At 40.2% G+C, this 130,211-nt stretch overlaps 6 protein-coding genes and 3 long non-coding RNA genes across 25 annotated transcripts; 5 read left to right on the forward strand and 4 right to left on the reverse strand.

Annotated features, from left to right (window-relative positions):
- The first annotated feature begins 33,732 nt into the window (after positions 1-33,732).
- LOC147756851 (uncharacterized) lies at positions 33,733-35,658 on the forward strand. Its single transcript, XM_086985670.1, has 2 exons — positions 33,733-33,888; positions 35,063-35,658. Exon 2 carries the CDS (start codon positions 35,074-35,076, stop codon positions 35,599-35,601), a length of 528 nt encoding a protein of 175 aa, XP_086841796.1. The 5' UTR covers positions 33,733-33,888; positions 35,063-35,073; the 3' UTR covers positions 35,602-35,658.
- Positions 35,659-37,296: 1,638 nt separating this feature from the next.
- Positions 37,297-39,995, reverse strand: LOC111247954 (uncharacterized). The gene is made up of 3 exons (XR_015325254.1): positions 39,863-39,995; positions 38,434-38,538; positions 37,297-37,386 (listed from the first exon to the last, which is right to left on the reverse strand). It is a non-coding gene; the product is annotated as an uncharacterized LOC111247954 (long non-coding RNA).
- Positions 39,996-44,510: 4,515 nt separating this feature from the next.
- LOC111247948 (glycosyltransferase 25 family member-like) lies at positions 44,511-67,121 on the reverse strand. Of its 6 annotated transcripts, none has more exons than XM_022799545.2 (17): positions 67,051-67,121; positions 64,326-64,819; positions 63,887-64,081; positions 63,517-63,635; positions 62,905-63,212; positions 60,656-60,899; positions 60,409-60,477; positions 60,015-60,160; positions 59,247-59,510; positions 58,878-59,123; positions 49,050-49,172; positions 48,326-48,511; positions 47,691-47,908; positions 47,057-47,322; positions 46,604-46,696; positions 45,909-46,152; positions 44,511-45,771 (listed from the first exon to the last, which is right to left on the reverse strand). In XM_022799545.2, the coding sequence occupies exons 2-17, from the start codon at positions 64,387-64,389 to the stop codon at positions 45,518-45,520; spliced, it is 3,039 nt and encodes a 1,012-aa protein (XP_022655280.1). In that variant the 5' UTR covers positions 64,390-64,819; positions 67,051-67,121; the 3' UTR covers positions 44,511-45,517. The 6 variants fall into 6 exon arrangements, with proteins under 6 accessions (XP_022655280.1, XP_022655281.1, XP_022655283.1 ...); XM_022799546.2 differs by lacking the exon at positions 67,051-67,121 and adding an exon at positions 65,369-65,552; XM_022799548.2 differs by lacking the exon at positions 67,051-67,121 and adding an exon at positions 65,280-65,549 and having other exon boundaries at positions 62,959-63,212.
- On the forward strand, positions 51,164-57,834 carry su(w[a]) (suppressor of white-apricot). Of its 6 annotated transcripts, XM_086985663.1 has the most exons (10): positions 51,754-51,937; positions 52,803-52,911; positions 53,506-53,669; positions 53,777-53,979; positions 54,168-54,381; positions 54,813-54,956; positions 55,149-55,319; positions 55,684-56,869; positions 57,048-57,187; positions 57,623-57,834. In XM_086985663.1, exons 1-10 carry the CDS (start codon positions 51,823-51,825, stop codon positions 57,649-57,651), a joined length of 2,475 nt encoding a protein of 824 aa, XP_086841789.1. In that variant the 5' UTR covers positions 51,754-51,822; the 3' UTR covers positions 57,652-57,834. The 6 variants fall into 6 exon arrangements, with proteins under 6 accessions (XP_022655286.1, XP_086841789.1, XP_086841788.1 ...); XM_086985662.1 differs by having other exon boundaries at positions 52,716-52,911; positions 54,813-55,319; XM_086985661.1 differs by having other exon boundaries at positions 54,813-55,319.
- LOC111247951 (uncharacterized) lies at positions 65,585-81,030 on the forward strand. Of its 7 annotated transcripts, none has more exons than XM_086985668.1 (5): positions 65,585-65,708; positions 68,683-68,879; positions 76,851-76,898; positions 79,641-79,735; positions 80,511-81,030. In XM_086985668.1, the coding sequence occupies exons 2-5, from the start codon at positions 68,683-68,685 to the stop codon at positions 80,669-80,671; spliced, it is 501 nt and encodes a 166-aa protein (XP_086841794.1). In that variant the 5' UTR covers positions 65,585-65,708; the 3' UTR covers positions 80,672-81,030. The 7 variants fall into 7 exon arrangements, with proteins under 7 accessions (XP_086841794.1, XP_086841792.1, XP_086841791.1 ...); XM_086985666.1 differs by lacking the exon at positions 65,585-65,708 and adding an exon at positions 66,605-66,832; XM_086985665.1 differs by lacking the exon at positions 65,585-65,708 and adding an exon at positions 67,084-67,241.
- A 908-nt stretch (positions 81,031-81,938) lies between these two features.
- Positions 81,939-92,541, forward strand: LOC111247950 (acetylcholinesterase-1-like; the record flags this gene model as incomplete). The annotated part of the gene is made up of 12 exons (XM_022799557.2): positions 81,939-82,185; positions 82,541-82,657; positions 85,844-86,041; positions 86,189-86,395; positions 88,163-88,281; positions 88,539-88,698; positions 88,817-88,995; positions 89,853-89,967; positions 90,231-90,398; positions 90,516-90,666; positions 91,018-91,179; positions 91,418-92,541. Coding segments are annotated over 12 exons (1,974 nt in total), but the record flags the coding sequence as incomplete, so codon positions are not given.
- An 821-nt stretch (positions 92,542-93,362) lies between these two features.
- LOC111247705 (uncharacterized) lies at positions 93,363-95,676 on the forward strand. The gene is made up of 3 exons (XR_002672228.2): positions 93,363-93,983; positions 94,097-94,306; positions 95,099-95,676. It is a non-coding gene; the product is annotated as an uncharacterized LOC111247705 (long non-coding RNA).
- A 465-nt stretch (positions 95,677-96,141) lies between these two features.
- Positions 96,142-99,835, reverse strand: LOC111247010 (uncharacterized). The gene is made up of 4 exons (XM_022797523.2): positions 99,552-99,835; positions 98,499-98,575; positions 98,127-98,293; positions 96,142-97,709 (listed from the first exon to the last, which is right to left on the reverse strand). Exons 1-4 carry the CDS (start codon positions 99,618-99,620, stop codon positions 96,835-96,837), a joined length of 1,188 nt encoding a protein of 395 aa, XP_022653258.1. The 5' UTR covers positions 99,621-99,835; the 3' UTR covers positions 96,142-96,834.
- A 6,786-nt stretch (positions 99,836-106,621) lies between these two features.
- LOC147756852 (uncharacterized) lies at positions 106,622-113,410 on the reverse strand. The gene is made up of 2 exons (XR_015323990.1): positions 111,250-113,410; positions 106,622-107,072 (listed from the first exon to the last, which is right to left on the reverse strand). It is a non-coding gene; the product is annotated as an uncharacterized LOC147756852 (long non-coding RNA).
- Between the last annotated feature and the right edge of the window lie 16,801 nt (positions 113,411-130,211).

Genomic DNA, 130,211 nt, shown 5'->3' on the forward strand with positions numbered 1-130,211 from the left:
CGTTTCAAACTTTTGATTTTCTATGACAAAACCTTGGTGTTCGTATGTAGAAATAACAGATATGATATCGATTTAGTTAGATGCTCAATAGTGTTTACGGCATACAGACAGCCGATAAAGGTCACATTTACAGGTTCAGTTGGGTAGCTCAGTGGAAATAACAATGCATAATGTTATATCAGTGACCTTCCGGTGCCATATTGTTGCTAGATGAGATTGTTATTTGACAGATTATTTTATCTTCTACACACCAATATTAATAATTCAAGATAAGAAGACTTTTTTCAAGGGATCTCTAAAATACGGCTCACTGCGAGCGCCTGCTGATAAGGTAATTATTTTGAAATTTCTATTACCTAGAACAATGCTATACTTGTTTATTCATGTAGATGTTTGTCTCTCATTGACTTGATACACATTGAAGTTGTCTCTTTGGAACTACGTAAACCCGTTTTGCAGTGTCCGTATATTGAACATATTGGAAGCTGCTTTTTGGTCAACCTGTCGGAACACCAAAGAAACTACTAACTGTTTCTATCTACGTACGTATGCCCGCTGAAAAAATCGCCTTTCTTAACGGAGCTGCAATTTCAAAAGCTGTATAGAGCATCATTGAACGACGTGTGCAAACCTTGTTCGACATTCAATAGTAACCTTATCTTATAATGCTTATAGACGTCCACATGAAGCAAAATATTGGGAGTTAGAACTATGGATGAAAGCTATACGCTATATGTACATATAATTAAGTCGTGTGATAAATATGTAATCTGCATGGTTCTTTCGGCAAGAGAAGTTGATTCGACGGAAGTTATGGATGTATGCTTCTAATTTTGACTAGAAATTTCGGTCACAATCAATATACCGACCGTATCGACAATTAAATACACGCCCAACTAGGAACAACGAACGCTTGCCAATTCCAGCCTCGGGATGCCACGTATGTTAGACCATATATATACATATTATGTAGTAGCAACACGCTGGAATGAGCTGCTTCGGTCTGCCGAAGTAACCTGTCGATTTTCATCGAACAAATAAGGGCGTTCGCAATATCTTTATACACCATAAACTATCTATTCATTTAGTGATTATGGCCTGAAATTACCAAAATACATATATCGTGTGCTTTATCCATTTATCAGCACATGTAATCAATCGCATACACAGGCTGGAAGAACTGTTTCTAATAATAGTTCAGTGACGCTCAAAACCGTTCAGTTTTTTTCATTACGAAAATCGGAAACGGTTATAACGTAACCGAAAAACCTCCATCTATGGCTGATAGATTTGATGCTACTGAGACAGATTATTCCCGATAGGTACTCATTTTATAGTTCCACGAAACAGACACTGACACGAGTGTTTTTCCTGTCATGAAGTATCGTAATACGGCTTTACCAAATGGACTTGCTGTCACTTGAATCTCATAAGTGGTCATTTGATCACCAAAACTAGCCTCGCTCTAGGCAGAATGAAACTAACGATCCTAATTCATCCATGAACAAGATGGATGAAGTGATTGATAGGGTACCCTTTTTTAGGCAGAGCTACATGAAGTGAAATCAATTGAATAGGTTCCTTACGACAATAGAGACCGGTTCGATGTCCAATTGGCAATGCAGCGAATTTCAATAACATCCCATTGTAGCCTTAGCTGTTTATCTAGCCCCGTCGTAGGTACAGGTGCATTTCATTGTAAGGATTGCCAACTCTGTAGACCTTCGCTACCGGGAGGAACGGTTGGCCTACCCCTACCGAATAGTGAGAGTTCTGTCAAATTGCTGAAGACTTAGGTGTGGCTATCTTCACAACATTATGATATGTTAAAAGCGTGGCTTCACACAATTATCTGTAGCATATAGTAACCCACGTGTGACCTGCACAGCCGATTTGCTAATAGCTTCCTTTTTGATTTAAAGAGGTAATCGATTGATGACTCCCTGGACACGTAGCTACAGTAAAACAAAGAAACATTTTGAACGTTGTAAGAACTTTTCAGAAAGCGCTGCACTTTTACTGGGTACGCTGCTGTTGTCAGTGGCTTGCAGAATTGTGACCATGGACATCCTGTGCCATCACTAGCCTGGAAGCTAACGAACCTTAAGAAGGCTCTACGCTGCTTTTACACAAAGTTTGTTGTTTCTTTATTCAAATAATGGTACATTTGCAGATTCATAACGAATACAGTTAAACACACGGCTGTGCACAGGAAGTGTGCAGTTTTTTGTACATCGACTTTTCCTGTGCATCCTATGGGGCATTTGATTTAGATTTATGAAGTCTAGTGGCGTAGTGATGTTGTCGTAACATTTTAACTGTCCAAGTTGCGATTTAGTTATTCCAGTAAATTTGCAATATTTAAGATTTCAAACCTACAGGACTATACCCTCCATCAGCATACGACTTGTCACCATACCTGCAAATCTACTCAATCTAACTTAATGTAGATGAGCCGCAATTCAGCGAAGATCCTCACCTTGTTTATCACGGCGCCTAAGATTTACAAAAAAGGAACGGAAAATATTTTTTCTTCCATATCTATCTACAGTTCCATAACTGATATATCACAACTTAACGGATAGGCGTATATCATCACCTGTTTTCGCAACGAGCTCGGCACCGAAGTCTCTTCGTTGACGGCTTTTTGCCTGTGATTACTGCAAGGACATGTTTTAATCTGCTTGACAAATATTTGTATCGTCTGTGGTACTATTATCATTGTGGTACCACAGACGTAACCGTCCTAGTTAGTACCAGATGAGATCAGTGCAACTGAACTGCACTCGATCCATCGTGGTCACTGCCTGTTCCGTCCAATTCGGGGTCGCTACCCGAAGTACTTCGAACGGCCAATTTCATGCAAAAAAAATAATTCCGCTACGATATTAAAGGATCCAACGCCGCTTGACAGGAATTGCATTTGCATCAACGGCTGGCTTATGATACATTCGCTGAGATCATTTTCAAATTTTTATTGGATGAAATATATGCGTACATCCAATAAAACGATCAAAATTAAGCAGCGTCCTATTTTTTTCTTTTTTTTATAATTGCCCCCTGATTATTGACTCAATCGAAATCCGCTGGGTTAATTAGTAATTACCACACCCCCGCACGTTTACAGCAGTATAATCCCAATCAATTTTGTATTAATGCTGCATATCACGCTTTACGCTAATTCAAAACGCATGCGTTTCTATTTGAAACAGAGAATACACTTATGGGACAGTCATTTATCCTTGTGTCTATATGTGCTTTTTGTTCTTAAAAGGAAAAGTCTGTCTTTCCTAGGCGACTGCTAGATACGGTCGAGCTATTCTGGTTTGTGATCTAGCGCGCGCTAATACTCCATCGATCAATGACTTAAATGTGAATTAATATTTAAAAACAAATATATATATATACATGTTTATTATACGACGGTGTGTAAATTAAGTTATTAATCCGCGGCCATAGGCCAAGCTGGATAGGCTTCGCGGCAGTTCTTTAGTCCCTACTTTGGGGGGATCGTCTTCTTCGGTGTTTGTGTGTAAGGCCACAACAATCAGACGTCAGGCGTTGCGTAACTTTGGAAAGATACGGTCGTACACTTCCCTATACCCGTAAGGGAACTGTGAGCGTCGTTTGATATAGAACGAACACAAGTTATAAAAATTCAGTAAGTTATCGAGACCAAATGAGTATGCTACACGTTATATCTAAAGCAACGAATACAAGTAGAGTATATCTAGTAGTTCGCAATATATGAATCTTATGTAAAACCTGCATATAGATTCACGCATATTTTATTGTATATATATTCACTTTTAATCGCTTAATACTGATCTATTGAATGTTTACCTTTTCATATTTTTCACAAGCATAATCTTAACATGGATCTTGTAGTAAAACTCCAAAAAAGATATAATCACCATCTATGCCGGAAAGAGTACAACGCTATGCTTCCCTACAAGAAAAGAGATCCAAGGTATATACCCACGCTCTTAACTAATGAATGGGCTTACGGGAAACTTTCTAGCTTAAAATAGGAAAATCGGGCTTTCGGCGTTAAGTAATTGACTTTAGACAAGTACTATTGAACTTCAACTGTATCTTGTTGCTTGCCTTGTTCCCGTCTACTTCCTCTTCGAGGATTTTTTTCATATGGATAGAGGTTTAGAGGGCGACTTGAACTTGGTATACGGTAACCCTCGTGTGCCTTCGTCACTAATATCGACATCGTCAAAACTAAATTACATCAACTGATTTTTAGAGGCATACAGATGTTCTGGAATAAAGAAACATCTATTGGAAGTTTGACGGCGGCAAAAAGGTCAGTTGGTAATTAAAATGCAACGCTATGATTTTCTTTATTGCCAAAGAGTGTCGTTGGTAAGAAGCTTCACGAAGAACTCCCGTCACTTCCTATAGTTAACGCTCGCAGCATGTAATGAACCTCCACGAGCGAAGGAGGATCGCGCAAACAGTCGAGGCAATGGCTATTACGTGAAACAAAAATCTCTTAGCTTAAACGAGGAGCGTAAATGCTTACTTATTTGGTGTCACTAGACTTCGTCTGAATTGCTAAATTAATGTCTTTGCTAAAATTAGTTTACCGTAGAAACTGTAATAGCTCACTTACACCAATAAGGTGCTCTCTTGTGCAGCTGTTATTGCTGTTATTGTTTATGAGTCTTTTTTTTTGAGACGAAATTCAACCATTCACAGATATTAGCTTCTATTAAACGTTTTCTGTTAAGCGCACCTATTTTCCATCGGATCGATGATAGGAAGGTGGTCAATTACTAAAACAAAAAACTACAACAAAAAATTTTTAATGAAAAATTATCTTCATTGTAACATATGTACCGCGTTAAGGATAAACGCAATAGCAATAAAAAACCAAGAGGCATATTTTCGTTTCAATAACCGTGTGCTCAAGTTAGGTTCTCTCACTTGGAAACTTCGATGTTTGTAGTTTTTTTTCCTTCTAAAATACTGACTCAAGTTTACTGCAATGATCACCACCCCCCAAAAGCGCATTTACTCTAAGCGATCTGACGATAAAGCCTTCCAATCGGCGACTCGCATTTCTTATACAACGTAACTCGAATTTGGTAACTTAACTTACTGCCGTCCGAAGCGATTTATGCCGCCAATTAATTTGTTTTGTGGATTTTGCCCTTTTGTCTCGGTAAATATCGCGGCTTTTGTTCACAAGCTATTGCAGCCGACAGGTCTTTGCGTGGCCATGTTTACATTAGTCGAGCCGGTTGGTATCGAAGTCAGCCAGACCAATCCAGTAGTGATTATGATGAAGTGATATGGCTGCTACTACGCTACAAGTCCGGTAAATAGTGCTTATTGTATCGCCGTCGCTTTTTGTCGACCGACTGTCTGACCCATGCAGAAAACTCGCAGCGTTTTTAGCGGTCTCCTATTCATTGCGTCTGCTTCGAATCCCGAAGGAGACCCGGGGCTGGCAAAGTCGCGGACGTTTTCGAAACGAAATCAGACTTTTTTCGAAAAAGTCTGATTAACTTCAGCCAGTGACCAGCTTAACCAGTACATATCTTCGTCGAACTATAAGCCAATAACGCACATTTATATCTTAAAGACCGAGCATCGGATATGGCCACACTGGACCGGTAGCAGTAATGGTGAAGTCGCGTGTATCAGAGAAACGCTAATAAGCGGCCGATACAATTTTTGACCTTCCTATTACAGCTAGTGACGCCTACTTGTTTTTTTTGGCCAAGGTACACAACAATATATCTAACTTAGACGAGCGTTTCAATGCTAAGCTAGAGGGTGATACGAATTTGAATATTTTCTCTGGCATTCAAAAACTTTTTGCGAAACGGTCCATACTTCTGTCTGACCAGTGCACATGTGTCGTGACCTTAACTAGTGGAGCCTGAACATTTTGCAAACAGAAGAAATTTACCTGCTAACACCAATGCGGGTGTTATCGCGTGGAAGTTAGTTAGATTCTCTAACCTTGTCAGAGACGCCAGCGAGGTTTGAAGGTCGAAAATGTCTTTATTTCGAAGCATCGTGTTACTCGTGTTTATTTTGGGTACTTCATCGCGCTATGTATGTTATTATTAATCGTTCTATTCGAGCCGGCAATGTTAATTTCCAGTACCTAGACATTACATGCTGATCGACTGCTACGAGGTGGGTCTAGCTAAACGACGTCGGTAAAAAGAAGGGTGCAAGGAAAATCAAATACTCTATTCTAGTTGAAGGTAACCTGTTAACTGCTTTTTAAACTACTATTCCAATATATTGGTTTCACTCTATCCGTCGACGACGCGTATATTTGAAGTATCCGATTTTTTTGATCTTGTATGTACATGCAGGCTTATTGTAAGCATCCATCTTTTTTCATTAATTAATGATTCGTTATTTATTAACTCTTTATGACACCAAATTGATGATATGGAAGCGATAATAATACCAATGCTAAGATTGAAACCGCCAAGAGTTACTAGACACAACCGATATGACGGACAAATTATAAAACATTTGACTCATAATAATCCGCTGATCTCGATTGGCCGAAGTCCTTCTTCTGTTCTTCGCCTGTCGGTTATAAACGACGTGTAGAAATGAGTTACGTTGTTGAATTAGCGGCTACTTGATGGGACGCCATTTGTGTGTCTCCTACTGCGCCTAGGAATCTAATAAACACATACCACGAACAGGAACGATCAAAGATAAAGGACAGCGACGTCGAACCTAAAAGAAAAGAGACAATTTCAATATACGCTGTTCGTATATCTAGCTATACTTTAGCGCCACCAACGGAGCCGGAAGTTGTGTGATTTCCAAGTGAAAAGGCGCAACGTCCTAAGCCACCGCGGTGACAGCGCAATTTTTAACAGCGCCGTTGCATCCCTATTGATTGCGGTAAAAAAAAAAAACCTAGTCATTTCTACGATTTATTACAACCGGTTCGTCTTGTAGCACATTAAGCTGCTTGGAACGTTATTATTGGAACATTATTGAATAGGCTGGAGAATGCATTGCATTCACACCTATTCAATACCTCAATTTTAGATCATTTCGTCATATTTGCTGCCTGCCACGGCCGACAATATATGCATGGACGAATTATCGGGCAATCTGTATATCTATCATTGTAATTGGACCACCACAGTAAGTTTCGTGGGGCGTGACCATGTTTGGCCTTTGGCTTCTTTTCGGTTCCGCAGTTTGTCTGGCTGTTACGAGACCGGTCATTGTCGTTTATCCTACACTATTCGCACGTTAAATCCCTTGCTTTTTGGTCCTAGAAATAGGGTGACTAAAGGTATAACCGAAGGCAAGCGAAGCCATAACGGTAGTAGATACGTTTCGCCACATTAACATACTGTGCCGATACAATCGAGTTCGTTGACATTACAATATGATAAGACGAAGATAAGGAACAAATTGATGTAGAAATAAAGCACTACAAACGTGGACTGGTGTTTCTTTGTTGAACATTCGTAACGAAACACAGATCCTCGTTCAGTACTTCGTTAATGATCAGCAAGAAAAATCAGTATATAAGTACAGGTGATCGAAGAAGGACAGACATTAGACGAGTAAAATAGCTTCATCTAGCGTAGCGTCATTACTAGCTTGACGTTGTTGTGTGACCCGACCGCGTTTTCGTATAGGCGACATTACGATCACCAGGATTTTATCTCTTTTGGTTAGATTGCAAACATCAGCGTAGACAGACGGGTGCCTTCTTCGTAAGTATAAAACTCATGTCATTATACAACGCTGTATAATATTATCTTGTATGACGTTTTTTTTCTTCCGTGACCGCCTTATTCACGCTTGTCTTTCGGTTATGCAAACCTCGCGCTAATGATAGGAGCACCGCTGCAACGAGAAACGAAATTGAATAGCTTGATAGCAGTAATATACACGTGAGTTATACTAACTTGCGTGATGGAGGTCGTAAAACACCGAAACTGATTAACGGAAACACTATGATCTATTTATAAATGTGTGTCGGTGAGTACATTTGCGGTGACTTTAAACTGGTAAAAAATTTTAGTTATTTCATTGACGGGTAAACATAGATTCTTCAAATTGACTTCAACGTGATCCATCTCACCATATGAGATCACTATACGCCGTGAAGTAATCACCCGCAAGGCTTAGCTCCTCGGGGACTTTCTCAGACGTTACGATTCTTAAGTAGTTAGATGTATCCGATCAATTTTCCTGCGCATTAGAATGTTCGAAGCGTTTCTTCTACAACTTCTAACGCGTTCGAAGACGCCGTAATTTGGCTGTGTTTCTCAGCTACCTTATGAATCTTACGATACTCCCTCCATCGCGAAAACCCCCTATAAAATGTAGCTTTTAACCGCGCTGTTCTGTTGGGGGGTGAGATGTAAATAGCCGGATGCCAACTTATACTTACATGTAAACTTTTGGTACGCTAGATACCAGCTGTAGCACGGCTACTTTCACTACAAGTACGATTAATTCAGGCAAATGCGGTGGGCTGCCCTGGCGGCAAGAAAATCGTGCGTCAGCGGCTGTTATTAGATACGAAGCTACAAGCGGTTTAGTAGGCAGCGAACCGCATAGTGAACTTGGTGTGTTATTTATATGTGACGGGACTTGTTTGCCACCGATACGAATGCTAACGCGTTGTGGAAAAGTTCGCATTTGCCGGACCGCCACAGCTTCTACAAATCCGCGTGAGTCAGGTCCGTTAACTAAACTGGTTGATTGACTGGCAACGACAGCTCGCTCCGTCAGATCAGCGGCTGCGTGGGGGCACGACCAGCGGTAGGCCACACTTACGGCTACAGGTGCTAAGAGTGACGATTGTAATGTTGATAGCAATAGGCCACATCAGTCGGAAATACCGCCATGTCGAAATTGCAATGCGGATACCGCCACCCGTTAATGATATGTCAACGCTAATTTTATTGATATTGAACTTTTCATGAATATCTTATTGTGCTAGTACCATAGTGGTGTCTTCACACCTACCAATCAGTAATCGGACCGACTCCGAGAAAAGGCAAGATGTAGTTGCCAATAACAGAACTGTGTCAATAAACGGAGCTTCTGACTTTGCAGATGTACGAAACGATGCTTTTCCAGGAGATAACTTAAAAAAAAGATTTTGATAGTAGTTTATTGTATGTACTGACTGTATTGTATAAGCTGACTAGATAAGAATCATAGCTTATGTGACCTATAACTCATATATTATCATTTATTAGTGTTTTATGATTAATTAACTGACGACCAAGGACACATTTGATTGTAGTGTTCGCATTTCACAGATACATCGCCTTTTCTTACGCGGATTATGGGCACAGCGGATTCGAACCAGCTGTTTTTAGGGGACGGCATCTGGAAGTCGGTTTTCGCCGCGGTTTCATAGAACACTTGAAATAAATACACTAGACAATAGACACCAACTTGTAAATATATAGACACACTGTGATCTGATACAAACTGGACAGTGCAAACGTTTCTGGACATGCTACTTCTTGTTTAATTAGCGCTGACTGCTGACAGCCCTCGTTTGTCCTTGCTCCTATTCTGCGGAGCACTAATTCAAACCAGGTATGCCACGATGCACAGCTACCGCGAAAACAGCTAGCCGATAGGCCTTTCGAACTATGTAACAAAAATCGATTCGTTTAATTTGTTTATTTAACAGATCGATGAAAAGAAAAAACCTTCGTTATGGCCATTCAGCGGCTGTACACGAAGCTCTAATTACTGAAAATATATATATATATGTTATCAGTAATTCTGAACTGGTCGATCGAAGTCAGTATCTTGACATAATCAATCGGCTCCAAAGAATTGTTGATGTTTTAATGAAGTAACTCTAAATATATATATATATATATATATATATATATATATATATATATATATATATATATATATATGTGTATATGTATATTATGCAAGTTAAATCGTAATGTTTCAAGTGAAGTTATACCAGTTCTTCATTATTTCTTCTTCGTGATGCGTTTCATAACGAGATTCAATAATCCCAATGCGCATCACTCGAAATCTTTATATTCCTAAGTATACGTACTGTATTTCATTTTGGTTTTGCTTACTGATTACTACTCTAGTCCTGAACCTCTTCCTCAGGGGGTCGATGTTACACAAGCGGCCTTCTTTACAATGAGCAGCTTAACCAAAACACGATTACACGCGAAGATATCACACTAAGTAGTAAGTTCATAATGTCCTTGATAATCCATTGCTAATTATTATAGTATTAACGTCTAGGGCAAACGGAAAAGTTGGCCTGACAAAACGGAGCTGCCGCTAAGTTCAGCATCTGTGTTAACCAATGTATGAATAATTTATTTAGGCAGGATTTAGGCCCCTCAGATATTCATTCTCGTATACACCCTCGTTTTAGTTGCAAGAACACTGAGCGATTGATTAAAAGCTAAAATATTCTTCCTAGTTATCGGTGCGCTGATTTGATCCGTTTTTTGCGTTTACGTAAAAGCTGTTTTTGTTGAATGTTACATTCAATCGTCAATTGGACAGTCGTTTCAGGATTATCCAAGTGAGTCTCCTTTACCAATAAAATTATTTAGCCCATTTAGATTTTACATGCGTCTATCACCTTTTTAGTTTCTTCGCTTAATAATGTTTAATATTTAGGTCAACGCTATAAGTTCGCTTAAGGTTCTTTAAAGAAATGGTATTATTTTTAGGGTATTGATTCACACTAGATATGGTCACATAGATTATGATAAATTGCCAAGACAAACGATCATTGCTTTGCTTAGTTGGACGTAGAATCACTCATTTAATACGCTTTATCATTATATATATATATATATATCGTGTATCCGCTTCTCACGCCTCTGCTGAAGGTTAAAGTTGTTCCAATTCCCGTTCAACTAGAGACAGCGATAGTGTTCCGATATACGGCTCTATCTGCCATTTTCCCATGTAGAAAAATAGCAATAGACGAAATTTATGTTTTAATTTAATTCGCAAACGGTGTATTTTAATAGTCGCTTGGTTTGATTGGAAATTATTAGTCGGGTGCGAGATGCGATGGTTTGGATTGCATTGCTGAAAATACACTTCCTGTAGCATAGCCTATTACATTGACCTACTTCTTCGCTCTAACCTAATGAGTAAGGCGTCATATTCGTATCGTGGTCCTATCACAGACACCTTCGTGAACGAATTTGGCAAGGCTGAAATTGGCATATGCCTTAGTAACGACGGTGAAGATACATCGAATGCTCTGCCACGATTTTTACATGCAATGTTTTTCGGGCAGGCCAAACGGAAAGAATACTCTGTCCCGGCACCTTTATGTATGTGCGCCGGCATTACCCATTTCTACTTAACGCGAGAAACATAATAGAACGAGTGGGCTGACTCGTTCTCGAAAAAGATCGTTCGATTCATTCAGACAATACATACGAATTAAACATAGCCGTTAAACGGTTGATTCTCTGTCTTTTTTACAGAAGCCCTGAGCGGCCGTTAGTGTTGAAGGGTGAAAGATTAAATTCAACAAGACAATAGGATCAAGCGGGGGCACTTTTGACTGAACAGGTAGTCTCCTTAGTGGACGCGCCGCACCTATGTGAAGTACCCGATCTGTGCAAAAATACTGATGACCGTTTACATTAGATGTTTGCAGACTTCTAAAATATCTGACTGCCATCATTACACACTCATAGGACAGCTACTTAATCAAACTGCGTTCGGTTGACGTTACTATGTATCAAGATAATGGAGGTGTAACATATGTTGCTTTATCATTCCTACTGCAACCTATCGACAATTACTGTCGTCGGCTGGTCATTAGTTCGTACTGAAAAGAGGCCTCAGGTAAAACCGTAACTCTTCTCCATTGCAGACATAGGTGAACGAACTATATATTCTAGAGCTGGATGAAAGTTAACCTAAGAAAATCTATTCCTCTGTTGACTGAGCCTAGCACCTTGAATCCCTATCTCACTTCAGTGCTCTTGTGCGGAATATTTGGAGGAACTTATTCTGGAATGACCCTCCGGCCTTTCATAGAATCAGAGTATCTTCTCCGCTGTCGTATTAAGCCTTCTTGTTAGCCTCTCTTGAATATTAACTGTGTTTTTTCATCAAACTACTTTAAGTGAACCCAGTTGACTTGGAAATTGAAACCTTCAGAACTGCGCACCCTTAGCAGATTAAAGCTGGCTGGTAAACACTTCAGTGCTTTGAAAGCTTGCGACTGAAAACCGGGTTACTACAGGAGAAATAAGTTTAGCGAAAACAGACAAATTTTAGTCTTTAGAATCGACGCTCAGTGCTCAAGTTTTTGTTTTTAAAGGTCAGAAATGTTGCAAATTCATCGAAGGTTGGTGAAGGTATTAGGCAAGGAGGCCCTAAGCAGAAGCATAGTACGAAAATGATGGAAGTGTTTCAATAATGGAAATTATAGTGTAGCCAGATATCAAAATTTGAAGGACAAGAGCGCACTGCCACACTTGGGGGGCCGTTTTTCGAAAGTAGAGCTGGAATCCGAGGGCTCTGTCGGCCAAAACCCGTATCTCACATGCAAATTATAGGTGGAATACTGAAATGAACTGTTTAAAAAAAATGGTTGTGCCGTGAATTGACTGAGAGCTAGTTGGAAATATTTTACAATACTTTAATAAAAAAAAGCGCGAATCGCCTTACATAAGGCATGGTTCAATTCTTGCCGCCAGTCAGACGGAGAAGAAACGCAAAAATGGCGTCGGCCTGGGAACAAATCGAGTTCGGTGACAATGTCATGTAGAACGTTAGGTGATAGCAGTGCTTGAATGAACGTCAAAAACATCTCACCGAAAAAAGACGAATGCAGTCCGTTACCTTGAGCTCCTCAAGACATTTATGGGCCGTTTCAGTGACAAGCATGCCGTCTGGTTACTCGATGACAACGCAGGGCCTCACCGCCACACTTTATTTTCTAAACTGAGCAATGGAACATCCACTTTCATTGATTAAATCGATGTGATTACGGAGCTTTCAATGCCCTAAACAGCAGTACTGGCCGGCAAGCTATCGATTTACTCCAAGAAATCGTAGATCATATTATGGCTAAAGAAATTACATATAGGAACGTTCATGTGACGAGTATGTCATTATTCAGAAGCGACTGGAGCCCCGCGACAGGTATATAAAAATTGAAGCAAAGAACTTCTACCACATAATAAAAAAATCATAATTATAGCTGAATCAGTTAAGAAATTTCAAAGCCCGCCGAATTTGCTTCTAATATATATATAGATACAGTATAATAGTTATTCCATTACTTGATTCTCCCGTGAAAAGCACGATCAATTATATGTTTGTTCTTATTTCTATCGTTACCAAGGTAATGACATGTTTTTATTGTTGCTACGTTTGACCAAGGCCAATTTGACGCTCGATTAGCGACAGGACCTGCTGTGGCAGCGACAACGCGCGCACCGACTTAACACAGGTTTCCTACCGTACTTCCCTCTAACAATTGGGTCTTCCTTCCTGCGGTGAAACCAATTTCGCGATAAATTTCAGTGCTACGAACGCTTATTTTGGCCATTGCTTGCTACTTATGGAGAATTTCGAAATCAGCTTATTCCAATCGGACGTTTCTTGTCGGACAAAATTCAACCCAGTTAGTTGATCAGTAGCCATTTTCACTGTGACACGACAAATAAGTTGGCTTTTCCAGAACCCTGCTGGTTTAAGCTTTACATTTTTGTTGCCTACCATGCAGCTATTATATTAACCAACGGTTAATAGAAAACGTAAACGTTTATCTTCGATCGTTTTTAATTTGATTTTTTCGTCTCAGCCTGATTGTTGGTTTGCCATCAACTCTCTAGGATGCATTTGCTAATCTGATTTATCGCCTCAGATGTAACTTCCAAAATATGACGTGATAGTAACATTCTTCATCAAGAATAACTTCGCGGGCCATTTGCTGTCCGCTAACTGCTAGGGTACAGAAAATGCACACTACGTATGCTGGTTCAGGTTGTCTGCGGAGATGACTAGAAGGTAGGCTAAAACTGGGGCATTTTGGGGACATATCTGCGTAAAATTTGGGACGGCGTTAATCGACACGGCTGGCGTCCCGCGGACCCAAAAAAGCGACGAAAAAAAGGTTCTATCTTTGAATCGTAAAAATCATCTGTACCTCAGGCAAAACACAGCGGTTCGCTGGCATTGAAAGTGAAGTAATTCGGGAACTTCAGCGTGATATAACGGTTCCATTCGTTGCTCTATCTCACGCAGATGCGGGTTTTTCGTATGTTGCATAAGCAAGGCGTACAACACATAATTCTCTTGGTCTTTTGTTGAATCCATCGTCAGTAGAAAAAGCTGACTTACGAAGTACAATCGACGCTTAGATATCATTGTCGGGCGGCTGGAGAGGGGGGTACGATAATAGGATATGTTGAACGATGACAAACTCGAGCGGAGTGTCCGATAGGTTTTTGTTTTTCTTGTATAGTTAAATGAGATTAGCTTTCTTTCAGTCACTGTGCAGATGGCTGCAAGCGTTGTGCTGGCTACGGTGCATCAAGATGCTCAAGCTCAAAGTTATCATTACAAAAAGCTGAACATTCTGTTCGTCACCGTATAGATAAGTCGTTGCATCTAAATCTAAGCCAATTTACATTTGTACTGATACAGCTTTTGCTCCATCTTGTGAACCCTTCTAAATTAGAAAAACTACAGATGTGAGCGTGCTTGATGCCGACTGATAAAAGCCTATTTGCTCTCTTTCAGATAATGGCTAGTTTAAGCCAATTTTTCTTATACATCGATTGCCGTTTCTCAAGCCATCGCAGCGACAGTGAGAACTATTCTCTGTTATTTTTTACTCACGTAATGTATGATTTGTATTAGTTATATAGTCAATATAACAATAGCATTTTCTGTACGCTTCTTCACTTTTGGCTGTATTTATGTTCGGCGACGTTTCGAAAACACTTAGGATTAGTCATCTCTCATATTGATGCCAGTACCTCTATACTTGCCTCACACTTCAATGGTCATCAAAGATCACATCACCTCACGCAGTACTCATCTTCTCAACAAAATATGCATGTATATGAACAAATATATTTATCTATATAGTACCCAAATAGGTAGTACCTATATCATTTTTATATCCGACGAACCAAGCGTCATGAAGGCTCACTAGGCCTGCGTCACCTGATGATAAAGACGAGAATCTCGCATTATATTGTCCTATGACAATATAGATAGGTCACTGATTGTCCAACTGATATTTTTGACGACACTAGAAGACACACACACCCACACATACAGACAAATATACGCATCTGGATGCATAATAAAGCTATTTATAGCGTTGACTAATACCTTTGTTTACAATATAAAGCCGGCGATCCACAGGTGACATAATATTGTAATTATACAATGTTTTGTAATGGCGCAGCAGTATCGAATGCCGTAACACAACTCCTCTCATGCAATATTAACAATGTTCGCCGTGCGTCACAGCTAGAGCACAAGGCGTTTGTTGCCCCCCATAAAAAATAGAATACGAAGCGATTTTGTTGTACCAGTGCATGGAACGTTGCGGTAGACAGCGCCGCTAGCAGCAGAAGCAGCCGCTTTTATTCAATACGTCATCAGATGGGTTGATCAGTTGATTCACGAGGCGAAGCCCGACCCGACGCCAGCAGTGGTAAGCACTGGTAGTGGCCATGCCATCTACATGTCACGTCATCAGACTACAGCCACAGTAGCGTAGAATATGACCGCCGTTGATTCTCTTTCTTCGGTCCGTCATTGTCCGTTCAGTGCTCCCGAGTCCACAGAACGTTCTAGTTGAAAGTCAGAGCCACGAAGATCTGCGACACATTTTGATTTTGCGGTATTTAGGATAACGTTAAGGATAGCGAAGCTGCTGTACCGTGAAGTCACATATGCTACCACAGCATCACGGCATTATAGCACACCCTGCCACGTGACGCCGCAAGAACATCTGCCCCGTTTCGTAGAATGGGTAGCCTAACGTGACCCATGATGTTGGGTCTAAGGAAAGTAATCGCACGTAGCATCAGTGCAATTGTGATGCCCATATGTCCTCCGAGATTAAGCAACAGGACAACCCAGCGCCGAAGATTATGTTGAACGGTTTAGCTTGCGGCGTATTTGAGGTATTCTCTCATTGGCTAAGTCCTTCGGCTCAGGAGAAACAGGAACATCGAGGGCAACGTCAACAACGATAGTAACAGGGCGAAAGGCAGCGCTCCTCGATGGTGAAAACTGGGACAAACCAGAGATGGAAACGTAATAATTGCTTTAAGACATTAGTTATGAACTGAGTCGTCCTCGAGACGTGGTCAGGTAGGAGAGAATCCAAAAAAAGGGGTTTGCCACTGCAAAAGTGTTAACAGCTGGTACTAATTGCCCATAAACAGCAGAAGGAAGGCCTCTGTAGGATCGATCAGGTTACCAGTCGGTTTCACTACGGGTATCTAATTAGCATGTGTCTGTGGGCAAATAATGATCGGCTGTTAACTATTGGACTCAGGTATGTTTGGCGTTGAGTCATACACAAATTGGGTGCCCTGAGCGCCGTCACGCAATGCAGATAACAATTCTCGTTCTTCTTACTGCCATTGTCAAAGAAGATTGATCTTAGGGAAACCTCCACTAAAATCAAAACCAGCCAGCAGACCACGCTGTGGTCACACTCATTTATAGTCGTAACAAAAATATCAAGTATAAAGTAGTCATGCATTAGATACCGCCAAACGAAGTGGCAGCCCATTGCAAAAATCAACTTCAAGTAACTCTGAAGCAGATAGATAGCTGATGTTATTGGCGTATTAGAAGCATTGCATGCATGTAGCGTGACGTTAGATATGAAAATGTTATGGTTGTTCATGATGCGGAAAAACTAACCAATCGTTTCCGGTGTGATACATACCTTGCAAAAGCCGCCATATTACCCGTCCAACAAACTTACTTATTACAAAAAGCGGCAGAGCAAGTTGTTTGTTGCCTACTAGCTAACTTCTCTGTAAAACCACGGGAAGCATAATAAGACTGCAAGTGTGACATCTTGATCATGATGGTTCAGATGAAGCAACACGTATATGGGTGGGCTTATTTATTTTAACGTAAGTTCTACATTGTTTAGATGAAATGAATAGAATCGTAAGAACTAAAGCAATGTAATAACAGAGCCCTTTAAGAACTTTCTTTTTAAATGCACGGGGTTTGGTTGGAAAGATACGTTAGCAGTACCTTAGTTAGAAAAGCGTCACATCGTCGTTCATTTATACTGTTAATATCATTCGGTATATTCTGTTTGCACATTCATAAACATAAAAGTTCCATGATTTCCTATTTGCACGTTTGAACGAGCCATTTGCATTCGATAGCCCAAATCGTGCAAAGTCTTAGGCCAAGTGCGGCCCGAAGCACTTGCCAGATCCCGAATATAAGCAAGCAAAGACCAGCGATTTCGTCAGTTCACTAAAAACCTACAAACCCTTTGTCTGACGAAAAGATAGTACCGGGGTTACCGTAATCTATTTGAGGTCCATATGTGTTTCGCCCCACAGTCTGCTGATCAGTTGGGGTCGCAACCGATATGAGAATGACTGTATAGCAAATATCAAGTAGTGATATCGCTGAAATCGTACAGATCCTTCCGACTAAGGCAGGCTCACGTGGTTTCCCGATCTTCCCTCCTGAATTATGACGTGCCTTTACCACCAATTTAGCTTTATAGCGTGAATTCCACAATGTTTGCATAAGACGAAAACAAGAAATGATGCGAATCGTCATTGCCGACGTGCGGTACCACATCACGTCACGCATTTGTCCCCCGATTGCACGCATTTACATACGGATGCAAGCGCACGGACACAATAAGATGGACGTATCTATCTACTTAGATCACCAATTGATACATATACACACACCCGCTCACCCACATAAATAGGCAAACAACATTGAGATAAACATCCGTTTCAAGCAGACGTACCTGAACGGATTCATCCTGCCGTAGAATCGTTAGAGGGGTATCCTTTTAATGTGTGTCGTTCTCTTTGCCAATGTTTACTAGTATGGCTGACACAAAGAATCGCTACCGTCCAGACTTTTTTGACGGCGCCAAGTCGTACGCGAGCTGAAGAAGTCGACACGGTAATAATACAATCGTATCTTGATCGATCTGAATAAACCGTCCGTCTGTTAGAATCAACGGAGCACGTACACGGGGCGGGCGGACTGTAAGGACAGTTTCACGTTTTGGAGGAGCAAAATGGAAGTTCACAAACTACATAAATGTGATCACTACAAGCATATCTATTACACACCGTTACATTTAGTGCAGAAGTACATACGCAAGTCTTTGGCACCTTCACAATACCCAACACTGAGATATACACAGAGACGCGCACCGCGTTTCAATGGTAAACACCTGTCGTCGAATGGCCGAACCGTTGCGGTTTGTACAATGACTTTCACTAATGCTGCTAGTGTTGTGTTTGGTTAGAATGATATCAATAATGGTTACGGTAACTTTTTTTCGACTCTATAATGATTCATGGGGATGTTGAAGAATACTACAAAGGAACAGTAACAACCAAAACGACGATGACCAGTAACAATAGACGACAACCACAACGACAATCACACGACTACAAGCAGGACGCTTCCGTCCAAGACTTGTTCTGTCCGCACTGCAGATTGTTTCGTGAATGATGGCGCACCCGCGCTGAATGCCCCCTTTTAGCTGAAGGAGTGCGAGGGTAAATGAAGCAGCTACGGTGGCCGCAAAGGCAGCACAGCGGCAACATGGCGAAGGAATTGCACGTGACGCAGACAAAACGAGGTCTAACACGGTGGCCTACGCCTGGTAAAAAAAATACTCATAGACTTTGTCCGTCTATAGCGATCGGCTATGAACTAACATTGGCATGGCCTGGCAATGGCAACTGATCTGATGATGATGCCCAACACGGATCAGAGAGGGCAGACGTTTGCTTACCCCACAGTAGCAGTTGCGTGCTTCTTGCTTTTTCCTCAATAACTGTTATAGCTATTGATATCTATTGTCTGCTGTTCGTTTGATAGGTGATTAGTCCTTAGTTTTGTAGTTTGTGCCCCTGTGGGGACGGTGGCTGGGACTGCTCGTTGCTGTGGGACAATTACTATTAACACACGTCAGTTTATTGTCATCGATGATTGTATCCCCTCGGGTACACATGCTTCAGGGTTCTGGGGAACGGCTTGTGCGTGGCTAGCGATTGCGCCTAATCATGACCATATAAAATATAGTGTTTATCTTGCTCGTTCAGTTTTGTCGGTACATGCAATACTGTGTCATCTGATAGGATATAAACTTGTTTTCACCGTTTGTTTAGCACCTCTAATCTAAAACAATAGAACGCAGAAACATTAAACTGTTAGCTCAGTTTAACTTTTACGGCGTACCGTGTCAAGGAAACATTTGCAGATTGTGTAACATCAGCATTTGTAAACATAATGGGGTAAAATATATGTTAGATGCAACAACAACAAGTCACAGAGGATGGCTGCACTATGTGGACCAAATGACGAATGCTTTAAGCCGTATTCAATTGTACCTAACACTTTGCTGGTTTGGGGCCTGCGCAGCGGATTTGTTTTTTTATAAGGAAATGTTAATCTCATAGGACAACGCTAATTGATGCCATCGTTTATCAGCTGACGTATTTCTTAACAGTTAGGAGATATGTAGGCCGCAAATGTGAGACCAAGTGCGTAGGTTAAACCTTCTTCAATTGATGGATTTATCGTCAGATTGATTATTTTTTGAACCGGCTTCGTCCATATCCACTCAAATCATTTATGGCTGATGGCTAGAAAAATTTTATGCAATGAATACGGAAGTTATCCATAGGTTGGCTAATTGTCAACGCCACTTCGGGCTCGGAACTTAAGAGCAAAGTGCGCCTTTCTCAAGGAAATTTAAAGAGTCGATGATTGGATATGACCAGATGCCGTTATGAACGTTTGGAACCCTGTCAAACGATGTCAGGTAAAAACGCAGCCGAACGATTCCTGGACAATGCGCTTATCTACAGTTTTTTTTTTTGAGGATCGTCAGTCGGTCAAATGTTTATCTACTTACACTAGTGCCTTTTAGGGCACATGATGTTTAAATCTACCTGCTTCTTCTCTTGCCGGATACCGTTATTTGAAAACTTACGGTTTAATATTTTAAACTTTTCTACTACTATGGACGTTTCACGTGCCAGATGAAAAGTAAGAGACAATAGTTCTACATTGACTAAAATATTTAGGTTGTTCTAGTTGTAGAACATTTAAATATTCTAGCTAGTTTAGTTAATAGTAAACGCTTTAAGGTTTGTGAAACCTAGTAAAACTTTGATTATTTCAAAGGAACATTCCCAAGACTAAGTTGTGACGGCGAAGTTAAGCGAACTCCTGCAACAGTGTGACTTTTTTGGCCAGCCAGCTCTATTTGTCCTTAAATAGTACCACCATACAGGCATAGAGCTTCGTGTTAACCCAATAGCTACAGACTGCATAATTCTATGTAGTTGTTATCGCGACAGATATAGCACCTGTAACAAGTACTAAGTATGTGGGTCAAGCCTTGTCTGATTCGGAAAAGATGAGCTTTCTGTTAAACTTGTATCTTGATACTAACGTGAAACGTCTAGCAGCAGCAGGATTTGACGACACCATTTTAAAATCTCCGAATAGCGGCATTTTAAGCCCGCGAAAAAACAGCTCCTATAAAAATGGGTAGTGATATAGAATGCTGGGAACTAGCCGGCCAGCCAACCGTTTGACGGGAGCCCCGACGGCGATACTGGATGTAAAACTTGAGACATAGAGGTATTGATGCGAAGCCTCTCGGAAAGCTACTTACTATGGGCATTTGCTGCTACTATGCCGCCTTGCTGATAACATGAAAAGGATATTAAAGAATAGGAGAAGTACAGTAAGTACCAGATCGCTCATAAATGAAAATAATTCAATGTAATACTCCTTGTGCTGTAAAATCGAGTAGAAACTACCACTTGACACACGTTATGTAACCCATCGCGAAACCGTGAATAATCATGTGTGATTTAGTATTGTTCCTGTTGCCCGGCTCCCTTATAATAGTCGTTTGCCGTCCTCTGAAATCCATTGTGATACTTGTATCGTCATTAATGTACGTAAACGGGCAAATTCTTTCATCCACGTCGAAAAAGGGCTACCAATTACAAATGGGCAACCGGACTATGAAAGGAACACCTGCTTTTCTCGTGATTCAGTCTCAATTGAACACTGGATATACAGTATTTTTTAAATTTCAAAATTAGAAAAGCAATCGACGGCTCGTTTTAGTAACGTCCAACGTATGTATTTACCATACCTATTAGCCGCGTACAGAAAGCCTCTATTAGTGTTTTCGTTGTGGCCGTACGCAGGCTTATTGATAGTTTGGAGAACGGCCTTTTTACGGCAACAGTCACTTTGACCCATCGACCCACATTCCTATAATAAAGCCATCACTGATTGTACTATATGAACGATTTCATTATATTGAACGAGTAGAGAATGTAATGCTTCCGCTACAAGGTGTATTAATACTTAGTAGTCGTCTCTCGATTCCCAATCTGTTCATAAAATGAAAATTCAATTATTTGAAACCGTGTATTCCAGACAGAGGCGTTTCCCTAAAATGATTCCCAGCGTATGGAGCAGACCTTCGAATGGAACTACAGAAAAGAGGGGCTCAAGTTGAAAAATAACTTGAGAAAAACAAAACGCTCGATTAACTTAGCAGCCTGGCAATGATATAAATTACAAGCAACACCACCGCGCTTGGCGTGAATGCATCGGTGCACCGTTCGCATGAGATATACACACGGGTCAATCCACGGTCTAATAAAGCACAATTTATCCTACTCTCGTTTATATCAGTTACAATATCAATAAACTATAGATTTTATGTTGCAAAAACCAGGTATAGAAGCTCACTTCCAAATTTCAATACGCACTGTTAAGGGAGGATAAGTTTCATGGCTCCTTCCACAGAGCCATAGAAACGTCCTTGGAACTGTGTATTTTGAAAACGTATAATTTCGTTTGGAAGTAATCATGCCTCGACATAATTCATAGGCTTATTTATCATAGTGACGACACGCTTGGTTAAATAAAATATAATTTATAGCTAGCTAAACTATAAACTGTACGGTGCGCAGCATTTTTCAGTTAATATCTACTATCCCAAATCTGTGATCGTTTTTATAGTACGAAAAAGGCTTCGTTGTGCATTTTGTATATATATGTGTGTGTGTGTGTGTGTATAAATATAATTAATAACACAAAAAATTAAGCGTTAAAATTGCAAGTGAATTATATATGCATACATGTACACGCAAAAACAATCTGGATGAAGCCACTCAGCCGTTAACCCTAATCGTTCAGTGAGTGTTCGAAATCGACTAGAAAAAAACGGCGTTCAATCGACAGTGAAAACGGTGAATCAATCAGAGCACAACAACAACAGACTTTGCCCGCCACGATATTGGCACCGATGTATAGGTCCTACGCAATCAAGTACTTGTGGACCAATAGCCAATCGACGAGGGGCCATATCCTCATGTAAGCCAAAACCACAGGCGGCAGCTGCTGCGGCCATTGGCGATTGAGACGTGTCGCGAATGACAAACAACTAATCGTTGCCAGGCCTCTTCGCTTTGTCTCTGTTTGTGGATAAAAATAGCGAACTTTACCACAAATTGGTAATAGCAGTATTTTTAGTAGTTAGGTGATGACATTTTGCCCCCAAGGTAGAGGGTGACGCTGAAATATTTTGTCCGTCGTTGTGGCTACCTCTGACAACCGCCAATTTGAACAGTGCAATGACAGTGACCCCGGAATGTAGTAGCTGCTACTATCGTTGTTGTCATGGCCGTGATAAAAATCGCGAAGTCTAAGGTAAGGCGTGTAAGACAATTGAACCCGACTGACTCATCTACATGTAGCCGCTGTGCACGAACAGTCGTGCAATTCAGCTGAAACGTATGCATTTGGAATAGGATCGTTCGTAACGTAGAAGCGCTAGTGAAGCGTTGTTCCTTACGGCGTAAACTGAATCTGCTATATAAACCATATACAGGCCCCGCCAAAAATCAAAATAAAAACACCAATCGAAGTGAAAAAAATTATAGAAACGGAGCGCAACAAGCAACAGTAAAGTAGTCCTTACGACCAGCCATACGAACGTAACGTATTGTTGCTCGGTTTTTTTGGCGATGGTTAGGGACATACACGTAGGTGGCGCACAAAGTAGAGTCGGTGGGCAAATTAAATTCGAGCTTAAAAAATCCATCACCAATATGGTTAAACCTTCGGCTGTCCGAACGAGGCTTAATACCGCCAACAAATGTGGCAGAAAGTTTCGCCGGTGATGCCAGAGAGAGAGCCCTCAGCTGCTAGCCAAGAGATCCTACAGATTTTTTGCCCCTGCCCCGAACCTCAACAACGGCCCGAATGATCTATGCTTAAAATTACTTTTATTTTCGGGTATATATATTTTTTATTCAATGCTAAAATTAATATTTCACAATAAGCAAGACACAACTACGACAATATCGGCAGGGTCAAGTCGATTTACCTGTCGGTCTGCCTGCTCTTTAGTGGCGGGCTGCCGTCCTGTTTGGCTTTTGGGTATAGCGAGCGTCTCATGACCCAGGTCCAGATTTTTAGCCGAGGTGCAATTTTTCAAATGACCTACAATTAGGGAACAGAAGTTGTATAGAAAACAGTCACCGTTGAAGTAGCTGCCGTAGCTGTTAACTATATTTGTGTGATTACATTGTTTCCTACTGTGAAGCTTTTCTCTTTTACATGAAAGGAAATAGAAAATATTGGCAGATAAAAAAAAAAATAATGTATCACATACATTTTGATCACGACTTTTCGTTTGCGCGCTCATGTGTGGCATGGTAACCTGCACAAATACTATGGTAATTTGTTGTTTATATATTGTTGTTGTCAAACAAAACAATTCTGTCTAAAAACACCGTCAAATTAGACTAATCACATGCACTTTCTAGATGATAATAATAGTAATAATAACGCTCATAGTGCCCTTTGATTTTCGTTTTTTCCACATTGAAACGACTGGATGCAGCCGAAACAGCGGTTCTGTAAATAATAATTTTTAGCGCTAGAGCTGTTTGGCGATCGGTGAACAAGGACTTTTTGTTGTTTGGTGTTCTCGTCGTTGGAAAAACGCGGTCTGTTGTGCTACAACGGTCCGGTGTGCAGTGCATCCAGTGAGGGATGCTTGTCATGCCAAAAAGTCATTTGGCTATCTTCAGACAAACTGACCACAGGTTCATTGATTATAGAGCTGACTTTGAAGAACATCAACTAATTTTGATTTTGTCCAGTCTGGCTTGACTGTTACACAAGAGCTTATAAAGCAAGCAATTTCCAAGCTTTGGCTTCAAGAACCATCAATTATCTGAAAGGCCCAGAAAGGTCTGCCATTTCTGTACAGTCATGATGAAATGCGACCTACCTCTGTCCACGGCAAAGACAGTCGATAATAACGCTTTGATAGCCGGCGAACACGAATTCAGGACAAATGACATCCGTGCAGCAAATATTGTGCAATAACTAACTACAATTTTTCTTCTTATATAATATTACGCTTTACGGTCATAAGCTAGTTTATTATACAATCTTCTTAATCTCTGCCGAAACAGCCATACAGGATAAACGTTATCTGTCGCCATATTGAAAACATAGGAAATTTAGCGATACGTTTCGTTTATCGACTTCGAGGTTAACTTCGAGTTAGGTGATCTGAATGTTTCGAGTTTCCGACGTTCGGCACTACCGTTGGGGCTTCGATCAGGCCATGTTATCTGTTATGGCTATATGCAATAACAACGAAATGAGGTTTATTTAAGGGTTGCTGCCACTTCATTATCAAAGCCTTCCTGCGTTTAAGTAAAACCGATTCATATAAACTTACCTATTCGAATTATTTCTTCCTTTAGAAATGAACTTCTTTCAAGTTGTTCATGTGCATTAGGCGAAATAGTATACGTAAACATCCGACAAGCGAAGAGCGCGATTGCCCACTGTGGCAAAAGCTCGAGACGAAATGGTCATCGTAAGCTTTTATCACAATAACGTCTATTGTAGAGTGCAAACAAGGCTTTTTTTTTTAAGTTAGATCGGCACAATGATATTTTACTCCAATAACATACCTCATATAATGATAATGTTACACAATTACGGTTAGGCAAAAGTGGGTCAAACGGACTGACAAATACTCGAAGGTGAAACTTATGTAATAGAAGATATGTGGCCAGAAGATTATAGCCATAGCGATAATTCGTGATTTTTATGAGACATGTCGGAGAGGTTCTCGCGAAGTGGCAATGCTTCGCGGAACAACTGATCAACAAGCGTTAGTCAAGATTAGGAAGGCTTCTAAATGCATTTTTGTTTCAACATAGATGCATGAGATCCACCAACGTCCCTTGAAGATGCCCTTCGCAGTACCGTTTACTAGTCGTACGGTCTACATTGGCACGTCTAATTTATACGGTAATGCATTATTTCATGGTATTGATTTAGGCCTATACGGCAATATAGAGCAACCGGAAGGCAAATCGCACATGGTATTACATTAGTGTGCTACACATCTATCGTTTTACCAAAGCTATATATCTTTAGCGTAAGATTTTCGTTCTCCTTTTTCTCATCCACTCGTTGTTATCATCAAACAATGCTTTAAGAAGTCATATTTACATATTCGTACATAGGAGCATATGATTAGGTCTGCTACTTCTCTCTTATTAGAAGGATTCGGCTTTCGGCTGGCCGACAGCTGCTACTATTGGTGCTTCCAGTGGTACAAATTAAAGGCTACTGCATGAGCTATATTAGAATTATGTACGTTTTATTCAGCAGCATTCTTACGATTGTGTTGCCGACAGCGCTGCGGCACCATGAGCCACAGCCCGACTACCGCCCGGCCACCATGCCCTGAAAGCCTTTTACCCCCCAAATAAACTTGCTTATATCTTATGGACGCCGTTCTTGAACGCTTGCCGCAGCCAATACTGCTGCTATTGCCTCTTTTTTCACAGATGAATCGCTAACAAGCATGTCAACAACGATACCTCTCTCCCCTACCCCTTAAATTCAACAATCCCATCCAGTTGCATTGCTCATTCATCGCTCCCCCGTCAGCTTCCATTCTCACTTTCTCTTTGTAAAGTCGTTTATTATTGTTATTGGGAATACTATCCAGATATAATAATTACCATGGCGATGTTATCGATGCAACGCTGTCTAGTGGTAAACGATTATGGTCATTTTTGTTGCGTCGGCCTGTGTAAAACAGGAAGGTGCCAAGAGATGATTATACGCAACGTATAAAGAGGAGGAAAGAACCAAAGTGGGCTGATGTGAACAAGTATGTCCCGCTATGACATTGGGCAAAACGTGGGTTTTCAAGTGTCTGTTGTAATACGACTGTTATGAATTCGACTGGTAGATTTTGTGTTACTAGTGTGAATCATTATTTGCATCTTCTATAGAAACAAAAATGGCGAGTTAGATGCATGAAAAAGTTATTTCTTTCTTGGTTATCATTTGTTTGTATTATACCATACGTAGCAGAGCAGATCACGTCTTGCGAAAACTATATATAAATTCACACAAACACACGTATATACAGATACACCCAAACCGATATACAAGATCATACCAATACAGCATGCAGATCGAAGGGGAACGCTAAAAGAGTGAATGGACGAAAAGTAAGATAGGGATCGGAGGGAAGGGGCGGAAAGCAACAAGGCAATCTCACGAGTTATCATCTTGTCGCAATTTGTTGTTTGCTCATTGTTTTGTCTCATGATACCCCTTCAGTTGCCCCACTTGCCATGAATTTGTCGCTACAAGGCTGTCTTCGTCGTACGATAAGCTGATAACTCGTGCGGATCTTATGAAACGACAAAGCAATAAAGAGAACCTGGATGTAGAGGGAGTCAACGGTTGAGATAGGACAGCAGATAAAATGTAAACTTGAATGGCTACATACGACATCTGTGCCAACAGAAATCGAGGAGAGATCTGATCTGGGTCTAGGTAATGGGGTCTGTAATATTCGCGGAGACGGCAATAGAAGCGGTCAGTTATTTGATAGTGGTAAATTCGCACGAAACAACCGGAATGATTTGGACGATCCGAACAATGATATAGCTTTTACTGTAAAATAGAAAAGAAGCTGGTTTTTTTTCTATTGAGCTTGAACTATAGTTAGCTGCGGCCTTCTAAAAAAAGCGTCTAAAATGTACAAGGTCCAAATAATATTTTCTGAAACTATGTTATCTTTCTTAAGTTGTGCAAACGTGCATACCCCTTTTTGGGGCTTAAGATATGTGTGCTTAAGCTAGACACTAGTCACCTATTCGAATCACGACGGTCTTCGATTTATGTTTTGAGAGCTTCAAAAATAACGAATATCACAAATATATTAATCTATAAAACAAGACGGTCAGTGTATGACGGTAGCGTACAGCTGTCCCCAAAGCTGTGTTAGACTGACCCGAGACAGGTCACGAGTCCTAAACATCCATCAGTACCTTCCCTATAGCGAAATCATTCACCTGACCGACTGCCCACTTTGTCTTTGGCCCTTTTTGCCCCTTTGACTTGTTGCAAACAGTCAACTTTCGCTTCATTTATCGAACTTTGAAAATTCAAAAGTTCCAACACTGTTAAAAACATTTATTGTGGCATTGATTTTTCGCTCGGTTGTGATCGACTTTGCTTTGTTACGCTAGCGTAGGGAGAATGCCGCGATAACAAGTTTGCCTACTAAATTACCTAATAAAATTCGGCCTGGGTCCGAAAGCGGACAAAACACGCGCCGTTTCATGCTCAAAAAGGCAGTGCTTAATCGCAGCACCGGTCGATAAGTTCGATACGCGAGTTGTTGATCTTCTACAGTGCCTAACTGCTTAATCTTTAGGTGTACAGAAATCCTGGAAATATATCAAGCATAATGCATTTCTACCTGCGAAGTTCTTTTTCTAAGAAAAAGAACTTCGCAGTTCGGTTGTTAAAGATATATTGGATCAAATTAGAAAGGACTCTCGCTTTTTCCAAGAGGCTAACTATACCTACTGCATTTTTGACAGCCCACAGCGTTCCTCCGCTAAAGATCCCAGATGGATTCCTACACGTACGAAGGATGTGCCTATAAAAACGATCAATCTATAGACCCATTCTTTAAACTTGCGATTCTTATCCTGAATCACTTGCCTAGGCAATAAGCCGGGACTAAAATTTCAACATCAAATTCATGATATGCCGGAGCCTTGTAAGTCGGCAGTGCCATGTAGCATTTGATGTTATCCTCTACTTTTTATAGATCATATCTAATTGAACCCATTCTTCAGTTTTATGATATGACTCAAATTCCAGTATTCATTCACGGTTTTATTGCATTTAAAAAGCGTACAATAGGATAACCTCTACAGACGCCACTAAAATTTCGAAAGTCAAAAATAGCTAAATCTTTTAGTAATTTTTACCTTACATGAAGTATCATAAATTTTTCTCACGGTGCCTATCACGTGCAAAATTGTTTGCTTCTTTGCCCTGCAACCAATAGTAGGTATGTGTTTACACAGTTGGCAGCGACAGTTTACATGGGGAATACGTCCCTGGCTTTAAACCAAACCTAATGTATAGAGGCAATTTAATTCGGCGACTTATCCTTAGCCAGCAGAAGCCTGATTAGATGGGATTTTCCAGCTTAAAAGCACTAACAGCAAAGTACGAAAACCCTATTGGATACGGCTTCTATTTTGTCAACATCAGAATCGATTCTCGTTTTTGCCGGCGCGCTTTTTTAAACGGGAAACAGTGAAAATGGCGACGCCAGCCACGCAGTTCTTGATCGCAGACGGTTTGACTCTCCGGAAATCTGCCACTATTGAAGCTAGACAAATTACAAAGGGTACAGTATAGAAGTTTTAAAACAGTTTCAAACGAAACGAGTAAATACAATTTGTAGGCAACAACATTTAGGAGCCGACGAAAATACTTTCTGACCTAATATGAAATCATCCACTCCTGATGGATCAATGTCAAACTGTAATAACGTAACTGGAATGATCCGAATATTCACAGCATCATCATCGTTTTACAAACGGAAATCCTTGTCAGCGTGCTTCGAGTGTTACATCATATGGGCGACTGTCTCTGCAAACCTAGAACGAAACAACTTAACATGGCTACCTAATGAAATCAAGCACAACTACAAACATTTCTGGTCAATTGTTGCCGTTCAAAAAACCCTACAGATGAAAACTTCGGCCGTAAAGAATTTTCAACATGTCCCTTTAACAAGAACTAATAAGTGAAAGCCAGTCGTACATCTTCTACTCGAAGCTGGCACCAGACGACTACTTTAGGGTTCTGATATCGAGTTGCCTTGTTTTCCTACTTTTCCAGTCTGGTTGAGATAATTTTCTATGAATTTCGGCCGATGAGGCGAACTTACCACGTCCCCTATCAGTAGCGACAGATTGAAAGGCTTTAAATCTTTTAACAGAACTCCGCATAGAGCTCGGTATGCTCGTAGAGCCCGGTAGCACGTGTGCCGTATAGTGTACAATACCGTCGTAAACACTGAGTTTTGAGACAATCATTTTCGTTTGTAAAAAGCTTCAATTATTCGACTCGAGCCTGTAAAAAGGCGGTATTCGTTATCGGTTTTTGTGAACTACGTAGTCTGTATCAATGATCTAACTGTAGCGCAAGAATTCGAATAGAGTTGACCCATGGGATGTGTGTGACCCTATGTATATACATCTTACAAAGCAAGATTTACTCCGCAGCCTTTATCTCTGTGCGTTATGAAGCTATCGAAGCGTTAAAGCGCTAGATAGTGTTCAGGAATCTGGACTGAGAACTGAAATACCGAAACAGCATCAACTCCTTGAAATGCAGATCTCCACACACACGTCGTATATGAGATCAGACACCTTCGATCACATGAACAAGAAATTGGCACATCATGCTTTAGTTTCATTCAATGCCTAATTTTGTCCGCTATCGGTATCTCTATTCAGACTAAATACATTAGAAGTCCTGTTTTTTTTATTCACAGCTGCATATTTAAAAGGACATCTGGAAGGAACAACTGCATTGACGACTGCAATAATCTTTTAGACCAGTCTCGGTTCCTTTCTGCATATGTTTGTAATGAAGCTAGAGGGTAAAATGTCGCATCCTGGAGACACAGTTTTCTTGAGAACACGTTTGCTGACAACAACACCCACTTACGACTAACAGAGTGCGTGTCTAAACAAAATGCAAACATAGTTTAAACGATTATAAATGTAGGTTTTACTGACATATGTTTCTTAATATTTAAGTTCTTTCTCAAGGATTCGACCTTTTAAATGCTTCAGTGTCCTGGCCTCAACCTCGTCGTTTTTAAGGTGTTCCCACAAGAAACGATCCGTTGACGTTAGATCTAAGGAACTTTCTTTGCCCAACTTTTTTATATCATGATGACGATGTATAGGTGTTCCGTCATCAAAATACTCGTAAATGAATGTCGACATTAAGTTCAAATAATTGCAACAGTCAAAATAAAATAATCCAGCTAATTCTCTACGTAAAATGTCGCAGCCCTCTCTAACTCCTCGAAAAACTGCGTAGCCGAGAAAATGCGATCATGCCGGTAGATCACGCCATTTAATTAGAATGGGCTTCACCGCTTCAAACGATCTCCTTCAAAAACTGTGCACCTGGTTTATATTTTTTTAATTACATTTTTTAGTATAATTTCATGGGATTATTTTCTCTGGTCCGAATCATTCATATTTATTAATAGATTACTGGAATGTAATTTTTCAATAGGCAAGTTTATACAATACGATAGACACTTGATTTGTTGGTACCAAACTTATGACTCGATGATCCCAGAGACCTCTGACACGTTTCACTACAGCTGATCAGAATTCCTAGTCGACATCCTTCCTTCCACGTTGCCCATGAACATCCAGAAGAGTTCCATCCGTTTCAAAGATTTATTTGATTAAGTGTAAATTGCGTGGGTGGATCTGTCTGGACCTCCCTGAGATATTGTTTTTTTTTACGATCAATAGCATTATATAATAGGTCTTTATTCAGCAATGAATCTCGGTCCACTCATTATTTCCAATCAATTACAGCCTGAAAAGTAAAAACCGTTATAGGTTATAAGCTTAAGGTTGAAGTTATAAGCCGTTGAAGAACGTATATTTTTTTCACGCTTACGTTTTTACAGTTATCTCTCAGAAGTTTGCCTCTTAGCTCTGTACAAGAGTCGAAATATCCTGCTTTATTATCTAAAACTGAGACAGCTTATTGTGCCTTTATAGCAGCTCCATACAGAATGTGTTATGCATATGGTATAGAAACGGCTGACTTACCCTTATGGAAGTCATAGCGAACTTCTAAAGACTCAGGTGACCTGGTTCTTTTCCAGATATAAGAAATGAAAAGCATTACTTTCAAACATTCAGCTGTAATTAGCAGCAAGGAACATTGCACGTGTGCAGCCCAAATCTTATTATCTGCAAAAGCGGTACTTGCTTGTACGGTTTTTTTTCTTTATTAGCTCTTATTTCCTCTTTTAGCTTAGAGTATTGATAAGCCTACCAACAGCTTTCGAGTTTCACATCCGAAATCGCATTACATCAAACGACCAAATTATATCTGGTAACAGCTCAACTGGCCCTGCTACTAGGAGATCTCTGAAGGACAGCCAACAAGTTTGCTTTATTTATCCGCAAATTATTTTATTACGGAGAATAAAAGACTTTGTACGACACAACAAAATCTAGACATTCATGAGAAATACCGAATTCAAATAAATTAAACATGTTCGTCCATAACCAGAATATCATGCGGTTTGAGTTAGGCACTCAGCCCCATAGAAAAGTGAAGTTAGGTCATATTTACGATATTAGCCTTCATCTTCCTGCAAGCGTTATTGCCCTCAGCAATATTTTTGTTGCTAACGAAGACTTCGACATCATTTTAATTACCGACAATAAGAATATCGTTCATGGTCAACTCGCGGGAGCTTCAGAGCCATCATCAACCGCTTACCGTATTTCGAGTGTTTTTAAATAAAGACTAGCTTTGGAAAAACGGCCTATGAAGAAGGTCCTGCAGCAATATGTCAGCCTAAGTAACGAAAACTTAATTGGTGATTGCACCTGTTAGTTTTCAGTTGCTGCCAGTAGTACTGTGACTAGCAGTGGAAATCAGGACAATAAAAATAATAAAGTATTACTAATACTTTTTAATACTAATAATATTTTGCTAAAATACTGCCTGTGCACTTAAACAGTCAGATGTGATAAATATACGTACTTGCTAAAAGTCTCCAGAAGCCGGCTTATTTAATTCTCCCTTGAAGTCAAACAAATCTTTTTAGGTTTCGCCCGAAAGAGTGCGGTGCGGGACCTATGATCCAGAGGTCAATTTTTCTTTTAGAATGAACAGTTCGCTCTTTTCCGTCAAATTTGGTTGGTTGTAAGCTGGTGGTGAAAATTTGTTTTTCCATTTTCCAGGCTTACAGATAACGCCGCGCACCACCATTTGCATGTACCAGGGCGGCCAACGTCGTCCGTCCTGATCATTAACTGGGCCTATTTCTGGGTATACTTTTGTGAAAACTGTATCACGTACACAGGTGCACTCAATGTCTTTGCGTGTGTGTAACCAATTGTTTTGGAACTGCACTATAGAAGAAGCCGTTAACTCATCACTGTTAGGGTATAGCTGACCGCTATTTGAAGTGACTATTTTATATATATATATATAAGTATAATATTTACCTCGACAGAGCTACAATCAAATTTAGCATTTAGTAAAAGACAGGCGCAAGGCTAAGCTTGCGGGTCGCCCTCTACTTGACGTGTTAAGACCAATTAGACCAGAGTAACAAATACTCGTAAAGCTTGCAGGCTTTTGAGTTCGGAACAACGCAAGGCTAGGGCAGATCCAGCCGAATACTCTTTTGTGGGAAACCGCAACAATGGAAGAGATCGTAAAAACGTGGAAGCAAATACAAGAACAAAAAAATAGTACCCTTTAAGCAGTACAGACGATGCTACCTCGCAGTGTTATTGGCTGTTTAACTAAACGATTCCTAGTTGTTTCGATGTTGCGCAGGTGACAAGTAAGCGGTTAGAAGCATAGAAATTCTAAAATTCAAAATCGAAATCGTATTTGGAAGCGTTGCATCGTACTCAACGGCAGAGTCTAGCTTGCGTTATCAAAAACGGTGTCAGAAAGATCAGATGCTGAACATTAGAAAATTGATTATTTCAAAAAAATGATGTGTGTTAACTCGGAAACAAACTTATGTCGTTCCTACGACACGTTCATCAATACCACTCACGCTGCTATCATTAATCACGTCGATCACAGCCAGCCATTGCAGTGAATACCTACGACGTATCTGCGCCGTTGGGAACCTCTAGAAACCGTTTCGAACAGTGCAGAGTCTGTAGCATCCTGCTGGTCTGATCAATTATACATATCTTGAACGCGTAGTCGTATGCACTAGCATGTTACTGCTAGGATGCCTGGCACGTGCATCATCTTGAGGATGCATGCATCCCTCATATAACATAAACGTGCCCAGAACGTTCATAAAAGACCCGCTGCTGCTGCTGCTGCTGTTGTTGTTGTTGTTGCGGTTGTTGTTGTTCCTGTGATCCACTAATACTAAATAGCACATCGATCGAAAACTATGATAACCTACGGCACTACGGAGAAAACGCATTTCCAGAAGCTCAATAGAATCAGGTTGGCCGTTTTGAATCGTATGAGTATTGTGTGCATTGGTGATGGTTGTTTTTAGTGCGATTTATCTGATACCTCGTATCTTCTAGATATTGAAATGAAGAGTACAGCGAAGCCGTGGCCTCTGAACACGCTACAAGTCACCTTACATACGCCTATGCCCGCCTTACATGATGAGTTTCTATTTCACCAACCTGAATGGAAGAATATCGAAGAGAATTGTGTAGTATTATAGAGTGATGTTCAGAATATGGGCACACGTTTCATCTACCCCAGGGAAGCTTGCATTAACACTTGAAGTAACCGGTTGTTTGGACAGATCCGTTAAAGCTTAATAAAGTAGCAAACGTTTCTTAAAACGGGAAAAATCTATGTAGGTTCAGTAAGGTATAGAGCATCGTTTACAGCGTCCATGGCAAGTGAATGTATTATGTAATTTCGAACAATTCTCAGTCGATGCGAAATGTCAGCGTCGGGATAAATAGGAAAATTATATATTTCATTATTTATACAAGCCAATTCGCATCAAATACGGAATGATTGTTGTGCTATTTCTTAGTTCTTCTGTTGCGTTCTTCGTGCTATCGCGGGAATACTGTTGTTGGGTTAGTGTACGCTGCTGTCTTCACCGTATTATACTGTAATTACGTGATCTATTTGAGTTTCCGGTTTTTCATGTGTGATTTTTATCGCATCAAAACAGCCCAGCGAATTTTCAATATATAACTCGACAAACGTCTTCCGTACACCACAAACTCTGAAATTTATAAATTTAATCATGAATCGCATCAATTTACTTAAACATTACCTCTGGTTGAGGGCAACCCATTTGGATGTGAAATGAATTTTTTTTTCTAAAAAAGCAGAAAACTTATCGAAATAGATGCCTTTGGATGCAGTTGCGCAATAAGCCTTGCAAGCAAAGACAGCATCAAGTCTATTTAATAAACTCTTTTGCTGTTGAGATTTGTTTCAAAACTCGCATATTTACAAAAAGAAACTAAAAATTAAAAAAAAAATACGTGGCTAATTTTAATAACAAGTGCAAATTAATTAATCAAGCTTTATAGCAACCTTCAGTATTGGGTCGTCAACTCGTGCTTTTTAGCTGCTTGTCTCAGCAGCTCGATCTACCTTAATTAATGCTTCGCTATACCGTATTTCTGTGTCTCACTAGCGGAAGATAAAATGACAAAGTCGAGCCAAGTTACGTGGTTAAGCTGTTCGGCGCAAGATACAGCTTATCGCATCATTAGCTCTAGGGATAAAGGGTCAAATTCTGAGGATGTTTCGATTTCTGGGTCGAGGAGGATTAACGGACTCAATAGATCCGTACTTCATCGCGACACTGACGGAAGGTTGCGTATGACGTCAAATCGCTCTAGATACGAGCGTAATGCTAAAGTTCACGTCGAAGATAATCTGGACCGTCGATGTGACTACGAGCCAACAAGTCTGAAACACATCAAAGAAATGCTCATGAACACCTGGGCTGACCTCGCCGAAACGCGCTCAAAAAAAAAAGTTTCCCAGTTTGTTGTCGGCTACTTTGAAAGACGAATAATGATTTATAATGATTTACTTAGGAGCGAGTTTGAGCGGCATTACAACGATCCTGATTCTGATGAACTCACTATTGTCGAGAGCGATTCGGAATTGTCCAAGGGAGAGTATGGATTCGATGGATCTGGTATCACGTGCAGTTCGGAGCACTGATGCGTCTGTATGCGCTGTGAACTAAAACTCAATAAAGGAACTAGCGAGACTCGCCCATTCTTATTGTTGTCCTTAATATATCAGAAAACAGGCCAGTACAAGATAGCTGTAAGTACGCCACTTCTTTATCCACTCGGTAAAGGCTTTTATGACACGTATTTATTAAAATCATATTTAATTGTATTAAAAAGTAATTTTGAATAAAAATTTTGCCCAATGAGCTATGAGTCACTTTGCATTGGTTGTACTTCACTCGTTGAATAGCTTTTTGTGTTCCTTGATTCAGTCATACCTCTAATTATTGCAGAACTAAAAAAAATGGTTATTGGTTCACAACCTAATCAATATTTATAAATCAAATCCAAGACTCTATGAACACAGAGATGCAAGTTAGCGTCTGGCAATAGGGAAATACTTATTGGTTTCTCTATTCGTTCTAACTAGACGTTGACTGTGCCTTCACAAATTCCAAAAAAAAACCCAAGGAGATCACGTAAGAGAAGGTGTAGTATAGTAATCCTTGACTTCAAGTGCCCAATGAAAGCACTGCATATTCAACGCTTCAACGCCTTGTTTCTGCTACGTAAATGACTATGTAGCTTAAAATATCTGAATTTAAATCAAGTACAGCCAGAAGTACCGTACTATATTACTGAGTGTTTTCGTTACGAGATGTTTATAGCGTAATCATGATTTCAAACATCTAAATCCATGATTTTGTTCGTATGACGATTTACTTCAGTTCTCGTTTTATTTAAGTCGCCTAACATTGTTAGCAGCGTCCAATTGCACGCTGAACGTCGTAACATGCGTAACGCAAGATTCCCAGATGGTATTTCTAGGAAGAGGAATTATGAACTAGATCACATCCTCGTTAACACGGTCATAAATCTATGTCAACCAGGTAAGTACGCAGATGCCGTCACTTAGTACGTGTCAAAATGAAGAGCGTGCATTTGAGTCAAATGTGAAGTGCAAAAGGACCACTCCATGCACAACAACTTCACTTGTTAGCTGACTGAGTAAGCCGACCAACGGCAGTCCCCTCATTTGAAATGTGTGACTCCCTCTACTCGGTAGGAGTATAGATGGCGTAAGTATCCTATCGGAGGCACAGCAAGTTGAATAGAACCAAGCGAACGTTTCTAATACTTTATAAGATTTCTAAATCACGATTTCGAAACGACACGTATTGGCTTTTAGGAAACTCGTGCCCGTCTCTGTGGGCAAATGTTTCTTTTGCGTTTGATCGTTTTATGCCTTCGGACAGCTCTTTATGACCTCTATAAAGCTGCCGCTAATTTTTATCAAAAAATGCAGACCAAGTTTAGGTATCAAACGTAGCTAAACTGTATACCAGAAACAGCATGTTTATTTCTTCTTGGGCTTCTACCGAAACCAAAAAGCTGCCGAAACACTGAGTAGCCGCAGCATGTACAGTGAGGATTCTACAGTATAGTTGAGAGCGCTACTGAAAAGTAGCTTGTTTAGCAAAAAGAATATCCTCGACGCGCTTCACGTAGAGGACGCACTTTACTAAAATTTTCGAGTTTGACGAGAATTCACTTTAGACGCATTTGAAGGACGGTCATTATCACCGTGGGACATTGGTACTTACCCAATGTCCCACGGTACGTAAAATATTTTCTGGATTCCTTCCGCAACCTTGTGACATCAATCAAAGTTGGCGTCGCACCCCTTTCTTTCTTTTCCATCCAACTTCGGCTCTTTCGAGGTCCAAACTGAATTATTTTATAATCCAAACGAACTGATATTCACCGCCTACTAATAGAAAAAAAATCCATTCAATCAACTATAACACCTGACTCGCACCAGATGAAAAAAATAGAAAAGGAAAGTACAAGCTAATAATGGGAACTTCTTTCTCAGTAGCTTAATATATACACTGCCCCGGTAATTGGAAGGTGGGTTTTAGAGGATGCTTTGCCTTTAGAGTAGGTACGCCCCATGTAATCGTTTTATGTTTACGAATCTATTGGGAAACTTTGGTTTCAACAAGGATCAGTGTGTGGTTTTTTTGTACAAGTAATACTATATTAAATAAATAAAAATTTTATAAATATGTGCCTTTGTGTTTTTGGGTTCACTTGCCTTCGCTAGAAAAAAAATTGGTTCAGTCGTAATCCTAGTGTGTCTCCTTGTTAATGGGTGTTTCTTACTGCACATTTTCACCATCGGTATTTTCATAATCCGAAAGAAGATATTTGTACAATAAAGAGTTTCTGATAGCAAAAAGGACTCAGGAGGCAGAGATCGGTGATTGTCGACAGATACAGGTAGCCTGTGTTATGTGCAAATTAAAATTTTCCACGTCCGAAAATCCTATTCGATCCTACCCAACAAAGAAGCATGGAACTCACAGTTTGATACCTGGAATGATCAATCCCTGTGATTGCCCTAAGGTTTAGTTGAAAATTGGTGAGTATTTCCTGTTTATCAAACGTAACGTCCACACTTGAGTACTATTTTTAACATGAACTAACGTTAACATAGTCGACTACGGTATAAGAAATTTTTAACTAATTGCGACCGCGCAACTCTAACACGACTGTATCTGGCATGTCAGGTTTGTTGTTGCACAAATAATCAAAAGAGCAAAATAAACGTATCTTACCGTCTCTAATTTAAATATATGCGAGGCTAAATAGAATTCTTAGACGTCAAGACACCTTTAATATAAAACGCAGTTTATACTTATACGTATAATGCTATAAGTCTCCATCACTTATGGCGTTTTAACTCGGTTTCTGAGCTTTTTCCCGTAAGGTGCACGCATCGTGCTTTTTAAACTGAGTGCCAATAGCTACTTACTTCATGTTGAGTCTCTTCTTGGATGCTCGCCTAATAGGGTACCGTCTTGGGACTCGTCCACAAATCTAATCTGAGTAAATAGGTTCCTGCCGTTTGCACCTCTTTCTGCATAGTGGTCCAAGCAAAAGGCCAAAAAAATAAAACCAATGATATTATTAGCAGGTAGCAAAGAAGACAGTATTTCGAATACTGACATTACTAAGAGCTCGAGTGACAGTCTGTCTCTGCGAAATTTATGATATACGGAATACTGATAGGCAGCAGATCACTGATGTTGTGAAAGACAAACAATGCTAGCCTTCAAATCTATGTCGTCACTGCGTAAAAGCAAGGTAAGAAGCTGCAGTCGAAGGCCACGAGAAAGGACACATTACAGCTTTGGTGCGCAGTGAACAGACAGAGCTTATAGCTTTTCCGCTGCCGGCCAATTCAGCATTTGAAAATGATATGAAGTGTCTGGACTTATCTTCTTCGTGGTATGTACGATACATTGATATCGCTACCGAAAATCAAGTAGAATAAAACGATAACAAGCAAAATACGCTCCTAAGGCTTCAATATGTCTGGAGCTTTAGGTCAAATATAGGGTTTTACGGCTGCCCTTTAGTGCGAAACGAAGCTGAATGAACCCGAAATTGACCCGAATTTTATCGTAGTAAAAACTGCTGGCTATTAAATTGTTTGTAATTTAGGTGTTGTGATACATCACATTTGCAATTAGTCGAGACGTTCTTAGCGATTTCACGTTACTTATATATATTCATTATGTTATATTCTATATATGAGACCGAATCGGTGACTTGCCCGATATAGTAGCTTAGCCAGAAGATCCTAATAACGAAATCAAGTTGGACGTTTACCCTTGTTGATAGCTTGTGGAAGCATAGTCTAAGAACTTTCGGAAAACTTTCCAAGTGTTTAAATCGGGTAAGGCTTATTTTTACTGTGGAGTGAATATCCGACCAGAGATTAGTGCCGGATTGCTTCTAATTGTTATTTGTTTGCGACTAATAGTACAATCTCAAAAAAAACTAGAAATTTTCTTGCATTTAATTGACGAATCTTACTTCGGTCAATATCAAACATGGATCTGCTAAATAAATCCAGCCTTTACACGTGTGTAATTTATTACGTTTTACTAGCTTACACTTATGAAAAACACTTTTTTGTTTTTCATATTTTATTTTTTATTAATTTATCGAGTAACGAATATGCGTAATTATGATATAGTATTATTAGTATTACAAAACTACATTAACCTTTTGCATCTAGTTTCAGTGAATTTTGTTTCAAGACCGACAAGTACAAAAAAAATAAAATACAAAAAACATATTGATTTATAAAGGGCCTTTCAAAAAAGCGGAAATAAAGTTGGCGGTATGCTTTAAAAACCCTGATTTTAAATACTTTTGCGAAATTCGCTGCTCACCTATCAGTAAAATTCTCACGCAAATTAACGTAGGTTGCAGTCGTAAAAGTCTTTTCAACTTTTCCGGGTATAAAAGCACAGCTCAGGCCGTATCAAAAAAACCTGATCAAAATCTGGTTACCGAAGGCGGTGTTGTGTCTGTAAAATCTTTCGCCTATAATGTGAGAGCCAGTTATTGAATCGGTCATCTGATAACACTGCTACTGCGGTCGAAAACCTACGATGGCACTTCGTTCTTTCTTCTTAAATAGACCAAATAGTCAAACAAAAAATAATGTTCACTCCTGAGTTGTTGTTTCTCTGAATCGTCACCAGGTGAAAAAAGAAAGTCTTCTGTGATCTACGTCCGATACCTAAGCCGTTAAGTAGTGCCGAAACGGTTGGCTCTTAGCGCGAAATGACGTGTGCCTACGCCTGCATTCTAACCCAGATCACCACGTATCCTTAAGCTTAGCAGGCCAATACGTTACCCACTGCGTAATTACGGAAATAATCACTAGGTAAGACTAAGTTGCCGTAACGAGCATGAGGTTTGGTTATTAGCCACCCTGTTATTTTCATTACATCGATTTAATAATGAAAACTACAGAGCGAATACGATGTTGTGCGTGAAATATATTCTTTAGTCCATCTACTTTTTGGGGCATATAAAACCGAAAATATTTATCAACCCAACTGTCATTACTAAAAGTTTACGCTTGCGAGCTTATCCAATCAAAACAACTTCTAGAACTGACTTAATTCTTTTTTGAATCGCTAGAGCTTTATCCTTAAAAACGACGCCTGGAAATGGAGCCTATCCGTTTGCTTTTAAGGGCCAAATTTTGTTTTCCTCATAGGGTATATTCATTTTACTAGTAGACTCAGGCCAACAATGCCTTCGTCACTTGTGTTTAAACTGTACTGTAAAAGAGGATACTAAGGAACAGCCAGTTAGCCGCTATTCGACGTTACCACCATCGTATATATATAATTAACCTTTTATTCCTACAAAGGTAATATAGAACGAGTCCGGTAGTAAAGCGTGCGCAGGCTAAAACTTCGATGAGATGGCGTCCTACTATATTGTTAATAATCAATGTATATCTGTGAATTAGCTAGTAGAAAAACAGAAATGCCTATTAGAAGCAAAATAGCTGTTGATATTCTTGATTTTTATGTAGCCACATAGTTTTACCATGTAGTGTTTACAAGATTACTTTTTTAATTAATTAATATAATAATAAATAAATAATAATTAATAAATTAAAAATTTTAAGCAATTAGTTTTCTGAAAAAAGTAATTAGATACGTAGGTGTGTCTGATTGCCTATTATGCAAAAAGCTCAGAAGCTGTTGTAGATTTCGGAATGCTTATAAACCCCATATAATAACCCCCACCTCATTTTAAAAGAAATGCGCATCAGTTGAATTAAGTACTTATGCAACAAATATGCAAGATGTTGATTATAATAAGTAAAGGCAGAATAAAACCTTTTCAGCTAACCTTAGATAACCTATTTTTCAGGTGATATATATGTATATGTTAGTTTTACAAGCAAATCTGGCCGACTTTGAAATCGAATAACTTTTGAACTACGCGCTCTGAATTTTGGCTGGTGAATACTCCAATCGTCTAGAAACTGTGCGTATAATTCGGTTATATTCACTCTAGGCAAAATAAGTTCAGAAGCAAAAACGCCTTTTAGTCTTGAAAATCAATGGTTTGTAGTCAAAGGGCACAGTGCTATGGAAATTTATCGAAGATTGAAGGAAACATTAAGAACGGGGCCTTAAGCGAGTAGGGGTATGGTGCAAACACTTCAAGGACGGGTATTGGAGTACTGAACAAGGACGGATATTGGAGTACTGAAGACCAACGAAGAGGTGACCGCACGCTAGCGCCGACGGAGAAAAACGCACTACCGCAACCAAAAACAAAGTCTAGAGACTAAGAGGTCTGCCGGCCAAAACTGGCATTTCACATGTAACGTGTTACAGAATTATAACCCAAATACTGAAGATGCAACGAGTTCCCGTAAATTGACTCCAGGACAATCGGAAATACGTACAATATATTCGATATGCAAATCTCGGAACTTTTAAGAATAATAAAATCCGTTTGGAGAATGCGGTGGCTATAGACGCGGCATGGCTTAATCTCTACCACTAGCCGGAAAAAGAATAAACGACAGAATGGAAAAAAGTCGAGTTCGGTGGCAGCGTCGAGTAGGCTTCGACTGACGTCATGGCGGTACCTTAGTGGACATCGGAAGCATCTGCTACTATGAAGTACTCACCAAAAATTAAATAATAAATGTGGCCTGCTATTTAAAGTTCATCAAGAGACTCATAGGCCATTGGCATGGCAATCAAACCTCGTTGCATTGCCTCCATTAATATCGTGAACCGAGCGAAGGATTACGGAACGTTGATTTCGGCTTGTTTACTCTCCCAATCAAAGTCACTACGAAGTTCCCCATGCCCTAAAAGGACAACTGGACGGCAAACTAAAAATTCGCTATCGATTTATTTCGAAACGCTATATATATAGAAAGTACATATGAGAACGCGAATAATAGATGTGTGGCTGTCCAGAAGCTGCTAAAGCGCTAAACAAATGCGTAAAGAATAAAAAATATTACCTCTAACACATGTAAACTCACCATTCTAGGTTGACAAGTTCAAAAGGTATTCAATTTCGAGGTTCGCCAGGTTTGCCTGTATATACATGTATAAAACTAGAGCGGCAACTATAACTAAACTTTACTGTACTTATATACTTTGACAAACAAACAGAAAATATAACCGAAAATAGATTTGCTGTTAGTCCATCCAGGGGTTGAACTATATAAAAGGAAAAAGAAGTGACTCAGCGGATCATTATCGGACAACATTGACCCAGCATCGAGTGCTCATATTTAACCGAATCGCGTTGTTCCCTTCCAATGAAGCAGTTCCTGCCAAATGTCGTAGAAGCCAAAAACTACATTTAAAAAAAATCATAATGGATGTCAGATTTATTACCGAACTAGAGCTTTACACATAACACAACGCATATAAGCTACATTTATTAACACGAAACTAACGATAAAAAATTTCTTTCAAATTTTAACGATTTAACGATAAAAACATTTGCAGCGTTCTTACACCTATTCTCATAATGTTTATTTGTCGTCACCGTAGATAATGATACAATTTATATCAACTTAAGCAACTAAAGTCTATATAAACTTTAGACAACTTATAAAAAGTTTAAACCTACATCCATCGTATCATTTGATTATTCAAGGCCACAATATCTACATTCTTTAATGACCTGAATTCGATACTGCTATATATATATATATATATATACACTCCCCTATTTACCAATTTTTCGTTCGGGGATCCCTAATAAGTTATAATATATTATATCATGCGTCTTAGATTTATTTGACAAACCCTTCCCCATCTCGATTAGTATCCGAGTGTACCTCAGACAGGTGATGATTGCTTGGGTCATGTCAGTATTTAGCAAAGCTGCCATCAAGTCACTGAGGATGCGGACCCTCGATCAGATTTTATCGCGAACTTCGCAAAGAAATGTCTGATATCACATGTCTTGCCGAGAGGAACTCTCGCAGTGTTCAATTCCCACAACAATCTTAAACCCGCCACGCCACAATCACTAACAACAGGAAGGGTAACAGTTAAAAAGGAATTTAGTTAGGCGTACAAATAATTACGTATGCCCAGCACAACTAGAGCATATCTGTCTTACGCGTCATCACCGGCGGGACTTATTCCCGTCGATACCATCACTCACTAATTTTCAGTTGCTCTAAGTAAGCTTTGAAAAAGTTCACTTTGAATCGGCCCGGGTGTTCGTATAATAATTACAAACTTAGCAAGTTGCTAGTATCACATCGAGGCAGCGTCACTCAAATTACATTCCCAGTCGTGACTTAACAAGGCGTTCCTTTTTGGTTTGATCTTTTTCGCCAGAGTCTCAGCGACCCACTAACATTTTTATGACCGGATGATGGATGTGAACCCTTCATACCGTTCCCTAGGGACAATCTCATTTCTACTGACATGTGCCCTTCTCGGATATGGATGAGCGCCGTACAGGTAGCGCTTGTTGGATGTGCCACTGGGCTCTTTTCCACGCGTAAGGTTTGCACAAGTGTTTCTGTTTGCTTCCACCATCTACAATTTTTTGAGAAACGTCTTCCCTTCAGAGAAAAGGACCACATCCTATAAATTCATCCATGCTATTCCTCATTGACCCATCGCCTATCTGTTTTAGCAAACCATTCAAATCTCTACCAGTTGCGAAGCATGTGAATGTTGGGGTACGCTTGGGGGGTTAATACCGTGAGTCTCGTTGACCAATTTTTATTACAAAGAAACTTGCCTATTTTTATGAAGCGCTTGCTGCTATAGTTGTACCTACTGCTTAGCAGATAAGAAAAAATATATAAAAATATACAGTACACACTCTAACTAGGAGATTCTGAGGCGTCAAAGAGTAAACGTTTGTTACACAAAACATGATGCATATTTCGTTCATCCCATTTACCTGTTTTAGTGCACAATTGAATATTGTCCAAAAATGTCTGTTTTTAAATGATTACTAGAATTAATGTATTCTTCAGGCAATTTCCTATAGTAAAACACAACCTGATTTTATTTGCACAAAATTATTATACCGCATAGCATATTTTTATTTAGCTTATTCACCATTCATATACATTATAGCACAGTATTTACAGTCATAAACGACATCATCCGTTTATGTAAAGTCACTCCTCGAACCTACACTATTTTTTACTTTAATTAACATATTCTATAATTTCAAATAGATTACAGTAATAATGAGTTAGGTTAAGGTTAATATGTCCCGTGACAACTCTGTGGGTCACGTATTTGTCTGCTAATTTTAGGGACAAGTTGTGGCGGAGGTTCGAATCGGGGCGTAGACACACGGTTCGTTTCTTGCTGGCAAGGGCCAGCTGTCTGTCTGCTGCAATACCAACTTACCGGACGTTAAACTCGAAACATAGAGGTTAAGGTTAATATGATACTAATTGGCATTATGATTCTTATTCATAGTATATATTGCATTTTAACAATGACCTTCCGTCAGTTAGTTATTGTTAGGGTCCGTTGGTGTTAAACTTATTACACAAAAAATGTGATTTATTGTAAATTTCTCTACACACAGAAAATTATTGCGAATTTACTTCAGCTTACAGGGCAACACTTGCCTATTTTTTGTATAACGCGCTCGACATCGTAATACCATATTTTGTTCAAGGTCCAGAAATGACCTTCTGTATTCCACTATAATTACGTTTTGGGTCTAGGTTTTATATATATCTATATAAATGTGAATGTGTCTGTTGTTAAGCCTAACTTTACATCATTTTCACCGATGCATTCATAAGGCTGTTCTGCGCTTTTTAAAAACACTTAGAGCCAACAAACAATCGTGATATATATGACTAATAATCCTCAATCAATATGAACGGATAAACTTGTATACTGATAAATCGAGGGAGGAATAAATCTAGGTGATTTGTCAAAATATCTAACTTGAGAAGTATTTCATGGCCTCTTTTCCTTTTGTCAACCTTACGCTTTCCCGTTTTATAAACGAATTTTTGCTAAACATTGTTTAGAAGTAAATGATCAGCTATCGCCGTTGCGTAGATCTTTAATTTTGGCTAGAAGGCCGCGCATTTTCTCAAACGTGCCCGTTGCACCTGGCAGGTTCTCGAACGGTATATGATCGGCTACACCGATACTCCATTTTTGCGGATCGGGAAGTGACACAACTCGTGATATGGAGGCAGGAATTGGAGTTCCTGGCACAGAACCCAGCGACAACGAACGATGTAGCTTTACACAACTTTTGCTCGATGTGGGATCATCCATTGCGTTATCTTGTTATATTAAAGCAGAATAATCGACACGAAAACATTAAAATTAGAGCATTACTTAAGAGCATAACTAGATTAATTATCTTCGAATTGTCCTGACAAGCGCAAAATTAAAAAGTTATACCTAATCATGAACTTACTGTCCCTCTTTGCCTCCTTATTATCGTCCGCGCCTTCCGTAGGCCTTTCCTGAGAATCCCTTGTCTGTCCAGCCTCGTCTATTCCGTCACTTTCAATGCTCTTGCATATTTTTTTCGTTGCTGGGGCTTCATCAGTTTTGTCCGTTTCTGAAGCAGCTTTTCCTTCACCAGCTCCATTTGAAGCAGTCCCACTCGTTTCATTCTTTGGTAATGGAAGGTTCAGTTTTCGCTTTAGAAGCGACTTCTTTGCAGCATCAATTGCGTTAAGAGAAGTAACACATCAACAATTATACAGTTAGGTTATATATATAGCACTTCAGTTGTTCATTATATCATAGTCCCGATTACAAGTTTATGTTGGGAAATAACTATTTGTAAAATTTTTTAGGCTATTACATTATTTACACATTTTATGACAGCTTATAACCTATGGCAGGTTATATAATAATTAGTACAATTGTTACTGTTAAATCCGATTCAAGGCCATTTATACATAGACGCTGGAGAATTGCAACAGTAACGTATTTGCTTACTCAGCAAGGAAATACGTAATGGCATAATGTATTTCTGTTTTGCTTAAGGATTGCTAATCTGTTCTGTGAAAGCCTTGTGTCCTGTTCGTACCTTTGCAACTTACTGAATTCTAACTTATGCTTCGACGCTACACAATAGTATAATATTATACTGATATTAACCTCGTCAGAGCCACCTGTTTCACTGTCCAACTTGCTTGCCGTATTTTTGGGCGGTAGTAGATTCATTCGACGCATAAATTTCTTTTGTGGCTCCTGCAAACACAGAGCAAGATGACAAGCATAACGTCAAAATTTGCAATATAAATCAAGAACATCACCATATATCAACAACCATGAATGACATATCTGTATCATAATGTGCCATATCTGAAATCATTTTTTGGACTTTTAGTATGCATACTTTGCCTCACGGTGTTAGAGACAAATATCAACTTCATAAACATGATCATATAATTAAATAAAGAAAAATATAATAATGTAGGGTTTCTATATCATCAAGCGGGACCTTTTCGGATGGGAACGGCTAATAGTAATTTTAATATTATTGTAGCCAAATTCAGCAAACGAGTATGTATATGGTATTTAAAAATAGTGACTGCAAGTTGTAAGTACCTGTTTTGCCTTCATGCTTTGCAGAGCGTTCTCTTTCATCTGGTGAGGTTGTAGGGGCGGCATACCCTGCCGCCTATGATCGTCCACACAATTAGATGGAAGAGGCATATTAAAACCAGGAACCTCAATTAACTTCGTCGGGTCATAGCGTAGCTCGTTGTCATCGTCTTCATCGGAGTCTAGATCGTCTGAGCCTGCCGATAACACTTCACCATCTTCAGCAGCTGCTTTTTCCTTTCTCGTCTTTATAGGACGCGTTTTCTTCACTGAAATGTTACGTAGCATAATTATTTTTTTGCCATTAGAATGATCAATTAAAATTCTAACTTAAATTATGACAAATTATAAATAATTCATACTTTAATTGACCTCAGCTTTATTTAGCTACACTTGCCATTATTCATTGGTGCAAAAAACTAAAAATAAAATTTTGCATTTCCAGGCTCACTATGTCTCTATATGAGCATAGTGTCCAAAGATAATTAAAAGTAGCTCTACATATCAGTTTGTAGCCTGGATTCTCTCTATTGAATTTGTCTGTGAACTCATTAATGACGAACTTTTTTTAATACAATATTTTACAATATATTAAAGTTTGATGCTTAGTTTTACTGAGTTGCACGTAACAACCAACCTTCGTTTCCATGGCCGTCAAAAATCTTCAACCCGGAAGTCTCAACCTCAGCCTCCTGCAACCAACCTGGAGGATACCCAAGCACTCGCATCCTATAAACGAATGGTGGTAACTCGTTCCGTCGTACGCCTATAGCTTCAAGAAGACGACGACCCCAACGTCCTGGTGTAAATCGTGAAGCCCGTTCTTCATCTTCAAAAAATCGCGTATTCGAACATCTAAAAAGGACCAAACGGAACGGTAGAGCAGTTCGTGTTCTGATTGCTATAAAATTACTTTATTATAATTAAATCAAGAATAATGCTATTATAACATAGTCGCATACCGCATTGAAGTTATATTATGTTAGAGCTCTGCACCAAACATCAAAATAGCTATGAACTACAGTACAGCTCTCTGGTTAAAAACTTACTTTAACGTTTTTTGTCTTCAAATATTGCCGGTATGGCTAAGAAAGCTAAGACTTTTGCTTCAAAGTTGGAAACAACTGGTTCATGCCTTGCCGTGCAACATATGCACATCTAACCTTAAGTTTTATATTTAATTTAACCTTTAAGGTTTCATGTTAAACATGCCTTTACCATTATATATTCTTGCGCATACTTTATCTGCTAAAAAATGTTTATATATCTTACGGCTGTTTTGGTTGTAGTTTCCGACGGTTCTCGGCTATGGCTCTCCGATCAATAGGCTGAGTGCATTCACTCATGTGGTGATCTCCCAGACAGTTGAAACAACTTCTACTTCCAGGATTTCCGCCTGAAGGCGTTACTGCTGAATCATTCTGGTCAAGGAGTGAACTATTTTTCACGCTGTCATAACTGAAACAGATATACATTACTATTAGTTTACTCTGTTACCTTCGAAGAAGATTATTTTCATATTTTCATCGCACGTATGATTCTGTAACAATTTGCTGCAGAAACCTTGCCCTATGTTACAAAGTATTTACGAGAAGGGCAAAGTTCCATGTTGTACAAAAGCAAAGAGCGCTTTATTTAAAACAGACCTATTTATAACGACGATCCCCTATGAGGTGATATGGAAAAAGGAAAAATTTTGTTTAACGAAACTTTATCCCAAACCGTATAGAAACACTATACTGCGAACATTCCAACATTTTTTCGTTCATATGCCTGTTAGAAAGGTTCTACAAAGACCTCTTTACAGAGGCCATTGCCATTCTTAAGCAATAGCGGGCTCTACGTTGATTGTGTTATTTGAGATTGAAGTTACAGTTCACATGCACTTAGCCATCATTATACTAAATATAAAACTTGTAGACATAAAATTTGTTTGCCGTGAGCCGCCGGATTCGCAGGAAAGTTTTCAACGTCGACATATAGCGTTTATACTCACATTTGCTTATGCGGAGGTGCGGCTTCTGTTTTCGCTGTATCAACATAGAAAAGCTGTGAAAGATCCGAATTGTTCTCCCGAATTAGCTGCTCGAGGTGATGTTTCACGTGGCCGAAGTATTTCCTGTAAAAATGATCCGCAAAAACCAGCAGTGAAACCTATGAGATGTCAATAACGATTCTGCTGTTAGAATTCAAACATTTGTTTTAGACCCAAACATAATGCGAAAGTTTAGTCAAGTGGCGACTTTTGTATTATGTTTCTTTTAATAATTTACACAAGTATTTTCATACAACCATGGTTAGGGATACTAGATAGAAATGTATGGCGTTTCTAATGTTATCCTTCAGATCTGCAAAAATGTTTACTTTTTTCGCGCGAAACATGTGCACCAGCTTATGCATCAGTTGTCCCTTCTAACAAAAATTAATAGCTTAAAAGCTTAGTTCCATAGCAACGTTCACCCATTAATACTGATAAGATGCTACGGTAAAGAAAAATTCTACAATTTGATCCTTTTCAGTCCACGCAGCTATATATTATGATATTGAACAGGTGAACGACAAATGCACATATATATATAATCTAGCAGTATAAAGACAATTAAAACTACTGATGCATAGTTGATTCATAACCTTTACAGAAGTGCATGTTTTCGAAAAATACAGCAGTTTTATTAGTTGAGCGTCATTACGGAGAAGTACTGGTCAACGGTGCCAGTATGAAAATGTGTACCGTACATCTACACAAAAAATAAATGTAGAAACATAGATTATTCGTTGCTTTTCAAATACGTTGTATTGACTATGCCAACGACACTGCGCTAATATTGTAACACTCAGCAGAGGCTATTAATTGTCTGTTTGTCATTAGCTAAATTATTGCCTTGAGGCATTACTTATGAAGGTCCTGATTGTGAAATTTAATGATGCAAACTCCGCCTATTTCGAACGATTTTGCAGCAAGCGGCTCCGGAAGAGCGACTTTCTCGGTTTCTTCAGTTAGGGCACTCTCTTCGCCATTATTTGATCGAGGCGCCTAAAGTGATTCACAGACAAACATTAGTTGAAGCAATTTTAGCGTCTTTATACATAGCATTCAACCCATGACTGCCTCATTTTTTCCTTGAGCGCTTGGAAACAGTTCTTCAAATATTGATTAGTATTTCGTTTTCCTGGGAAAAGCTACGCTTGGTTTGGCGCCAAATTTATTCGTTGGCGTTTTTTCAATCGATTTACTGTGTTACATAGTAACCTTTGTGGGGTCACAACAAGTAATCGTGGAAGTTGACAAGGATTGTAGCTTTTAGTTTCACATTATTTCGAACCCGTAAAACAAGAAATATCCACTCACGAACTAACACGAAATGACAATTCGTAATATGGCCAAGAATAAGCAGAAACACGGAAACATTTGCCTGGATGAAACAAAATCGTTTCCATAGCCCAAAAAATGTGTCATTTAAAAAATATATATATACATATATATTTATTTATATATTAATATATATATATATATACATATATAAGGATTATTTATAGCTATTTATTTGTTGTACAAAAAATAATCTTCTAAGGTTTCGGCGGCATAACTGATTTTACGTCAATTGTCGAGCATAGCTTTTGCAAGATACCTCGTCGCCTGATGTCTCACTTGACGTATCCATAGCAATTTCGATTTTCTCCTCGATCGCACTATTATCACCACTGTCAGATTCCATTATTTATTTCGCAAAAAAACTGTACATAAGTTCGGCCCAAAATTTCCGTCTTCCTAACCGGGAGCAGAAAACTATGTTTTGGTAATCGGCAGACAGTATTCAAACATTTTTTTATCTAGTTTGGTGAGCGGGCTTTTTAAATTTCGTATGCCTTTAAAACCGAGCAGCCTGTCGTCGAAACGTTCATTGACTATTGTTATTCCTGTGAAGCACAGCCTGCTTTGTTTCCAGTCTCCCCATGCAGTCATCATGCGAATAAAATGTCGTTATCATCGAAAAAATTAGATACACTCTTTGATCGATTGTTTACGTTAGTAACATATACGCAACAACCAGACACACGCTACTGCCAGCTGGCAATAGATGGGATACAAATACTAAAAAACGTTGCTGGTCTCCAATAGTGAGGACACACGCATGTCAATTGTGCCGGTGTGTGACTTGTTGTGAAGCCTTGCATTCTGTCGATTTTACACGGTCAGTCGGTGAGCGAAGAGGGTGTCACAACCGATCGCCGGCAGTTCGCCGTGTATATGTATGTGTGTTGTTTGGCTAGGGCATCCTGTATGTGACTAAGTTAGTGTCGGCAGCAAGGCCGTCCGCATGCGTACGAGTGCGCCTCCCCAGTGCTGGTGCCGTGTCGTATCATTTCGATAAAGCCCCTGTACCGAACAAACGCCGTAAGAGGTGTTCGTGCTACTCGGTGAATAGCGCGCATTGCGCTTGTTTCCCTCTTATAAAACGTCTATGTACGAGTGAATGCGTGAAACCGAGTGATTCAGTTAAGAACCACTTCAATTGGTCGATAGGCCCTAGGTCGTTCTGATTTGAAGACGACATTCGGCCAGCACTTAAGTCACGACGTTACAGCCACATACCATTACGACGACTGCCATTAAACCATTGTTGACAGTAGTAGTTTGTTCCACACGAAACAAACAAATAAAAAAAACAAAGAAAACGACGCAATGTCCATGTTATCAGGAGTTGGAGGCCCCAGCAGCACCAGCAATAACAACGGCGGTGGCGGTTTCGGCTCAGCCGAGTTCGAAGATGATCTCCTCGTGTTTGGTTACGCGTGCAAGGTGTATCGCGATGACGCCCGGGCGCTCCAGGCTGAGAAGGCACTCATCCCCTGGATGGGCGATGAGCTTATCACCATCGACCGGTTAGTATCACAGCCCTCGGCTAGAGGCCAGAGTCAAACTAAAAAACAAATCGAAACTTAAAAAAAACCAACCCACCAAGTTAACCCCTGTGTCTGCTCACTCTATCCCTTGATCCCAAGATATCGTTTTTCATACTACTGCTGCTTTGTCACGTCCGTAGCAGGTTTTCCCAGAGAAAGTGAAAGAAAGCAAGCTGAGCTCTTCTTCTACTACTACTGCTACCAGTTCTGCTTGCCTTCATTCTCGCCGACAAGATGCCACCACACTACCGCCTGTCTTCCGCGATCACTGCCGCTACGAATCCCAATTCGTACCCTGCTTTACGATGCAGGGCGATGGCGAACCGTCAGTTGCAGCTGCGGCGGCGGCAGCAGCGGTGTCTAGTGGGTGGTTTGAGGCGTCAAATCGGAAGTCCCAAGCGTTTCACGGGGACTGTTGGTTGTAGAGATGGCTGTCTCTCGCGCACGGAAGGATTATAGGCAAGCGCCACTCCTAAGAAATCGCCAAATTTTGAAACGCAATTTCATATCAGACTTAGAAAGAGCCAACTGCTATTTCTATGGTTGTTGTAACTGGACTGGTTGGTATCATCTGCGCGCTTGGTTTGTTGTTGCTCAATAAATTCTCTCCATTTACGGGCAGCGTTATGTGTATAAAATGTTGGTTTACCCTTCCCGAGTGGGTGAGCTATGTCGGTGGGTCTGCGTTAGTCCTACTGCATAGGTTCACGACATATGAGAGCAATAGACAACAAATACTTGTGTGCATATACAATAGGAACAAGAACGGGTTAGTCACGGGGATTCTACGGGCATTGAGACCCGGTGGTGACAGGTATCTACCAGTGGCTGTCGGTGGCTCTAGGTATCATGTGGATTTGGCAATTCGATGGAGTGCTTTTACAGCAGCCCCTGCGAACGCTATCGATCGTATGGAGATTTCGAACGCGGATGATCCGGACCTATGGATGCAAGTAAGATTTTAGTCCTAAATGGACTACTCACGTAAGATTTTCACGTATTTATTCGTATCATGATCTCATCTCGTAATCTTTCTATCAATGTCTTTGTTCGTAATGCAAAAGTATAACATGCCACTTTTAATTAGTAACCTTTCGTGCTTAGTTTTACACTTTATGTACTTCTATAGATTTACTGGTAATCTGAACAGTAAACATGTCGATCGTTTTTACGTTTCCAACATTTAGACAGGTTTTTATTAACTTGATGTGAGATAGTACATTTTCACTGCGTTATTTCAGCTGTTTTGTTTTCGAGCTGCTTATTAAAAGCTGAATGACTACACAGCAACAACCCTTGGATTTATGCAGATTTAAATTTGAAAAAAATAACTTATTACAGCTATTGCGTTAGTGTTTCACACTAAACGCTCGTAAGCTACTTGGGTGCATACAGTCTTTGAGAACCTAAAAGTGCCAAACAAAGTTCTAACAGAGAAACAAGCGTAGCTTGTAGCTTCAAAAAGATCACTTTCTCAGCATTCGGCGAGCCATTCTAGTCTATGGTAGTTCATTGCCTGTGTTAACATGGTAATTCGACTATTTAAGGTACGACGGTCGAGGTCACCTGAGTTCGCTCGAGGAGTTTGAGCCCCGTCAAGGCGTCTGGGAGGAGCACTTCGGCTCGCTTGATCCTGAGGAGGCCGCTGAGGAGCAAATGGCGGAGGAAGAACGCTGGCTTTCACTCAACGAGTATGAAGAGGAAACGAGAGGTGAGCAAAGAATCTTAGAGAAAGAAAACTATTCTTATGAAGCTCTGAGGTGTCCAAAATAGACTAGTTATTGGGATTCTAACATATTATTTTTTTCACGTTTATAGAAGAGATTCTAAAACGGGCAGCGGCTCCAGCCGAAAACTTTGCTGAAATCGGGTTCAACTATGATAATTACGATAGTCAGGACAGCGGCGATCGAAAGGATGACACTGTTGGCGTTGAAAATCGACCTGATGATTTTGTCGACCCAGATGACAAACCATACAAAGTGCCCAAAGGGCTTACGTTGCCAGTAACTGTACCGAGGGTAGGTAATTTAATGCTGTAATTTAATAAATCCAGTTTCTTTCCTGGTCTTTAAATTTAACTGTTTTTGCGGAGTAATTTGTAATGGCTGGTACACTAAAGTGGATAAAATTCATTCAATTTTTATGAAAGCCTATTTGAAGCTGATTGAGCGTGAATTTAGCCACGTGCTGTGTGCTTGTGTTGTAGCCCGAAACCCGCCGCGAACACACAATCATCGAAAAAACTGCACAGTTCATTGCCCGTCAAGGTGGACAGCTTGAAGTGGTGATTCGAGTAAAGCAAAAGAACAATGCCCAGTTTGCTTTTCTTGATATAGAACACCCTCTCAACCTATATTATCGCTACCTCGTACAACAAATTAAGAGTGGAGCCTATAGGCCTGCAGTGCAGGATGATAATGGTAAGTCAAATCTCTTTATAGCAGATTTGCTAGTATTCGTTGCTAAGTAGTATTCGTTTTCATGACATATTTTGGATGACGGTATTTGCGCATGTCATAATACGAACTTGTTTCATCAGATATCTTAATGCCTTTTTCATTATTTGGTAAAGTATTGGTAAAGAGTATCGCGGAACTTTTTTCATTTAGTCGTGAATCTTGCTCATAAAACTGCAAAAGAGTTATAACTGTTTTCGAGCAATATTTCTCTTAAATTAGTAAGTAATATTAATGCGTCTCAGTTACAAAAATAGTTTTACAAAGTTAGTTTACAATGTCTTACTCTGATTCAATGCGGTGTATTAAATCCAGTAAACATAGTAGTTTCCCCCCAAATTAACCTCAAAATCTCGATTAACCCACTTAACGATGTGTCGATATTATCATTTTAGAATCAGGCAGTGACTCCGATTCCGATTTTGACGGCGGTTACCTTCATCCGTCATTGTTCGCCTCGAAAGGCAGCTCTTCCAAGTCTTCGGGACCACCTGAGGCTCTAAAAAACATTTTCAAGGCGCAAGCGTCTAAAACGAAAGGTACTTGCGCCTACTCACAGTTAATTGACAAAATTCGGCCCAGCATTGAGCTGGATCAGGAAGCGAGCAATGGACCCACAGCAGTTGAGAACGTTGGCAGTGTAGAGAGTGCCAGCAATGGAGATTCAAATGGAACCCCTGCGCGAGAAGAGCTTGCTGACACAGAGATTGTTTCTGGAACTGGTATTGCAGAAGACACCACTCCTCAGGGTGATTCTGCCGGGGCAGACTCAGTAGTTGTTGGCTTCGAGGCGCTTGTTGCCGTGATGCCTCCGCCACCTGACGTACAACCAATCGTAGATAAAATGGCGGAGTATGTAGCAAAAAATGGGCTCGACTTTGAGGAATCTATTAGAGCTAAAGGTATGCATTAGTGGTGTTTAATCACTGCATGGTTAATTATACAAAGATAGAAAGCACGTAATTAGTCATCAGATAATGAAGCAAATGATTAGCTATAGAAATGTTAATATTTATATGGATACTGAGAAATTTAAAAAATGAGATGGTTCGTGTTATTTCGTAATTTTTAAAGGATAGTCAATTGTTTTTGGAATAGACTGAAGAACACTGTTGGAGTCGATAGTAAACTGTTTTTCAATTAATAAGCTCTTTGTTAAGATTTTCGATAAATATACTCGTTACATTAGATGTGTCTGAAATGCTCGAATTTAAGAAATGATAAGATTTGATAATTTTATTTATAATCGTATTTATCAATTTGCAGGCGATCCAAAGTTCAGCTTCGTCGATCTCGGAAATGAATTCTATGAGTATTATCAATTTAAGGTCAAAGAATTCAGTCTGACTTTGAATGAAAGTACTGGTAAAGCTAGTGCAAAAAGCGATCAAGAGACGACAGCGCTGCCGGTCTCAACCGACAAACCTGTAAAGGTGAGCAAATCTCCGAATGCCCTTGAAAGAATCGCTCTTGAGAACTCCCTACATACGTCACCGGAGCGAACGCCAAAGGAACGGCGGGTGGAAAAGAAAAAGATGAAGATCAGCCTGAAGTGTCAGGAAAACGGCGGCGACAAAAAGAAGGAACAGACAAGCTCTGGTGTGTCAACAGCGCCATCTAACGGAGAAACAACTAGCATGATTGGTCCCTTATTGCCCTCGCTATATGACGACGAGGACGTTGAGGTTCGGGAAGACATTCTTGAAGAACTATCGAAAGCCGAAAAGAGGGCTTTATTAACTGCTGTAGTAAATAATACCAATCGAAAAACAGAAAACATCGCGGACGATAAAAAAGGCGATACAGGGGACATGTCGAAAGAGAGGCGACAAAGCGAAAGCGTTGAAAAAAGGAAAAATACCGATAAGGACAAGTCGAGAGATAAAAGTCATCATAAAGGAGAACGAAGTCGAAATGATGAAAAATACCAGAGAAGCAGCCGGGAACGACAGCGTGAGAGGGGTGATAAAAGTCGGGAGAAGGACAAAAGGCGTTGTATCGATGAAGTATCGCCCGATGCACACAATACGGACACTAGCAATTTAAGTCGAATGAAAAATGGTGGGAGTGGATCCAGCCGATCGGAAAGGGGTGACGGAGACGATGAACTAAAAAGAAAGCAATTAGAAAGAAAGAAAAAGCTAGCTGCGTTCTTGACGATGGTAAAAGAGAAGGATGGCGCAGGTTACAGCGACAAGAAAGAGGATATGGTACAGACTGACCTAAAAGCGAAAATTCGACATCTTAAACGAGCTATGGCAGATTCTGATGAAGAGCCAGCTTTAGGTGAAGCTGACTCACGGAGACCGCCTGACGAGCGGGTGGTCAAAGTACCTGTTATTAAGGTTTCAAAAGAGAAGGAAGAGCCACGACATGCAAAAATGAATTTAAAGAAACTTCGAAAAGAAACCCTGGAAGAAGGAGAACTCGTGGAAAATAGAACCTATGATAGGTAAGTTAAATTCATAATATCAGGCTTAGTTTATTAGAAAATAAAGATCGTCCGACTATTATCTCTGCACCGGTAAGGGGAAAAGCTAGTTGATGCTGCGATCCTTAGTTCTACTGTTCATTGACAGTTTTCATTGAAACTTACGTAACCGAATAAAATAGGAAATTTGTTTCCATAGTGGTGATGACTCCTATGAGCGACGTCGCCGAAGATCGCGTGACAGAAAACGTAGAATATCGTCATCATCGAAAAGTCGATCATCTTCCTCCGACCGCGAGTACAGTCGAAGCCGAAGGCGACACCATAAACATCACAAAAGTAAGAGGAATTTATGGTCAAACAAGCCGGAATCGATCATCGCGCGTACAAGTCGAATATGTGCTGACCTTAAAAAATTATTCGATCTTAATTTTGTGATGGCTCCTTTTCAGGAGAACATTTCGGTTTTTCGGTTATTTCGTTCCACTTCTGATATACCCACGGAATTCCATCGTTTGATTTCGCCTCTTATTCGAAATAAACCTGATGTCATTGATGATCAAAACAAAAAAAACAAATGACTTTTATATTTCGGAATAGGAGACCAGTAACAATTTGCACATAAGTATTAAGGTCAAGTCAAAATTCTGCTAAATCCATTGTGAGAAATGTTTGTTTCGTGGATGTTGATTTACTCTAGTGTATCAGCATTGACAGGTCATATGAAAAAAAAACAAGACTACCAATTTTCATATTACGTTGACTGAATTTCAGGTAAATCATCGCGGAGGAATCGCGACTAAAAACCAAAACACGCATCATATAAACCTGGGAACACATTGACCAACACTTATACAAGCAATGTCCAGAAGCGCATCGTATTGTATATATGCATACATAATTTATTGAGAAACACTGTGTATGATGGCAGTGATATTGTTGTAAATGTTATGTAATAAAGAATACTTTATTAAAACAGAAGTGAATTCGACTTGTTTTAGTAATCATAAACTAAACAGGAGCATTAAGTGTGGAAAATTCGTTATAACATTGACAAAAGATACTGTCAGTTATAAAGCCTGCTAATTGAGATAAATCATAACACTATATCAAACGCAAATATACCTTTCAGCATATGACGTTGTTTTAAAAAACAAATTCGGTTGTTGTCCGTTGAAATACATTATTTAGTCATAGAGCTTTCCCACAATAGATACAATTTAATTTACAATTAATTGCGAACTGCAGAGCGGGACTATGTTTTTTTCACATGCTTATAAATACTTAACTTTATTTACATCAAATATTGATAAATCAAGGAAATGTGCAAGCTTTATGCTGGCACACAGGTCTTCGTATAAATGGTGATAAATGCAAAATCATTTGTCATGTTGTACACGGGTATGCGACCCTACAAATTTTATGGTAAATCTGAGATCACAACTCCTCCTTCGTGATATCAGTGCCAGTTTGGCCTGTCCTGATGGCATCACTGCCTTGATCGAACTTTCCTTCGAGGAGGGCAGAGTCTTCCGTATCTGAGAAGTAATTTTCTTCTCCTGTATAATGAGTTGGGTAAACAATAAGGGGATAGGCCGAGGCAGCACGGAGAGTTCTTGGTGCGAAAGCGTTTTTCCAATCAGATCGCGGGTGCCTAAAGGTCGGCTAGATTTAACAATTAATTTTACTTTGCCTTGCGGCTACAACCACTTCTTAGATAGCTGAATGTCTAGCATTTCCAGTGAACCCTGTGTTAATCGTACGTTTGGGATTAAACGTTTGATAAAAGAATACAAAAATATCAAATCAAAACAAACCAATAAGTACTTCTGCTACTAGTAAGTGCTCAGAGTTAAAACACACATTAAATAAGAGTACTTCTTGTCATGTATGTAACTTCGTAATCCATTTTTGGCCTGAAAACCTAAATATAAATACGCATAACGCTATAATGTTGACCTCCATAATGAGTTATAGTCATTTAGGTATATATTTATTAGTCAAATCTAGCAATAAATATGCTACAAACCTGTCAAACATGATCGGTATATATTCATCGACTGGGACTATCTTTGAGAGCGGTTCACCATCGATCAATTTTTGAGCACCTCTTCGATTAATGTAGTAACTGAGGGTCCAGTATGAATAATCAACTTGAACAAGTTGATCGGTACCCGTTAGGTACGGCTCGCTGGCGTTTGCTAACCGCTTTCGACCTAGATAGACCAGTTCTAGATGCCCTTGATCACGAATCGCCTTTACAGTTTCCATCACCCTAAGATTGAAATTTGCAGTTAGGGTCAGGTTAACGTATATAAACAAATATAACCGGTCTATGAGTTAGCGCTTCCTATTTAGCTCAAGGTTTCAAGTACCTCCGTAAGTTATAGCTCATTACCTTTTCCGGAAGTAAGGTACGAAGTGAATATCGTCTTCGAAGATAATTGCTTCCCTGTAACCTTGTTTTAGGATGTCCTGCCAAATATTATAATGGCTCAGGAAGCAACCGACCTCGCCGAGTGTGAGATTGCGATCTCGGTACGGATCTCGATATTCAGGTAACTGGCGAATGCCAAGAGATTCTTTCATTTTAGCGCTGATCTTCATCCCATCGACAGCAGGCATATAGTTATATCTAACCCCTAGCTCCGTAAAGCAATATCTGATAACACAGTTCATACAAATTATGTTAGTATGTATATACTTTTAACAAGTTCCTAATGTTCCCTACGAACAATTCTTTAAAACTAAATGCAGGGCATAGTCATACTGGATATAACAATGCTGTTCTCAAGGCTAAAGGGGTGATTTTTTTACCATGGTTTCTATCGTTCTCTGTCATACATAATCTTTCAATAATAGTCATACTTCGTTATCATACCATGGTGCCCTATAATTCTTAAAGTGGCTCTGCAGTATGACAATACACTTCAAATTCTCAAAATGCTGTACAAATATTTATCAAGATAATGCGACCTTGACTGATACAATACGTGATAGTACATATATCAAACATCAGCTAAAGTAGTATTATCTCAAACGCAGCCAATTACGAGCTCAAGAATCTAGGAGACTAGAAGAACCAACTAGAAGAAATCTAGTCAATGTTTAAGTGCGATAATAATTTAGATTAACCTTTTTAGTGCATATATTATAGATTACTTACTTCATTCGATCATGTCGGTCGCGCCTTCTTTGGAGGTTAATAAGATAAACTTGATCAACTCCAAGTGAGTCCTTCACCGGTTTTCGTGTTAGTCGACGGAGAACGTCTGACTCTGGCAAAGGTTGGTCCTTATGTGTCACATCGACCTATAGGACGCTCACAGCATAATTATCATGTTGGAATATTAAAAATGATCGGATTGAAAAAAAAAAGAGCTAAATTCATTCAGACTTTTACATCTGATGCGTGCTCTACAGAATCCCTTTAGATACTGGAACAAATCCAAATGTCAAAAGATATAGTCAGCTGTTGTAATGACTACTGTTGTAATGTAACTCGTTTAACTTCGTATATTTTTTGTAATTACTTTAGTGTAGTAGTGGATTAAATTTACCTTTAGGTTAACTAGTTCCTGCTGTTCCATACTGACTGTACCCGTTGAGGCAAGCATCCAGCCATGGATCTAAAAATGGCAAAAATGCCAATCATATGAATTAGCAGATATAGGATCAATTATATAAGAATTCACGTTAAGGTTAGAAATGCTATGCATTTGAGCAGTTTGGAGAGAGGTATGCCCTTCATAAACAAAACGGAAAAATTATTTGTAATCGGTATTCGTTTAAAGGAGAGCTTCTCACTTTTCTGTTTGTAATGAATTGGTCGATTTTTGCTTTTTGAGCTGAGCGAGCGAACACTATGATATCATCAAGAGGCAAGCTTTTCTCTTGAGCTGGATCAAGGATTTCCCGACGGAAGGTTAGCCAGTCGCTGTTTCTTCCTCTCAGATCGACCAATACGGCTGAATGGACCAAAGCTGCCGGATGGATACCTATTAGCTCACGTTCGACTATTTTCATGTAGTTCTTCGAACGAACATAATACCTGTAACAGCCAGCAAATATTCATTACTGTAATTTAATCGCAATGACTTCTATCATTTACGTGCTTATCATGGAGGGTTCTTTATTAACAGCAGTATAGAACAATACAGTACGAAGTTTTACACTTTTCAGTTCTACCATAGGTTGCCCATATCCATATTGCATAGTAGTAATCTTTGTTTTTGCGTATAAAGAGGATAGACGTAAGCTCAGACTAAGCAAACCAAGTGATTATACCTTTGGTTCTATAATTATGTTTTCATTTTTCTTAATTCAAAGCGGTAGAATTGAAAGAGATCACTGTGATAACGCAAGTTGTGGGCGCACTTTCTAGTAAGTCTGGATGTGCGTTTAGCTCTTTCCGTTTTTGAAATCTTTACATCATTTTTTTAATAGAAACAGAAAAACAGATAATTAAAAAGGTTTTGAATTATTGTATAATCATTTTTATAAAATGTATCGTAAACTGGAAATGGGAGAGATCATTTTTGATTCACATTTTTGAATGTGTAAAACGTGAAGCATTGTCAAGGATTTTGAAATTTTACTTTGAATCTAACCATTATTACTGCATGGCAGCATGAAATGTAAATAATGAACAAAACATGAGACCTTTTTTAACACAAAAAATAGAACTTGAAGTTTGAGAAATGACTAACATTTTAATGTTCAGTGCTATTTAAAGTATTAGGGTATTTGATTAAGGAAAAAATGAATTATTGAACGCAGTGGAAGTAACAGAGTAGTCAAATAGTGGCAAAAATAAAACAAAAATAGCGAAGAAAATTCTAAAAAAATACAGACTAATATACTACTAGATATACTATATAGACTAATATAATTTCTTCTAAATCTATTTGCCTTAAATCTTGTGACTATCTGGTGATAGAACCGATAGAAATTCAGGACCATAATGCCTGGAATTTCTAACTGTCATCATAATAGGGGATTGTGTACCACTAGTTCAAAAACACGGAAAAGGTTAAATGGTAGACTGTCGGGCTTAATCAGATTAAAAAAAATTACTAACTAATTCCATCATTTTAGTCGAGAGTCGTAAATTTCACAGGGGTAGAATGGCGGGCAAGCACTTTTAGCAGATTTAGAGAAAGTAGGAACACTCCAAACCATAGTGATCAAATATAATGCCTATCGACTTCTCGTTAGAGAAACAAAATCGATTAATCGAAAGCCTAGTCAAGACGGAAGCGAGCATTAAAAAAAACAAAAAAAAAAGATGTCCAAGTCAAAAGAATATTATATCTTAGTGTACCCTCACTAATTCTTTGGTTTCGGGGAATTTATATGACTAAAAGAAACATGAAGTAATAAGCCACCCTCAAAGGCAACCTAGAGGAAGCGATAAAGTAAAATATAGGCATAAAATACAATACACCATGCCGACAGTCAGTGAAAACTGACGGTACGGACCTTTAACACCATAACTGTAGAAGCCAGAACCGCTTCCTTAAAAACTGTTGTTGCAGAAAGAAGTAGAGGCTACTGTAGGACAGCGAATGATGGATAAAAGGGACATTATTTATAAAAGAGACGGGACTGAGATGACATAATTACTTAGTGGTAACGATGAAAAATCGGTGTTGTATGCAAGAATAAAGTACTCTTATCTGTGTGATGTAGCGGAAGCCATAGCGCTAAAATAGTGTAACAAATACGGTTAACTTTAAATTGAAGGTGAATCGAATGATACGAATTTCATACCTCTTTCAAAGAAGCAAATAAGATTAGTATTAAGATGTCAAAAACGATAATAGCTGAAACAATTTTAGCATAACCTGCAGATGCGGAATTCTTTGTCTTATACTTTTTTTAGGTGAACGCTACAATTTTCGAAATAAATTGAAATTTCTGACAAAGGAATTACTCTGTATCCTATTATGAGCATCTTGAATCCACTTGGTAGTAGGTGCCCGTTGGCTAAAATAATAGGATGGCTATCGACAAACTAATACAAAAAAGCGGAAATATGTTTGCAACTGGATTACTTGTCTTTGAAGTTCATTAGATTGTTTGTTTTGCATGTACGTGCCGTTGCGCACCCTAGTTTATCCATTTCACCCCAGAAGTTACTATATAATGACATCGATTGCAGAAGTGGAGCAATCACAGTTCGGTTTTCAGCCATCAGATCCTGAAGGAGGTTTTCATTCGTGATGAAGGCGTCTGTATCCAGAAACCAGACGAATGGTATCTTTTGCTCCCTGGCGTAAGATAATGCATCTTCTTTGTGTCGAATCAGCGTCTTGTATCGCGATACTGGCCAGTTGTGCTTCGTAGGGTTGTCCTCATATTCCTGGCACAGTTCAAAATAAATATTAGAGTTTTATCGAATGATCATACCTTTAAGGAAATTTTAAGCGCTAAATCCGATTACGTTACTGTACCCGATTATATTGCTGTATCGTGCAAAATTGCCACCGTATCATTATATATGCCTATTTATATGCCTAGACAATGTACTCCTATTTCACCACGGAGTTCAGGCCTATGGGCGGCAAGGCAGATTGCATCTTTCGTATTGTTTGTAATAAGCAATATGAATCTTATCTAATACACTGCGTCGATGTTGTTACGAATTAGACAGACATTCAGCCAACCTGAGGAAGCATCCGAATGTCTACGGACGCGCTATGATAAAACCTGGCGTTTTTTTCTAGCCAAACATCAAGCAGATGCGGGGTATCATCTCGGTTATGATCTGAGCGAATCCACAAACCTTAAATATGAAACACAACATAATCAACACTCGATAACATATCCCAGTTGAACTGAAGGCACATGCGAAGTATCCAATTTTGTAGAAGCAGAGAGGCGTGTATGCGTTTACCATGAACGTTAACAATGTGATACTTTCTAAAAACGTATTTAAAGCATGTTCAGTGTTAAACAAAAAATAAAAATGCTCATATATAATTGAGTTTCCGACGGGCGGAACTGTTTTACCGCATCATAGCCAAATGGCGTTACCGATATTTTTCTTGGGATAGCTTAGCCGTTCGAAGCCTCCAAAAAATGTGGAAATAAGATGTTCCTCATTAGAAGCAAGAATCACAACAAGCACATCTGGACGTTCTGGTTTTGAAATGTAACTCTCTCTAGTCGTCTCCGAAACAACTAATGGCAACAAACATGTCAGAATCACCAATAGCTGGCACATCTTGCCTGCAATATGGAGACACACGAACATAACAACGGTAAATCTCGCATATACAACGTGACCTTACAAGAAGGGATAGCCTTATATGTTTAGGACAATAGCAATTCTCTATATGTGACCTCACAGACCTACACACATGCTTCATAGGGATGGAACTAAATTATTGAATACCATTCTGTATTACAGAACGCTACACAAATGCATGTTCTATTGTGCAGATTGTAAAAATGACGGATGATTTTCTTTTACCTGTTATTTTAGTTGAGAATGCAGATCCAGAAGGCAACCAGTAACTAATCAATGGAAGCTCCATCTAGGAACATAGCGATAGCATGTACATGCGGAAACGTTCAACGTTCCAGCCATAAGGCTTCCGATACGTGGCAGGTACCACGCCAAAGTCGGCGGCATAGCCCTTCGCTATGGCACTGCGCCCCCATCGAAGAGTCCATCACTTCTCCAGCGTTGATACAGACAGACATCTATGCCGAACTCTTGATGTCATTGGTCTCTGCAAGCGTGGTAACAGAACGGATTCTTGGTGTTGACATTTATGGAAATGCACTCACATACAGACACAGTCACTGCGCTTCCAAAGTATGCAGAGATTTTTCCTGGGAAGCCTCTAGCGAGAGGCACCCAACTGCCAGCACGAAGCCGCAGTCAAGATAGAAGATTCCAGCTAGTCATGATACACCATGACCGAACGGACTCTATCTAACGTATTACAAAATAGGTGGCCCCTGTGAAACACGCAGAGGAGAAAATAAGGGTGAAATTACGCGCGTTTGTTACATTCGTAAATGGGTTACAGTAGGTTTTTTTCATATCTAGTAGTAGGATTAGGTTAGTCTTATATAGCTTACTTGCAGGTTAGAGTAAACTTAAGCTAGTTAGACTGTGCCGGCTTAATAAGACGATACTCGAAACAGCGTATAGCGTGGCAGTACTTACGAATATTCAAAATAAGTATTTTCATTTTCAATTTAAAGGTCTGGTATGTTTGTTATGAAATATTATTCTGGGTTCGATGGCCAACTATCGCTAGACTATCCGTAAATTTATAGTCTCTTTTTGTATGTAGCCCGAAACAAATCCATTAGATTTTCATAATGCTCTAAACGAAACTCAAGCAGTGAGGCTGTTATCGCGCTCTACAATACAGAACAAAGAAGTAAAACTATCGAAGGTAATCGTTGATACCTTGCGTCAGCTGAATGTCTGTAATTCACTTAAATAATAACGGGTTTCCGTATGGGTTACGACACCAATTTGAATAAATTAGATCTCACCACATAACCATATCCACCTTTTTCACCGTGAAATAAAGTTTAGTATAATATTCATTTTTTAATGTTTTGGACTCCTTGCTTGGCCTGGTTAAGTTGATTTTGGAAAGAACAAACACAGCCATCGTAGTTCGAAACATCTCATTGAAGAGTGCTAATTGTTAGATCACGCCGAGAGAGGCAGTACAGCTCAGAGTGGACGGCTGCGATAGATGATCAGTCCATTTCTCGGAGAACCACAGAATCGACACTGAGCTCTCGGATCATCAATCCCAGACATAGTTACGCGGCGGCGGCGGGCTCGCGCGAGAAACTCAGCCTATTTTCAATAGTTTTCAAAAAGGTATTCACAGTACTGTTTAAGTTTTCCAGGCATCATGATTATAAATAACATCTTTAGTTAAAATTTTTATCTTTCAACTTTGCGACGAAAAAATGTAAGGTGAAAACCTTCGTTGAATACATTGACTTCTACAATTTTCTGAGCACCTGTTTATACTATCAACTAATTTATTGTGACTAAAAGGGTCATCTATGAACTAATAAGAAAAACTAGGCCAGAATAATATTGATTACTTTGACTAGCATCGCGTCACAGCAGCAATTGAAATCTTGAAGAAAATATATAAACAATTAATTTATATAAAATCAATATATCCCGTCAACGTTTGCACGTACGAGGGTGTTGCGAGAACACTGTGTGTGTAAAGTTTTAGGTACACTCGACTACACCGCCCAGCCATTAACACTAGCTCAGTCCTAACTGCTTTTTTTTTTAAGTAAACAAAGAAAGTGGTTACTTTTATCATTATATGTCTAAATGCACGACGTGGCTTGCCGAGCTTTGATAGCTTCGTTTAAAAAATACAGAATTGATATACAGAAATTGTACCAAAGTGCTTCAAGTGGTTTTGCAATACATATTCGTTTAATTTTTTTGCATTGATTTTTGTAAATGTATGAAGTTAAATCTCTGCAAAATTACCTTTGCTAAGTTTAACCCAATGTTAACCGGGACCAGATTTACCGAACCAACAATTATCATAGTTAAAATAGTAAAAACCTCAATTTTTGCCAGAGAGCTACGCAGGTGTGTTACGTAAAAACCAAGTGCACTGACTATAATGGAAAACGAATGCAAAATTAATCATTGCGTTGAACTAAACTAGCGTTAAAATACATATTTCACGGAATAGCCCAATTTAAAACGTCAGAGAATTACCACACAGTCACTCAGCTGAGCTCTCGTAACAGCGCTGGGCGATACGTTATCACGCTTGAATATCAAATCTCTGCCCTATTTGCCCTACCATGCGCGCTCGCTGGTGCCCCATCGTTTGCTTCGTTGTTTAAAATTCAAAATCTTTTCGAAAAAACCCATATTCGATTTAATCTGCCTACTGAGCTCTCTAGCTGCACCTGAACTATATGAAGCCTATTTGCTGTCTAAAATTTGCCTGTTCAACGGTGAGTGCGGACAACACTGCCATTGTTCATATTATAAAACGTAGTTAGCATAAAAATCAAGGGGGATGTTATAATCGCCAGTCAATCAAAGCATATCGTCGTTGAGATTAGTTCCGATCGCTTTCAGCTGCCGAAAAAAGGTCAAATGCACGAGCGCATATTTTAATACAGAAAAAAAAAAACGTTAAGCAAAATTCTATATTCGAAACCGCACAAACCTTATAGCTGTTTCAATGGCCTTTACGCTCTCGTCGATTATTTTTATCTGAAACTTTAGCTTAGCAGCCGGCCTGGCTGTTTCGGTCATAAGCCAGTAAGGTTGCCTCAGATCGGGGGAGGTTATCCCTCAGAAATGTGCAAATATGCGACAAATTGCGTGACGTCGCTTTCTGACTTACTACGAAATCGGGTTTGTTTTTCGTATATTTATTATTCCTTAATATATTGGATATATTAATTTATGCGAGTATTTGAATAAATCTAGTGTAAAATACTCTCTTTTATGAGGTGCTACGGAGTTGTTGAGAGGGAGAATGAAATATTTTGGTTTCGTGTAGGATCATTAGCAAGTTTGCTGCATGTTTAATCTGTTTAACAGTGAACCAAAAAGTCGTGAACGGTTTAGATCGGACGCGTGAATCATCGCTGGTGTTTGTGAATAGTGACAGTACAACGAAGTGATGCAGCTAAAATGGGGTTTTGTTAGCATCTGCAGGAACTTTTCTATATATTTTTATACTTTTGCACATTAGAGATGTATGTTCCGTACCATCAAACGCTCGTAACAATGTTTCTCTGGCTCCTTTTCTCTTCCGTGCTTGCTACTTCCCAAGTAAACTCAGTCACTTATTACATCGAAAATTTATTATTTGAAATACTTGTCGAAACACTTGATCTAAACGAAGATACTTGAGAACATACATTTTAGTAGAACTCAGTTACGCATTTTTGTTAAGCTTAATTAAATGGCACATAGCTTCTATGATTTTAAGAAGATCGCGCAATTTCCCATCGGGGTACTACGTAAACGCTTAAAAACCCGTAACCCTTTATGGACTCACGTTCCCACGTAGCGATATCACAGATAGTGTCATTCTGTTACACAAAAATAAATAGCAAAGACACGGAACATCGCTGGAAATGGATAGGGACCACGCGTAAATTAACGCTCTTTTAGTACATAGTGTCTGTGTTTTCATTCTTAAGGAACTGTCTTTTGACTGCTAAACTGGAGCGGAGTTTTCAACTACCGTGGGGGTTGTTTGTTGTGAAGCTATGCCACTGACTATACTTGAAACGCGATTAGATATATTTAGTCTTAAAGCCTTTAGATACGTTGTAACCCCCTTAACGACAAAAAAAAATCGACTATTTCATGTCTCAAAGGTAACGCTACTCTATCGAGGGTTTGTTCAACTTTTTGAACGTGCTTTCAGAGTTATTTTTCGAGCGAACTCAAACAACTACGCAACTTTATTAGAATGTGTTTCTTCTTCTTGGACGTCTTATTTGGTATATGGTTTTATATGGCTTACAGAACTTTTTCCAACACTGCAAGTCTGACATTCCCAGTGCCCGGTAGATAATTTTGCTTTGCACTGCTTGGCATTAGGATTGCATTAATTGGTGGTTTATTTGATGATTTTATTGTTAAAGCAATACATACATAATAACTCTGATTGACAAAGCAGATTTAGTCTGTAGAATATAGTAAATTCATTAAATACCGCAAGAGTAACCTATCTGGGAAAACTATGGGTGTTATTAATCAAATTAAATTATCCCATTCATCCAGAAAGTCTAAGGATCTTGAATAAAAAAAAACACGTCTCTTCTGCTTATGTCCACAGATGTCAGGTGGCGCTTTCTGGAGTGTGTCATTGTGGGTCATTCTTCAGGCGGAATTTCTCCCTTTCATTTCTGCTGCTCCTGTAAATGTCATTGTCCGACCGGGTAGTGGCACGCACGTTCAAGTCGGGCCCATGAACGCGATAGTGCAGCCTGGTTATTCGATATTTAGACCATTGGGAATACTGGTTGATGTACCGTAAGTATGAGATGCTCAAAGTAGTACAGTGTATTGCTTCCTATATTAAGTTACTGAATATTTGAACAAGAAACTCTATGGATTTGTCTTTCAAATTTAGGATGAGAAACCCCAATTACTGGCGAAGTCTTAGAAAGACGGAGTTTAGAAAGCTTATAAAAGTCAATGTCGCTTTTACTAGTTAAGCGAAGAATAGACCTATTTCGAGATTTGACTGTATGTTTGATATATTTTCAGTTTTTTGGAGTTTGATATCTCATATTGTACAAAAGAGCTTCTAAAAGATTTCCGCTTTACGTCAAATCATTGTTACGATACGAGTCAAGCAAGATTTCGACGCCAATGTTCGTGGAGCACGTATTTTTTCTCACAGCTCTACATGCCTACATTTGAATATCAAAAATAATTCAGTTAGGAGAAAGTTCGGTACGTATAATTCTATTTGTTTGCACTGAGTCTTTGGCTGAATCTAGATTTTCCAGCATGCTTCTAATAAAAGAGCTTGAATTATAACGTATTATAAACTCAGCATTACACTTAGCTGTCGTCATCATTGTTTTCTAGGTTTCAAACTTTGCACATGGCTGCGGTCGATTGCGCTTATTATAATTGCGAATTTGAAAACGACCGCGCTAACCACTAAACCTGATCACTGTACAACAAGTAGGCCCGGCTGCAGGTTGCTCCATTGATGATCGAATTAGAATTTGCCTGTGATAGCTGGCTGCATCTTGTATGTCCCCTTCTGAACTGTCATCGGCTTTCTGTGTCAGCTTTCGGCTATCTGTAGATTATCGTCAGATCACGCCGATTTTGGCGGAGCGCCTTGCAATTCAACAGGGCGCACTTCTGTAAAGTATGATAAAAAAAAAGAAACAAGTATATGATGGAAGATGTGATCACAGTTCGTGATGTTGGTGTATGATTTTACAATGCTTAAAGACGGTGTTTACTGGCTGCTGATATAAATTTGATTTCCACTTTTCTTCTGGACCTGTACACAATGCAAGCAAGAGATTATCAGTAGTCAGTGGATTCTAATATATATCATGCTACTGAATTTAGATAAGTACTATTGACTAATGCTTACTTTTTTTAGTAGACATATACCAAAAGAATAGACTTTTATAAAATAGCACATATATGATTCAAAGTACTGTTCCTAGAGCAGTTGACCCGGTCTTTTATAACGTGTGCTCTTGTGCAGGCAAAGCACTTAATAGTGTTTTGATTGCTTTTGTTTGCAATAAGTTTATAATGGCATACGAGCGCATAGTCCGATAACGGGCTTCTTTTTCTTTGTTTATTCATCAAACGTTACACACCATTTGTTTGTTCTATGAAACGTACATCTGCTTCTAATACACACGGATTGTATGAACCTACAACAGTTTGAGTAACATTCTAAATAAGGGCCTTATAAAAACATTATTCTCTTTATTATCTATTTTCGACGTTCCCAAAAAATATCTGTAATTAAATGTCATAGGGTATCGTGTTTGAATCACGTCTATCTGCATTGTTTTTCCACTTAGGACGACGGACAAACATAAGGCTTGAGCTTACTTTTGATATACTAATCATTAGTGGTTCTGAAAAAGTATCCACACACCAGTGCAAACATCGCACGCGTGAAGGTGAATCCAGTTACCATAGAACTTCAACTCTTATGTGTCCTCAAATTTCTTAAGTATTCTGTTCGACTCCCGGCACGTCTCATTTAATTGTTGTCATTTCTGTTTAAATATTTCTTATATTTCTTTCTTAAGTCATATTTGTCAGCCCCTAAAAGAGTAAAACGAGGTTTGTTCTCTCGTTCGACTTCGTTTTACGTCTGTGTTTGAATTTCAATTCTTTTCTTTCTCCTGTTTCCTCGCACTTCTTCCATTTCATCTCAGTTTTTCCTGACGCCGAATCTTTCCCCGGTTAGCGCATCCCCCCTGCTAGCCCCTGCCGTCTTCACCGATCGCCTCACGCACCGGCCGAGTTACTTCCATTGGTTTGGCTCCCTGTCTGTCTCTCTTGCTTTTCTTTACATGGTTCTCCTGACCGGGAATCATTTACCCCTAACTCCTTTTTATCCTACTTGTTCTCTCCCCGTCCTTATCAACCAGTTTGCCTTTCAACAGCACCGCTTCGATTTCACTTTTCGTCTTTGTTGCTGGTACGCCTTTTTCACCGACTGACTCCCGACCGCTGGCTTCTTCGGGACCACCCATAGCTGGTGTTGGGGGATAGCTCGTTCAGGGCCATTGGGTCAGGCGAACAGGGTGCTGGGTTGCACAAGATCCACCAGCTCTGTCTACGACAGAGAAATGGCACAGACACGTAAAGAGTCTTGGGGGATCGGGAACACTCCTTGTACGTGCGTGGCCTCTTTTGCCGTCTCTCTGCTGCTGCCTTAGCGTTTCTGTTTCTTCTTCTAGAGCAGAATTTCCCGGCGAAACTCCTTCATCTTGGCCCCAAACCCTTACCGACGATTCTTCCTGTTTAGTCCCCCATTTTTTCGAGTGAAAAACCAACCTCGCTTTGCACACATCGTAAGCAGTAGCGGCCACGGCGTCTGGCCTAGCTCCCAGAGTAGCATGAAGCGTGGAGTGGCAAATGGCACAGCGGATACGAGAATACAGAAGGATCTCTAGCACACTACAGATGTGTGATCGCTGCATGCGTGTCTTTGGGAAGGGCTAAAGCGGGGTGGTAGGTTTGAGTCCCTTTTATTCATGTGCGACTGCCATTCCTCGTCGGGGGCGGCTGCAGCCGCTACCGTAGCCGGCCAGCGGAGAATGAAGCAGCGGCTCCCGTTTTGTTAGTGTCGACTGAGATAAATCACCCACAGGCTGCGTCGTCCTGTTCTTTTAGCTGCTTCTGTCCCGTGACGGCGAGCTGTGCACGCGCTACTTGTAAACCGAGCGTAATTCCTCATTTAGCGTCTTCGTTTTCATCTCGTTCTCTTCAATCCGTCCCTGGTGGATCGCGAGCTTTGTGATGATATCCAGCAGTTCCGAGAACCTGCCTTGGCTCAAGCTTGCAGCTGCTCATACCGATTGTCATGTTTCATCCAAGAGCCTTTTACCTGTATAATGTATGTGCATGCTATGGGCACAGTGCGATGTCTCTATAGCAATATATAAAATAGACAAATAAAAAGAAAAAGGGAAACGCCCATTTATCACAACGAGCGGTATAGTGATAAGCAATACCTTTCCACAACGTTCCACACGTTCGACAGTAATATCCAGTGTTTAGGATTATTCGAATGCATATAGGGAACTTTTGCTGTACTCTACTACAGAATACTACAGAAAAGTAGAGGTTCTACTACAGAATTATGAGGCAATTTTTGACGACGGTCTGAGATCAGAGGGGGCATTCTTTATAGGTATCTACCACAGGTTGCAATTCACATTACCGGTATGTGCCTTAGCCGATCCGATCTGACAAGTATTTATAATATTTCATTTCTCAGTTATTTTCTGTGACACTAGATGCGGCCGATTAGAACGATGGCGATAGTGGTCATGACCGCATTCTCTCCTGGGTATTCACACAGAATGAGTGTTTTTATAATGCCGCCTTACTCCTATACAAAGGTCAATATATAGGCGCATTTTTTCGGCCTTGTCGTTGTATTGTTGCTGCTACCGCCGTAAGTCGCCTTCAGCTTCAGCCGAAATTTGGTTTGTTTCCTCCGTTAGCCTCCTGCCTGTTTGTCTACACCAGCTCTGCATAAATAGAAACTACCAGTCGACAAGGCCATGATGGTGAATTACTTCTTAAGACGAAACACGAAGCGAAGTGAGCCTTTTCATTGCGCTACAGAACATTTGCACCTATCAGTGTCGATGTTCTGTTTCGAGTTTGTCCTCCCCGCCCTATCTCTCTTAAGCCCCCTTCCCCATCTTCTGTCTCGTTGTTCTTATGAATCTTCCAAATCTTTCACTTGATATCACCAGCCATAGCCATCACGGACGCCACCATCGTCATCCGTTTCCTTCGGCTTCTTTCTTCGTCGTCATCGACAAAACCCATCGCAGGTTGTTCTCCTATCAGCGTCGTCAGCGGGCCAATGCGGAGGTATTCCTAAATGGGGTGCAGATACGGTAATATGCCGAGCACTGGCAGCAGTGGCGGTCTGAACAAAATTTTGCAAGAGTGTTTCTCTTTTTTTTTTTTTGCTTTCACCCGCCTTTCGGTGTGCTCCGTTTCTACCTTTCTTTGAATCATCACTACTGCCATCTTTTACTCATGTCGAATGTTTTTACTCGTCCCGACGCTACCCTTTTGCCTACACGTCACACCGCATAAGTCGATTCTTTCTTCTCTTTTTTCCTGTATTGTGACCATTCGCAAAGGATAGGGTATCCATTCAACTGAGAAGCTATCTGTGATAAATAGTTTTCCGTACTAGCCTATTTTTGTTTCTATTTTTCGCCGTGTTTCTGTTTGGCGGTTCACTAGCAGTGCGAAGTCCTTCTTAAATAAACCCAAGGGCATATCCAAACGTCAAAATTAAACGTTTTGGGATTTTCATTGTCAAAACTTAACCTATAGTAGTAGGTCATTCTAGGAATAGACTCCATAAAACGACAGTATCTTATCAGGCGATTTAAAGTGATCGTAATTTTTCCTTTCTTTTACGCAAATCGATGAGGAACGCGATATGTGGTAGTTAGGTTCAAGAAGACCTGTGTATATGTTGTGTCCATTCATCCTTCACTTTACTTGCACTTGCGGTCACCTAAGGACCAGCATTTAGTGTCTGCTAGCAGTCAATTAGGAAAGGTAGACGCTTGGCCTTAGCTGCCTCTGCTAACCGGCTGATCTCCTAAGCTGTTAACACTTATTGATATTTATGTCTTGCCCCTATGTCTCATGCTAACGCTGCTTCTGAAACGAAACGCTCGCTTGCCGATCTGTGTTGATGGCAGTCTTTAGCACGCGAAACAGGAGAGTCTCAAAGACTAAACATCCGAAAACGATGCCGTTCGTTTTGCACGCTCATCTAAATCCATATGTATCTGTAGGAAGGACTTTCTGTTCGTACCTTGTAATGGCTGTCAAGCGAATGGGATAGGGTGGACCCTGAGGAATATATACAAGGGCCATGCATATATATATATATATCTGTGTGTTTGGACTACTCCTACCCCGCAAGGAGGCTCTTTGCTTAATCGTCGACTTGGTTGTCGTTGGCGTTAAATGCCTTGCCTCAGCAATTGGTTGCTTTTGTCGTTACTGCCGCTAGCTTCTAATGAAGCAATTGGCAGAATGGACTTAGACCTTTCGTGCTTCTAGGAAGGATCACCGTGACGAAGCACATAAAAACTCGGGCAATCTAAAAGGAAAAAAAAAGCAAATTAGAGCTTCAAATATATTTCAAAGGACTCTGAAGGCGATTGAAGTCAAATGTAAGAATTACTTGTGATCATTCGTCAAAATAGAAGCTCGCCTCAGTAGCGAAACCCTACAAAGATGAATTTCCTAGAGCATAACTGCATCTATCAACAACGGCTAACTTCATACCGTAATGTGTTCTTTTACTGATGCTGAAGCAAAAAAAAGCGCTGTCTTTAATATCTGCCATGTTAACAGGCTTCTTTAGTGTGCGAAAACCATTAGTGAATGATAGTTTAGTTGCATAGAAAAGGCGAAAACAGTACAGTAGAAAGCTCAGATATGCGATTAAATGAGACTGACCGTCCATGCGGTCAAATAATATTCACGAACTGGTCTCCATTTACATACACTCGATGTTGTTTAATGGAATTAGTCCGTAAGAAGGTCGAGGTAAGCCCGGTTCGCAGGGCGTGCTTGAGAGATGCGTCCAGCTCTCTCCTTCCATCCGTCCTACTGTTTACTGCGCCTAATGAGACATTTGTGAGAGATGGGTGGTCCGTACTGCGTATACTGACGTATAATGACATTCTGCATCAATGAGAAATTTCCAAGTGAGCCTTTAACGATATGCAACACGAACCTCGAGAACATTATATACATGACTGCAACATGCTGGTCGTAGCTTCGTCTTTGGTTAGTGAAAGACTGACCCTATCGAGGTCTACGCCCTCAAAATTCCAAAACCAATTATAAAATAGACAAAGGCGTTAATAAACGTTGACCGATATTAGCCTATCTCATATTATATATATATATATATATATAGAAAAGTGGATCAAAGTAATAAATTCGCCGAGGCAGACAGTAGTGGGTAGTTCTCGGAATTTGCACTTAAAAAGAATTTTTAAAAAGGCTTTTATAAGACTAACCGAAAGAGTTTTAATGATTAAGGTTTAAAGTGCTTAAGAATTCATCAAAATTACTTTTTTTCCATTTAAAAGGGCAGGGTGACAGGCCATTTAAAAGAGGAGGCTATCAATTACAAATCTACATACGTTTGAAGAATTGAGATGTCTTGCGCCTGTGCACTTTGAAAACCTTTGACCCGGTATCAGCCCAAAATTTAATTCCATGGACATTTTCTATATGCAGCCTATTTGAGCAATACTCCAACCCTTTGACACCTACTAACGTCGCTTGACGGAAGGTAGATATTGGAAAATTATTTGTGGACTAAAGAAAGGATATTAAATTTAAAAAAATAATTAGCGAATTGACGCCTTAATTGTATCGAATCGTACCGAACAACACTTAGCGAGCATAAATTTATGTTGCTGAAGTTTTTTTAAAACGAGGCATAAGAAAAAATCACGGTTCGAATGTGTCACCCTGATAGAGCACTCTACATGTAATTATATCTTCCAGAGGCTTACCCGTGCACCACTTTAGTTTCCTACGGAAAATCGAAATGAAAAGTTATGTAGGTCAAGATTTATTTGATGTGGTGGTTTTTACAAAGCAAAAATAATTAAAGCAGGGTATGCGTTCTCAATCTGGCCAACTAATAATCTTGTGCGATGAAGCAGTCACTCAATGAAGAAAGCCTTTTTCTTAAAGGAAGAGTTGTAATTCTGATTATGGAAGATGATGTTTTATGTGCCGAGCTGGATAGGTCAAACATCAACATTTGTGTAGCATAGCTGTCATGAAGTTTCTCAGAGCTCAGAATGTAAAGCTTGGTTTTGAACGTATTCTGCTATAAAGGATTGTCGATGGTAAATCAATGGTCCACGATCGTGAGAATACCGAATGTGATACATGTGCTGAAGATGTTTATTTAATAGGTCACTTAGTAATAAAAAAGATAGATTAATTCATGAAAAAATTAGGAGTCGTAGTGTTACATTTTTCAACTTTTAGTTATCATTATCATGCTTCTTTTAAATAGTAATCCTTAAATACGTTCGATATTTCTCGAAATATTCGACGTTGTCTATGCGATAATTGTCTGTATAGTCTTTATATTTCGAGCTTTATGTCCGATATCGTCGTTAGGTATTCTATCTCGCGGCTGCTCCTAGCACGAAACGAAGTCCGTCTATGCTCGTGTTCAAACCTAGACCACAGCGTATCCCTAAGGTTAGCAGGCAAATGAAAGTAAAGTTGTCGCGGGTCATAGAAATCGTTTAGCTGTCGTCTTCTAGGATGTCTTTTCCACGAATACCCGTGAAGGTCTCAAAAAAGAGCCACAAAGCGGGACTGAGCTGGCGTCTATAATATGTTCACGCTCTGAAGTTTGCCATTAATTAAGTGAACAACGTTTGCCAAAAGGTAACACTTTTTTCATCGAACGAAACTACACTCTGACATTACCGAAGCGACGAAACTTTTCTCTGTTCATGCCTGTCAAAAAATTGGATGTATTGCAACTAACATGGCTAGCGCTTTTTTTCTTTGAGCAAAAGGTTTACATAACATTGTTGTACTCACCATTTTACAGATATTCTGTTCGATCGGTTCTGTTCTTCTTAAGTAAGCTTCTCTGCTTACCAAGTAGTTAATTAAAGTAGTATTAAAAAAAGGTAATTTATAAAAAGCTGATCTTAGTGTATCTGTCATTTGAATTTCCAGGACTATCCTATATTTGCGCGTTGTTAGCCATCCCCTAGGAGGAACAGGGTAAGTGCCTAACACAGCGTTGATAATGTTTGAGCAGACAATTAAAACATGATCTGGTTATTTTTAAAGGTATGCTAAGGAAAAGTTTTCCTTAGCACACCTTTAATCTTATAAAATAATCTTATAAAAAACATCTCTTATTTTTCTGGTTCGCTCTCACCTGAGATAAAAGTTCGTCTGCTATTTAGTGGCCTTTGCTACCCACCCTTTTTTAAAACTTCGGTTCAAAAACTGCCGCATTCAGGAAATCATTTTCTAATAATTATTAACATGACCAAAATCAAATCTAGAAACATCAGAATTCACCAAATGAACATTTAAAAAATCTATTATTTCCTTCAATGTCAACAGTCAATCGAGAGCCCTCTTCCCACATCAGTAGGTTGAGTCGACTCACACTCGGATGACCATTTGCTATACAGCAATCAACTGTTTTTTCGCTTCTGTAGCCGCTTCGTAGAACCTGGATCTCATTGTCAGTTTGCTGATTTTGCAAGCTCGATAAATCGTTGTTTCCCGTCGTTTCCCAACCGCTGTTCTCATTCGTAGATTCCATAAATCAGCACACAAGCCCAGATTCATACACACAAATACCCGATTTGCCCCTAGCTATTCCCCTCCCATCAGCCTTCTACTTTTTTTTAGCTTTCGGAGAGTTTCGCTAAGTGAGAAGAGAAGGCCTTGCCTCGCGGCCGGCACTAGTAGCAGCAGCTCTTCGAAACTTAGACGAACGCAAGGTACTTTATGATAAACACGAAAACTCCAAGACAGAGTATTCCTCCCAAAGAGGTTCGGGATTCTTGTATCCCCTGTTTTCGGCCACGACCGCATTATTTCTTCTCCCCAAGGAGAAAAAAGGTAGTACTAGCAACCGAAGAGAAGATGTCTCTGCGCTGCCCCGACATTTCATACGCCGTGTTGTTAACTCTAAATACCTCTCCCAGTCTCCGACAAAACGCAGTCATGCACACCCTATTCCCCCAAAAAACAATTTTGACCTTCACAAGCTTTCGTTGACCCGCTCTATCCCCTTTCTGTGGCATACACGGGTCGGCCCTCGTACCCAAAGCACACAGCACGACTGTCTGTCTGGCTACGTTATGCGTTTGCCCACACTTGCACGCCCGCTTTTTATTTTTGTTTATCTTACGCTTCCTAGGTAGTTGCTGCAATCAGATATATTTTTTGCTTATCCCCACCTCGTCTTGTGCGATCCTTCGGACCTCTTGGAGCGGGAGAGCACTTGCTTTTTCCCCCATTTTCACATCTTGATGATTACGACTCTTACGACCACAGCCTGTGTATATATATATGTATAAGACATGCGAATAGGGGAGATATAACATGGGAAAGGGGGAGCCTGTCGACAGGGTCTAGACGTCTCCCGGTATCCCCGTATCTATTCGTATGTATGGGTAGAAACGCTGTTTGTCCAGTAGAGGGAGGTAGAGGAGGAACCGAACCTGTTCTTCGAAAGGAGCGCACAGGCCGGGGGCAAGCAGACAGAAAGCATTGCGATAGAGCTCTTGCCCTTAAAAGGCATCGTGCTAGCAGGCGAAATGTTGTCGTGAAAAGAGGAATACAGTAATGTGTCTGTCTGTGTGTGTGCGGGCGCCCGAGTCTGTGTAAGAAAAGAAGAGGCTACGAGAGCTATGTTCGTAAAGCCCGTTGCCCCTTTCCTACTCACAGGCGGCACCATGATGATGATGGTGATCTTGGTGGTGGCGGTGATGATGACGCGATAAATGCTGTTATTATGATTTACGACCTGCCAGTATGCCGCCAGCAAGCGGCCATACTATTTAGCAGCTATGTCTGCTACGGCTGCTACCATCTCTGGTCCCGCCAGCGCTGCAATTCGCTTCAATGGTGGAGCTAGCGGCTGCCGGTTCCTGCGTCGGAGGAATGGAAGGTATCGTAGGACTTTTCGGTTATCACCGGGGCCAGGTCAGGTCAGACTGAGAAGGCAGCGCTTCCACGCTCATGTGAAAAACTCGATGTACTTATGCAGCGGGCAGGCTCTTTCTGCGCGGTCGATGCCCGGCGGACCACAGCCAAGAGGAAACAAGGAGGCGGCCGCCGACGTGTGGCCATGCCGAGTGAACGGAAGTGGAGGGGGGGCTGTCTGTTGTCGTCGTTGCGTTTTTGTTGATGATGCTTAGAAGAAATGCAGGGAAGGAACCTGCTTTGGCTCTGTCCAACAAACGCGAGGGACATTCTTATGTAGAATATGTTTGCAATAGTTAGCAAAAAATAATCCTTATGGTAAAGTTTGATACGTTGTGCTTGCACATTGGATCCCTTAAGCATCTATTATAACTGTATGTGTAGATAAATATAATCCTATTAGATAAAATCTACGTTTTGGTTCGGGAAAGCGGTGTGGAAGGATATACGGATTGCTTATCCATGTGACGTTATGTACTATAAATAAAACAGTATTCCAAGATTTTTAAATATTGATTAGCTGTCCAGATAGACCCATATTTCGCCCAAATCAGGCTATTCTAAATGGGTCAAAATGTCTTGTATTTATGCTCTTTATTTTATCAATGTAAAAGTTGGAATATCTTTCGCAAGCTGCAAGTTAGTTTATTAAGGCCACGATTTTAGGCATACGATATTAATATGACAATGTGGATTGACGTGTCGAATCTTACATCTAAGTTAAGGGATAATTGCTACATTTTATTATTTTTATTTATTAAAGAGATTATTTCGCATTGATGACATGATTTCCAGTGTCAACATTAATCTTCCAATCCTAGATAAAATGCGGAGCTATGCGAAACTTCCTGCTGCACTTGACGATTCTGTCGACGGGGAAAGCGTTGACGGTAGGATCTTCCAGTTTTAACAATCAAATGACGACCTTTGTTCACAAGGCTTAGCAGTTGTTTTATTGTATATATATTCACAGTTGTATTTATGTAGGACAAGTTTGTTGATGTGTTCAGTATCGAGTTCCACCGAGGAACTCACAAGATAGGTTTTTCAGGCATCCTATTGGTTCTACTGAGAATTCGTTAGCCAAACTACGCTGAATTGGTAAATTGGCAATATATATATATATATATATATATATATATATATATAAAAGGTGAAATAATTATATTATATAAGGTCTTAGGGCTTGAAAGCCAATGGAGCAGGTCCATAAAAATAAATCAATCAATCAATATATTTGAATGGAGACAATCTTCTCAAAATTAAATTCCTATTTAGATTGGAAGGGTTGCATCACAGTTTATTTAACTTATTATGGTTAAACCTTATTACATATTAGTGGTAATATGCATCAAGGTAAGTCTCGAAATCTACAATATTTTACGGTCCAAAATGAGCCGCGCAATTTCAAACGATTCACGAAAGGGAGAAGCTTTGTATTTCATTCAATTTTACCTTGACAACTCCAACCACTTGACGAAGGTTAAAAAATTCACTAATTTGAGATACGCTCATTATCGGAAGTCCACCGTAAAATCAAGTAGATCTTTGATGACTTACTATATATATATATATATATACGCGTAAACACGTTCCTGGTCGTTTACTGTGTTACTTCTAAATCGATGCCCTATAACTTGATGCTGTCCTTAATTTGCTTTTCAGGTACTGCCGAAATGACCACGAAAAAAGATGTACCTGTTACAAATTCAATAGACATCTCAGTTGGCAAGCACGATACAAACGAAGTGGTTATTCATCAAGACACTAATATAACAACCGTTATACAAAGAAAAATAGAAAGACGCGATCTTTCGAAGGTATAAATAAAGTAGAGGATCTCTTTGACTTAGCTCGGCTAGAGAATAGGTGCGGTGCAATGATCACACTGAGTTAATGGTAACGAATTCTCGAGCTTAATTTTTGAACAGATTTAGCGTTTGTTCATCGCAGATTTGTTTTACACACGTGTTTGTTTACCTTAAACAACATCATATTAACGACTATATTACATAGAGTATGCCATTACGTATGATAAGCGGACCGTGTAGTCTGTCTAATTCTCTACATCCCTCTAAGGACCTAGAAGCGGTGAAACCTTCAGTGTTAGGCGGTACCACTAATTATACGAACGATGGCCCTTCAATTAACATTTCAATAAACAAAGTTAAGGTACTTCCTCGTATCTAGTTCTATTACATTTCCTTTAAATAGCGATGTCATTAAACAGGCGATTATAATGGCTCTCATCGTCTTTGTCATTATCAGCACTTCTTCCACACCTTTTTATCACCAGCTAAGTGGGACAATTCCTCGTTGTAGGATGGTTTTCCTTCAAGTTCTTTCCGCTTTCCTTTACTTTGCTTTTCTGCTCTTGCAGTCGGATAATAAATAGCTAGGTAACGTATAGGCATTCCATTTTTTATAGCAATTACACTACTACTACTACTACTACTACTACTATGGCACATGCGACCCGAAAATAGCGCTTCTTTTTAAAGAGCGAGAAAAACCTGCTGCGTCCTTTCCATTTCGTTTGTGAGAGGCAATATTTGTGCTACTCCCGGGGATTTGTCGTTCTTTGTGACAGAGCCGCTTAATGGCTTATCCTTTCGTCCCGTACAGTGGCTTTACCTGCGCCATGGCGATTCGTGCCGTCATCGGTAGCTTGGCAGTTTGTTTAACTTGCTCGTTGAAGGATTCTATTGATCTGAACTACTGCAATAACCGCTTGTCAGTTTTTTTTTTCTATTGGCATCACCGTCGTTGTTGCTGGTGTTGACAGTTTCCTGTTTCGCCCTTCAACTTGCAGTCTTCTCGATCATAGCGTCGACCTTTTTGACGGATCCTTTTCAGTATCATTTTAAATTGACATACAATGATCGCTGTGATCTTACTTCTGGTTGGGCTGTTGTCATGCGCGATGGTACAATACTTGGGACACTGACTCCTGGACATTTCCTGAACTCTTTTCTTTAAACGGCCAATGCCGTTGTCGTATCGTCACTGCAACCCTTTCTTTCAACAAAGCCCCAAAACCGTGCTGAAAAGATCGTCGCCAGATTGCCGTTGATCGCTGTAAATGCAGCATAACAAAATGCGAACAATTTACTCTGTAGATACTTCCACCGTGTAACGTCACAAAGCACCGGCCCTTGCCGCGGTGCGGTGGACCGTTATCATTGCGGCGGCGGCGTCTTGTCGAAGTTGAGGCGAACCGTTGTTGATTGGGTCCCTTACCACCGAGGCTTAAATCGTTTCGTTTCGTATTTCTCTTCACATGTTGAGGGATCGCACTTGCCCTTGCCTAAAAACACTGCTTCTAGGCAGACTACGTGGGGTACGTCGATAAAATGCCATTTGAAATTTAGCAGGACGTGTGAATCTCGCCAATTTTGCCGTAGTAGTTCGTTCAGCTGAGTAATGCTTGTGGAACTTTATAGATCTGTGGATTAGTTGGAACAGAACAGTAGATTGGTGACTGGCATATATCTAGGCAAATTAATGGAAGTTCTTCTTTTTTAATTCACTTTCAATAAGAAACAAGTTAAGCTGATAGCTTATGCATTGAATTGCCGTTGAGAGGATTACCGGTGCTTATTGGTCAAACGAGAAAACTTCAGCGGCAAGCAACACAATGAGGACGTTTGAGCCCTTGCTTTCGTGTTTCTTTTTGTGCTTCTCGCTGTCCTTAGGTACAATTTATACAAAAAAGGATAGCCAGAGTGATGCAGTTCATGGCGTGATTAAGAATTACCTCGATAAACAACTGCGAGTTTTCACTGGAATTCCTTATGCACAGCCACCGAAGGGTAAGTAGCTTCAAATTCTACATTGGCTACAAAATATAGTACCTAGTACATGGACAGCGTGGATCGCCACGTACAATGCGCACATAGATGGGCTCGAATAAAGTACAAATCATTTGGTTGCAGTTATGTTTTCTACTCGTATCATTATCAAACAGGTCTAAGGTACATCGGAGCGTAAATATCTAGGCAATTATATTAACAGTTCAATAATTGCAATTTACGTTCTGATGTTCATTTTGACTTGAACGTTAAAGCTTTGCGATAAAAAGCAGTTATTGAAAGACAGTTTGGTATCCAATAGTTTTCTACAAAAAATAGCCTTTTGCAGGGACCTATTCCTTTTCACGAGACATACAAATCTAAATAGATAATTCAGCACAGCGCCATGAACATAAGCTCGAAATATATGATGAAACGCTCTGACTGAGTAAGAATTGTATATACTATTTGTATCTTGGGGGCACAAAAACAATATATTGCTGTACTGACAAAGAACTACGCTTAGCCAGTGGGCGGACACGCGCTTTGCATAGATAATTCAGATAAGTGGCTAGGTTTTCCGAACGTAAATCCAAAGGTAGGGTGCGCGTCGCGTGTCGAGGCGCGCAATGTCTACGAGAACAAGAACCCTAACTAAATTCTACTGCTGCCAAATACCTACACTTTGCAGTAATTGGTAGTCGCAGCAGTCTCCTGTAAAAGCTGCTGGGGTTCCGCCTTGTTAGAGACACCCATTTGTTGTTCCGCCACAAGTCACCCGATGACAGACTTCATACGCGATGTTACGCCAAGATGCCGACAGACACCTGGCGAAGAACCTGTCGCTTTGTTGCAGCGGAGGTTCACGTACTGGTTCTTGTCGATGTAGTTTAGCCGAAAGTGGAGTAGAGTAGTCGAACGATCACAATCGGATGCGCATTCGACTTGCCGTAGGCAGACGAATAATACAGATAAAAGCCAAGAAGCAGCAGATATATAATATATGATCTCATCACTGGCATAGCCAAGGTTGATGGAAGTAGGCGTAATCCACTGTGACGCTACTTGGTATATGTATACTGGTGATATTCAGGAATATTGGTAAACCGTGAGGTTAAGGCATACAGCGTCGTTTAGTCAAAGTTAAATTATTTCCAATATTTCGAAATAATGCTTATCTCGTAGATTCCTAACTATGGTTTTGAATTTTACGTCACATTCGATGTATTGGATAGTCGACAGTATCTAACTCGATTATGCTTCGTTGCCGTGAGCTATCCTAGCCATGATTTCATTTGTCAAGCTTCGCCTACGAATATCTCTCAATCACTACTGCGGACACGATGTGCGGCAAACAACGTGCAATAGGGTTCTATCGAGGATATATTGTATATATATATGTTAAGTAATCATAGGAGACAGAATAATGCGAGAAAATTATCATCATAAGTGCCAGTGTTTATGCTCAAACGCTGTCAGACCCCTTCAGCACCTGGGGCATCTCAGTATAGTTTTGCCTAGGCTGCTGTTAGCAAAAAACTGTGCTGTTATATGGACGCAAATATAAACTACACTAATCCGGCTTTTTAATTTCTGCGGCTTTTCAATCCGCCTCATTATATTCAAAGTGGATGAAATTTTAGCGGAATATCGGTCATAACAACTATACGGTAGTTTACTAATTGTACCAGACCAAACCCTGTTCGCCCTAGGACAAAATAGCAAGCTCGTCTTGACGAAAAAGAAGGTATCGCTTTCGAAATTTAAACGCAGATCAGATGATTTCCGCGCTGGACGAACCCCATCGAGGTTAAAAAATGCATTGTTTGCCCAAAAATGACAATTTATGTTATTGTTAATGTTCATGCGGCTTCGAAAGAACCCATGAATGACTTCCATGAAATAAGCCAAAACACTTCCAGCTGGATTTGGAAATTCATTAAAATCAAAAAGGCATTTTTAATGCACTTAGATTTTTTATGCAGAAATAAACAGTCGTTTTAGACAGAACAATTTTAGTTATAAATTGGGTCGTTTAGACAGGGTCTAACGGTTAGTGTTTTTAAAGTTATTGGGGCCTATTTGGGCTATTTCGAACTTTTGCATTTTTCGAAACTTCGGCTTGCTGTTAGCCCAAAATTCAGGTCCGCTGCAAATTTTTACATGTAACGTACTTTACTTAAGCGACACTTTGACGAGTTTACTTCTACCAATACTGAAAAATTTTCGAATTTCGTTGAAATATCAGTTTTTGTTTAGATGTTAGAAGAAAAAGCGTCAAAAAGTTCGCCATCCTGTATATAAAATACGTATATTTTTGTTTGTAAAATGTATTTTTTACGGATCATCTATCGGAAGAGCATATGATGTTTTTCGAATTCAGTTTTACTTGGTAGCAAAATTTCACTAAAAATTACCGAATTGGTCGTGTCAATGAGAAGTCTAATTGGCAAACAGCTTGCCAAACATCGTTGACGGGTTGACACAAGACAACAAAAACAATGACAGCATTGGTCGTACACTTAGCATTCTAGTCAGTTGTTTTTCTGGGCTGCGGTTACGTATCCTGCGTCAACGTTTTCTGTGATGAATGTCTTTGTGGGTCAGCAGTCACGAGACGTTATCGCTGTGCTAGGGATAGTTACCAATGAGAATCATCTTGATTTATATTCATGAAGGGGTCACTACCATTGGAGAAGTCAAATGAAATTGAAAGCTTGAATTTTGTGATAAAATAACAGTGGATGACGGAATTCTTGATAGATCGTTATGAAACATCCAAGCGGCATATGTCGTTCTTACGTTCTCCTAAGCGAAATGACATAAGCTTTGTTTTCATCGATTTGATACAGATAAGATTTCTATTGTGCGAGATTTGTTAAAGAAACAACGTAGTAATAATGATAATAGTTGCGAAAAATCCAAAGCTCAAAGGAGCGGCTTCACAATCAGCTTCAGCACTTCAAAAACACCCAAAACCCTATTTATTAAAATGTTTATCACATCTAAATTAGTTCGTATCTGTGCGACATCGTAAAGTTTATTTAATGATTTAAATACCTAGCCTATTACATGAGTGTTCATGTATTTTGTATTTTATCGTTCATTGCGCACATCTAATCGCCATTTCTGAAACTGCACTAGTAACGACAGATGTTATGTCGTTATTGTCATGTCTGGGACATTCATGACCATGTTCAACTCCAGGAAAGCTTCGTTTCCTCAAGCCTCAACCTCTAAGGCCGTCTGGAAACCTACGCCTCGCCAACCATGCAGCTCCATCATGCATGCAGTCCACACCGCAGATTACTGACTCAGTCCCTCAACAAGAACCAGTGAACGCTAATCAATCTTCTCTCACATCACGTTTGCCGGATGTAAATTCATCCAGCGTGCCAACAGGAAGTACGTTGCTATTTGGCTATTTTGATTTACCTAGTGTTTATTACCACATTAGGTATTCTGCTGGTAGATTCTTTCTAGTAGATTCGTGTGTGAAAGTTCTGGCTTTACGATAAAGTGATATGTTGGGTATGATAATGAACATTTCAGATTTGCCCGCGCCTTCCAGTGAAAGCCCCGGTGGTCCATACTTCCCAGAACTGCCTGATATAAACGCCACTTTTTCAGAAGATTGCCTATATCTGAATATTTGGACACCATTTCTCGGCGCACGAACTCGAACCCTGAAAGCCGTGCTAATCTTCATTCACGGAGGAGGTTTTCGAATGGGCAGTGCGTCTGTTGACACTTACGATGGTCGGTAGCATTCAATAGGGTATGGCATGTTGTGACGATTGTTCTGTTAAAATGGCATTGTCACAATAACTTTTTGTCATCTCTTATTGTCAGCACAATCGAGTTAAACAATTTCTCACAAGGCAAGATTATTCCAAGTTTCTAGATAACATGACAATAGCCAAAAGCTGTATTGGGTCACTGATGATTTTTTATAGCTTCCAAAGAGTTCCTAAGTAAATTGTTTGATAACTCCGCGTACTAGAACGCCAAAATCTCTCCGACGATTGTTTTGCTGTTTCTTATTGTATGACGGTGCCAACATATTTCTTTCCAGTCTCAATCCTGTACACTCTGCGGTCGATGTACGTTCTTAGATGCGCATGCGCACACTCAATGCGTACTTATTCTATGTCAAAGTGTTTCACTTTCGATAAAATTAAGAGATTAATGTTCCGAGTTATACATCTGCTGGAATTAATAGGTGTTGCTTCAGAAAGCTAAAAAAAAAAACAAATTCTATCTTCTCCATGTCCATTGATGAATTTGGCACATTAAATTAATCTGTTTTGCTGATATCCAGTTTAAATTATGCAATATCTGACAGGTAATGAATCTGGGTTTCACTTATCTACTAGATATAGGTAAGAGTCGCACAAACGATTCCGTTATAGGCTACTCTGATTAGTCTGAAGTTGAAACGGTTTAAAACAGGATCCCATATACGACTGTGTCTTTGATGAACTACCACTGTCAAAGGAATGCACATCGGTACTCGCATTTACCAGAAGGAAGGCGAACTTCATTTTGAGTTTACGAACTTCGCCAGCACTTCAAAAACTTTACGCTTCTGATTAATTTTCACCATGTTTTTTTTACTGTTTCTTTGTTTTCATGAATTAAGAAAGCTTTTATTTGAATTCACTTTTATTTTCGGCGACTTTTCGTTATTTGGTCCGGAAATTTGTTTTGCTCATTATTGCTCTTTAGTGAACTTGTACATACTTCAACATATTGAGCATCGCTAAATGTGGAATTGACGATGAGTCGGCGTAATCGTCAGTCATTGTAGAGAAGTAGAAACCCGTTCAGGGTGTATAGATTCAGAGTTCTGTGCTTCACTTCAAGGACGCTACAGAGCTCCGTTCGCGGTTCCATCTAATTGACCTTTTGTTGTTTTAGTCGGACGCTGTTAACTTAGCGTAGGCTGATCGTAAAACAGGCAGACGTGCCTGCTTGTAGCATGTTCACATAATTAAATGCATACAAATATGTGAGGTTAAAGAAAGCTAACTATTGTTAGATGCTGACTCATCTGATAAATTAATTTCTTTCCGTGTTAGGAAGGAGGGCATTCGGGGCACAAGTTGACGCCGGAAAAATATTTTTCCTATAATTTTCAGGGTGCTATCAGAAAAGAGCGTGTCAAACATCGAGAAACGTAAAGCTGTATTCCCTTATATTATTAATGCAGAGTTTGAGCAGCTAATTTGATGATAAGTAAGTTACTCGAAATATTCGAAATTAGTCCCTAGTGTGCCAGAGGCATTATTGTTTTTGTGCAGGGATGTCAGCGCTAAGTGGCTCTAACCTTTAGAAACGGATTTAAAAAAGATTAATGTTAACTAAATTTTGATTTTAATAATCCTTTAAATGAACAAATTCTGCTGCAGACGTAGAAAATATGTAAGTATTTGAGTAAATGTTCAATGGAACGCTTAAGGGGAGCTTGATCTCAGAGTTCAATTTCGTGGGGTACTAATGTATACAATATCAATGTCTTTAAAGGGGGTGTCCTTTCAGCCTATGGCGACATTGTCGTGGTATCTTTCAACTATAGACTAGGAGCGTTTGGATTTTTGCAGCTAAATTCGAAGGTGTCCGGAAATATGGGACTATACGATCAGGTATGATGGCGAAAGGGCACACCTCTAATGGTGTTTAAGCCTAAAGCCTTCGTTTCTAAAACTGTATCACACAAGGAAAAAAACAAATAACTTGACGATTTTTTGCGCGTGTTACAAGTGTCATTCCTGATGGTTGTAAATATTCTAGATGCAACAAATAGTTCGCTAAAGTCTAAACGCCGTATCTCTGTATATATATATATGTATATATATATATATATATTCAAGTACTAATCCATATGGTTCGCTGTATACAGGTCCGTGCTTTGGAATGGGTCCAACATAACGTAGAATATTTCGGGGGCGATCCTCAACGAGTAACTGTTATGGGACACGAAGCTGGGGCAGTGTCTCTCGGAATGCTTCTGTTATCGCCTCTTTGCAAGGGGCTTCTTCAACAAGCTGTGCTACTTAGCGGTCAGTGTCGAGCCCGTATTAATCGCTCACATCGGTACAATGTGTGCATGACTAATTCATCTGCGACCAAAAGTTATCGGTTGAACCTGTGTATAATTTCATACGCATAAATATGCAGGTGCTCCGAACTGGCTTGTTGACCCAATGGATAATGAAGACTCGGTGATGAAGGCGAGAAAATTGGCGCGTGCTGCCGGATGTCACTCTCGGTCACGCCACCCTGGACGCGAAGCTCAACAGCTAGGCCAATGCCTCCTCAAGGTCGATGCGGCGCGCCTCGTTAAGGCCGAAGCACAGGTAATTTCAACATTATTTTTAACTTGATGAAGAATCTTTTTGTTAACAACAATATATCGATATAGCTAAAAGCGAGCGATCTAAACCTGTCAAACACGTTCACTTCGAATGGGCTTGCACTATGGTGCTGACATGCATATATAAATACGACGCAGGTTCAGATATATATCTTTTTGTATTTGTATTTGCAACTTTTTCATGCAGCGCAACCTAATTTATGCGGCAACCAAATGGTATCATCGGTTCAAGTAGTTAAAACAAAAATAGCATACATTTTCTTAGAAAAGGCAAAATTCCAAGGGAATAGAAATAAACCAGCAACACTAACTGTAATAGTATTATCTATGGCTTTTAATCGTACGTATGAAGCTATTCTTTGGCTATGTATTTGTACTCGAAATATCTCTGTGCTTAATACTTTTGTGTACTTGGGTACCCACTTTTTTGGGGTCCCATGATGAACCACAAGCAATCTAAACCGCGTTTTCCGTAATTATATGTAAACCTACATGTAGCGGGGGTCGTAGCGTTCCTTGTAGGCGCAGTGCTATTGAATTCACAAATCATAAAAATATATTGCCTGCCCACAATCATCAGCAATACCCACCCATACATCCCCAAACTATGCAGAAAAGGTCGATCAACTTTGACTAACTTTGAGTCACGGAATCGTCGTTATATGTGTAAAAAATACCTTCTCGATCCAAAGCAACTTGGTTTGTTTTTGGAAGTATACAAATAATATTTTTTATAGATTTATCATAGGATTTTTATAAACACATCATATAAAATTCATCATGGGACCTTAAAAAAGTGAATAGCCAAGTTAAGTGTACCTTGTTTTTACCATTACACAGGTATTGAATGGCAGCTACTATAGCTTTATGCCTCGTCAGAGAGATATGATTATCCCTATGGATCCGGTTGTTGCAGTAGCCAAGGGGCATGTCCTTCCCGTTGATGTCCTTGTTGGTGAGACAGATTACCTTTTCGCTTTACTGGTGGATAATAAGATCCCACTGTAACAAGGGGTGACCATCGATAGCGGGTAACTGGAACTTCGCTTGCCACATATCAATATTTTAAGTAATCAATTTAAGAAAAGCGGTCAGCGATGTTGTTGTTGAGTCCACAATTAATAGCCGGAACCCATTTACGTACAATGTTGATTGAAACGATTCTGTCGTCATTAATCTTTTTTATTAACCGCTGATCACAGTTTTATTACCTTACAGGTTTCACTGAGAATGAAGGTTTCATGCAGGCATACAAACTTTTCCCCACGCTGTTCAACTTCGAGCGACCTGTTAACCTCTCATTACAGGATGCCGAAGATATCCTCATGCAGGCGGTCGAACTATTTCCGGCCACGGCTAAGGACTACATGAAAGAAATGTATTTTGGTACGCTCAGCTTTCCACGTCGTTTTTCCCAAAACACTATTTTTGTTGTCGTTCGACTTCTCCATTTATCAAGTAAATCAACTGCTAAATATAACACGTCTGACCTTCCAAATACAGGAAGACTAAGTACTTCGTCGTCGCCAGACGATATTCGCGATGGACTGGCACAGGCCTTCGGAGATATCTTTGTCACCTGTCCTGCGCGAATATTTGCAGAGTCCTACGGAGATCGGCCTATGAATGCATTCCTGTACAAATTCACGCATCGGTATGACATCGCAGTTGACCATATAGTTCCCGCAATATTTAAAAGATATTTGTAGTCTTTTGCAGTATCAAAGAGCTTTTCGCTTCTTTTAAATATAGCTTAACTCAAAGAGAAGTTGTTTTTAAGCGAGCACTACTGCGATATATAAAAGCGTCAAAAAACTAACTACAGATTAAGCTGGAAAGCTCCGGCATATGATAAACGTTTTCTATATACTAAATTTAAATATAGTCGGCTTGTCGTTAAAGTACCTAGCGTGATAGGGAGTGCATAACGTACTGGACCTAGCAGTCAAAATCAATTAGAAGTAATTTGTTACGCTTGCTCAATGGGTCAAAACACTGATTTCAGGCCATTGTTCTCGACTAATCCTCCTTCCGCACGTGTGACGTCCTTCGATGATGTGCCATATATTTTTGGTGAACCATTACGATACCCAGAACGTTTTTCCCTTGAAGATATTTCAATCACCAAGATGATGATGAACCTTATCACGAGTTTCGTTAAAACAGGGTTCGTCTTATTATTATTGTCGTTGATATTATTTTTTAAACGTTAGCGAATTTGGACCGGCATATGTCAACAGATGCAAAAAAGGAGTGTCCTCCCTAAATGTATAGAAGATCAACAAAAAATAAGCTTTGACAAAGTTCCGGGTTCACGAACTATGTATTTTTCAAGATTCTATCAGATAATCTTGGTGCTTAGCGTAATAAAAATTCAATATACTTTTGTCCTGAGCAATTTGCAGAAATCCGGAACCTGTGAAGGACTACATTGTGCCAAAGTTCGAATCCCCAGATCTACGGTATGTTGATCTGGGTAGCGGTGGCGTCGTTGAACGGAAATATCCTAGCCGCAGGTGTGACTTTTGGAAAAAATTCTACCCGAAGAACACGTAGCGACTAAAGCAACGAAGGCCATTTTCCATTATCGCTAAGGCGGCTAGATAATCAATTTCAATAAAAAAAATAATTAAATATTTAATAACTGAGAACATTTTATCATCAGAGATGAACGAAGACAGAAAGAAAAACGACTTTGACTCACCATTTGCCTATTAAATTGAACTAAAAAGTAAAAAATCATCAGCTTAAAAATATCTTTGTGTCACCATCTTTTTTCTGGACCATGTGCCCTAAGGTGGTTTGAAATTCAGCCAATCCAATTTTGCTGTTGTTTTTTTTCTACAAAAGTAAATTAAAAGGATTTTACTGATGTACTTGGTCACATGTTCGGAACTTTATTACTTTTTTGAAAAAAAAACTTTACATGAAATTTTTAAGGACAAACAAAAGATTTTATATTGCTGATTCAGTCATTTGCGCAGAGACATTTTTCTTTAAAGAACGAGGCAGCTCAGCCTCGCTAAGAGATAAGACCTCTTTAAAATGAAAAAGTTTGCCTGATCTGAAATACACACGCTACAGCGTTTGCCCCATGTAACTGAAGGACTGCGAAAAATGGGTTGATCAGAGAAAACGGATGAAGCGTTGAAGTAGCCAAAAGCCAGCCTCCGAGTATCACGAGAAAGACCATTTTTTTTACTATTTACCAAGCTGCCCTGATGTCTATAAATAGCAACCGATTATTGCTTTATTTAAGGGGAAGCGATTGCAATAGAAATAACATTACGAACGGTTCGAATGTTCATGTAATATATATAGATAGTACGCTAAGAGTTAATACGTGTGAAGGGATCCGCAGAAGAATTTTGCGAGAATAAGCGACAAAAGAAGTCTCTCTCTTAAAGGATGTAGCCCTTATCCAGACACCGTGAGTGGCGTTCATAAAGCTACCTATATGTATATGGGCGTATTTGTTAAGTATTGATCGACCAACTAAGTAATAAATATTTGGAGTGGAAATGTCAAATCGCGCGCACTTATTTTCTGGGGTTCACCCCCCCCTGCTCATCTATAGGAATTAAGCACAACATGGTAATATTAGGGAGCAATTAAGAGAACCTCATCTGCATATCGACGCAATCAAATTTCCTACTGGGGGATGTGAATCGCGTTATTGTTGAATGGAACTTAAAAAAATAAGGTAATTGCCATCGCTTCATTATGGAGCAGGTAGAACTGTGTTTTACTAAGTAGCTTATTTTCGCGAGTTTTCGCTTGTAGTTGAGGCGAGGAGCTCCTGGTACATAAACTTTCTAATCACTACTAAAATGTACAACCTTTTGCATTTTATATTTTATTAACATACACCAGTGGCCACAGATATGGCTTGTACTGGACAGAGATTCTACGTTTTTTTTTTGTTTGACATCGTGGCTGACGAGGTTCAGTCACGTTTTAAAGATATAGTCCGTTTTGGTATTAATTGACAAAGTATTTCTATGCACGTTACTTTATCAAACAAGATATTTTATTAAATATGTCTGGCTATAATTTTTTGTAGGCCTGCATCCGACTTGTTAGTTCGACGCAGATACAATAGAGACTGAGGAATAGGTTTACTTAGGAAGCTGCAAGGACCTGAAACGAGAGATGCTTTCAAAATGGAAGAACAATTATGTGCGATCGTTCTGGTTCGTAGTCTGTCTACTCGTCTGCCCAAAAGGATCGTCACGACTGAAATCGAATCACATCCTTTGGTTTAACTCTGCCAGATTTAGGGTCATGTGGCTGTTCATACAAAGTGTTTTTCAAAGGCCAATATTGGTCTCAGTTTATTAAGGGATGCATTGTTCTTAATAGGACCCCTACAGGACACTATTAGTTTTATTGCCGAAAGAAAGAATATATAGAGAAGAAAAAAAACAACTGAACAGGAATTATGTAAAGCCTTTCCCTTGATTTCAAGTCAATTGATAAGTCTAATAGTGACGATTTTTAATTTACTGTGCATGATCTTTCAACTCTAAACCTTTCATTATGGCTAGAAGCCTAAATGTATATGAGTAAGGCTGAAACTCCGCACCATGTTTTGGTGCCATGCGAACGCTAATGTAGCCAGCGAAGCGCTGAAAACAGAACAGATCGTCTTTCACAGCCACACGTTCCACTGCCCCTCAACTGAGGCGCTATGTCATGCAGAATGACACTTCTTTGCGAAACACCAGGGGGTCGCTGCTTGAAATTCTATTAACAACACATTTAACACGATCTGCATAAATAACCAAACACTTCGTGACTACTACCTAAAACGAAGTCTATGAAATCACTATTTTCATTAGTTTTAGTTTCTAATGGTAAACGGAGTATAGCCCTAACGCTCGGTCGTTGGTTGAAATACTTTGTTCACTGGACTCCGTTACCCCCTCAAGGATGGACCTCGAGTTTCAAAATATCCTGTAGACACAAGAGGTTGGCTGTTCTTTGGATGAAGCCGAACGTTTTACATGCTAAACGCTTTATATTTTTAGGCAAGGCGCGTAAAAAAGAAATGATGCTTAAATGGGTTTGGTTTTTTTTCGCAGTCTGGACAGCGGACAGTCGACAGGAGTCATCTTTCTTCTATTTTTGTTGCAAGTGATACTCTATGATTAACTTCCTACGCGTAGCCATTCACTGAAAATAACAATGTCCACCTGTGTCAGAATTCCAAGGTCTCTCTATAAGCGGAAAAAGAAATCGACATGCCCATCGGAAGACTCACCCTATGCTCGCTTAGAGCAACACATGAAAAGGTAAATATCGATTGAAAGATTTAAGCCTGAAGTGGTAACTGAAGATACGCGTTGGCTGAATCGAGAAGTAATAAGTGGAGCAGCAGACCATATTTAAGCTATAGATTATGGCCGGGACGTAGTTTGTGATCCATAACTGGATCTGCCTTTGATACCTATTTCATACGTTTTATGTGGAAACGCGTCTCAAATTTGGCACCATTGTGTCACAACAATTATTCCGTTAAAATTACAGCTGCAGTTACATGGATGCTTCTTCATTAAGCAATAGGTAAAGCGGCTTCATTAGAGTGTTTAACTGCGAGTAAATATTTAGCACCAACGTATTTTGTAACTATTTTCAACTACTAGAATCTTCTTTTTTATGAAAGTTGTATGAGTTTTGCATCACACACATCTTGTACACACACGTTTTGTACCTTTAATTGTAATTATGATTGATTGCTTATTTAATTAATAATCAATTATTTAGGGAAGTTATTTTCTCTAGTAACAATAGTAGGAAGTACTGAACCTATGTAGCACCAAACCTAAACTTAAGCTTCTAGAAAGACCAAGTGTTTTATCATCCTTATATTCAGCATATGTTTTTCGGTAAGGCTTTGTAAGCAATCTCTTCTATACCATAATGACACAGGGGAACTTCAAGTGTAGGAATTGCTTCTTCGCGATGACTATACATTTAGGCCGATACTTTGGTTTTCTAATCGACTATTAGTTGGAATAAAAATAATTTGCTTTAGAAAATCGTTGCTCGTTGCAATGATAATGAGTCAAATATTCCTATTTTAGATTCTTCCGACGGCTGGAACGACGCTACTCGCCCTGGATGGTCAATGCAATAGCAGTCGTCTTGCTTCTCGTCTCACTCATTTTCGCCAGTTTCTTTTTTTACATCTTCTACGAAATCAACTTTAATAGGGGTCAACAAAGCACACCGACAAAGCTCAACTATATATTGAAATAAGCACTACGTATATTTTGTTTAGTTGGCTGAACGCCACCGGCTATGCTTGTGAAGCTCTCCGACCTGTAGATGCCTATAGTAATTTTTTTTTTAATAGTTCCTGTTTAGTTTTCCGAGTTTCGATTGAGAAGTAAACTTGTATATACGCATTCTATATAAATTTGCAAACGAACATTTCGTGCGGCGTATGCACTACCGCTAATACTAATAAAAAGAAACAGTGGCATACCATCGATACTGTGAGGTACTATGAAGTACATTTCTCTCATACGTGATACTTGAAAAGCTTCATCTTTAAGGTAAGCCTGGATTGTTTTTATGGAACAAGTATTTTGAAAACAGCATTAAAAAAAGTGTTTGTTATTCCCGACGAATATATTTTATTCAGCACTCGATAATAAAAATGCCAAACCTAATATCTAGAATGGACGATTACTTTATTAGGATTGTGCTTTACATATACAAGACTAACGCGAACGAAGATTATTAAATGGTTGTTTATTTGGAAATGGAAATACTTGGAAAAAGTCGCTGAAAGTCTTTCAAATGGGACGATTTGCTGAACTACCATCGTTCAGTAGCGTAAAGTACTGGTTACCTCTCAACTACAATCAGTCGTATTGAGCTAACTCTGTTGTCCAGTGTCCCCATTCAATTTTAGCGTTTTTCTATTACGAAACTTAGAAACATTTTTAATTACCGAATATATATATACCGAAATAATTAATAATTTTAATTACCGAATCTTTAATTTTCTACGCCACGCTGCTATGAAAGCTCGACGCCAATCAATAGCAATGTTAACCCGTGTCCCACATTTACACTTATATAGGTATGAGTTATCACTATTTAAAGGAAAACAGTTCGCTTATGAAGTATGAGTCATGTGTTTATTCAGACAAGTTATATTAAAATAGTTTCCCTGTATATATTCCGGAAAGCTACCTGCATATATGTGTGTTATGAAACAAGGCATGCTGTGAGATATACTCAAAGATACACTTTCATTGTTTTTATAAAAGTTTCAGCTATAAGGCACAGTTAATCTAGCTAATTAATATGTCAGGAAGCACTAGCCTATTTCAAGGCTGATATTAAGCAGATCTGGCTACGATGAAAGTTTGTCAACTTCCATTTCAGTGTCCTTATTTATACGCACTCTACAAAAAAACCCATATGGTGGTAATAAGTGTGTGTTCAGATGCGTCATTGTTCACGACGTTCATTGGAATATAATTTCCATTATCTGGTCTATAAATTTACAAATCGTCGAAATATAGTTTACATAGTGGAATGTTGTTTCTATAAATTGGCTACTATTCGACCTCTTTTGTGGAAGCTTCAGCTGGATCGTCGATCTCAACGTTTGTAGCCGGCAAAAGGTCCATAACAGTTTCTCTATACACAACTTCAATTGTAGGCGATCTCGTAATGTGTAGTTGCCATCGTACTCTCTCTGTTCGTTCGTGAGCTTTGACAGATGTCTGGGTTATCAGCAGTCACGGCGTCGCCATCGTTCACTTTGACGTCCTCACGAGCATCTTCAGGTGAATTTTTTCCTTTATTTTTTTTTAGATTCCGTGGCGTTAATTCCATTAACGGCATTCGACATTTGTGGAACATCGGTGGAAGTTTTAGCATTATTATCTTCGTGAAGCATTTCTCCAGATTTCGTCATAACAGAACCAGCGTCGACAGCGACACCAGTCGATTTTGATATTCTAGTGCCCTCTTCAGTTTGATCTTCGTGAGTGCCTTCTGTGGTCACTGTGTTGGAATGAAGCTCTATAGTACTCCATGCAATGGTTGTCACTCTCTCGTCACTGAAACGTGTCTGGTTTTCACTCTGGGTCGGGTCGAACTCTGTTTCATCAGCAAGCACCTCGGTGATCTCTTCAGTGATGATCTTTTCAGTGCTGTCTTCGCGAGCAACACCAAGCGTACTTTTGATGTCATCCTCAAGCTGGTCCGTTGTCGTAACTTCAGCGCTGTTCTCAAGAGAAACCTCAGTAGTATTTTTAATGTCATCTTTGGCTTTTCCAATGGTCTTCACTTTAGCGCTGTTTTCACGAGCAAGCTCGGCCGTGCCTTTGGCGATATCTTCAGGCTTTTCAGTAGTCATAGCCTTATTACTGTCCTCACGAGGAACCTCGGTCGGGCTCTGGACATCATTGACGAAGTTCGGGGTTGTCATAACATCATCGTTGTCCTCAAAAACAGGCTTGGCGGAAGCCTCAGCGTCGTCCTCGGTCTTTTCCATTGTTGTCATCTCAACGCAATCCTCACGAGCAACATCGGCTATCACTTGAGTTGTAGCATTATAGTTTCTAACAAAAGTAGACGTGCTCTTCCTACCATCGCTCACAGCGACTTTTACAGTCGCATTATCAGTCGTCGATGTGTCACTTGCGTTAGTTGTTGATGGGGCTTCAGAAGCTTTAGGTGACAAAGTAAAGAAAACCTAAAAATGTCAGATATTTGCCCTTCACTTCTTAGCAAAAAAAAAACTAGAATATACTTAGATGGAAAGTATACTAGAACAATAGATGATAAAAACATCTGCTTATAATAAAGGATATCTGCTTTGCTGACTCAATCATGCGCCATCCGTAAACGGAGATGATTCGCAACGGGCGTTACACTAACATCGATCTTTTAATTCATCAAATATAATAAGTTTTAAACAAGCTGAATACATACTTAGTTGTTGTGGACAATAGAAAATCAGTAAATTATGTACACTCGATATTTAGTACCAAAAAAAAATAAGCCAGTAATATATTCAACCTGATCCCAGTAGATATTTATAAGCACCGGCTAAGTTGTTTCCGTTTGAAAATCACTAGAACGTACTTAAGTAGGACTGTATACTGTCTGCGGCAGCTTTCTGTTTGATAAGGGATTGAACCTCGATTAAGAGCTTCTTAATTAGAGCATTGTTTGCTTCGGCCTTTGAGCCGAGTTCAGCGAATCCTTCCATGACGAACTGCGTATCCTTGTGCTTTGGCATGACCGGTTTCCTGGAAAATTCATTGATTTGAAAGTGCACATACAAAACTCACTAAACAATACATAAGACTGTAGATACCAGATATTCAACGAACGTAGTGCGTACTTGAATATTTCAAGCTTAACGCTGGGATAGGTTAACGCCCGGTTAAGGTACTGGCGTGCGATAGGCAAGAACAAAACGTTGCGGTATCATGATAAAGTAACAACACTTACTGGTGTACTTTTGGACTGGACACGTAAGGCCTCAACATCGATGGACCTATGTATGGCGCCCTATATACCTCGTCAGACTGAAAGGAAGCAACATTGGCAACAATGTATTCTTTCCTGTCAAAGTATATCTTACAGAACAAAAATTCATTGAGATATGTTTTGATTAATACGTGCGGAGGAATGAAAATATTCAGAATATCGTCGGGTAAATTTTGAAAAACGATGACTAAGCACATATGTTCTTAGAATTGTATAATCTAAGACCCCTAGCTTAGTCTCGAGAATTGCGTTATATATACGTACCATATACGCGAAAAAGTGGCGATCGGCAGCGACAGGTATAAAAAAATGGCTAAATATGTAAAACGAATGACGGTGAAGGTCAAGGCGTCGATGCAACATCTGCATCGGCGCCTTGAAATTAGGCGTATGCTTATTAAGCAGTGTCACATTCTTATAAGCTGTATAAATACACAACACACGTTTCAAGCCGCTGTGTATCATATTGATTGTTATTTTTTTGACATTCATGTCTTTACGGTACAATATATTGCTTTTTTTAATTTAATTCAATTTCCTGATCGAAAGAGCGTCGCGGACGATTTCAGTCAGCTACGAAAATTGCAATAAGACGCATGTGATTTGCAAATGAAAAACAGGCCAGAAAATTGCAAGCTATCGGAGGTGTTGTCTTAAAAACTGTCTTCCATCCATAAACGGTTTGGAAGATCATTATCCACACGTTCTTATAATCGAAAGCAGTAACTTTTGTTGTCTAATCCTTCAGAATCTCCACCAGAGGGCACTTGAAAGTGCAATTTCTTCAAAAATGTTGAACTTGACAATTAAAGGCCGGTAAACTACTAGAGACAGTGATTCTCAATCAACTATAAGTTAGGGGTTGAAATGTCATATTTGCAATCCCATTGATTATGATCCCAAGAACTTCCATTCACTTGTCCTGCCGTATCGTACCGGTGCGGTTCAAGTGGTAGATGGTTTGGACTACAAAAATGTCCGACGAGGCAGACGATTTCTAACAGTTTTACTTACCCGTAAAGCTGCACTGTCAACTCCAGTTGCCAACACAGTCAAAATTACTCCGTATCCTAGGGGTAGCATGGCTCCCCTGTAGAACGCGCAGTGCCAAGTCCAGACAAACACAAAGGTCTGACTACAGTAAACGCAGGACACAGAATGGCCTTGGACTCTGGCCAAAAAAATGGTCCACAACTAAAATGGGTATGTCGGCGTTTGCCAAAAGCAATCCAAGTAGAAAGTTGTTGCACGTTTCAAACTACTTTGTTGCTGGGTCAGAAGTAAACGTCGACGTTCGTGCATACGAGCTGTTATCGTCACACGCATCGATGTACTGCTAATAGACGCATCTCTGGGCAAACCATGCTACGTCCGCACACGGGCGACACATTCAATCTGACGCGCTAATCCTTCTGCAAGTCTATAATTTCGGAGTTTTAAAATTCTTCGAACTTCAGAACGAAGATGTAGAATCTATTACTTATGATGGTGGCTCATATTATATTCCAAACGATAATATGTTTTTAGGGTATAAACGAAGGAACGAATAGATTTCTTGTGGTATTTACTTTTCGAAAACGAGTCTGTATACGTAACCACTTTACACCATTCGCGTTATTTTACTGATAAAAGACTTTCGATGAGGGTCTAGGAAGCGGTTGCAACATCATCTCTCGTGAGCTTATACGTTTAACTGATAGTCACAAATGAGCTCTAACCGTTCTACACGTTCTAGATTGGCATCACCAAACAACAAGTGGGCAGCTCGCAATTGATGCGTCTTGCAAGATTGTCAATCGTGCAATACACACATACAATGTAGCGAGCTAGGTCTCTTGAGAAGCGAAAAGAAACAGTCTCCTCAAGACTGCATTAATACATAATGAAGTAGGTTTCAATACGAATTTATATAAAAGGATAAAGACGAAAGAAGTTTGGGCTCATACTCTTCCCTCCTCTGACCACCCGTAGTAATAGAAGAAACAGATCAACAACAAACCTGGTTTTGTTTCGAACAACGAACAATAAAAGTCAGCTATTTTTAGTACACCGGCTGTTGTTCCTGACATTTTTGCTATTTTGATTTGCTCTTTCTAGGGTAGCCGGTCAGGCTGGCTTTAGGTGTATTCCTACGAGTATCGTCCTTGTACATAGAAGTCTAACATCTCAATATATTGTTATCTATAAACGTTTAAATACAGATACCGCCCTTGCAAAATACAATATAATGTTTATTTTCTCTTATATGCGCGAATTTGAAGCACTACTTAAAATAACAAAATAGCCTGAACTAGTTTCCAATCGAATTCGTGCTATTTAACCTGATAAAGTACTGATATTATCGAACACTAACTCATGAAACAGTTACATATTGAGCACCGTACAACAGTGACATCTCCGTAAATATTTTATTTAATTGGATCTTTCATGTACTCATTTTAAAAGTTTTAGGGGAATATAGCTAGGTATATCGCGTGGACGCTCAAGCTCACCGCGCTGATACCCATTAAAACTTGTACTTTTAACCATATGAGACCCTTTTTTAACCATCCAAACATCAACACCATTTCAGTGTGTAGCCCCTGTAATAAGTTGTCATTTGTTCGGAAGCTGTTGCAGAATCTGCACCGTCCTTTTCAGGCATTGCCTAAAAGCGGCCGATAAGCCGGCCGCCAGAGCTGTCTTCTTAAACAGTCCCTTTAAACACATGATACATTTTATGCAAGACGCTTTCTTTTTCCCCTTTTCCTCGGACTTCATTATTTACCTTAAAAGGATTTTGGTGTACTTCACTCTAGTGAACTAGAAAAGAGGCTCTTTCGAGCAATATTACGGGTTGTACTAGGGCATTCGTCCTGTAACCTTACTAGTTCTATGGATGCTTTCATAAAAGATGTTTTCTATAGTTTTTCATTAAATGAAATAGAATGTTGTTTTTTTTCCATTTTCAAGGACCAAGGAAAGCTTATTTGAGCTGCAGGACAGAAAGGATCTGTTGTCGCAGACCAGATGTATCTACATTCGCAGGACGCACAAAGCTGTCGCTGAGAACCCTGACCCATTATGAGATAAATATCACAGATTTTTTTTGTAATGCGCTTCTTAGTTCTTTTTTAGATGACACGAAATCTCTCATCTGCTTTTAGGGACTAAGAAGCGCTTATTCCATTCTAAACAGGTCGTTGCATTTTAATAAAATTTTAACATATCAATACACAACTGGTATCAACTAAACTTCAGGTATTATTAGAGGTAAAGACAGGAATCTTTGACAATAAGAGTCGTTGAGGGATAGTACATATCCTAGAATGCAAACGATTCAGACATATTTCAACGCTACTTTCGAACTGGTATATATTTATATATAAAGATACTGCAGAACCGGTAGTAATGCAGATATACCAATTGATCCGAGGTGTATATTACTGAAGCACACCTCACTCAAACAAAATTCAGTGAAGCAAATTCAGTGAAAGTTTCGAGCAAAACACACACAAATATATATGAAAATACAGTGACATCCATGTCAGTGTGAATCTTCCTGTACATAGAACTTCAACAACTTCACTTGATGTGAAACCGAAGACTTTTTTTAACAAAAAGAAATATTAATTAATGTTATACTAAAACTATTACTATTATATATGTATATTGTGTTTTGTTAATAATCCTATTCTATATAATAATAGCATGTTTTTATATATATGTTTTACAAAGAAAAAGGCCAAGCCTAGATTTCGCTCAAATTGCACTAATATTAATCCTTTAATTTATTAAGGTTAAGATAAAAATAAGCGCCGATCGAATTTTATTAGTTTGTATTTTCGTGATATCCAGATAATGGCAAGGATTGGAACAAAGTCGCGGTGCAGGTAGAACAGATACCGATGCACGACCAGCAAAGCTGTGCGTCAAAGCCCCATAACATCGTGGCAAAGGGCATTAAATTTGAGACTTCAGTTAATAAGTTTACGCATTAACCTCTTGAGAATAAATTATTACAGGGTACCTTTTTGTGAAAAAAATCCAAATTTTCTTTTTGTGCAATATTATCTATTAAAGCTTTTGGCGACACATTTTATAATCTGATAAATTATGTCAACCGAATATGTGATATTAAAAAACGTTAGTTAGAAAATGTGGCCTTCGTAGCACTTCATATCAAGAAAGCTTTTCGGCTTTTTTTTTTTGTGCATAGAACTGGTCTATGTCTTAAGTCATTTTTAGCAATAACTACAAAAAATTAGGTAATTGGCTGAATTACTCTTTATCAACTTCAGAACTGAATTATCATTCGATTTGAGTGGTAAGGGTCCATTCGACGAATTTCGAACCTTCACCTGTCGCTGTTATAACGATTTTCGAGATTATGCGGGGGCCCATTTAACCAAACAAACATCATTCATCTAGACCATAAACTAGAATATGAACTTTGTGGACTAACTATTGTCGTTAAGTTAGCGAACAGGTTATTGGAAACTTTAACTCCGTATCACTCCATTGCTCTAGTTCACTACAGTGAGAGACGGATAGGTTCACATTTTTATGACTTTCTAGTGGCATATAAGCCTTCTAGCTTAGGCAAGACCATTCCATTTCATGTACTACAAGCGTCTTTGAGATCAGTTAACATTAACATATTCGTCGTCAAATCCTACCGGTTATGACACAGGTTCCTAATTTTCCTGTTCAATTCCTAAAAACGTTTCATCACGTATTGACATTAAGTGGTACCTTATATCATCGTTATGTTGATTTAGCACCAACTACCTAAATAGGCTCCATTCTCTTATTATTATTATTATCATTTGTATTATTCTAGCCCTACAAGCCGCTCCATCATGTGTAGACCCAAACTTACCAAAAAATCCGATAACTCCCACAGAATTATCATCATCTTAGTCTTCTTTCTTTTATTGTAGGTAAGCAAAAATTCAAATCCTCGCTATTTCCCAGCTACCCATCAGTGCGCCGCCCATTGATGCGCTGAGAAAAATCTACTTGCCAGCGTACGCATGTCTATAAATATAGGTAGGGTTAGGAACGTGTAGAATAGCACCAAAGGTGTAAGCCCACTTAAATTCCTGCGGGTAAGCCGCTACGTATGAAGCGATAGGTTAGTGAAGGCAAGAGTTTGAGGAATACCAGAAGCTGGTTGTCGAAAATGGGATTTGACCGGCCGACCCATTGGCGAGAATCGGCGATATCGGCCCTTTTAAGCGAAGGTTTTCGAAGAGTTGTAGGCGGTACTTGTTCTGTTCATAAAGGCTAATTTCAAATGTCCACCTGGACATGAAGTGAGCAGTTAGTGCGATGCCAGGCTCACGAATAGTGCCAGCTATGCGTAGAGACTATTACTAAAGATAGACGTATTTGGAAGTTTTTTTCTTTATCTTATAGTGGAACCCGCTCGTAGTCCTCTGTCTCTAACACCTTTCACTTTCTTTTTCTCGTTCACCGGATGAATTTGAATCCTGAAAATGGCTGGGCGTTTACAACGATCGTCAGCAACATCAAATGAAGAGTTTGTTCACCTACCATTATATTAGGACAACCTTGAAGGTTGCCCGTTCTATCGATCGACCTTTAACCAACGAATAGTAAGATGTCTGTGTGTTTGTGGCTGCACCTTTGTACAGTAATGCTATAATGCACGATTCGCTGTGTAGATAATGTGTCCGTATACTTCTACAATTTACAGATGTGCAAGCAGGAATAGGGCGAGGGCGTAAGATGGAAGTTCTATTTTAAGAGCAGGTTTTGTCGCTCTCAGGTCCGTTGATACCTTCGTTTGGATTGTTGGCCTGTCCGTCGTTCATCGGCCGACAGCTAGCCGTCACCGCCGTTTGCCCCGCGCGTGCTCGCGCGGTTCAACTGATGATGGAGGTTCATCGGCGCTCGAAATACCTGCGATCACGATAACTTCGAATCAATGTTCTGTTTAAATTATTCCTCCTCACTTACTGGTCGTACTTTCTGCCGGTGCTATTTGACCCCCTCCAACTATGAGCCTTTCTCTGTCCTTTTCTTTCACAAGCGCATACAGAAGAATTAACGACGACACCTCACGATGGGGTGTTGTTTCCTGCCGAAAGACCCCCTGCGCAGCCTCTCCTTCCTTCTGGTGGCAGTCTATGTAGCTTTTCTCTCCCGCTTATGCTATTCGACAGCACGAGGGAAAGCGACGCTTCATGAACAGACCAACAATAGACCTAGCCTCCTGTGTCGACTGTGCTGCTACTCCTGCTGTCACTACCTGATCGAGATGGCGGCCCTGCGTAGCGTCGTAGGCCAGAATGGGGAGGCAATAGGCCCCAAAATGCCAGCGAGTCCAACCAGCAGCACTTTGGGTGCCTATCAGGCCTACCTAACCTGAGTATATTTGGCCTGCCTGACCGACACTGAATGTACTCTGCCTCAATGGACTCTTGAACGGAACGGAACATAGTGAGTCCCTGTAGAATACGCCTTAAGACAAAGGGAGAACGAGTGAATCGTACATACTTTGGGCATTATTATTATTAAAGTTGCATGCATATTTACTCAGAATGGCGCATGGTGTGTGTGACCGTGGTGGCCGCTGTTATAGCGGGTAGACAAGTGCTTACAAATGTCTCGAGTAACCCAGCTTGGCAACCTTCAGGAGCAAACTACCTCCGGACGTTGGGTGAAAGTCCATCATCTGCCGATGATGCTGAAATGCGGAAGCATCGTACAGACTTTTACAACATCGTAAGTGCCGCTGAAGTACAGTCGATAGTCTGTGGGCGCTATACAAAAGGCTTGCGGAGCTGCTCATGCACGAGTAGAAACTAAAAGTCGGCGTTGGGGATCACTGTTCAGATGCATGCACTACAGGCACCTGTGGATCCATCTTCAGGCTCATCAGGTGCTAATAGGTATCTTGACGTATTATAGGCCTGAAACTAATATTATGGGATGCTTTCCGTACGGTATCACCCCATTTGTTAGTCACTGAATCTCGGCTGTATTTAACAAGTCGGAACATGTCACACAGAGTCCAGACCTTGTATTGAACAAATGAAATAATAATAATAAGAAACATATTATTACATTTCCTTCCTAGAAGCCAACTAAAGGACGCACGCAGTCAGAAACTTACGAAACAGTTCGATGTTAGTAGTTCTAATTTCAGTACCTAACAGTCATTTATCGTTGTGCATTTGTAGTATATCTCGTGTTTTCAGGATTTCCGGATCCAGGTCTATCAGCTGCTCTTTAAATCGACAGCGCCCAAAACAGGAACGTTAAGGTTGACGGCTCTGATTGAGCTGATGCAGTTAGAAACCGGCACAATAAACATAATGAGTCCTCTAAGTTAATTAGCTGACACTCTCTACTTATAGTACGTTATATTAATCTGATCAGCGGCGCGAGACTTTTGGCAGAAGTGTTGCTACGAGGTCGAAAGTCTCGTTGAACGCCGGTCCGGAAAAACTACTCGAAAATACGTTTTGCTGTTCGTACTTTTATTTAAAAACTGCCGTGGGGACAAAGCTCAGTATCATTCCAATCGCGAATTAAGGAATACCTGTGGTTGGGTAAAGCCGTGTATCCCTTCGCTTGCAACGTATTTAACGTCGAACTATGGCTCAGTTATATCGTGGACGTTTGCCAAACATCGAGGCGCGTAAAATGGTGTAGGTTCGAAACCAGCCGTAGAAGCTGTTTCGTATTGGGGGCAACGTTGAACTGTGGTACCGGACATAACCAGTCTTAGGTGAAAAGCGTGATCAGAATGGCCCATCTCTTTACAATAGCTTGAACTGTGATGAATGTATTATTTCCGTAAAATATAATATATTCAATTATAATTAGACGACACGTTGGCGGCAGAAGGATACCAAAACAAATGGGAATATTTGTTTTGTATGTTCAGTAACGAATTCTGAAATAGCTCCCATTTGATTAATTGCGAAAATAGATCTATTAATTTTTCATATATCTCGCGAGCAAGCAGCTGGGCAATATTTCCTTCTACGTAACAAATTGACTTCCTTTAATTTCACACGCAGTGTGCCAGTATGAATTGCCTGGATAAACTGTGAATTAGCAAGCCCAACTAAGTGTTTATTACAATTTTTATTATAAATATATTCTACATAGTCTCACAAATGCCAGCGATTGCTGTCAATAGTGTAGTCCTAGTAACACCGACCCAAATATACGGATGCGACAACCCAGAGTCGCTAGTTCTTGACGCTAACAGCGTTGGAAACTAATCATCATCGTATATAATTATCACGTCGTTGCCAGGGTCAGTTAAAGAAACCCCGGATATATCTAGCACGTCCATATCTTCTGTTGATGTTTCATTTATGTCCGAGAACCTACTATCCAACTACTCCAAAAACCGCAAGCTTCAAACGGTTAGGCAGAATTTGATAGTTGAAGATGAGACCGCAAGCATTCAGTGAATTCAGATTATCTAATTAACAAACGCAAATATCGCCTTAGTACTTCGTCTTTCCGGTAGAGCTTTACGGCGCATTAGATGTCGGCTAGGTATGATTCCTGAAGAATTAAGTGTTGTCATAAGTTAGCATGGAGTTGACTTTTCCTTCATTGAGCTTTTCTAAAAGGTTCATATTATAAAATTGTTTGTTCTATAAAGCCGGTATGATATTGGATTTTGGGGTAAGTTTCTCATTAAAATTCTGATTTCTATCGAAGTGTCATATATGTCGATCTAAAAGTTAAGGAACGAATTAGCTGGCAAAATGGAACACTGTCGAGATTTAAAGAACGCCCTTATGTTAGTTAGGAACAATTGCCGGAAGGTTAGGGGTTTAGGTTTCTAGGGTTAGATCAGGGAGGTGGCGTTACATGCGCAGTCTGCGGTAAACTTTACGCGCGCAAATGGAGTAAAATGCGTTTATGATCATATTTCAATTTCTAAATAGGGCTCAGTTATCTATTCAGGTACTAGGATATTTGCAAATGACCCAGTTACCACGAGACGACTATTAGGGTAGATGGGTTCATCGTGAACAGGTAACAGGGCAAACAAACGTATTACACTGCAATAAGATCTAAGAACAATTGTAACCAGATAATAAAAGTGTTAGTCACTGTGACCCTCTTTCAACTTACAACAGCAACAAACTCAGGCGGAAATTTAGGAGGATGAAAGGACGAAACTATTCCTATGATGGATTTTTCGGTCATATCGGACGCACCCAATCACTTCAGCAGGGTGACACAATATGTGCGTTAACGTAAAAAAAAAGAGCATTGACACGAAAAAATTGACTGTCCTATTGAATAGTTTTTTTTTTTTTTTAGTAAATGCAACGTGATATCAGATAAGGCACAAATAGGCACAAAAAAGGTGACACAAATAGGAATTTGCTGTTGCAAAAAGGCTACGGGATTATCTAAACATTCTAGTGGTAAAACGCACTAGCTGACGCTAGCCAAACAAAAGTGCCATAAACCAGACAGTTGAATTAATTAGAGCAATGAAAAAATGTTTTTTTGCGACTAAAATCTTTAGTAAACTACCACTTACTTGAGGACAAAAACTGGAATTGAATGTCCTATGATTTTATCTCTTATTGTTAATAGTGTTTTTATATATCAGGTATTCTGCTTTTCCACCAACTTGTTCTACATATACAGTAGCAATCAAACGACCGCCAATAAAGAATAAACCACGACGCTATGAATTCGCTGTCTTTGAAAGACGCCACTGGTAGTAGTAAACTGCTAACACAAGAGGTATGATACATGGACTTTTCGAGTTTGACGACAAAATAGATGAGCGTATATAACTGCACGTTATGCACAGGACATACGGGAGCGCGCACGGCTAAAGACAGCTTAGCTTTATTTCCCATCTTCACTTCACTTTCCATCGTAAACCTTATTTAACGTAAATTCACACGTCACTTAAGTTACTTATCCATAAAGTGGCGAACATTTGTTGGTGCTAAAGCCCTGTTAGAAGTTGGAGATGTTCTTGTATAGCCAGTGTCTGCCCGCTAACGGGCCCGAGATGGGCAGAGACGAACAGGCTATTTTAATACTATTATGATAAGGGGTTTAGCCAGTGAACGAGGGATCATTTTGTAAGATCATCAATGAATCAGGGGACGCTGACTGAAGACGGAAATAGCAGCGAAATAGAAGGGTTCTTCGAAAAGGATTACCTTGTCCTATTGAAAATTGATCAGTTCGGCTATTCGGAGTCATTGTAAGCGACGAACGGCCATAACGCTAAATGGGAGTTGAATCCGAGGTGCATATTATAATGGTTGCGAGTTTACTTAGCGAGTCTGGTTATTTATTTCAATTATATTGCGGTAGTATTGGAGGTACCAGGACGGTGCATAGCCTAATGCTTGAAATTGGCATTCGTTCTATGGTTGCCTCGAATACGGAAATTGTTGGACGCGTCTCTTCTCAGGCCACGTTTTGTTATTGTGAAAGCCCGCAAATATTGCTATGATTGTGGTAGCTGTGTGCAATAGGTTCAGGAGAAATTGGAACGCTATAGATATGCAAGTAACATATTCACGTTTCGTAACTCTAGAGAAAGGTATATTGGTACATATGGGCTTTTTGAGGTCACGCTCAATGACGTGCAGGACCAAACAATCTTGAATGACCCTATTGTGAAAGCAGCTGCTAATTTTTGCATCAAAATTCCGTATCATCAAAAAAAATATATATACTATTACTTAAGTTGTTTTCATTAACTTTCAAGCCGTCTGAATCTAATCATTAATGTGATTCAAGAGTACGTCGCGTACAATCTTTCTTATTCTTCAAAAGCGAGCTCTTGAATCCGTATGGCGATTAAAACCTGTTCGTTTCGGGTGTGCAATGGAGCCCATGAATCCAACGAAGGTTCGTCTGATCACATCGATTAGTATCTTCTCTCATATTTTGAGCGTAAGCTTTTTTCCCCCCGGTACGATGAGTTAAGTTTTGGAAAAAAATTGATATTATTTAGTACAAATAGTAGCAAATAAGCGTATGGTCGCTTAAAATTACCCGAACATCATGGACATGCTAACTGCATCGTCGACGTAACAGCGGACGATTCTTGTCCAACGATAAAAAATTATACACGCAAAAGCCTATAGCATATAATAGGTGCTTAAGCTGCTCGCAACTGCTTTTAGGACAAAAGCAGAGGACTGAACAGTGATAGTATAGGTGCATAATGTGTAACACCACTTTCTGTCATAAGATTTGAAGGTGCGTCAATCTGGGTCCTTTTTATGTACCAATTGTTATGGTATGGGTTGAATGCAAACCCATTTCACATCTCATTTGTACCTGAATCATAGACCATTGCGAATAGCTACATTTTTAAGTGAGAAATTATTTAACTCGTTATAAATTATACCGATTACAATGGGTACTATTGCATTTTACAGTATAAGCGAAGGGGAACGCAGCATAAGATGAGCGATTCTTTTTACATTAGTAACTCGAGTTGCGGGTTATATAGCCCTTGGCGGCAATGTAGTCTTGAAATGAACCGCAAAACCTAGCGCACCACTACACTTAAAAGCAGATAGCGGACTGACTCTAATTCGAGACAAGAAGCGAGATGCAATCACATTGGCCAACGCTGAGATATTATCAAAGATTGTTGCGCCGGTCGTCAGCGCTGAAGCAGGCATCAAGGTGCTCCTGAAGATCCGAGAAAGCTTAGATAAAAAAAATTTGGGACGGAAGAAAAAAGCTGGTACGAATAGCTGTCGAGTATTAATGCAGCCTGACGCAGGCCGCCTGAACTAGGACTTGAAGTATCAGCCTTTTTCTAGTCGGGCTGCCAACTCTACACTGGATTCGCTTACCGAAATAGCTCATAAACATTTCAAAGTCATAACATAGCACCGAAAATTATAGTATAACATGCCATATCTATTCACCCTTCGTAAAAGCGAAAAGAATAGGCACAAGAAGCCCGTTCGCATCTCTTAGGTCGAAGTGGTTCATTGAATGAAAGCTCACAGATACCAGATTGAACAACCTTGTGACCAAATATCGACATTCAGTGAAATACAGCGCGTAAGGAGATAAATATGCAGTTCAATTTAGCCTCACGCGCGTTGGCGATTTCGAAAATATAAATTGCTGAACCAGTGATGAATGTGAAGGCAAAGTAATTGCATTTTGAATGAATGAATGAATCTATCGATGTACATATATGTATATATAGTAGGAACCAAGCGATCTTTAGCACAACCTTGTATTTAGTCTATTAATACTCTTATTTATATAATGTATAATAACCGTATCAATAACTAGCATTGGTATTGCGTTTATTAGAGGTATCGTCCTGGGTCACATGCGCATCAGCGATCCTGCCAACAAAAGGTCCATCTGTCATAGAAGCACCGGCTACAAAAAGGCACCTAACTTATTCGAAGTTATAAACTGTATAGGTTTAGTCTTCCGTGTTGCTTAACTTCGTTTTGGCTGCCATAAGGCTCCATAGGCTTTTTGCTTGCAAACGCGTATCTATTCTGTACGCGATTGTACTTACAATAAAAATAATAGTGCTAGCCATCCGGGTTCGCTCGTAATGGAAGCCATCATTCACAGAACAGTCTCTCTATCTAACCCAACCTTCTACGGGCCTGATTATGCTACGCTGCTCCTACATCATTGATTCTATTATTATAAGGAAGAGGAAAAGCAATTATAATAAGATGAAATAAGAAGACGATGCCTGTTGAAAAGCTGAGATCTGTCGACGAGATACGAGAGTGTCTCCTTCCTCGGGTACGGTGCTTGTCTACCCGTCCGCTTATATGTACATCCCTGTTTAGCTGCACCTAGCTAGGCCACATCTATATCTTTATCGTTACTAAACAAACGAAACAAGCGTTCGGCACTCCTGCTAGGGGCAGCCGCCGCCGCCGCCGCCGCCGCCACTTTAGCTGCAACAGCAGAAAATGACTTTAGCTAACACGGCGGACACAAGGGGAAAGGACGCCCGGAAGAAAAGTGCTCTAAGCTTTAACGGCGTTTCGTTCAGTTGTTTCATCGTGTTCGTCGGTTATTTTGCCCGTCTTGCCGTCGTTGTCCTTTGAGCTTCCAGCGCATAGAGCTTACCGTTGCAAGCTAGCGGCGGTGCGACCGCCGCCGTCGCTGCCGCCATTGCCGTTGTTGCTGTCATTATTGGCAGTATAGGCAAGGAAGATGAGCAGATGATGACCATCGCACGACTGCTGCTGCTACTGCTGTTGCTAATGCAGAGATGTTCGTTTACAGTGGCGTTGTGGGCTTTGCTGTTACGCACCGACGAGATATTTCCGTGTTACCGGATCATCTTCTTGTTCGCTACAGATCGCTACTACTGCAGACTCCGCCTGTTTGGTTACCGGCTCTCTCTGTTCCTCTTTATTTTTCTATTATTATATTTCTATCTTTTATTCGATAAAAGTCTGCAATATCTGTACTACTCCGTATGTCTTCTACGCTCTTGGTACCATTGCTGCGGGTCGAGAAAGATAGAAGACGAAACCGCCCGTTGTCTGCGTGAAACAGAGGCACCGACGGACATTGAGCGCAATCGTCGCCACTGTGAGTGTGCAGACATTCGAGCAGAGCGAACGGGGATGAACGGGTACGCACAGACATTCGATCTACGCAGACGACAGGCCTAGCGACGTTCACACAAAGGCCGGCTCAGTATACAACTGCCTCTGTTTTAGCATGTTTGACCGGTTTATAGCGGTGCAGCTGCGGGCGATGCTACCGCCACAAAGTCCGTATATGTGTGCATGTATGAGCATCTATATCTGCGCGTTGTGTAGGCAATGCTGGTATGCGCAGGACACGCTTCTACAACATCTACTACGTAGATCTATATAGCACTGTCTCAGTGGGCGAAGCTGTTCAAGCTCGCGGCGCTGGAGGGAGGATGCACCCGTCTCAAGTATAGGGATAAAATGGGGAAGACAAGGAGCCGTGAGGTCGAGAGGATAAAGGTCTGCTTTGCTCCTATTATTGCCACTGCTGTTGCCTTTGGCACAATAGGACTACGACTGTGTGCCGGCAGAAGACAGGCAACAGACACGACGACAACGATGAAAAGCGCGACCAAGACAAAGAGATGGCAAATTTGATATGATTATGCACATCGCTCCGTACTTACTGCCCATGCTTATTTCTACACTGGGGCTTGCCTGTGCATGGAACTTGATACGTGTTGTGTGTGACGCCATCGATCCCGTCCCACACAAGTACTAACTGTCTGTGATAGACAAGCTGAGACAATGGTCAATTATACGGCATAATATAATATATGGACCAAGTACCAAGCAGCAGTACCGTAAGCATCGTAGCGAAACGGGAAAACTCTTGCGGAACCGCGCTTGAGCTGCTTGCTAGCCAGCCAGCCAGCCAGCCACCGAACCTTCTATAAACTCGCTACTTTACCCCCCGGTTGGCTATCGAATTATCATCTCTTGAACGATGACGATAACGATGAAGAACAGTGTTGCGACAATAGTAGGGGTGGCGGCGGCTACAGCCGGCTGAAAGAATAACGCACGCGACATTTGCTGATACTAGTCGGCACACATAGAAGCACAGCCGCTCGCAGGACGCCGGATGCCAATGACAGCAGAGAGCTCGGTAGCACGCTTCAGAAGAATATCTACTTTTTGTTATAGTGTTTATCCTTGATTTTGGTCTGCGGCAGGTTGCAGGTATCGTATGGTGACGTACACGGCACCCGAGGTTGGGCAGATGGACATCCTTGGGGGATCAAGTAGGATGGTGCCTGCGGCGGGAGCGGCAAGTGCTGCCGGGATCATTATTCCACCGCTGTTCGATCGGCAAGGAGATGACATCATCGTTTCAGTTTACATGCATAAATATAATGGTGCTCTGTTTTCTGGGGGTAGAAGTATGTCCTGCTATTAATAGGACCTGAAACGGAGAAGGACTAGAAGCAGGTCGATTTATCTGTCGCATTGTATAACATAGTGAATCCAATAGCTGACCAATTAATGAAGATTTGGCGTTACGTAAAAATAAGATGGTAACCTTAACCGAACCCCTTATTATTAAGGATCGTTTAAGTATTACCGTTACAAACTACACTTTACAACGAACTTTGTGCCAGAGTCGCTACCTGGTAAGCAGAAGCTTCTATAGTACAATTGTGCTTCATTGTCACCTCAGTTAGAAATAATGATAACAGCATAAATGGCCTCCCCTTAAATAAAAAAAAAATTTTACCTTCTGCCCAAAATCTTCCTTTCGCTAGGTGTATTAGTCCACACAAACCTTTTTCGAAGCCTCCACCAGCTGTTTAAGATTCATACATATAACATGTATATATCGCCTATATTTTTTTGGGCTCTTGTTCTCCATTTGGTCAAAAGCCTCTGAATTGAAATGGACCTCACCGGCGAGCAGCTATCCAATTCGAAGGTGCTTTACTACCGCACCGTTCCTCATAAACAGATAAAAATGAAGATGGCCAGTACTTACCTTAAGATACAGTCTCTAGACATGAACCGGATGCTGTTGGTCGGTACGATTCTTGCCACCTCTGCTATCCCGTAATGAATACGATTAAATTCAACGCAAACTGAAATCGCCTGAGTATCGAAAGGACAAAGAACCTTTAAGGGCTTTGTGTGTTAAGTTGATCATGTCCTCCTTCACAGGCCGGCACATGTTTGGGGCACCAATTGCTACAGTCTATAGAACTGATCCCCCGAACGAAAATAGATTGGGTAGCGAATACTGTGGTGTGTGCAGCCTAAAGTATAATGTTGCTGTTCCCAGAAAAGTTATAACTTGAATTGAAGTTTTTCCAGTTTCTCACTCGTCTGTGCCTAAGTGAGCTGTTACATAATTATGTCATAGCTTATAGAAAGTTATTTCGTATCAACCACTTTCATCTTGAAATATTTTTCCCGTCCAATCAATTTTCAACCTTGATTTTAACTCATCTATCCCTGCCTTTTCTATTTATAAGATAAAATATAAGGACGGGATACAGCCAGTCAAATAAGTTACAAAAGCGCTCTAAACGTGACAATGATGGTTGTCATCATTCATTATCAACTAGTCACAGGTAGCGTATCCAGCCCATAGTGTCAATCAACCTCATCGTCATCGGTAAGCCGCGTGCTCTCTACAGGTTCTGTTTACTATCTGATAAAATAAGCGGCCAACTATGGACAATCGTTCAACGACAAACGTTACTTGAGCTTCTAGACCAAGCCGATCTGTATCATTCATCAGTCGATATGTCGTCAGGTTGAAACTCTGCTAGATGCAGCAAAGAACCAAGCAGAGCTAATACAGTATATGACACGTTCTCTTAATGGAAATAGATGGATTTGAGTGAATTGTTTTTGTCGCATAGACCCATGCCTTTTCTTTTATATTTTAGATAATCGTTTTTTCGCTGACCTCACAGTCTTTTGGGGTAGATGCCTGTCATATTTTCAGCAAACATTTTCCCCAAATGTTACGTTATACAGAATTTAAGCTCGGTATTTTGCTTAAAATTTTGGTTAGCGATTTCAGTTATTGCTCTATATATACATATATTACATACATATTACTAATAAATGCCCAAACCAGAAGTGATAATATAATTTTGTCAATTGTTTTTATGGATTTGCCTATGGCAGTGAAGTAATTTATACTGCATGAACAAATATAATTTACCGTACTTGAAACGATTTAGTAATTAGCGACGTATTATTAAAATTTATTTCAAAATTACCACCACACGACGGATCGTACGTATTCGATACTGTTGTTATTATTATTTACGTTTTTTGTTATTACTATTATCAGGCATACGATTGACTGCTATTGGTGATTTTTGTTATTATTATTATCATTATCACTACTTCTATTAGCGTAGTTATTTACAGATTTTTTGGCACAGGACTTCTACTCGATATTGTTGACGCAAAAAACCTTTTTGTTTTGCCACTGTCTTGACAACATCGGCAGCAGCTCGATATCGGTAGCTGGACCGGCCACTGGTAACCCCATTGACTGGGAGCCGACTTCTCGCTGCAGAAAAAAACTTCTCAAAAAGAAAGCGCGTTCATTTGACGGAGTGAGTGTTTCCTGGCTTTAGGGACCGTACGGTTGCCTCGGGCGGGTCCAATGTAGTCAAAACAGAAATTGGCATGCCGATGTTAAAGGGATTTGCAAAGGCAGCGATGGCGGCGGCGGCGACGTCGGCCGAGAAAGAAAGAACACGAAAAAACGTCAAGAAAACGTTGAACACGCCTTTGCCTGTGCGTTTTTTGTCAAAAGCTTTGCGCTCTTACCTCTTTTCCAAGGACAATGTTCTGTTCTGGCTTACTTCGTCGAAGGAACTGAGTCGCTATTGAAGGCACGACGACAAAGCGACGACAGAATTTGAAATACTGGAAGACAACAATAGTAGACAGGTCTACACAGATAGTGAATATATACAGAAAAGTAATAGCATTTGTAGGAATTTGTAATTCTGTTCTATCCTGTTTGCATACATATATCTACGCCTGTTTATTGCTATGTTTATTTTGTTGTGTGTCTAGGACGATTCGAGACCAACTAATTAGAATCACATTTAAGGAGCGTAGGCCTAGTTTTGGTTCTCCTTTAATAAACGAAAGTGTCTACTGCTGCCGGGAAGATGCCATATTATCAATCTAATGTGTCCTTCATTAACATCCTCTGTACAATGAATAAACAACATTTCTTGTAGTTTTAGACTCGAACTAGACATTTGCACCTTTCAGACCTAATAACGTTCGAATCATTCAGTGATTGAGGCATAAATTTGTTTGACATATACGAAAGTATCGTCATACAAAACTTAGAAAAGTGGTGTGAAGTCGGGGTAAAATAACCCTCTGTCTTGCACGTATAGCTAGCTATATGATCATGCATACGGTAGTCCTAGCATTGTATAACTGTTCGCATCGAGGAGATTTGAACAAGCTGTAAGCGTACCATAACCATATCTGTGCAACCGATATGCTATAGAAATATCATAAAACAACTACGTACACAGCCGTGTTTTCACTATTAGGTCCGATCCTCGCGGTAAATTTTGAGATAGTACTAGTCAACCTATATATATATATATATATATATATATATATATATACAAGTCAATTAATTCTGTCAAAGTTTCTTTGAAAAAAACTTGAACATTACAACATAACAACTCAGTTAAGAATTGATTCTATTAGCTAAATAAAAGTAGATTTAGCTGATATTAAAAATGAGGTATATCTCCGTGTCTTCGCCGTCTGTTCATCGTGTATATCGTGTCTGCAAGCTATTAGGATTAGTGGTGCATGGCACTGGAATCGGAAGCAGCCGGAAGCGCAGTCTAGTAGTCCATATGAATATCGTAAGTTTCAAGCGTCGACAAAGCCCCGCACCAGATACACAGGGCTTAACCGGGGTTGTCTGTCTCTCTTATGAGGTCAAAACACCCGACCGATGTATCCATAGAGAGCAAGCTATGTTTTCTTATTGACAACAAACGCTGTTGTAGTTGAGCCACATATTTGGCTATTGCAGTGAAGGTCTCGTGGTTCTTAATGCTGGCTGTTCGACGACTTACACAACAGCATCAGCACGCCTTCTACAACCAAATTCGGGGCTACTTGGCAGTATTTGCTCAGTCAGGGTCACTTACCAAAGCAATGGCCTGTCGGCTGTCATAGAATTGGCTATTTACCACGACTATTGCTGCCGCTACTCGGCGATAGACAAGGAGTTCGATAGGGGTCGATCAGACCAAAGAGACGATTTCACAATCTTGATCTGTTGTCCGCTCCTTTTCCTTCTGCTTCGTGTTCCGAACTGCCTTCATTCTGACGCTTTTCTTCCTGTCGATGACTACTGCGACCGCTACTCCTGGTCGTGCCTAGGCCACACTGCGATACTACGGAGGACGGGATGGCACTACTCAGCACCGACTCAAGTCTGGAGCGACTACTGATTTTGCCACCGCTGCTGGATCCCCATTTACTCATCTCCCGCTCGCCACCAGCCTTCAGCCTTCAGTCTTTCGTGCCAGCTAGCTAGGGATCCAACCCGGCTCATTCAGCAGGATGAAGGACTCCTAGGACTCAGGAGCCGAAAACTTGGTAGCAGCAGCTCTAATCTAGCAAAAGCGAGCTGGCAGAATGGGTCGGTTTCGTCGGCCCTCCAAGAACTAACAGCAGCAGCAGCAGCAGCATGGAATCCAGATTCAGGATGACGGCTTCTATTCCTTCCTCTTTTGCGAGACGCGGCGCTGTCAGCAGCCGACAGCAACGGCTGCAGCATTACGACTGGATAGAACGAGAGCAATGCGGTTCTTGTGCACGTAGTTCGACAATCAACGACTAAAGGAGAAAGCTCTGGACAGGAAGGAATAAATCACAAGAACGGACACAGTACTTGGATGGGTAGCGAATAGCGAAGGGTGAAGGGAATCGAAAGGGGTAACCAGCGGAGACAAACTGTAAGGATGGGGCAAACTAAAGGATAACAAGAGAAGAAACGAAAGGGGCCGCTTCGAATACGAAAAAAAAGAAAAACGAAAAAAACGAATCTAGGGACAAGTAAAGGTCGGGAGAAAGAGTCGAATCAGATGCCAGATCTCAGATTCCGCTCAGCCGCACGCCCTGTCCGCGCCCGTTGAAGGTGTAGATATTCGGAGATTCACATCTACAAAGATCGAGTTTAGTCAGGGTTCGGACCGGTCACGGCAGCGGCTGCGGCAGTCTTGGGAGCCCGCTTGCCTGATGTGCTTCTACGATATTCTCCTCTACAACGAGGATGTGGTGTTCGTCCAGCTGCCGCTGCTGCATTGCCGTGCTAGTAGTAGAAGTTAGAGCTGGCCCCCTTGAGGTGCCTGACTCGTCTGTGGTAAGTCTGATGGAGTCAGCTTAACGGATAGAGATGCTTAACGCGTTAAAACCTCTCACGAACGGATAGTGGCAAGAATCGTCAAGGATCCGAAAGACGAAGTAGGGCAAGGTAAAGAGCGAAAGCCATTTCTTTCGTCCGAGTGACGAATTAGGCTTCGAAGTCAGGCCAGGGCAGGATAGAAAAGCCGAGAGATGAACGAGAGGAAACACACGTACGCTGAACAGACGAAACGCTGTCGCGGGAGTGACTAGTTTAAAGCTGCGCGACGAAAAAGAGGAAGTGAGATGATCCAATGGAGGCTCCGTTGTACTGTGCGCGGACGATCGAGATTACGAGGCACGGAGGGCGAAGCTCGCCTGGCCAAACTGGCTGACTGGGTGAAAAAGAGATGCAAAAGGAAGCTAGAATGGTCGTTAACGCATAAATGACGATACCGTGGTTGAAGGTAGCAGCAGCAGCAGTGCATGCGTCGACTGTCTCAAAGAAGAACAAGCATATAACGAAAGGAGCGCGAAATCAGTGGAGACGGGAGTTAGAGACGGTTTGTAACATCGCAGATGGTAGAAATACAAGATGTAAATGACAACATCACAACAAAATGCTCTTATAACGCGTAGCTTAGGAACGATAACGCTGAGCGCGAACACTGCTTTGGCATAGAGCTAAGTTGTAACCTAGAGTAAAAATTTCTTTCTTGAAAAAGTTTTTTTAATGAGAGCGGCCTCTCCGTACTGCATGATTGTATCTACGCTATAGATGCCGAGTAGCCTCGTTGTTGGTGACGATTTTTCCCGTAATAGGAAAATCGAATTGGTACATACTAATTTTGTCGGCAATAGTTAAAGGAAGCATAGGTTAGTTTTCCTGATCTCTGAAAATCCTGAAAATCTGATTTTTATTATAATCGACTTAGCTTAGAATAGCTGTTGCACGTCGTTTAATTTATTAGATCTGTGTACTTGGGTAACAAATTCTGTGTCTTTAATTTAAAAAAAAAAATAATTAATGTAGCGCAGTATTTGTTTATGGTGCACAAATTTTATATAGGTAATACTTTTGTTGATTATCAAAGGAAGGTAGGGGTATCTGGGGAAGGGACTATATGCTACGAAATGTATTTTCGAGGTGAATTCGCTTCCTGAAAACGTTTGGAAGATTTTTCCGAAATTTAGATTTTTCTATTGATTTTTCTATTTACTTTCATTATTATTTACTTTCAGTTTATACAATACTAGGCAACCCTTAACGAAGCGAAAGGAACGGTTTAATTGTTTATCACAATTTTTACTATTTGAGAGCTTCATTTTCTAAAATAATATGAAAATAGATAGCACTGAAAAAATTGCAAACCACCAAAGAGTGAAGCAGAAATTATGGGTTGAGGCACTTGGCTCATGTATAAAATAAAATGCTATCGATAGCTAACTTGACAAATAATAATCAATAAATGGACCATGCTGTCTTCAATTACATGTAGACCAATACGCTGCGGTTTAGGACGTAATCTACGGAATAGACGATTATCATGCAACCGTTATTTTTTCAATGCATAAAGTGAGACAGATTGGGGTTGTCGAGTTCTTATCTCTCCTTATCAAGTACAATCTGCAGTGATTTAATTCAGCAAATCAATAACGCTAAATGAGAACTATTTGGCTTTAAAGTATAATTACTCAAAAACTTCTCACTACAATTGAAGAGCTAGTAATATTTGCTTGAAAGCAAGACTAGGCTTTCATTCGTTAGCATCCAAAGGAAAATAAAAAAAATATCCTTACTTGCGAAGCATTACAACATATTATTTTGCAGACCAGCTACGCCGCTTTCGAATTTCGAAAACTGGTCAACCTCGCAGTATCTCGACAGGCGCTCGAAGTAATTATCGTACGTACGTAGAGGAACATACGGACATTACGTACGTAGAGGAAAAAACTACTGTTTATTTGCGTAAAAGGTTGCATATGCATTTCTCCGTTGGTAGAAATTGCTAGAAAGTAGGTTGCTTGCTTTAAAGTTTGGCCCGTTTTCATGAGTCCGATACCCAGAGCCCCGATGATCTTGAGGAACGCAGATCTTCGACTTTGCGAAGGGTCCGGTTTTATAACGAAGAGTTGATCAATAAAATGCCATACAATCACAGCACTGTCAAATGTACCGTTGTTTTGAAATCCTAAGCGACTTCGATGTCGAGTCTCACTTCTGTTAGATTTTATGGAACCATTTTGAACATTTTTAATTTTTTTTTTCCTTTCTCATTTTTGTTCTAAGCCTTTGAGATTTATTTCACCAAAAACTTAGCTGTCCAAAATATCGACTATATATTCATGGGTCTCTCTCTTAAAAAAGGATGGGTATAAACACAATTTTTTAATTGTGATTGCCGATAATGGCCGTATGTTGTGCTGATATCGTGATGCCGACACTGCTATACCTGTACAACGTCCATTTATAAGCATACTGTATTATCTTCAAAATAGAAAGAAGATTTTTATAGTTGAATGCATACAAGCGTATCAGCGTTAACTGACCATATCTGGTTAGCACTCTACTATTTGCTAATGTAATCACTTAATCAGAGACATATGTTTTTCGATACAAATGCTCAGGAGGTGAGCGTTCATCTCGTAGATGCGGAGCGTTTACTGCCTGTCTGAATGGCTTCTCTAATAGCTAGTCTATTTACTACAAGCATTATAATAACAACAGGCTCTCAGAAATTGTTGTAGGCCTATTGTACTATCATCATTGTTCTCTTCATCATATGCGATTACGATACGGTCAAACGGATAACGAATAATCGCAGTGTTGCCTCTCACTGCCATCCTGATCATTAACACCTTTAGTAGTAAAGAAGATGATGTCTGTTCCTCTTCACGTTTCGTCAGTCTAACAACCCACGACACTACTGCCAGATCTTCTCACTACAAGAAGATCTGTGTATATATACTGTGATATCTTTATGCGCTAGTCCGCCTCATTCGTTATTGAATTATAAGAAGCTACACTCAACAGACACATTAGCACGTACGATCGTAATGGTTGCAATTGTGTTTTGCTAATTCTATCATGATTATTCCAACAACGTGTTGGAAGAATTAACTAGGAAGATATTAGGAAAGGTAGTAATCGGCATAAAGTGATCAGAACGCTATGCTACATACATTGAGCATTCTCACTTAATTTCATCGTGATAAAGGCGGGGTCTTCGGATGACAGGTTTTGCTTGCGCGTGCCCTGGGCTGCTTAGTGCTTGCCAAAGCCCCTCGGCATTCCTCTTTCCATTGGAATGAAGTAAATAAGGTGGTTATGCTCTGACGGATTAGTAAGTGTCGGAGAAGCGAAACTCGTCTCAGGGTGAACGACAGGAGGCTCTGGCCACTGCTATTATTTCGGCATTGTCTTCTTTCGCTGGTTCAGGTGTACTTTGGTATTTACACTCGGACTGCCCTCTTTGTTTACCATATTTGTTAAGTGAGCAGTGGACTTCCGTCGAAGTATCCGCGCTCAAGCTTAACCAGTTTTTCGGCACGGGTTTCTTATTATGTGGGTGAAGATTTGACTGAAGCGGTTGCAGTAGCTGTGCTTGAAAAAAGGCTGCGGGAAGGTGTAGTCTGGTTAGCATAAACCTGGTTCAAAACGACGCCGGCAAAAATAGAATAAGAAACATTCAAAAAGAAGATGTGACAGAGGATCGAAAAAAGCTTATCAAAGATATCCTACAAATTAGTTGAAGCAGGTTAGGGATATAAAGGAAGGTTCATTCACACATATTACCACAACAGAAGCAATCAAAAAAGCTTGTAGCGAGAGATTCCAGCACGAGCACAATATGGAAAAAAGTTTTTGATGGATACACAATAGATGCCAAAAACTGCGTACTGAAAAAACGATAACTTTCCTGTTGGAAGAAAAAACTGATGCATCGTATAGAAAGAAGAGAACGCGAATTCAGGTAAATCAGCATGGAAGAAACAACGCCATATGTGGTTACTACCATATATGGTAGTACTAACAGTAAGGTAGCACTAACAGGTAGACAACGAGGGTAGCGCAGCAGCAGGGTTACTTAATAGAGAAACAGCGGCACGGTTTCTAGTCTATTTTCGTGGGATCCCGATGCCCCGCAGATTTTCTGAGTAAGATGCGCCTCGTGTAAAGAAAAACAAGTAAAGGCATAAGCTGCCATATAGGACGCGCCAAGTGAAATCAAACAGGAACAGAAGTTAAACCCACCTTTAGCAGAGTCGATCCCAAATATGGGGCCAAACAAGTGAAACAATATAAACCCATTACAAGCCAAGCAACAGGAAAGCATGTACGGCTTTCTGGGTTGATAGCGGCTGTCGTAACTGCGCTACCACAATGAAGGAAATTACATGGCGTAACGGGTATGTGAACCGAAACAATACAGATTTCAGGGGGAACGAAAGGGTGCTATCGAGAAAAACTTCTGGGGTAGACGAAGGTAACATGATCGATGAACGACGCTATACGAAGGTCCGTGTTTAAAAAACGCGCACAAAGAAATCGAAAATGGGAAGAAGGGCAAAGCAGATAGTAAACGAAATTGAAAAAACTGCCTATTTGGATATCAAGGAATGTCGAAATGAGTGAAAGATGGGAGCCAATTTAAAAGATACGTACGTAGTCGAACAATTTCAGCAACGAAATATAATATGCATCGGTGAAGGTATACATTTTTAAGAGCTTGACATTCCGTCCGGAAATAACTATCAATTAATTAAGTGGAAATAATTAATTGTACAAGGATCAATATACGAATTAGCAACTAGGACAGTTGTAATGGGGCCGATATGCTGAAAAGGCGAAAAGATTTAGACCGCGGGCACGAGATATTTCGATAAGTGAGAAGCTCATTCGAGCTAAAATGGGGAGCGGAAGCCGGATTGTCTGAAGATGGTGGCAGAGTACAAAGCCTCGACTATATGAAGTATATATTTTTATAAGGAAATTGAAATTGGTAGACGAATATGTAAAAACAATCTTATTTATCAATGCACACTTGCCATAGCTCGGTCAAGGGAGGGTACCTAGAGCAGAAGAACTATTTGAGAAATTCTTACAAGCAGTAACAGGAGCGGCGCCGTTTTCAAGGAAGGACGTAGAAAAAAACATACCTAGCATATAATAAAGGTACCATTGTTCTTAGTAATTATTAAAGACTAATATCCAAAAGGGAGGCGAACCGAGCTGGTGAGATTAAGGTTGGTGTCGAAACAAAATTTGATTATGACAAACGTGATAACAATATTATTTATAATATCTATATTTTAGAAAGCGGGAAGCAAAAATGCGTTCATTCTGGAATAGGTGGAAAAAATAGGCGGATTAGAACATGACTCCCGCTTTTAACGATAGTATAGACACAACTGATCGATTGCAGGACTCAATAAATTGTAAGACAACAACCTGATCAAGTTCAGCATGCATGGTACAAGTTATGTAAAAAGCTCAAAAAAAAAACAAACCAAAACTGTCCGGCGTCAGTTGATAGGGGTTCCGCAAGGATTCTCAGAAACAGCTAAAAATATTAGCAATTAACGACAAAAACCTAAAGTAGACTGAAAATAAGCTAGGTGTAAGCTTGCTAAACAGGTGCAAGCGTTTTGCGAATATCGGATGTCACTACACGGGCGGAACAGACAAAGAAGGATACAACAATGGTCTGCAACCCTAGGACCGATCATGAAATAACCACAACTTCAAAGTCAATACTAGGGCTCTCCAAAACTACCATTAATATACTGTGTAGTACTCATACACTATTCGTGTATGAGTAGAAAAACAGTTGGGGTCGGTCCCACATGGAATCGAACATAAAGCTGATGATGAGAGGATGAAATTTTCGAAGAGCTTCGAAAAACCATTGCGCAGAATCGTCTCATTTGAACAGTGCTCCATGGCTGGAGAATGGGTTAAAAAAGTACTGGGCATTCTCAAAGGTGACTCCCGTAACAGCTAACCGCTAAAGACCCGGAAACCAGTGACAATTATAAATGCTGTTAACAAGACACGTGTTTCTATTCTGGAAGGCAGCTTCAAATAAAATCCAAATATATCATAAATCCCTTGCAGAGTCGACTTGATACAGGACACAGGTACAATCGAAGTGTGTTTATTCGCAAACAAGAGAACTATTTTTACCCATAAAGTAAAGACTAACTGTTTTTTTTTGCTGCGCGTATGAGAATGGAGTACGATCCGGTGAATTGGTAGAACCTAAAAAAGATAAAAGGGCTCCTAGATCGATTTTTTAGAACGTCGTTTAACCATAATTGCACTCTCGTCAGAGGATAGATCAACCAGATGAAAAAGTTTATTTGAAAAAAACAAGATTTAGGTGAGGAGTGCTTTTGCACTGCTCCTAGTACACTGAAGCCGTACCTAAAAAAATTATGTGAAGCTAACCTTGGCCGCCGCCGAGCAGCTAACATTAACAAAGGAAAACCTAAATAAAACTATATTTGTATGCAGGTAATACAGAAACAATGACATGAGGATATAGCAAAGTTACAGGAAATGTCTAATACATGTAGGCTATAATGCAATAATTAAAGAATAGTATATTAAAAACAAGTATAATAATACTGGCCTTGTCGCTTATATATACTTTATAGAACATATATAGTAGTGAGATACACTTTGGATGAAAATGGAGAAGTTATACCTAAAGCCGCCAATAAATCAATAAGAAAAACAGATGATCGAGATTGATAAAAAGAAATGCAAAGGAGTAGTTCAGAAATTCACTATGAAAAAAGAATATAGAAAAATTTTTGGCTTAATGATGTATCCGAACCAAGCCGTCTCAAATTCGTTCGCTGCTTATGCCTCCGAAATATTAAATATTAATGTTTCAATGATGAAATCAAATAATAGTAGGCATGCCGTGACAATGAAGAACAGGTATGTCACAACGTTTTCACACCTACATAATAAACCCTTACTTCACTGCTATAAGTAAAAGGTCGGAGAGGGTTTAAGTTTGTATGGACACAACCAGCCCTGCTTTATGCAGGTAGTCCGAAATATTTTGCAAAATCCAGAACGGAGCGAAATTTGTCAGAAGAAACAACCGGGAAATTGCGATGGATACGGGACATATGGGACCGTTTTTGCGAGGTAACAAAGAGTTCGAACAGATTGTGTAGATGATGGTGATGTTTTTGGGGGGTGGCGGTGGTGGTTGCGTATACAACGACCGCCGTCCTTTCCTTACTTATTTCTTCTCTCACCTTCTTCCTAAGCAAAGGGACGACAAACACCACACCTTTTCCAAGAGTCGCAGTAATGGCATTGACAACCGTCATTTTCGTTCTGTCTGCTCCTCTTCGTTTTTCTGCCTCGTCGGACCTAGTCAGTCCTTTCCAACGGTTTCTTTCTAGATAAACAACTAGTTTAACCGTAGGTCAACTGTGGGCCGGTCTGTTATTGTGGGTAATCTGTGTCTGATTACGTATTTGTACATAGCAACACAAAACACTGCCCAAAAAAGTGGTCATTTCTATGGAAGAGTACAGATGTCGTTCTAAATACAAAATCCGAAGAAATTATTTACAGTTAGTGGAACTTGTTTGTATTGTGGAATTCTCGAACGCAATTACACGTTTGAGCGGACGTCTTCAGCAGCGACAAAATCGGCCGCCGTGTCGCCGTCAAACGACGACCAGTGGACGGAAGTCATGATACTTAAAAGGCAGCAAGCAGAGGTAAGATTCTAGAAAATAAGGCAGTATAACGAAACTAGTTTTGAGAAGTACCGCGTTGTCGCCAACGAATCGAGACTTTGTTTGAAAGCTTCCTGTCATGAATGGAATGGAGGAAGACGATATTCCTATTCGCCTGCAACTGATACAGCTTTTCCTATGTTGTGCAGCCGTGCTTTGACATACAATGCACCTTGACGTTTTTAACTTTGGTCGAACACGAACTGGCTACTAATGAAACTAGTAACTGCTTATTCGAGGGGGAATGATAGGATAGATACACGAGCGTTGAAGTTTATAAATCAACTTTGCTCTAGCTGAGTAGCAGCTATATACTATCATCAGCTGTACAAGTTACACGATTATGATGACCATGAATACGTTCTCCATGAACAACAAGTTCAAACCATGAAATGAGAACTATGCACTTACCACGATGTTGCTTACGGGAGGTTTTTTTCTCCTTCATCCAGGGATACTCCGGAACACCCTGTACATCAGAGGCTCCTCCTGGAACTCCTGGTACACCTGTCATGTCCATCATGAGTGGGTCCATCTCCTGCTTGAAATGAGTCGCACTCATCACGGAACCCCCCATCACGTCAGGACCCCCGTAGTCCCCGTTGATTCCTCCGCGGGCCACCAGTGCACCTCCTTGTTGGTTAGTTGGATCCATTGCGTAGTCTTCACTAGCGATCATCACGTTAACGTCGCAGTAAGCAAACGTGTGTTACGCTCGATACGATGGAAAATGGCGTGATGGGATTTTAACCGTTTCCGTATTTTACCACCTGTCACTTACTTCTACTGAGTGCGCATATTCTTCTCAGGTATCAGCAGCAACCTGGTATTAATTCGGCGAGTTTGCTGTGTTTTACAGAGTTAATTTGAAAATCGTCGCTCAAGTTGGTGTCGGAGGCAGGTCGAGTCTTCGACGCACGACTAACTTTGTTACCCTTTTTTAGGGCTGTTCGACTTCCGCAAAGGTTTGTCCGTATGTCCACTTTCTAGTTTGTTGACTGTAACTGGCTCTCCAGAATAGCAGGCTCGTTTTCTCCTCTATAAACTTCACACTATCACAATTGATGTACGCGGGCCGAGCTTCAACACTTCACTGACTAGCACACTTTTGCTTTTTTACCTTCGATCATTCACTGATTAAACTGACCCACTTCACTAACGAATTGTTCGAACTACTGGAATTTTGGTAATCATATGTGTGTACATCTAGCAAACATAGGGACATTCGCCGTACTGTAGCCGGGGTTCAGCCCGACCCACCTGCGCGAACTGCTTTTCTCGTGCCCATGTCGCACAAAGCGCCCCTTCCGTGCTCAATTTCAAGATAAAATGTCAACAATTTCTGCAGTACTCCGTGCTCTTTCCTAGTTCTGTATCATTATCCCAATGTGTCTTCTTGCCAGGAAGTTCGTGTGTTGTTTGTGGAGTTCTTTTTATTAATAATTGGGATTATAGCAATAGGGACTATGTCGACATGAAGTGTTATAACGATAGCAAACAACAATTCACAAATTAACAGAAAAAAGAATTGTAACGGCCAATGATCATTAAAAGTTAGTCTATTTTTTAACTTCTTGTTATGACTCTAACGATGACGTCGGGAAGAGCAGCGAATGCCTGGGGGTGCGGACGGTACCGAAGCTCGTTGATATCACTTTTTCCTGCTGTTGATATCGATGACTAGTTAGCTAACTAGCAAGCATCGATATCATTGAGCTGTTCAGGGCCTTCCAACGTATTGAAGCAGTGCAGCATCTAACATAGGTATGAACAAGGGTGGGCTACACCAGCAACAAGACCCTAACTTATCTTAAGACGCGATCATTTCCATTGCGCCGACCAGTCTCAATGCAATTTACCACCGTCATTGCAACAAGTCGCCCTTTCTATTGCCCCCCTACCTCGTCTTGATTACACACATCCAGAAATACTTACAACTCTCCGTAGTACTCCGTTGCTTGTTGAGGACGAAACACAAAATAATAAAGAGGACGGCGACCATTTAAACGACGAAACTCGACCCACCCCTGAGCGCGGTGAAAGTACACGACGACACTGTTAGAGGCCGGTTGTTGCAGATCCTCAAGTACCACTGGCCTCTTGCCCTCTTTCCTATCTCACTGAAGTCACTTGTAATAAGATCAGTAGCGACTATAGCCCTGAACTACCATTTGTTGATGCACTGTCCTCGCAGGGATCTTGCATAGTCTGCCTGATGGAACGAACTGTCTAAGGTCATTGGTCGTCGCTAGCGTCAGTTACCGCGCGCTCTTCTTTGCTATACATACGAGCAGTTGTTACACGTCGACAACTATTCGCTATTAGCAGTATTCAGTACTCACCTCCTGCGATAACCATCACTGATGCTATTGTTTCTATTGAAGCTCAAGTTTTTTTTTGCCTTTCCGAACTATTGTCCCTATACTAGCGAACGCGCATGCTCAGCCTTTGTAGCGGTAACAGAAGAGATGGTAGTTGCAAAAGTCTAATCCTCAACAGTTAATACGATTCGGCAGTCGTTTGGTGTAGATCTCTCTGTCTGTTTGTATCTGGCTGAATAAATGCTGCCGGAGCAGCTACGGGTACAGCTGGCCTGTAGCTGCTGCTCGTGCTTCCTGTTTCACCAGTTCCTGCCTGTCTCGTGTAGCGCTGGCTGCACGCAGCAGTCAGTCCGCCAGCTCTTCTCTTCTCTGCGCCATCAGCGATCACTGCCGTCGCGCTGGATGTCTAGTATCTTCTGTCGACTCTCGCCACTCGTCCCGCAGACCCTGTCGACTACGAGGATGCTGCTCGGCTGCTGTTACCGCCGGCGACAGCGCCGCCGATCGAAGGCTCGAACGAAAAGGCGAGCGGGGGGCGCTCGCGCAGCTCAACCAACGGCCATCGTCGTGTTGGTCGCGGCTGTAGCGGTGGTGCTGGTGTCAGCAGCCCAACCAGAAAAGCAGCAGCGGCGGCGGCAGGCAGAAAGAAGGCCCAAGCGAGAAGCCCAGTGTCAGCAGCCCTTCTGCTTGAGCTTTCTATGTGCAGAACAGCCTATGGTAGACGACAGCATGCCGCGGCGAGCAGTCGGTCGCCCAGTCGTCAGCCATCTAGCCAGGGTACGACGATACGGCTGGGCTGAGTTGGGTAGGTTAGCTGGCACAGCGTAGTGGGGGAGCAGCCGCTCGTTCTCGTAGCAACTCAGTCACAACCGATCGTTGTGTTGGTCATGGCGGTGGCGGTGGTGATGATGGTAGTGGACCATCACGGCGGTTGCCGCTGCCGCCGCCGCGGTGGCGCGCATGTCGGGAGGCGGGGCCGCGCAGAGGCTCCACCCTCTGCGTGGAGTCGAAGGCGTTTTTTCCGTCGAAGAGGGTTGGCGGGAGCGGACAGAACGCGCACAGCACTCACCCTCTGAATGGCAGTGGTGGCTGTGGCAACGGCTTCGTCTGATGCTGCTTCTGCTGCTGCTACTGTTGGCTCTTCGAATGGCCACAGCCGCAGAAGAGGGGACAATGCTGAGCAAGGCAGAAGATGTCCGTGAATGTGGCACAGGAGATGCCCACAGGAAGCAAACAAACCTTCAGGTACGGGCGACAGCGAAGAAAACAAGACAGACAAATAGGGCAAAACGGAGGCTGGGCAACAACGGAAGACTAGGGAATCAACGTACACTCTGGAGCAAAAAAAAGGCAACGAACTCATTGCAGAACAGTAGACGACCAGACGCCCACATAGAGGGAGGCAGGCGGCATACAAGAAAGCAACGACTTAAGTCTAGTACACTAGCCAGGATGGAACGAGGTTCAAGGCAACAGTCACTCGCTTCTGGGGAGACAGCATGACAGGGGCAACAGCTGGAGATGGAACCGAAATGTGCGAAGAACTGCGCGGAACGGAGGAGATACGAGAGCACGTGAAGAAGGAGAAGAAGAAGAAGAAGAAGAAGAAGAAGAAAGAGAAGAAGAAGAAGAAGAAGAAGAAGCAGAAGAAGAAGAAGAAGAGTCATGTGCTCTTATAGTTGCTGAGACAGGAGGCCGAGCAACGGAAGAAA

The sequence above is a fragment of the Varroa destructor genome, unplaced genomic scaffold, assembly GCF_002443255.2.
Source record: "Varroa destructor unplaced genomic scaffold, Vdes_3.0 BEIS01000003.1, whole genome shotgun sequence".
In the NCBI taxonomy this organism is placed as follows: Eukaryota; Metazoa; Arthropoda; class Arachnida; order Mesostigmata; family Varroidae; genus Varroa; species Varroa destructor.

Bases quoted from the DNA above. Each gene is read 5' to 3' on its own strand.
- LOC147756851 (XM_086985670.1), top strand. From the start codon at position 35,074: ATGACAAAGTCGAGCCAAGTTACGTGGTTAAGCTGTTCGGCGCAAGAT.
- LOC111247948 (XM_022799545.2), bottom strand. From the start codon at position 64,389: ATGGAGCTTCCATTGATTAGTTACTGGTTGCCTTCTGGATCTGCATTC. The intron at 60,478-60,655 runs GTGAGAAGCTCT...TGCCATTTTTAG, and splicing joins AATTCATTACAAACAGAAAA to ATCCATGGCTGGATGCTTGC. The intron at 47,909-48,325 runs GTAAGATATATA...GGTCCTTTTTAG, and splicing joins AAACTACAACCAAAACAGCC to ATGTTCGAATACGCGATTTT.
- LOC111247951 (XM_086985664.1), top strand. From the start codon at position 68,108: ATGCCACTGACTATACTTGAAACGCGATTAGATATATTTAGTCTTAAA. The intron at 68,219-68,682 runs GTAACGCTACTC...TTATGTCCACAG, and splicing joins GACTATTTCATGTCTCAAAG to ATGTCAGGTGGCGCTTTCTG. The intron at 79,736-80,510 runs GTAGGATCTTCC...TTTGCTTTTCAG, and splicing joins CGACGGGGAAAGCGTTGACG to GTACTGCCGAAATGACCACG.
- LOC111247010 (XM_022797523.2), bottom strand. From the start codon at position 99,620: ATGCTACCCCTAGGATACGGAGTAATTTTGACTGTGTTGGCAACTGGA. The intron at 98,576-99,551 runs GTAAGTAAAACT...GCTTCCTTTCAG, and splicing joins TTGACAGTGCAGCTTTACGG to TCTGACGAGGTATATAGGGC. The intron at 97,710-98,126 runs GTACGTTCTAGT...TGTCACCTAAAG, and splicing joins CAGTATACAGTCCTACTTAA to CTTCTGAAGCCCCATCAACA.